Genomic DNA, 102,454 nt, shown 5'->3' on the forward strand with positions numbered 1-102,454 from the left:
TTCTTCCCCATTTTGTCATACATCAAAAAGATAATACTCAAGGTACAAGTATAGACAAAAGTGTAAAAAAGGTGTATCATGGCTTGAACTTTCAAGTTTTAAGATAATTTTTAATGGGGATACCCTTGACTATCACTAATCTTGAGCTTACTAGTCTAAGGAAGGTTGTTCATGCCTAATTCTCTGGCTAAGGGCTTGTGAAAATATTTGCACATTATTTTTCGGTAAGAACAAGTTTAATTTTGATTGGCCTAATTTAATCAATTCTTGAATAAAGTGTTGTCCAATTTGAATGTATTTGGACTAGGATTGGTGAGTCAGGTTCATCCTTAAGCTAATGGCACTCAAAATGTCATAACTGATAGGATATAGTTGAATGTTAAGTACAAAATACCCAAATACCATAAAATAATCTTTTTACAATAACTAGGAGTGATTCTCAAGGATCGGATGGGAGAACAAAAGTAGGCAAACCTTTAAGCATAACACTAACTGTCAAGAATAGTAGAGACCCAAATCTATTTCTATATAAATTTTTTATTATATGGGTCTACTAGAGTCGTCCTAATCAACTTTCAAGGATGCACTCAAGGGTGTGCTAATAGGTTTTCAAAAAAAAAAAAATCTTTTGTATGCTTGAACTAATTATGAAAATTTTATTTTCTGCTTGATCCACTTATAGTCCAAGGAAAAATGAAAATTCACCCATCAACTTGATTCTTCAAGACTTAAACAAATTCTTTAAAGAGGTCGGTGATAGTAGAGCCAAAGATGATATCATCCACATAGATTTGGATGATAATCAAATCTGGTTCATGACTCATAGTAAACAAGGTTTTATCAACACCTATTTTCTTCTTTGTTTGGTTTAAGAATTTAACTAAGTCATGAGCTTTAAGAGCTTGCTTCAAACTATTCAAAAAATTTACACAATTTGCTTATATGGTTTGGATTCCTGAATGTATTTTTGAGTAGTAAAGTATTAACTAATATGACTATACTCAAACAATGATACTGATTGAGACTAAAAAGAGAGTCTCACTGCTCTAAGCACAACAATACGATTTTTTATTTTGTCATTGGTCTAAGTTTACAAGTTTTATCATCTACCCATAGACCTATATGCTTTGTGAAGATCATTTTTATCTAGTTGTACAATTTACCATTGAGATCTTCACAACTCTAGGAAGGGTGAATGTCAAAGACCAATTTAGTATAAGTAGGCAAATTTAAATTGTACTGAGCAAACTTAAAGCACTCTTTAAGCTATTGTAGCCAATCAACAAGAATTACTAACTTTTGAGTTTCAATAGAAGTATAAAAATCAAATATAAAAATCATATATAGAATCAAATTCTCATGTGAAAATTAATTCATAGCCATGAGATAAGATTCTCAAGACATTGATAGAGATCCAAAAACACAAACGCAATAATTCCATAATAAAGGCTACCTAAGTAATAATGCCTAATAAGAATTGGATCAAATTTTGTCTTTTTTAACTCACCCAACTCATTAAGCTTTACTGTCCGAAGTAAGGCTAATGTAGGCCTAATTTGCGTATACCAAGAGATTTCAATAGTCTATTCACTTTCTTGGTTTATGATATTTTAGGATACTTTCATAAACTAGGCAAAAAGGCATATGAAGTAGCCACATATCTATGATTTCTCAATTAATCCAATTTTGGGCTATATAAGCTCTAATGATAGTAGGACCTAAAGATCTTCTAATTGTCTTCTAATTGGGACTTAATCCATTCATATCACATTAGGCTTGATTAGTTTGCATAGAGGCACATAATTTCATGAGTTTCATTTCTCTAAGAAAACAGCCTTTTCCTCAACATGTTACCATTCTAGTTCTAGGAAAATAACTAATTAATACTTTACCCAAGCATATCCAAATATCAAAACTTGCAACAATAGCAAATCAATGATTGTCAACTAAGCTTACGTCAATAAAGCAGTTAATTTAACAATTGTTAATATTGTTGATTAAATTCACTATAACTATACTCTAAAGAACTTATGAATATGAGTCTAATTTGTGTTTAAAGTTAAAAGTTTACACAAGTAGCACGAAGAGTAGACAATTTAAGCTTAATGTTTTAGATTCATCTAATCTCTCAATCCTTAACTGAGTTGAAACTAAGTGTTATACAAATTTTAGTTAATCTAATGTTTAATTTTTTAAGATAGCTTAATTTCACAAGAACCACCTTCAAGCTTGGTTAATGATCTTAAGGTTAATTCAAGCTTTTAATCCTGATAACTAACTTGCATGGATTTGTCTAGAAAATTATGACATTAAATTTTGTTCAAGTTTCTCAAACTAGAAGAGTTTAAATTGTTGATTTTAGTTTGAGGTTGGAGACACTAAACTTTTAATTTGACATTTAACCTAAATCTTTGGATAGTGATAACCTTGTTATATTTTACATGTCTTAGCACACTCTCGTCCAATTTACACTAGGCTAAATGGTGAAACTAAAGCTTCTATCTTGGATTGTGGATTATAAGATTTCTTGGATATGAATACCAGACTAATTGAAGAGTAACAAATCAAGGATTCTTGGATAACTGATTTGACTCATAGAGACTCGCCCCAAGTTACCTTTATCAATTGATTATGGGAATTACCCGATAGATAAAAGTAGATGCTTGCAAGCTTCCCTATGGGAATCCGAATTTGCAGACCACCAATTTTGAAGAATTTGATTTCCCATATTAGTAACTTGGTGGTTTGCCATAGATCTCAAAACAAAGAAGTCAACTATAAAAAAAATTGGTTAAAAATTGATACATTCAATGAAAAGGTTTACTTTAAGTTAAACACCAATAACAGTCACACGTCTATGGTAACCCATACACAAGACTAATTATGAATTTACCTAAGTTAACTAAGATTAAGGGAAATGAGGATTTTTACCTATCGAGGAAGGATGGTGGACCGATGTTAGCATAGTCGAAGAGTAGAGGGGTGACCATGCAATGTCAGCAAGGAAAATCCAACGCAAACATTAAGGCAAAGACTATCTCCAAGGGACAAACCGAATCAAAGTCGCTGGAAGAGGAGAGATCATTATCGAAGAAGAATATGCCCACAATATATAAATCGAATTAACAGTAGGCATCCATCGATTGATAACATGCCCTCGATAAAGAGTCGAATCACAACAAACGACTTAACACAAAATTCAGTCTGCCATAAACCTGAGTATTTTTCATCATGAACAACTTTGTCTCTCTAAATAGATAAACTAAATAAATAGTGCTTATCAATTCTTCCCTGGAGTGAAAAACAAAACAGCAGATTAACCTACTACCAAAACTCGATGTCATCGGGGGAGGTTTCACTCCCTGTAATGCAATAGGCTTTCCTGACAAACTCTAGAACACACGGTATGTTTTCCCCATTGTGGTCTTCAGATACAAGCACCTAACCTGGCACACAAGCGAAATACAGAGAATGAAACACACACAATTCTACTCCACGGATGGATGCTTATGATACATATCACTACATAAATCTATGTGGCTCAGACAAGCAAATGGACTAATTTCACAAAATACTTACATTCTGCCAGTTCTTTTTCAGGAGAGACACAAGGAAGTTGACGCTGAGCTGCACATTCTGGAAAACTTGTTTCTCCTCCATTGCACAATTGCCAACAGCAACACCCATGCACAGCACCTTCTTAAGCTGAAACTTGACCATGGCTTTGGTCTCGTTCACCTTTGATTCCAGAGACTCCTGGTGGGATACTAGTGTAGGAAACTTTCCCGCTTTGTTAAGACCTGGGCCAAGAAGCCTTGGAATCTGCTTAATAATGGCCTCAGAAGCCAAGAAAGCATGGTACTTCTTAGCCAGCTTCTTCACCAGCTTCTTATTTTTGTTCATTTTCTTTAGCGCCTCCACATCCATGTAATCTAAACCTATCTTCTCAGCCTGCAGCAATTATTGAATGGATTAAACACCCATATGGAATAAATGTGTCAAACCCGAGATGATCATGTTCTTATAATACATATCCACTGTCTAGTTCTTTTTTTTGAAAAATAATACTACTTGCCACACACTTTCAAACCTCAACATTTCATTTTTTGAAAATGGAAAACTTCTTCATTTCATAGTGAAATAAACAGCTTTCATGATGTCAAATGCCACTGCATCCATGTATGCAAGATTCCAAAACATAGCAGTACTACTTACCTCTTCAACATGCTGAGCATCACCAAGCATGCAAACTTTCATTTTTGGCCTAGGTATATGAGGCAATTTAACAGAACCACTGAAACGCTTGTCCTTCTGTGGATCATAATTCTTGAGTCCAATTTGGAGCTCAATAGTCTCTGTAAATTTACGATTCTTCTCCTTAGCATCACCCATAACCTGCCCAATGGCTTCCCTCAAGACATCACTCTGAAGTTTACTGAAAAATAAAAATGACATACAAAAATCAGCACTACAGACCAACAGGATGCCAAGTGCATACTTATAGTACCTAGCAATTTGTCATTCAGTACACCCACTGTTAATTGATGTGAAACACCAAAGATCACCAAGAGAAAGAGAATTGGGTGAAAGAGAGTGAATGTGAATTCCCCTTAGAGAATGTAGCTTTTTGTGTTAGTGTGTCCTATAAAAAGTGTAATGGAATGCCTTTTCTGTGTTACTGTAACCTCATGGAAAGCAGTATGGATTTGATTAATAAAAAGGATTTATGATGAGATAGTTAAAAAAAATGAAAATTCATGCAACTATTAACTACTCAAAGTCTCTAAGTTATAAAATAAGTTTTAATATAAAACTTGAATTTAACCTTTATAAATAACTAAATCAAATTAATTATAAATTTAAATTAGATACAAAATTAAAATAAAATATTACATGTATAATAATTCATATTAATATTAAATTAAAAAAACTATCATTGTATAACATAATTTGAATTTTGATAAAATTTTAAATTAAATTTGAAATCATTTAATCTAATTAATATAATTAAAAATGGCAAATAATCTTCCAAGTGAATAAATTCAGCAAATAAAAACCATTTTTGTTTTATAGTAAACTATATTTTATTCTATTATGTTACATACATTATTAATTTCATAAAGATTAAATTCAAGTTCATAAAGGTTATATGTAGTTTAAACCAGTTATTTTTAAATTAAATAATTATTTAAAAAAAAAAAAAAGGCAAAGCCTCTTGTTGCATGGTCGGAGGCTTTCCCTTAGAAGACCAAAGAAGACAAGATGGGGACAGGGAGGATCTCTCCCCGCTATCGCCCTTCTGTCATCTGAAGAGGGATATGGAAACATTCAATGGAAAGTGGATTCCACTTGTGAGAGGGGGAGTTTCAGATTCCACCATTTTGTAAAGCAATAGGGTGATCTACTTTTTCCTGGGTAAAATAAATTCTACTCCAACTTTCCACATGCATTACCACAGTTTTGTAACTTAAGTGCACTGACAGGCCCAAAACATATAAGCAGAACCAAAAGCACATAAAACAGATACACCCTTCACAATGCAATCAGCAGGTTCACGAGAAGGTTATAACCTGCTGAAAGGCCAACAAGATTAAGAACTTGGTCATATGCCCAGTAGAATTACACTAAGGTCCAGTCCCGTTACATCTCACAGAGACAATAAGAAAAATTTGGTACTGTTAGCAAAGAAATGTGCGGAAATATACTATTGAGACACCTCAAGAAGTAAAAAGTGCCATCAGCGAAAATTCCATAGTCAATATAGGCCTCCCATGAATCAAACGAGGACAAAAAAAGATTCGTTTGGGATTATGAAGGCCCAGCTTCAGTTGAATTGAAAGCCGATAACAGGAAGTTTCCACTGTGAAAATAAAAATTTATCATTCAAATCAGTATACTAATGATTCTCCATTCAAAAAGTAAATTGTCCCAAAAAAAATACATTAGGTATAGAAGAGTCCCACTCCAACACCAGTCAGTAAAGAGTAGTGTGAACAAATCCAACACTGCTAAAAACTTCATTACAGGACAACCGCACTTTAAAACACAAAGATACGAAAATTTTCATGTGTATCTATATAATGAAAGGGTTAACTGTAAATCCTGTACGTAAAGAAATCACTAAACCTTCAAATAAACATACCTCATCGTTTCTCCGTGTATATACCACTACAAAATAGGTGCCAAACTCCCTGCGCATACATAAGAGTGAATAATAAATAAATAAGTAAGAAAACAGGATCATCTGTTTGATGCAAGGGATCAGCACTACAATATCAGCAACATAGTATAAGATCTTGAAAACCACATTAGTTTTTTTCTTAAAACCAATAATCAGGAAAAACAAGTGACCAGAGGAAGGAGAAGCTTTTCTTTTTTCTTTTCTGAACACGGAAGAAAAATGAGAAACATGTTCTTTAAAGATCCGCTATTGTACTTCTCAAGCAATCTCGAATGTACTAGATTTCATCAAACACACAAATGAGAGAAAGTCCATAATAAAGCAAGCTTCAGAAAAAAAAAAAAAAAAAAAAAGTAACACAAAAACCAGGGAATAGATACAAGAAGTTTATGCGCTACGGTGGAAATAAAGAGGAAAACCCAGTAACTGTGGCGCAGACGAGGCTCACGAGATTAAGCAAGAGACAGTACCAGAGCAGGGATTCAGGGTAGGCGGGGCGGCGGCCACAGGAATGCAAGACCCTGAAAGAGAAGATAGGGCTTGGGAGGCAAGTTCGCTTAAGAAGAAATTTATGATACACGAGCGGAGCAAATCAGGGTTTTCGTCAAAGCTATTTGGGCCAATAATAGTTTAGCTTGTCGGTGTTGGGCAGCTATAAGGTTTCATAGCGAGTGGGCTCGACCCCACGGCCCTTCAAGCAACCTCTATGGGCCACTGACTAGAGACCCCAAGCCAACTCTAGACCGTTAAGAAAAAGACTATTTTCAACAAATCACATTATCTCCACTTTGAATTGGCCTAGTCTTCACATTTCCTTCCATGGTCCTAAAGTCCTAAGCCAACCTAACCAAACTCTCTATTTTCCCCTTTTCATTCATCCCATATATTCTACCCAATTCGCCTCTCCAACTAGTTTTAAAGGAAAAAAGGAGTATGGACCTTAGTCGATCTAAGTGTAGTGTACGTAATTCTTAATTTAACCACCAAAATTTAAATTGAATGACTTAAATTTGACTACTTCTTATTTTACATTTATTTTTATCTTATATATTCTTGATCGAAGTTCCATTTGAGTTTTTTCTTGTTTTTATTAATTTTTCTAGTAAAACATATATAAAGGCATTGTTGTAAATATAATAAAGCAAATAGTATTCTTGTAATGAAAAAAGAATATGAACCTTAAGTCCATCTAAGTTAAGTTAAATGAAATGAAGGTGACTTGTGCTCGACTCCGACCAATCAAGTTCCCATATAGGTATGCTTCAATCATGCAACGATGTGTTAAAGAAGACACTCCCCATCTTTTAGGCATGAAGACTCATGACTATCTTATTGCATGCTAATTATCTACCAAATAATGTGACATCTCATATCATCTAGTTGGGTTTACTTTTCAAGGAGTTGTGCTTCAAGATGATAAAGGTTGACAACTTGAAAAGGGTACACATTGCTATTTATATGATATTATGTAAATTTGAACAAAAAATTTCACCGACATTCTTTGTGTTATGGTGCATCTGCAATTCACCTACCACAAGAGGCATTGTTGTGTGGTCCACTACAATATCAATGAGTGTACCAATAGAAAAGTAATAAATAGTTCTTTATCATAAAGTTACGTGTGCAATACTTTTATCATGTTTTTCCTAACTAGTTTAATCCAAATAATTTTTACACAAATTGAAAAATATAGTAGGAAACGAAGTTCGACTTGGAGGCTCTATTACTATAGCATATATTAACAATGAAGAATAAACTTTCTACTTAATGTACTTGGATGGGGTGGCAACCAGATTCAATTGGCCTGATCGAAGTTATGATGGAGATCTTAGGTATGTGAAAGAACAAATGGTAGTTTCTCACACACAACATGAAAGTTGGGTGGCAATAAAGAGTTGAAGATGACCTCATCCAAGTATAGGAAGATGATTTGGGTTGTAGTGTGTGGAATTTAAGATTCCATGGTGGAAGGACTCGGTCAAGGTGGTGGAGAAAGAGAGGAGGAAGAAAAAGAGAGAAAAAGAAAGAAGGAAGAGAGTGAAGGCTGGTTGAGAAAGACAAAGAGAGTTGTTGGAAAGAATAGGGTACACAAATTCGAGAAGAGGAGAAGTTTGATGCTTTACCTCATGCCTTGAGGCTTTTATTTATAGTTAAGATAGGAGGTTTACAATGCTTACAATGCCTTTAGGACTAATAGTTTCATGAAAGAAAATACATAAGTGAATATACATCATCTTACATAATTACATCCTTATGTCATCCTTATGAAGATCGCTTTATCTACCTCATTTGCCTCCTCTAGACATTATTAGGTATTTTATTTCATTTTTTGTATTTATACTACTATTTTTTTTGTTATAAATGTGTATCATTAATGTTCACTTATTTTTCCTAAACGTGGAAAAGATTAAAGATCAACTCTAAAAAACTTTAGAAACAAAATTTTTGACATACATGTGCGGCCAAACTCATTCGTGCAAGTGCTATGAGATGGTCTATATAATATTCTTGATATTACAAGGTTTAGTGATCTAACTTTATTTAATGTTACGTTTATTGGGTGAAGTCAACAAAGTGGACTTTTCAAAAACACCCTCTAGACAAGTCAGTGGATGGGCATCTAAGGAGACTAAAGTTGCCCATATTAGTATTACATAATTTTAAGTTTTACTTATTTGTTTAATTAAATTTAGATAAATTAATCATTACTATATACAACTTTAATAGGAACATATGGACAGTTTAGTCCAAGAGGATTGGGTTGTAGGTGTTGAGTTTGACTATATCACTATATATGATCAAATGATAAGTATACGAGTTGGTTATTAGAAGTGGATGGGTCCCTTCCTATAGTTCAGAGTTTAGGAGTTGTCATTGCAGTCCAGACAGTTGACTTGAGGAAAACAAATGAAGAACTTGCATAGATGAGAGTAATAGCCACACTACAACAAACTGCTATAGTATGCTTGAGGCCCAAATTATTCAGATCATGAGTTTGTTAGGTTCTCATGTCATACTAACTCCTTTCGATGATTTCGAATGATCTTCACAACGCCCAATCAGTTCAAGCTCCGCCCACATTTGTCCTTTTTTTATTTTATTTTTTATTTTGTTTAAGAGCAAATATAAAAGAGTCTTACATGACTCTTACTGTAAGAAGTCTTTGAGAGCCAGAATTAATATGGTGAAGTCTTACAAGAGTTTCATAGGAGGAGGTCTCACATAAGAGACTCAATTAGTTAGTCTTCTACTTATATTTAGTTGTTCAATTGTTCGAGAACTTATCTTTTAGTGTTTAACTTTAAGAGTAACTGAGACAAGGGTAGTTTAATTGTAATTGGATTCTACTTTTTTCCTCTATTATAAATAGAGACTCATGTACTTAAATTACAACAAGTTAGTGAAGTATATCTCTTTTCTAGAAATTCAATATATTTTTGTATTAAAATTTGTGAACTTTTACTATTATATTAGAATAACATTCGTATTTTTTTGTACATATTTTGTATATATTTAATCATATAAATATATAATTTTTTGCATAATTTATATTTTTTATTAAATAATTTAAAAGGTAAAGAGGATTTTATTAATATTAAAAATATAAAAAATTTGCTCGATGAAGTTATTTTATCATAAAAACAATTCTCAATGAAAATTTCACCATAAAACTATTTTTAGAAATATAATTTCACCACAAAAACTATTGTGGTTGGCGAAATTATTTCCCCATATAAACTATTGTAGTGAAATAATTTCGCTACAAAAACAACTCTAACTGAAACAATCTCACCTAAAAAACCATTCTCAATGGAATAATTTCATTGAGCAATATTTATTAAATTTAAAAAAATATAAATAATTCTCAATGGAATTATTTTACCATAAAAACTATTCTTGGTGAAATTATTTCTTTATAATATTTATTCTAGGAAAAATCGTTTTTTAAGTTTTCAAAATATTATTTTAAAAATAATTATTTTAAGTTTTCAAAAAATAAAAAATTATTCTTGGTGAAATTTTTTTCATCATAAACTATTCTAAGAGAATTTTTTTTGTAAAAATTATTCTCGATGGAATAATTTTGATCATGAATTTTTAAATTATTTCATCAAGAATAAATTTTAATTTTCCATAAAATATAAAAAATAATACTCGATTAAATATTTCACCGTAAAAAATATCCTAGGAAAAATTATTTCCCCTTAAAAATTATTCTCAATGAAAAAAAAATTATAGAATCATTTTAAATTTTGTATAAAAAGTCAAAATCGTTTAAAAAATTAAATGATTAATTCTTGGAGAAATTATTTCACAAAAAACATAATTTTCTATGAAATAATTTTATAGTATATTTTAGAAAAATATAAAAATATTTTTCAAAAAAATAATTATCAGGGAAATTATTTTGCTTAGAAAATTATTGTTGGTGAAATAATTTGCATATAAATGGACAATTATTGTTGGAAAAATTCATGTTTTTCCAAAAAAAAATTGGGTTATTCTCAATAAAAAAATTAGCAAAAATTTTGTGGAGAATAATCTCCTCTCTCATGTCCAATAGTTTTTTTTTTTTTCATCTTGTTATTTCTCTTGCAACAAGGATTTTCTTGCCTTTCTTACTAGGTTTTTTTTTTTCATTTCAAGGGTTTTCTTTCTCTCAAAATCTCTTGTTCTTCTTCTCATGCTTTTCTTTAGTCTTTTTTTCTCATTATGTCTCATATTCTTTTTTTTTTTTTTACGCCTAAAGAGAGAATATATATAGACTATGTTGACATATTCTTGTGAGGATTTTAAGAACTAAATCCTAATCTTCTTTTTGATATTTTTATTTTTATCTCACAAAAAAATTATAATTTTTTTATTTAAAGTAGTAATTCTCTAGCATAATGTGATACAATTGTGAGTATATAGCTGATAGGAGAAAATCAACATATGGCTATATATAGTATTTCAACAAACTCATATTTTTATTTTTTATTTTAATTAAAAATAGTATAAAAGCTCTTATGATGTTGTTCTTTTATATTATAAATTTGTGTTCATAAATTTTGAAAGGAACATTACCTAGAAGGTTGTAGCAATTGACAAATTTCTCTAGACACAATTGATATGGGCAAGTTCTCAAAGAGAGTTGCTGATGTTGTTGATATATAGACCTCCCATGGTATCCTAGATTAAGAAAAATAATTACTGATTATAGTCCAAATCATAGAAACCTAATTACATTAATAAATAAAAAAAAGGGTTCCTTTCAAGCTAAGAAAATGAATTTCGGTCAAACCCCATGTCTAGTCAAGTGGGCAAGACGATTCAACCTGTCATCGTATAGTGAGCATGAAGAGTCGTCGAAGCCAACTCATTTGTTAAAAATGCTTTAAGATCAATGTATATTTTTTGTAATTAATTTTAATTTATTATCTTTCAGTTCATCTCTCAGTACAGGAATGTGAAGCTCTGTAGCAGATTTTATCTTCTCAAAGGAGATGCGTGTTAGTACTTCCACCGGTTGCCTGTACTTCACCGGGCCTAGTACTCCTGCAGTACCTTACCTACTTCATTTGTACTAAATGCTTATAATGTGCCTTTCATGCCTAGTCTGTCGCCCCTGCGAGTACAACTTTGCAAGGATGAGGCTTTCAATCAAGAAACCTTGTAGCAGCGGCACGGATGTGTTCTTCGATGGGCGACTGATATTAAAGAGATGAACAGCAAGAGCTAGGAGAGATCTGCTGCATGGTATGTTCAATCTTAGAGAGGTAAAATAAGCTCTCTCTATGAATTAAAATTTAAATAAGGGTCGTTTCGGTTTAGAAATCTTTCATAACATGTATTATTTTCTCATTCTAGCTTTTTTTTTCTCAGAAAACATAAGCAGCCGGGACTCTAAAGCTGGGACAAGAGACGAGTGCTGTAACTGGCAGCAGAATTCACTAGTGGGAGCTCCTTGTTGAAATTTTCGGAAAAACGGAATCCATTAACGACTACCCTGCTTTTTATATTTCTACTATTGGGTGTGATTACCTTGCTCCAACTAACGAATCTATTTTCGGTGCTACGTTCGCATTCTAAATTCACGAGCTTTGATCAAGCACGCAATGCAGAATTAAGTAAATAACACTTCAGTTAGTACTCCCTGTTCAAGCCAAAGAAGTCAGCTGTAGCGGAAACATTTCCTATATAAAATTCATATACCAAAAGTCTGGTAAAAGCGATTAGTTAGTTGTTCCTTGTCTGCAAAAATCTTTGCTCTTTACGTACACACTACAAGGAGTTACCGATTCAACCATAGAGAAATGAAGCAACAAAGAGATGCTTTCTGGTTACTTGCTGACCGTTTCGTTTTTGCTTTGTTGAGATGTAGCTTTCAGATCATGGCTCCTATTTTCCCCAGTGTTGTTATTTTAAGGGTATTAAGAAGTTTCTGTGAGGCGGAGTCTTGCATGCATGAAACATAAAAAACCAAAGGGGACGTCATGTGTTAGAGAAAGATAATTGATGTGATAGACCAGTTGTATGAGCTGTAGTAGGAAGTTAGAACCTTCTGTCTTAGTATACTGTTTAGGTCAACTGCTCCCTGATCTCTGATGCTCCATCCTTCCCTTGAATAGATACAAATTAGTGAACGTAATGTGTTTGAATTGTTAATCAGTAATCATAATTTGATTCTTACATAACTTCTTCAATGTTTAGAAGGATGCAATCAAGATCCCAGCCATATAAACTCTGTTTTTAAGGGTGGATGAACAAAGCAAACTATAAATCGACAACGCTAAGCCGGATTCAGGTATCGACTCAATGGCTGCTGGCCGGCAAAACTAATAGGATCCCCACTAAGACACGCGTGTTCTAAGGAGAAATGTGTAGTTTACTCCATCGGAAAATTGTTAACAGTTTTCTTATGATTGAGGAGAAAAGTGTGTCATGGAGTCATCTTTCCTGGGAAGGAAAAACATTTGTTTATGGCAATAGTAGTATAGCTTATCAGTACCAACAATCCCTTTTCCTCTTCTTTCACTGTTGGGGCTATTGAAATCTCTACCATTAAAGCTCACTGATGTGCCATTAACAAATGCATCACTGATCAGAGAGAGAGCAGGTGGATCAGTTTGTTATCATGGGTCAGAAGGGATGATTACAAATAATAACAAGGTAGATGCTTGTGGAGTTGACGAAAGCTCTCTTTCGTTCTTTAGGAAATAAATGAAATAAGAATCCTAACCTTCCCCATGTTGAATAATCACAACTCCAACACTTTATATCATCTACATTTCTTATCTATTAAATTTTTTTTGTAAGTTATGACTGGTTTCACTTAAATACCCACCCTCTTCCCCTCTCACAAGCGGTAGGCCACTCAAAGCAGAGTAAGATGGCAAAGGGAAGTGCGTGCCTTCTTCTTCTGCTAACCTTCTTCTCCTTCTCAACCTCCTTAGCTTTGGCCAATCAATGGCCTGTGGGAAGCTCAACTAGGTTCTATGACTTTAAGGTCTCTGCACTCTCTTTCTCTCTCTCTGTCTCTGTCTACATCTCTCTCTGGTCCATCTAACGAGTCATGAGTGTTTTTCTTTACAGGTCCAAACGATGAGAATCACAAAGCTATGTAAGAGCAAGGACATAGTGACCATCAACGGGATACTTCCAGGGCCAGTAGTGTATGCTCAAGAGGATGATAGAGTTATCGTCAAAGTAACTAACGAGACACCACATAATGCCACAATCCACTGGTAAAATTTGACACTCTTGGAACCACTTCCACCATTGCAAGCCTTCTCAATTCGATAAAATCAACAGTTCATTGTCACTTTCCACAGGCACGGTGTCCGGCAAATCTTAACGTGTTGGTCCGATGGCCCCTCCTATATTACCCAGTGCCCAATTCAAGCAGGCCAAACCTTCACATATGAGTTCACCCTTGTGAAACAGAAGGGCACTCTCTTGTGGCATGCTCATGTTTCATGGCTTCGTGCTACCGTCCACGGCGCCATCGTAATATACCCGAAAACAGGAGTTCCCTATCCTTTTCCATACCCTTCTGAAGAACACATTCTCATCTTTGGTTAGTATCGTTTTCTGTTCTGGTCTTACTTCTCACCATTTTGCAAGTGTTGTCTAAGTCGATTTTCATTCACTATTTTGGTGATGAAACAGCTGAGTATTGGCACAAGGACGTGTTAAAACTCGAGCAGCAGGTGCTGGCCAGTGGCGGAGCCCCGCCGGCCGCTGATGCGTACCTCATCAATGGCCACCCTGGTCGTCTCTACAACTGCTCCAGCAATGGTAATCCATACTTATCAAAAAAATTAATTCCCAAAATATAATAACATGGAATCTAACTAAAAAGATTATATATCTTTCAAATGGTGTTACTAGTTTATTAGTTAATCATCTTTCACTGCCAGGGTTATGTGACATTAAACCTAATTCTATTTTTATATTTATTATCCGCGGTAAATAGTAGCACTGAAAGAAGTTCATCTAATTCATTACTTTTTTTCTTCTGGTTCCCTATTTGACTCGTTCTCTCTCCCTACCAATGCTCATGTAATCATGTTATCTCTCATCTTCCAGGAGCTTGCTTTTAAAGCTGATTAGAAACGAATCAATCTAAACCAAAGCTTTTTGCACTAATCTTTCAGATGCTTACAAGATTGAGGTGGTGCCAGGGAAGACATATCTTTTAAGGTTGATTAACGCAGCTTTAAATGTTGAACAATTCTTCACCATTGCTGAGCATAAATTAACAGTTGTTGAAGCTGATGCGGAGTATGTTAAACCGTTCACCGTCGACCACATAATGCTCGCGCCGGGGCAGACGGCGAACGTTCTTGTGACGGCGAATAAGGCCATTGGCAGGTACTCCATGGCAGTGGGAACTTACATGTCTGCCAGGAATGTTTCGTTCCAAAAGGTTCCTGCAGTGGCAGACTTCCAGTATCTGGGTGCAAAACTGAACAGTGTGGCACTCTCAGCTGAGCTCCCTCGATTTGACGATAATCTTCTGGTTAAGTCAAACATGGGCGCAATGAGAAGCTTAAACCCTGTTGATGTCCCAGTAGAGATTGACACGAATCTTTTCATTACTGTTGGACTAAACGTCCAAAAATGCAACTCATCCAACCCTAAGAAGCACTGCCAAGGGCCGAACAACGGGACTCTTGCGGCGTCGATGAACAACATCACCTTTGTTAAACCAAAGATTTCGCTTCTGCAAGCTTATTATAGCAAGATTGATGACCACTATACTGAAGACTTCCCTGGTGTGCCCCTCAAGAAATATGACTTTGTTAATGGTGCACCTAACAACATCCCTAATGATACTCAGTCTGTCATTGGGACCAGAGTGTTTGTTCTTGAGTATGGATCCAGGGTTCAGCTAATCTTGCAGAACACCGGAACAGTTGGAGTTGAGAATCATCCAATGCACTTGCATGGGTACAGCTTCTATGTTGTGGGGTTTGGAAGAGGGAACTATAACCCCATGACTGCACTGTTCAACTTGGTAGATCCGCCATACATGAACACTATTGGAGTCCCAGTCGGCGGGTGGGCTGCGATTCGATTCGTTGCCAACAATCCAGGTCTGTTTAATTAACCAAAACCTTATACTTTTCTTAGAAGACCTGACTGATCACGAATAAATAACAGTGAAGGTGGTTTTTGTGCAGGTGTTTGGTTCATGCATTGCCATCTAGACATACATCAGTCTTGGGGACTAGCCACGGCTTTCATTGTGAAGAATGGGGAGGGAGAGTTGGAGACCCTTCCTCATCCTCCTGCAGATTTGCCTCGATGCTAGGGATAGTTCAAGGAGTTCGATTCTTTTGTCTTGGGATAAAATGTCATTTCTTCAAGTGAAATGTGTACAAGGGAGAAACGAAAATAAGCATGGGTTGTGTCTGTATTATAAGTTTGCAACGTAGAAAGATGTTAGGGGAGAGGATGAATGAAGCCAGGTGCTTCGCTTCCTCTTTGTGGTCGTCTCACTATGGTGGAAGACCAATGTTTTGATTCCATGTTAAGGTAAAATAAAGAGTAAGCTTCTTTCCCCAACTAATAAACTCAAGATCTTTGCACTTACTAATCCATGTGAGATTATTCCTTAACATTTTTGCTCACTCCTTCACGTGTAAACCCTCTTTTATAGTTCTATATGTAGATAATTTGGATAAAGGCCCACATATGAATATTTGCTTTGATACCATGTCAAGGTCAATTTATTCTCTTCTTCTCTTAGGTAGTGCATATTTGCAGTTAATTGTGCAAGTGGTGAAACAATGACCTTGTCTTCCTTTATAGATAATTTTTATTAACTAATCATTTTAGATCAGTTTTGTTGACATCTTCACTCGTTTTTTTCAGAAGAAATGGTTGCCACTTGCCCTCTCGTTGTTCATAAAACCCCATATAATATAATCAGGACAGTGACGACCCAGTTGACAGTGTTGAGGTCTTGAAATTTATCTACTCATAACATTTGAAACAGCTTCTGGTGCAACTGTTGGTAAAATTTTAATGCCGAGAAGATCTCATCATCAGATGGGGCATGGCTTTTAAGGATTGACTTCCTCCTCTACGCAACAGTCATTACTTTCACCATCTTCTCCTGATGTGAATATCAATCTCTTGTTGCTGTACAGATTCAAGTAATCAACCTGACAATGGAATCAATATCCAGGGTTTAAGAACCATAACCATTAAATCTCAATACCAAAATAAAACCCTAATTTGACTGTTTAACCTGTTATGGATCCAATAATAGAAGGCAAAATGCAGGAACAGGACCAATAGATTGGTCCAAAAGAGGTTCCCCCTCCTCACTCAGATGTGGCAGTCTGGGGCCAGGTCCTACTTACTGAGTCCTGGACTTTAAAGAACTGGAGAACCGACTTTTTTTCCCAGAGCTGCATCAAAATTAAACACATGACCAACTAGAATGTCAGGGCATGTACACCGATATTCAGAAAATAAATGGTATGCAAAGGAAAAGATGTGCAATGGCCAAAACAAATTGCTAAAAAAGAAAAAAAAACACGGGCATAAGACTGATTTTATTGATCCTAGAACTGACTAAAAGTGAATGATGAATTAGAATTTCTTCAATGCCTCTTACAGAGTAATTCATTTTTCCTTTTTATGGATTCTGCAAGGATGACCCAGAATGGTCAAATTTTTGGAATCAGTGGACGAATATTACTTTATGGCAATTCTCACTATTTTTTACCTGACACTAGCTCCTTGATCTAATAGATCCTATCTAAGCACCAAGCAAGCAGATTATGCAAACGGTTTAGAAAGTCATTGCAATGTCTGCATCCCAGGATGTCAATAGAATCATACTCTACCTTACAGCCAAATACACCAGCACAGCTCAAATATGTGCTCCAGGAATGCCTCCCTGAGATATTAAAATTAGAAGGATGTATAATTGAGAGAGCTCAAATGTGTGCTCGTTAGGTAAAAATCCTCATTTCCCTTAATCTTAGGTAACTTAGGTAAATTCATAATTAGTCTTGTGCTATGGATTACCATAGACGTGTGACTGTGATTGGAGTTTAACTTAAGTAAACCTTTTCATTGAATGTTTCCATTTTTAACCAAATTTTTTTATAGTTGACTTCTTTGTTTTGAGATCTATGGCAAACCACCAAGTTACTAATATGAGAAATCAAATTCTACAAACTTGGTGGTCTGCAAATTCGGATTCCCAAGGGAAGCTTGCAAGCATCAACTTTTCGGGTAATTCCCATAATCAATTGATAAAGGTAACTTGGGGTGAGTCTCTATGAGTCAAATCAGTTATCCAAGAATCCTTGATTTGTTACTCTTCTGGTGCAAATTAGTCAGGTATTCATATCCAAGAAATCTTATAATCCACAATCCAAGATAGGAGCTTTAGTTTCACCATTTAACCATATTTAAATTGAATATTTAGTAAATCAAGTCATCCTCTATAACAAAAAGCTGCTAAAAGTATTGATCAAAATAATTATTCGAGTAAATAATTAGCTAATCACGCAAAATCAATTGATCCAAATTTCAAAACAGACGCTGAATTTTGGATTGCTTCGATCACAGCAGTTCAAAAACAGTAGTACGATCTGTGACCACAAACATCAATGGAGAAGAATTGTGTCCTTGAATTCTGTGATCACTGAACAGTTTTTGAGTAGTGAAATCATCTCAGCACTCAAAACAAATACCACGATTTACAGTACCATGGCAGAAAGTAGAAAGAAGCTAATCAGATCAATGGAGTTATGTGACCGGAGCACTCACAACCAGATATTTGCGTTATACTCGGCGCTGGTACTCCATCGGTTAATCATGTCTGATCCAGTGTAAGTCTTTGCGTGCGCTTCTTTTCCTGAATTTTTTCCTTGCTCATGGCTGAATGTACTCAACTGGTCTTCCACACGGAGCGATACAGGTTAAATATATCAAACTTAAATCAAAACAACATTGAAAAGACAAAAACATACAGAGATCAAAATTATCATATTTTGTTACCGTTCATCCATAACCAGTCTCATCCCAAAGAATCTGTTCATCCTCATAGGAAGAATGAATTCATGACCAAATTCTAATAGTATTGGACGACTGACATGTGGAAATGTTCCAATGCCTACTTAATTACCAAAAAATAAGTTTGAACTCCATAACAATAATTGCGAAAGAAGAGGACGCTCGTTAACATCATCCCATTCTTTCTTCACTTCTTCCTACTGCTGTCCTAACTTTTTAAGAGTAAATAGTTCCCCACCAATATTCTTGAGATAGAATTTTTCATACAATATGAAACACGTAAAGCAAAAACAAATGAGATTTTCATCAGGAAAAAGATTATGTAGGAGTTAGAATGGTAGTACTCTTCTCCTCTCAGACAGTTTGAACCAAAAGAATCAGTTCCAGACACGAAAATGAAACATTATTGTACATCCTCCTTTACCTGCAAAGTCCAGTTAGCATACTTTTGAGAAATTGAAAAAAAGTTCTAAATAACAATCTAAAAACGTATTCATTATCCGTTTCCAATTACTTAAAATTAGATATTATTTGGTCCTATGATGGTAGAGTTTAAAAGTTGTCAAATGTAAAGTTGAATCACACTTAAAAACATTAATCATGTTTTTTGCTAAAGAAAAAATTGTAATAACCCTATATATTATGAGAAACCATCAAACATTCTACGAGATAGCATATTACCTTTTTTCCAGTTTTTTTGCAAATCCTTTTTGTGTGCTCTTACCAATGACCATCATGTTTTAAAGATACAAGCAGACACAACCTTGGATGCTCACAAAAAATACGATAGAGTAAATAGAGGTGAAAGATTTGCTCATCTTCCCTACAACTTAACCCCTTGAGATAGAATATGACAAATTCAACAAACAAAAAGTGGAAAAAAGAAGAAGCAAACACATATATGGCAGAGGGACCCCTCTTTTAACTTATACCTGCTAAGACTTCACAGTGGCACTCACAAAGTAGAAACAAAGATTATTTCAGATAAACGCTCTCTAATCCAAATGGAGATATGATAAGAAAACAAAGAATAATGCTTCCAAAATGAAAACAAAAAAGACAAAGAATAATAAAGAAAGATAAAGATGCAAACAGGGTTTGCCATGTGATGCAAAACCCTTCTGCATCAACATCTTGAAGGAGAAGAAATTTACAGAGAGAGAAGAGAGAGAGAGAGAATGCTAGTCTCATGAGAGCAAGACACATAAAAAGAGAGGTTTTCCATAGAGAAAATGGGACAGAGTGCAACACAAGATGATTTCAGATAGAGAACACTTTGTAAGTAGAGGAAGGGAGGAAGCCATTAAAGAGAATGGTTGGGGAGAGTGAGAGATCTCTGGTAGAATGAAAGTAACAAATAATGATGGAAAAAAAGTAATGTGGTCGAGAGAATGGAACTGAGAAAGGGAAAGTGCCAGGTATGGTAGAATAGAGAAGCATATTAATCACTGGAAGCATCACATTGTAGGATTCAAGGGAAGAGACTTTCAAAGACAGGTTAATGTGAGATGGGTGGAAGACTGTAGTTTTTAAGTGCTGTTCATGACAAACAGTAACAGACTACTAGTATTTATAGTGAGAGATAATAAAAATCTATTGCAATAAAAATAGCACAAGTCCACATGGCCATTATACCCAATGGCATTGTAACAATTCATACTTTAGATTCAGGAAACCATTATATATCCCTGGTCTGGAATTTAAAAAAGTTACGCCTATACCTATCTTCTGGATCTCTTCTTAAGATCGATATCAAAGACCAAAATGAAATAAAAAAATCAGAAAAATCCTGCAACAACCACTTGGCTCTAGGAAAGGCTGCTCTTAATGTACATCAAAGAAACACCAGTTACAAGCCCGTGTAAACTTAAGACATTTGGCAAAGATATTTTTTTAGTAGTGAGACGATTACATCAAGAGAAGAGGAGGAGATTGTGTAAAATTAAACAAGAGAGATGCATCACATTTGGCAAAGACATACTATATGAAGAGAGTATAGTAGCATCTATAAAATGTTGCTCATCAAACTTTACCTCAACTTCTTTTGAAATCAGAGAACACAAAAGCCTAAGATCAGAGTGAGAGAACACAACAGCCTAAGATCAGAGAGAGAAAAGAAGAAACAAAGTTGAAAGGAGGCCCCAGACACATTTAGCAGTAAACAACTAAAGCACATAAAGTACAATTAGCGAGTATTATTAAATATAAGGCACTATTGTAGCTCATTCACTCCAACCACTCATCAGAATTAAGAGTCAGACATCACCAATACAAAATAATATCTATAGTAGTAATACCCATTATGGCTAGTTATAACCCTAGAGGTTCAAGAAAGCAGTAGTTATGCTTGGCCATGCCTCTACAACAGAAGTAACAATAAGCTTTCAGATAAATTCTCTTGATACTTAAACAAACACGAAATAAATTTTAATCTAGCAAGAGCCACTTGGATGTAGGAAACCTGCAGTCCTTAAATCTCATCATGCAAAGCAACTCACCACCATTTCAAAAAAAAAAAAAAAAATTACACACCAACGAAAAACAAAGCAGATATAGGAATATGAATAGTTACCGGTGGATAGATTTATATAACGATTTATGAACTTTTCCTTTATCTGAAAAAAGGCCAGCAGCAAGCTACAAAGAAAGGAGAGGGTTGGTCATAATGAGGGATTGGTTATCAATCTACCGCTTCAGCAAGGCCGCTAAACTATAAGCAGACTTACAACATTAAAAAACAAGACACGAATTTCATGAAAAATATTCCAATGTCTCCTAGGAGGGTCATTTGAATTGCTGCACCAACTAATAACAGTCTTAAAACCTTCATAAACCATAGAGAACAGCATGAATCTCTGCTAAAACTGACTCAGGCTGACCTAAACAGCCAACTAAAAAAAGGGTCACAGATCTATCATGCCATCAGACACTCCTAGAAGCAGTAGGACCAGGGTGGAACAACCATCAAAACCTAATATGATATCACCATGGTTTGAAGAGGACCATGAAGAAATAACAGGTTGCATGTAGGCCAAATGGTTGGCAACCAGATTCCAATCACTTCTTACCATCCTCCTTAAAACATTGCTTAACTCCTTGACGGTACAATCCCACAAGATGACACGATGGGAGATGTCATCAAGAATCTTCTCCAATGATGATATACGAAATAGTAGAATCAATAGTTGGCTTCCACAATTTTTTGAAAGGACAAGGGTAGATAATTTCACAAAAAAGACTAGAGGAAAAGGCTAGAAAATAGAAGAAATACTTATACGAAATTTGCTATTAAAAGAATATATTTATATGAAATTTAAATAATAAATACCCAGAGGAAGTCAATAAAAAAATGAATTCAGCAAAATGATTATCCCTGTTAGTTTTTTTTTAAAACATGATCATACTTGTTTTTGAAAATGGTGATTATATTAAATAGCCCAAAGCAAATGATACAAAGAAGGTCAAGAGGGGTTGATCATGACAAAGAGCAATTGATAACCAACACCCTCTTGAGTCAGCTTGTCTGCATGCCACCGGCAGACCCGTTCACATGCAGCTAACCACAGTTCCTTGAAAGGCTGCAGACTTCAAAAGAGGAATTCCAATGCCTTCAAGGAGGTTTAAGAGCCTTAGCACACCAACTTATGACTGATAGTGTCTTCAATCCCCCAAGGCTCTGAGAAGTATCTGTGGTAAAGCTTCAAACCCTCAACAATGAAGTGCCTTTTTGGGGCAGACATGTTAGATACCAGCTTCCACTCACTTTCAATCATTTCTCCTGAAAAGTCATGAACTTCAAGCAGGGTCCCATGATGTCACTTGCTGATTAATGCCTTCAATTAATTCCCATTGCAGTAGCCTTTCTGTTGAAATTTCTGCTGTCCTTTTCATTCCAAATACTCCAGGGAATGAAAGAGAGGAAAGATTTCCAAATCAACCTACCCAGAAAGGGAATTTTAATGTTAACCACTTTCTGGACGACAAGATTGGTTAATTGTCTCTTCAGTGGATCCACAGAGAGTGCATAAGCTATTTATTATAGGAAACAATCTCTTGACCAAATTATCGAATGTGAGAATTCTACCCCTCATAGCACTCCAAACATGACCATCCCTGTCATTATGCACTTGTAGTTATATTTATTTTTTATTTTTTTATCAGTTGAGGAGTGGTAACATTGTTCCTATTTGACAGACTGCAGCCCATTTCGTTCAATTTCATTTACACACTCATTCTGAAGTGCATGTAAGTGTTCTTTGTCAAGTAGGTATTCAATATCACTCAACCAAATGAGTTTCCCTAAATACTAATTTGATTATTTTCATGTTAGTTCTATTTAGAATAAACCACTGACCTATGACCTTACTTGAACAGAATCTGTTCTATAGGATCATACAATTTGTGTCCTTAGATATAACCAATGACTTTGATCTTGAGATAGTAACCAAATAGAGGGAAAAAAGTTTAAAAAAAAAAAAAAAATCAGAAGTAGAAGCAGAAAATCGAAAGAGAGTAAAGAGTGTCTATAGAGTAATATAGTGATTGGGAAGCTGAAAAAGTCAACAGGTGGAAAGGTAAAGGAGTTATGAAAAAGTACATATCAGATAATACTAGTTCAATTTTAGACATATTAATTTATAGAATATGAATTAAGCAAAGGTATCAATCAGTTTAAACTTAAAATAGTGTCATATGCTACTGTCCTTCGCCCCAAGATCCATAAACCTCATGCATTCTCAGATCTCCAAAAACATACCAGACATGGAGACTTAAGGGGCAGTAGCAAAACATCAATACATTCTATGCCATGATTTTTTTTTTTTTTTTCTATCAATGGCTCTATGCCATGATTTTCACTCACATATCTTGACATAAACTGGAAAGGCGTCAACAGAAGTAAAGAACAAGTACAAAGCAAAACTTTTTTTCCAGAGAAAAACCTGGATTAGATCCACGTCTCTCTAATTTAGCTTATATAACTACTGTCACGACAGGCAACGACACAGATAAATAAATAACCCTAAAAAAAGTTTTTTTTCTTTCAAGAAATAGCATACCTATCTAATAACTTCAGAAAATTTAGCTTCTGCCAAAAATTTATTCATCACTCTCTCTAGCTTGAACATTCATCGTTTCCTACTACTGTTACCCACTGCATCAGTCACCAGAGACATGGGCCGTTGCTCGATCACCTCATCAATAATCCCAAACTCCTTGGCCTCGTCCGGCGACATAAACGTATCCCTTCGCATAAACTTCTTAATCGTTTCAAGCTTCTGCCCAGTATGCTTGACGTAAATCAAATTAAGCCTCTTCTTCAATTTGAAAATTTCCTTGGTATGTACAGCAATGTCGCTAGCTTTCTCGAAAGCTCCACCGGGGCCCCAGCGGTAAGCAGGAGCGAGCCCATGGAGGCAGCTTGGCCGATGCAGAGGGTGGTGACCGGCGAGCGGATGTACTGCATGGTGTCGTAGATTGCGAGGCCAGCAGTGACAAGGCCGCCAGATGAGTTGATATAGAGGTGGATGGGCTAAATGGGGTTCTCAGACTCGAGGATGAGAAACTCGGCTACCACGAGGGAAGCGGTGTCGTCAGAGATGAACCCATTGATGCAGACGATCCTCTCTTTGAGGAGACGGGAGAAGATGTCGTAGGCGCTCTCCTCGAGGGAGGTGTGCTCAATAACCATCGGAATCAGGCCATACGACCGGGACCGGCTGAATTGAGGCCGGGCGACGGATAATCGGGACACAAGGGAAGACGCGGACCTGAACATCTAGTGGTCGCAGTGGCGGTTGGGGTGCGGTGTTGAAGGGTCTGGAGATGTAACCGTCGAGGAGAGTAAAGAAAAAATCAGTTTGGAATTAGGATAATAAACTAAAATTGTAAATAAATCTTTTGCAAAAAATATTTCAAAATCAAATCAAGCCTTGTATAAAGAATCCTTGGAGTATTAAGCAGGGAGTAGAGGTATAGCTCTATGATGACAATACTGTTATTTTTATATTTTATTTTATATAATATATATAATATATAGAGGATTGATCCAATACCAAAAGCTATTCGGTACAAAACATAAGAAATATTGTCTCAGTCATCCGATCATCATCAACGGCTATCTAAACTATTCAATCAAGAAAGGGAAAAAATTAAAGCATGTATCTAACTCAAACAAATTTGAAACTAAATCAACTCGAATTTCATATAGATAGATAGAGGAATTTGCAAGGTCCGGTGAGGAACAAATCCCGCGTGTTTTTAATTATTTCAAAGTTTGAGGTCAACTTTACAGATTAAGTTCATGAAAAAAATAATTTCATACCAAGGACAGAGGATTTTGAGGTGGTTCATAATCCTTCTGCAGATTGTTAGTCCATCATTAAGATATTCAAGTACATTGAGATTCCACTAAGCTTGAGTTGTGCTATGACTACAAGAAATTGCCTCTAATGCTAATTATAATGGTAACTACATAGGGACTTACACTACTAAATTGACTATAATAACTAACTTACAATAATATTCTTTCACTTAGATTTATACCTATTGACTAGGCACACTAGCCTAGACCCACAAAGAGATTTTCTTGCAACCCACTAGGCTACATAAGTCTAGACCAACATAGGGATTTTCAACAACTCAATAGGTACACCATCCTAGACCCGTAAATTGATTTTTAGCACCACCTACTTACACAAGGTCTTATGGCTCACACAATACTAAACACAGTTTCTCAACTTCTACTTAAGCCAAAATTGATTCTCTCAAACACTTTGGGGCTAGGACAGTTTTGCCTCCTCAAGGCTTGACCCAAATTGCAAAGATTAAGTTGCCTCTCAATAGGTGGTTCTTAACAATCGAAGCATAAGCAAATAGGTACACCAATCGTAAGTTCTTATCCAATACAATTAGGAGTTCAAAATAGTCCTCAATTACTTGATTTGAAAATAAAGGAGACTCCAAATGGCCTTAATGACTTAATTTGAAAATATATGCTCAATATAAATTAGGATTAGTTTTCAAGTTGGAAAATACACATGAAATAACTCAAAGTAATAACTAATTTCAAAATATAGCTCACAAGTTGTAATACAAACTTTAGTGAATGATTTCAAAATGCTAGGGCACTAGTTTAGTTTACTCGACCGAGTATCATAAATATCCCTCAAAGCATGTTCCTACAATGCCACATGTTCATATGTGTCATGCACCCTCATATTAGGTGATATATTAACAATGTATTGCCTCATTTGCTTAGGTCACACTCTCTTACAATGCTATTTGTCGGCAATGCCCATATTGACTATGTGAGGATGGAAGCACCATATATCAGGCACATGGAATATTCTTAACAAACAAAAACTCAAGGACATAATGTCTAGGCCTTCCGCTTCTCTGTCAATGAAACTCTGCTTACAGACAGGAACCAGCACCATTGTTATTCGGAGGTTCTTTCCCTTCCGACTTCTAAGCAGCATCGATGTCTCGTCATCATGAACTAAAGCTGATAGACTCGTAATGGAGGTTATCTGCCAAACCAGATGCACAAATTTTGGCAACTTCGTGGCGCATCTGCGCCGGTCCACAGACCAAAACTCCAGTGCTGGATCCGTCATTCTCCAGCAGCATCTCTGTAGGGTAAGCGTTTAAACATGGCGCTACTGGCTAGAAGGGATAAAAGTACCGTTTACTGCGCATTAACTAAATAACAAGGTAAAGGAAAAAAAAAAAACTTACTTTTGAGGTTTGGCCTTGAACCATAGTGAACTCTGGTATTTTGAGTAATAGATTGTTCAGGTAGGCTCTCCCGCTCCTGGTTGGCTATATAAAACCGAGCATTTGGTGAGTTTGTCGGGCTTGCAAGCTCGAGGGTCTGAACGCTTTTCCCTTCCATTGCGTAACTTCTCTTGTTCCAGACTACTGCAGTGGTAGCGCTTGCGAATATAGAAACACAGATGCATAGCGCGTTAAGAGAAGTCCTCACGGTCCATGAATAGACCTTGTTGCTGTTCTGGTCTTTGGGGTATATGTAATAACGGCCGAGCAGTCCAATTATTACGAGAAACATGGCAAAGGAACTTGAGATTATAGCGCCAAGCCAGAACCAACAGTGAGAACCTAAGGTTGGGGAAAGAGGTTCATCTGATGGGTGGGGTTTGAACCAAATCGTTTTTACAAGGTTGTTAGTCGTCCAGACAGGCACTTTGTCTCTTGTAACAAAAGCTTCGATCTCGATGTGAAATGGGGATATGTCCTTGGAGCAGCCATTAAAAGGTAGGGTAAGATCGAGCATGGTCAGGTCTTCAGAGTGCCTGAAGGCACATATGAGGATGACTAGAGGCGTTGGGCAGCCTATATTAACCTTCCTAAAGATGAGCTCTCGAATGATGGAGGTGATGGGTGAAATGCCACTGCCTCCTGAAACCATCACCAATGTCTTATACCTGCACTTGTCACAATTCTTTTCTTAAACTACTTCCTCACTGGGTGTCATAACTTCATAACAGTAAAATTTTATGATGTATTGGAAGCAAACCTGAGAAAATCTGCTGAAACAGGTCCGTAGGGCCCTTCAATGGCCACCTCCAGACGGTCAACAAGAGATGGAGAAGCAAGCGTCTCATAAAGCTTCTGCGACCAATTTCCATTCTTCTTGACGATGACAGTAAGCACATCTGGTTCCAAACTGCAGTTGGAGGTGACAGAGAAAGGGTGCCATTGCATGGAAGAAATGGAGGGCACATTGATGCTCACAAAACTTGTAGGAGTGTACATTAGTGCTGAGAGAAAAAAAATAGAAACCTTTAGTCAATCTACAAGAGTTATGCATATAAATTATTGGCCTCATCGAAGCTTACTTGGGCTCTTAGAGAAGTTGAGCTCAACGGTTTTGCATGGCAAAATCCGAGCAGAAACCAGGCGGACCTTTCGTCGGGACTGTAAAAACCTCAAATATCGATCGACCAAGAAGAGGTAAAAACCGGGAAGAATCATACAGAAGAAAGAAAACCCGGTATGTAACATGTAGAAGAACATAAAGGGAATGTAGAGGTGATGGGTATAGAAGAATAGCTCAAACATCTTGCGCCTTATGCCAGGGTGCACCGTCACCCATAAGACGATTCCCAAGATTGCGGCCAGCTCTCCTGGGACGTTGGCGACTGAATGCTTATCCCACTTCAGCATCTGAAAATTGAGGAGGGTCATTTAATCTGCCATTTACACACAACTGAATGGTGGCTGAAATTGGTTAAGAGTCTCAGGAACCTCACCTCGACCAAATCATCGGTGAGAGCCCAGTATATAATGAAAGTCGCACTATGCGCAGTGAAGAAGAACAATGCAAGATTCCCGATCCACATATGGTATTTGATGCTCCCGTCCGGTGTAAGCCCCAGAAGTGGTAGAATCGACGAACCTCTTGTGACTGGATAAAAGAGTAATGCGCTGCAGACGTTGCCTACAGTCGCCATGAAAAAACCAGAACTGCGTAGCTTTTTCTGCCATCTGCAAGCAGAGACACCATTGGATGAGACCAATAAATAAATGTATTTCGGTGATAGACTGCAACAAGATCACAGATCAATCGAGGGGAGACGATACATTGCATCGTTAAGGTGTCTGCGTATCTGGCGGGGGTTCATGTTCTGGACGATGGGGATTTGGGTGTTGATATAGGCGAAGGACCAGGTGAGGAGTGCTATGAACAAGAGGAGAAAGATGAGCTCCGTCGCTGAAAGCACTCCCAGAGGCCCTCTCACAAGCATGGGCCGTCTCAATGCTGCAAATCGACCTCTTTTGACTCTGTTACAGCCAAAAATAACTTTAACAAATATTAGCTTCGATGGTGATCGAAAAGTTTGAAACTTTCCGAAAGAGACTGAAAATGGAGTAATGACACACATGTTGCATACAATGGAGCAAAAATCAATGCTAGCCGCCAACTCTATTCTTTTTCCTCTATTTAGGAATTTTCATATGCAATATACGCATTAATCTACATTAAGTATGTAAGTTCATAAATTTCATCTTTTCTGAACAGCAGGTATTAAAGAGAAAGACAGAAAAATAAAGATAAGGTGAGTACTTATCCGAATAGCTGGTAACATTCTTCATCAGATGAAGATATGCACATCCTAAAACAGCAATGAGGATGATGGGGATTGTAAAAATCAGCATGAAAGTTCCTGCAGTGACGCGTCCTAATCAATCTCACCTATTGTTGCAAATAAAGAGAAAAAAAGATGAACTGGTGCAAATTCAGAAAAATGCTCGCCTTGTATTCCAAAATATGTGGTATTGGTTTTGATCGTGAGAATAACGAACCAGTCATACCACCAGAAACCTGATGGTACAACACACCAGACGATGAAGTACCCGACGAAGAGCAGAGCAGCCAGCAATAATGTCAATCTCGGTAGCAGCATTTTTTTTTCTCGGGCGAAGAAGTAGTTCCTTCTACGTCCTGTCTATGTTGCACCTTGTGGAGAATAGAGCCTCCGTTTGCTGATTGATAGACGGAGCCCAAATAGATTAACGTTCTGAATCTTCTAATAATCCGGAAATTTGGTCGTTTATCCACGCTTATTTTCGCATGAAAGACAGCATGAGGCCACCTCCGAGTCTATGGCTACAGGTATTAATTAATACAAATATTTGTTCCGGATGAGAGTTCTTCTTATAAGAAGAATTCAGAAAAGTCTCGATTCTAAAATACTTCAAATGCAATTCGTCTTTTTAACGCAATGAAACTGTTCTTTCTCAAGAGACAAGTTGGAAAGAAACCCAGAAAGACAAAGCCAAGTAGCTTCGTTGTTAATCTCGAAGGAGTCATTTTCCACTTCTGAACAGGTTATTAGTTCCCGAAGAATTACAGGGACGAAGACAGAAAAGCGGCAGAGGAAAAACATTAAAGAGATCACTAGGGCAGGTTCCAAGCTTCCTCCGCAATAGGACAAACGTGTAGATCATGTACATTCCTTCAGTAATAAACTATGTGTTTTGAAATGATTCTAGTTGTTGGTGTTCTCGGTATTTGAGGGTCAACAACAATAGGAGTAATCTTCTACCTGAGATGAAAGCAACCATAACTTATGGGCCCTCTACTGGCTTGGGTGTTAAAAGATAGTCTCACATATATCAGTGAGTATAAATATCTTGCATTTATTAACTGGAAAAAATATTTCCTACATTTTGGGATAAGGTCTTGGACCCAATTTAACATTGGGTTCCTTTACCTTTAAGAAAAAGAAAATTAAAGACTTTAGTCTAGCTTATGTTAAATGGAATTGGATTCAATCATTCGATTACTTTTTTAAGGCAAAGACACAAGAAGTAAAGGAATCGGATGCTTTTTTTTTATCTTTGGTGGTCGATAATCTTCTTCAAATGGGGCATCTAGAAGAGTGGGTGATAGAAAAGGAATCACTTTTTCTCTTGTTGATGTTTTATTCCACTTATATTAGCTGGACGATATAGTAAATGAATCACTTTTTCTCTTCTTGATGTTTTCTACGGTAAATACATTCCCACCTCTATATTTCTCCTTAGAAGTTGGTGTTCCTTGTCATCGCATGTCGAATCGTTTGAAGTTTTCGTTACTAACTTTTTGGATGGTGATGGGTCAGGGTGGGGTTTTACTTTTTGGGTTTTCTTCGAGTTTCAGGGACAAGGTTCAAGATAATTTCAATATCATAAGTGTTCTATTTTATAGTAGAGAATGGCTAAGACTTAAAGAATAATAGAAGGAGAAATTTTACAACCAAAATCAATTAAAATTCTAACTTACACAAGGTCTTATGGCTCACACAACACTAAACACAATTTCTCAACTTCTACTTGAGCCAAAATAGCTTCTCTCAAACACGTTGGGGCTAGGACAGTTTTGCCTACTCAAGGCTTGACCCAAATTGCAAAGATTAAGTTGCCTTTCAATAGGTAGTTCTTAACAATCAAAGCATAAGCATATAGGTACACCAATCGTAAGTTCTTGTCCAATACAATTAGGAGTTCAAAATAGTCCTCAATTACTTTATTTGAAAATATAGGAGACTCAAAATGGCCTTAATGACTTAATTTTAAAATATATGCTCAATATAAATTAGGATTGGTTTTCAAGTTGGAAAATACTCATGAAACAACTCAAAGTAATAATTAATTTCAAAATATAGCTCACAAGTTGTAATACAAACTTTATTGAATGATTTCAAAGTGTTAAGGCCCTAGTTTAGTTTACTCGACCAAGTATCATAAATATCTCTCAAAGCATATGCAATTAAATAATTGGATATGAAATCCTATCATCGACTTTCAACAATTAATAAATGCCCTTTCAATAAATCAACATACTAGCATGAATGATGAGATCTGAGAATAGAATAGGCTCCTAAAATAGATTTCAAGTGGTAGTTAATCATAGAGCTACTCACAATGCAATAACTGATTCAAAAATTACATATCACACACATTCAACAAACTGGATTTTAAGGGGGGTATAGTCCAACATAAAGTGAGATGAATTACTCCTACATTATGTTGTTCATTAGATTAAGGGGTTAGTGTAGAATGAATTACACTTCAAGTGAATCACGCCAATTCATTCACTTAGGCAAAAAATCGGAGAATTTGGATTCAAACTCATTCGCATGAAGAGCGGGACGAGCGTTTCTCCTTCCCCCCTGGCCAATTTTTTTATTTCTCTCCCCCCTGGCCTCCCTCTCCTCGCCAACGCCCAAGGTAGTAGCCTTTGTAGCTGCTCTGTTCGCTTCGACGATTCTACATACGGCCGAAAAGAGAGAGCTATGTGATTGGCTCTATAATTGAAATAAGAGCGCCCCCCCCCCCCCCGATACGGCTCAATGGTTTTAAATTTTGTGACAATATATTATTAATTAATAATACATAAAAATATGTATTATGTTATTGAACTCGTCTACACTAACACCCAAGGATGAGTTGAAGTTGAATCAATTAATTTAATATGAATTGAATTCTTCACTTCATTTTAAGTTCATTGTGGACTAATTATTCAATCAAGTTTTTAAAAGATAAGCACTGAAATACCTATCTCAACAAAGAAAAATTCTAAATTTGACTTCCTTTCAAGGCTTGGAGGCGGCTAAAACTTATCAAATGAGTGTTGAGGGCTTGGGGGACTTGTTCTTCACTAGGGCAAAGGGGATGGTATATTTGGGGCGAATTTTGGTTAAATAGAATGATTTCTAATGTAAAAAAAAAAAAAATAGCCATTATGAATAGATATGACTATTTTCTATATTTATCAAATGTGGGCGAAAATATTCCAAAATTATAAAATTAAATAAATCCTATTTTTACTACTAAACATGTGGTACGCCACTTATAAAATTTGGAAGCCAACGACCTTTAGATTTGAGTCTGATCGTCAAAAAATTTAAATTTTTACAGCATAAAGTCAAATCATGTGCTTGGGGTTGACTCATGTGCTTCAACTTGACACCTTTTTCTTCCAATGGTTTGATTTCGTGGTTGAATTCTCCCTAGTGTTTGACTCTTCTTGCTTATGCACCCTACAGGGGTCAATTCCTTTCGTTCCAAAAGTCTATGTTAGTTGGAGTTGAATCTTTTTTATTACACATTTACCTATTAAGTTTTAAATTTTATTTTCAATCACCCCCTCTTGATAAGCCGCTTAGACCAATAGATTGCATTGCATAATACACAATGTTAGTAACTTGAGTGGTAATTATCATCAATATTATCTTTATGGGAATTTTGAGAAGAACATATCTCCTATTTGTAGTATGGTGGAGGTTGTTCAACCATCTTTCCTTTTTCTCTCATCAATCATTTCCCACTCCCCTCGACTAGTTCCATGTGCAAGGGTCGAGAAACACTTGCTTGACTCTCTCTTCCTTTCATGAAAAAATAACACTTGTCATATCATGTCATTTAAATTGAAACTTCCTTTGTTTAGTTGACACCTCCTACAATGCCACATGTTCATATGTGTCATGCACCCTCATATTAGGTGATATATTAACAATGTATTGCTTCATTTGCTTAGGTCACACTCTCTTACCATGCTATTTGTTGGCAATGCCCATATTGACTATGTGAGGATGGAAGCACCATATATCAGGCACATGGAATATTCTTAACAAACAAAAACTCTAGGACATAATGTGTAGGCCTTCCGCTTCTCTGTCAATGAAACTCTGCTTACAGACAGGAACCAGCACCATTGTTATTCGGAGGTTCTTTCCCTTCCGACTTCTAAGCAGCATCGATGTCTCGTCATCATGAACTAAAGCTGATAGACTCGTAATGGAGGTTATCTGCCAAACCAGATGCACAAATTTTTGCAACTTCGTGGCGCATCTGCGCCGGTCCACAGACCAAAACTCCAGTGCTGGATCCGTCATTCTCCAGCAGCATCTCTGTAGGGTAAGCGTTTAAACATGGCGCTACTGGCTAGAAGGGATAAAAGTACCGTTTACTGCGCATTAACTAAATAACAAGGTAAAGGAAAAAAAAAACTTACTTTTGAGGTTTGGCCTTGAACCATAGTGAACTCTGGTATTTTGAGTAATAGATTGTTCAGGTAGGCTCTCCCGCTCCTGGTTGGCTATATAAAACCGAGCATTTGGTGAGCTTGTTGGACTTGCAAGCTCGAGGGTCTGAACTCTTTTCCCTTCCATTGCGTATCTTCTCTTGTTCCAGACTACTGCAGTGGTAGCGCTTGCGAATATAGAAACACAGATGCATAGCGCGTTAAGAGAAGTCCTCACGGTCCATGAATAGACCTTGTTGCTGTTCTGGTCTTTGGGGTATATGTAATAGCGGCCGAGCAGTCCAATTATTACAAGAAACATGGCAAAGGAACTTGAGATTATAACGCCAAGCCAGAGCCAACAGTGAGAACCTAAGGTTGGGGAAAGAGGTTCATCTGACGGGTGGGGTTTCAACCAAATCGTTTTTACAAGGTTGTTAGTCGTCGTGACAGGCACTTTGTCTCTTGTAACAAAAGCTTCGATCTCGATGTGAAATGGGGGTATGTCCTTGGAGCAGCCATTAAAAGGTAGGGTAAGATCGAGCATGGTCAGGTCTTCAGAGTACTTGAAGGCACATATGAGGATGACTCGAGGCGTTGAGCAGCCTATATTAGCCTTCCTAAAGATGAGCTATCGAATGATGGAGGTGATGGGTGAAATGCCACTGCCTCCTGAAACCATCACCAATGTCTTATACCTGCACTTGTGACAATTCTTTTCTTAAATTTCTTCCTCACTGGGTGTCATAACTTCATAATAGTAAAATTTTATGATGTATTGGAAGCAAACCTGAGAAAATCTGCTGAAACAGGTCCGTAGGGCCCTTCAATGGCCACCTCCAGACGGTCAACTAGAGATGGAGAAGCAAGCGTCTCATAAAGCTTCTGCGACCAATTTCCATTCTTCTTGACGATGACAGTAAGCACATCTGGTTCCAAACTGCAGTTGGAGGTGACAGAGAAAGGGTGCCATTGCATGGAAGAAATGGAGGGCACATTGATGCTCACAAAACTTGTAGGAGTGTAAATTAGTGCTGAGAGAAAAAATAGAAACCCTTAGTTAATCTACACGAGTTATGCATATAAATTATTGGCCTCATCGAAGCTTACTTGGGCTCTTAGAGAAGTTGAGCTCAACGGTTTTGCATGGCAAAATCCGAGCAGAAACCAGGCGGACCTTTCGTCGGGACTGTAAAAACCTCAAATATCGATCGACCAAGAAGAGGTAAAAACCGGGCAGAATCATACAGAAGAAAGAAAACCCGGTATGTAACATGTAGAAGAACATAAAGGGAATGTAGAGGTGATGGGTATAGAAGAATAGCTCAAACATCTTGCGCCTTATGCCAGGGTGCACCGTCACCCATAAGACGATTCCCAAGATTGCGGCCAGCTCTCCTGGGACGTTGGCGACTGAATGCTTATCCCACTTCAGCATCTGAAAATTGAGGAGGGTCATTTAATCTGCCATTTACACACAACTGAATGGCGGCTGAAATTGGTTAATGTTGAAGATACTGCCTTAAGAGATTGATCCTCAATCAATTAAGGATTATAAAAACTGATTCTCAATCAATTAAGGATCATTGCCCTATTTAGGGCCTTTCATCACAGGAGCTAATTAAGCTCAATCACAGGAGCTAATTAGGCTCAATCATTCCTTGTATGTAGATTTACAATATCTTGTAATCAATTGTAAATCCCTGTAATTAGGGATATCACTCCTATTAATTAATGAAAGCATGGCACCCCAAAGTGTGGTGAATTTTTTAATCATTATTCTCATGGTATCAGAGCTCTTCTGGATTAAAATTCCGTGATCCACTATGGCCTCTGAATTTCTTCTGATCTTCTCTCATTCAATACCATGCTTCACATGGTCACCATCAAACTTTCATCTTCCAATTATCTTCTATGGAAGAGTCAGTTCCTTCATCTCCTTGACAGTCAAGGTCTGCTGGGTCATGTGGATGGTACTCTTGTGCCACCACCTCTTTTTGACCCTCCTACGTCTCAGACACCAAACCTCAAGCACTCATCATGGAAAGCTATTGACCAGCGTCTTCTCAGTCTTCTTCTTTCTTCTCTGTCCGAAGAAGCTATGGCTGAAGCCGTCGGTCTCTCTACCTCTCGTGAGGTATGGCTTGCTCTAGAGAATTCCTTCAGTCACAAGTCAAAAGCCCGTGAAATTCGTCTCAAAGACGACCTTCAATTGATGAAAAGAGGAGCTCGCCCGGTGACGGTCTACGCCCGCGCGTTCAAGGTCTTGTGCGACCAACTTCACGCCATCGGTCGTCCCATTGATGACACCGACAAGGCGCACTGGTTCCTCCGGGGTCTTGGTCCGGAATTCTCTGGTTTTTCCTCTGCCCAAATGGCCCAAACCCCCTTACCCTGTTTTTCCGACATCGCCTCACGCGCGGAAAGCTTCGAGATTTTTCAAAAATCTCTCTAGCCCACGGCTCCCTCTCCTGCGGCTTTCACTGCAAACCGAGTCTCCCATCAACGCTCCGGTGGCTCTTCTCGCCATCGCCGGGGTCGCGGAAACGGTCACGGCAGTCACGGCAGCTCTAGAAACAGAGGCACCTTCGTCTCCGGCCACGGCCATAGCCAACACGGTGATTCCGGTCACGGCTCAGGTCGTCCCACCACCAGCAATGGTCGCCGCCCCCCCCCCCCCCCCCCGGTGCCAAATCTGCCGTCAGGACGGCCACTATGCCGATCGCTGTCGGCAACGGTATTCACGGAAGGAATACCCTTCGGCGCATCTCGCTGATTCATTTAATCAGCAGTGCTCCGTGTCCGAAACCCAAAATCCGGACTGGTTCGTGGATACGGGGGCCACGGCCCACATGACCCCGGTTCACTCTTCATTGGATCAAACGGTAATCTACATGGGTAAAGATCGTGTAATTGTGGGGAATGGCGTGTCTCTACCTATTACTCATACTGGTTCCCTTTCTCCTTCCCCAGATCTTCAATTATTAGATATTTTGGTTGTTCCTCATCTTACTAAAAATCTTTTGTCTATTAGTAAATTAACGAATGATTTTCCCTTCTCCGTTACGTTTACTAATAATTCTTTCACTGTTCAGAATTGCCAAACGGGAAAGGTGGTGGCAACCGGTCGGCGTGATGGAGGTCTATATGTGCTAGAGCGTGGAAATTCAGCACTTATTTCTGTTTTGAAAAATAAATCTCTTCATGCCTCCTATGATTTATGGCATGCTCGATTAGGCCATGTGCATCATTCTGTTATCTCCTTATTAAATAAAGATGGCCATCTTCATCTTACTTCAGTATTGCCCTCTCCGCATTTATGTGCTACATGTCAACTTTCCAAAAGTTACCGTTTGCCTTATCTTCGCAATGCCAAAAAGTCATCTAAATTGTTAGAATTAATTCATTGCGATATATGGGGTCCTTCACCAGTACCATCGCATTTGGGTTTTCTTTACTATGTTTTATTTATTGATGATTATTCTCGTTTCACTTGGTTTTACCCATTGAAATTGAAGTCTGATTTCTATGATATTTTTCTTCAATTTCATAAATTTGTTGAAAATCAACATTCTGCTCGTATCAAAAATTTTCAAAGCGATGGTGGTGCAGAATTTACTAGCACTCGTTTTAAACACCATCTCAGCTCTTCGGGAATTCATCATCAATTATCTTGTCCCTACACTCCTGCCCAAAATGGCCGCGCAGAACGAAAACACCGTCATTTGACTGAAACTGGTTTGGCCTTACTCTTCCATTCCCACATTTCTCCTCGTTACTGGGTTGACGCCTTTAGCACTGCTGCCTACATCATCATTCGATTGCCCACACCGCTTCTCGGAGGTAAGTCCCCCTTTGAACTTATCTATGGTATTTCTCCAAATTATGACAATTTCCATCCTTTTGGTTGTCGTGTCTACCCATGTTTACGTGATTATATGCCAAATAAATTCTCGCCTCGTAGTATTCCTTGCATTTTTATGGGTTATAGTTCATCGTACAAAGGTTTTCGTTGTCTTAATCCTGTCACATCTAGACTTTATATTACTCGTCATGCTCAATTTGATGAGACTCATTCCCATCCCATGCCTCTTCCCAGGCTCAACCTTTATCCTCTCTCAATTTCTCCAATTTTCTGGAACCCAGTCTCTCTTCTCCTGTCATGCCCCCATCTCTTTTGGCGCCCCCTTCTCGGCATATTACTCAATCTGACTCTCTTCCTTGTGTTAGTTGCACTAATCCCGTGGATGAGTCTTTGCAGGCCCCTTCTACTGTTACAGGACCTACTCTGCCACATGCTGATTCCACTGCTCCTGTTGCTACTATTCCGGTGGGTTCTCATCCTATGGTCACACGCGCCAAAGCTGGTATTTTCAAACCTCGTCACTCGGCTGATCTGGCGTATTCTGGCTCATCTGGGCTGCTTTCTGCTCTCCTCGCATCTACTGAGCCTAAAGGGTTCAAATCTGCTGCCAAGAATCCAGCCTGGCTTGCCGCTATGGATGAAGAAATTCAGGCTCTTCAAAATAATCGTACTTGGATTTTGGTACCTCGACCGGCTCATACCAATATTGTGGGTTCTAAATGGGTCTTTAGGACCAAATATTTGCCTGATGGTTCTATTGAACGGTTCAAAGCTCGTCTTGTCGCGAAGGGGTTTACACAAGTCCCAGGTCTTGACTACACCGACACCTTCAGTCCTGTCATCAAAGCTACCACTATTCGGGTTGTACTCTCTCTTGCTATTGCTCATCGCTGGTCTCTCCGTCAATTGGACATAAAAAATGCATTCCTCAACGGTCATCTCAATGAGCGTGTCTATATGGACCAGCCGCCTGGGTATATTGATCCTCACTTCCCTGATCATGTTTGCCAGCTTCAGAAGGCTCTCTATGGTCTCAAACAAGCCCCTCGAGCTTGGTTCCAACGGTTCAGCTCTTTCCTTACACATCTTGGCTTCCACTGCAGTCGGGCTGATCCTTCGCTCTTCGTCTTTCATCGGCAATCTGACATCCTTTATCTGCTCCTATATGTCGATGATATTATTCTTACGGGCAACAACCCTTCTGTACTTGATAATTTTGCCAGCAAGCTTCATTCTGAGTTCGCTACAAAGGACTTGGGTTCTCTCAGCTACTTCCTTGGTCTTGAAGCCACACCCACCTCTGATGGGCTCTTTCTTAGTCAACTGAAATATGCGCGCGACATTCTTGCTCGCGCTCACTTACTTGACAGCAAACCTGTACATACTCCTATGGTGGTTTCTCAGCATCTATCCTCTGTTGGTCAGTCTTTTTCGGATCCCACTCTTTATCGATCTCTTGTTGGTGCTCTTCAATATTTGACCATCACGCGACCCGACATTGCTCATGTTGTCAACTCGGTTAGTCAATTTCTACACTCTCCCACTGATAACCACTTTCTTGCTGTTAAGCGTATTCTTCGGTATGTCAAAGGCACTCTTCATTATGGTCTATCCTTTCGCCCCTCTGCTTCTCCTGGCTCCTTAATTGCTTATTCTGATGCTGACTAGGCCGGCTGTCCTGACACTCGCCGCTCCACCTCGGGTTACTCCATCTACCTTGGGGACAACTTAGTCTCTTGGAGTGCCAAGAAGCAACCTACAGTTTCTCGTTCCAGCTGTGAATCAAAATATTGTGCCCTTGCTCTCACGGCCACCGAACTTATCTGGCTCACTCATCTTCTTCGTGATCTCAAAGTATCCATTCCCAAGCAGCCTCTTCTCTTATGCGATAACAAAAGCGCTCTTTTCTTGAGCTCCAACCCTGTTGTTCACAAACGGGCCAAACATGTTGAGCTAGACATTCACTTTCTGCGAGAACTTGTTGTTGCTGGAAAGATTCGCACTCAATATGTGCCATCTCACTTACAGATTGCGGATATCTTCACCAAGAGCGTCTCTCGCCCTCTCTTTCAGTTTTTTCGGTTCAAGCTTCACGTCTGTCCTAATCCGACGCTTAGGTTGCGGGGGGCTGTTGAAGATATTGCCTTAAGAGATTGATCCTCAATCAATTAAGGATTATAAAAACTGATTCTCAATCAATTAAGGATCATTGCCCAGTTTAGGGCCTTCCATCACAGGAGCTAATTAAGCTCAATCACAGGAGCTAATTAGGCTCAATCATTCCTTGTATGTAGATTTACAATATCTTGTAATCAATTGTAAATCCCTGTAATTAGGGATATCACTCCTATTAATTATTGAAAGCATGGCACCCCAAAGTGTGGTGAATTTTTTAATCATTCTTCTCAGTTAAGAGTCTCAGGAACCTCACCTCGACCAAATCATGGGTGAGAGCCCAGTATATAATGAAAGTCGCACTATGCGCAGTGAAGAAGAACAATGCAAGATTCCCGATCCACATATGGTATTTGATGCTCCCGTCCGATGTAAGCCCCAGAAGTGGTAGAATCGACGAACCTCTTGTGACTGGAAAAAAGAGTAATGCGCTGCAGACGTTGCCTACAGTCGCCATGAAAAAACCAGAGCTGCGTAGCTTTTTCTGCCATCTGCAAGCAGAGACACCATTGGATGAGACCAATAAATAAATGTATTTCGGTGATAGACTGCAACAAGATCACAGATCAATCGAGGGAAGACGATACATTGCATCGTTAAGGTGTCTGCGTATCTGGCGGGGGTTCATGTTCTGGACGATGGGGATTTGGGTGTTGATATAGGCGAAGGACCAGGTGAGGAGTGCTATGAACAAGAGGAGAATGATGAGCTCCGTCGCTGAAAGCACTCCCAGAGGCCCTCTCACAAGCATGGGCCGTCTCAATGCTGCAAATCGACCTCTTTTGACTCTGTTACAGCCAAAAAAAACTTTAACAAATATTAGCTTTGATGGTGATCGAAAAGCTTGAAACTTTCCGAAAGAGACTAAAAACGGAGTAATGACCCACATGTTGCATACAATGGAGCAAAAATCAATGCTAGCCGCCAACTCTATTCTTTTTCCTCTATTTAGGAATTTTCATATGCAGTATACGCATTAATCTACATTAAGTATGTAAGTTCATAAATTTCATCTTTTCTGAACAGCAGGTATTAAAGAGAACGACAGAAAAATAAAGATAAGGTGAGTACTTATCCGAATAGCTGGTAACATTCTTCATCAGATGAAGATATGCACATCCTAAAACAGCAATGAGGATGATGGGGATTGTAAAAATCAGCATGAAAGTTCCTGCAGTGACGCGTCCTAATCAATCTCACCTATTGTTGCAAATAAAGAGAAAAAAAGATGAACTGGTGCAAATTCAGAAAAATGCTCGCCTTGTATTCCAAAATATGTGGTATTGGTTTTGATCGTGAGAATAACGAACCAGTCATACCACCAGAAACCTGATGGTACAACACACCAGACGATGAAGTACCCGACGAAGAGCAGAGCAGCCAGCAATAATGTCAATCTCGGTAGCAGCATTTTTTTTTCTCGGGCGAAGAAGTAGTTCCTTCTACGTCCTGTCTATGTTGCACCTTGTGGAGAATAGAGCCTCCGTTTGCTGATTTATAGACGGAGCCCAAATAGATTAACGTTCTGAATCTTCTAATAATCCGGAAATTTGGTCGTTTATCCACGCTTATTTTCGCATGAAAGACAGCATGAGGCCACCTCCGAGTCTATGGCTACAGGTATTAATTAATACAAATATTTGTTCCGGATGAGAGTTCTTCTTACAAGATGAATTCAGAAAAGTCTCGGTTCTAAAATACTTCAAATTCAATTCGTCTTTTTAACGCAATGAAAAGTTCTTTCTCAAGAGACAAGTTGGAAAGAAACCTAGAAAGACAAAAAGGAGTCATTTTCCACTTCTGAGCAGGTTATTAGTTCCCGAAGAATTACAGGGACGAAGACAGAAAAGCGGCAGAGGAAAAACATTAAAGAGATCACTAGGGCAGGTTCCAAGCTTCCTCCGCAATAGGACAAACGTGTAGATCATGTACATTCCTTCAGTAATAAACTATGTGTTTTGAAATGATTCTAGTTGTTGGTGTTCTCGGTATTTGAGGGTCAACAACAATAGGAGTAATCTTCTACCTGAGATGAAAGCAACCATAACTTATGGGCCCTCTACTGGCTTGGGTGTTAAAAGATAGTCTCACATATATCAGTGAGTATAAATATCTTGCATTTATTAACTGGAAAAAATATTTCCTACATTTTGGGATAAGGTCTTGGACCCAATTTAACATTGGGTTCCTTTACCTTTAAGAAAAAGAAAATTAAAGACTTTAATCTAGCTTATGTTAAATGGAATTGGATTCAATCATTCGATTACTTTTTTAAGGCAAAGTCACAAGAAGTAAAGGAATCGGATGCTTTTTTTTTATCTTTGGTAGTCGATAATCTTCTTCAAATGGGGCATCTAGAAGAGTGGGTGATAGAAAAGGAATCACTTTTTCTCTTGTTGAAGTTTTATTCCACTTATATTAGCTGGACGATATAGTAAATGAATCACTTTTTCTCTTCTTGATGTTTTCTACGGTAAATACATTCCCACCTCTATATTTCTCCTTAGAAGTTGGTGTTCCTTGTCATCGCATGTCGAATCGTTTGAAGTTTTCGTTACTGACTTTTTGGATGGTGATGGGTCAGGGTGGGGTTTTACTTTTTGGGTTTTCTTCGAGTTTCAGGGACAAGGTTCAAGATAATTTCAATATCATAAGTGTTCTATTTTATAGTAGAGAATGGCTAAGACTTAAAGAATAATAGAAGGAGAAATTTTACAACCAAAATCAATTAAAATTCTAACTTACACAAGGTCTTATGGCTCACACAACACTAAACACAATTTCTCAACTTCTACTTGAGCCAAAATAGCTTCTCTCAAACACTTTGGGGCTAGGACAGTTTTGCCTACTCAAGGCTTGACCCAAATTGCAAAGATTAAGTTGCCTTTCAATAGGTAGTTCTTAACAATCAAAGCATAAGCATATAGGTACACCAATCGTAAGTTCTTGTCCAATACAATTAGGAGTTCAAAATAGTCCTCAATTACTTTATTTGAAAATATAGGAGACTCAAAATGGCCTTAATGACTTAATTTTAAAATATATGCTCAATATAAATTAGGATTGGTTTTCAAGTTGGAAAATACTCATGAAACAACTCAAAGTAATAATTAATTTCAAAATATAGCTCACAAGTTGTAATACAAACTTTATTGAATGATTTCAAAGTGTTAAGGCCCTAGTTTAGTTTACTCGACCAAGTATCATAAATATCTCTCAAAGCATATGCAATTAAATAATTGGATATGAAATCCTATCATCGACTTTCAACAATTAATAAATGCCCTTTCAATAAATCAACATACTAGCATGAATGATGAGATCTGAGAATAGAATAGGCTCCTAAAATAGATTTCAAGTGGTAGTTAATCATAGAGCTACTCACAATGCAATAACTGATTCAAAAATTACATATCACACACATTCAACAAACTGGATTTTAAGGGGGGTATAGTCCAACATAAAGTGAGATGAATTACTCCTACATTATGTTGTTCATTAGATTAAGGGGTTAGTGTAGAATGAATTACACTTCAAGTGAATCACGCCAATTCATTCACTTAGGCAAAAAATCGGAGAATTTGGATTCAAACTCATTCGCATGAAGAGCGGGACGAGCGTTTCTCCTTCCCCCCTGGCCAATTTTTTTATTTCTCTCCCCCCTGGCCTCCCTCTCCTCGCCAACGCCCAAGGTAGTAGCTTTTGTAGCTGCTCTGTTCGCTCCGATGATTCTACATACGGCCGAAAAGAGAGAGCTATGTGATTGGCTCTATAATTGAAATAAGAGCCCCCCCCCCCCCCCCCCCCCCCCCGATACGGCTCAATGGTTTTAAATTTTGTGACAATATATTATTAATTAATAATACATAAAAATATGTATTATGTTATTGAACTCGTCTACACTAACACCCAAGGATGAGTTGAAGTTGAATCAATTAATTTAATATGAATTGAATTCTTCACTTCATTTTAAGTTCATTGTGGACTAATTATTCAATCAAGTTTTTAAAAGATAAGCACTGAAATACCTATCTCAACAAAGAAAAATTCTAAATTTGACTTCCTTTCAAGGCTTGGAGGCGGCTAAAACTTATCAAATGAGTGTTGAGGGCTTGGGGGACTTGTTCTTCACTAGGGCAAAGGGGATGGTATATTTGGGGCGAATTTTGGTTAAATAGAATGATTTCTAATGTAAAAAAAAAAAAATAGCCGTTATGAATAGATATGACTATTTTCTATATTTATCAAATGTGGGCGAAAATATTCCAAAATTATAAAATTAAATAAATCCTATTTTTACTACTAAACATGTGGTACGCCACTTATAAAATTTGGAAGCCAACGACCTTTAGATTTGAGTCTGATCGTCAAAAAATTTAAATTTTTACAGCATAAAGTCAAATCATGTGCTTGGGGTTGACTCATGTGCTTCAACTTGACACCTTTTTCTTCCAATGGTTTGATTTCGTGGTTGAATTCTCCCTAGTGTTTGACTCTTCTTGCTTATGCACCCTACAGGGGTCAATTCCTTTCGTTCCAAAAGTCTATGTTAGTTGGAGTTGAATCTTTTTTATTACACATTTACCTATTAAGTTTTAAATTTTATTTTCAATCACCCCCTCTTGATAAGCCGCTTAGACCAATAGATTGCATTGCATAATACACAATGTTAGTAACTTGAGTGGTAATTATCATCAATATTATCTTTATGGGAATTTTGAGAAGAACATATCTCCTATTTGTAGTATGGTGGAGGTTGTTCAACCATCTTTCCTTTTTCTCTCATCAATCATTTCCCACTCCCCTCGACTAGTTCCATGTGCAAGGGTCGAGAAACACTTGCTTGACTCTCTCTTCCTTTCATGAAAAAATAACACTTGTCATATCATGTCATTTAAATTGAAACTTCCTTTGTTTAGTTGACACCTCCTACAATGCCACATGTTCATATGTGTCATGCACCCTCATATTAGGTGATATATTAACAATGTATTGCTTCATTTGCTTAGGTCACACTCTCTTACCATGCTATTTGTTGGCAATGCCCATATTGACTATGTGAGGATGGAAGCACCATATATCAGGCACATGGAATATTCTTAACAAACAAAAACTCTAGGACATAATGTGTAGGCCTTCCGCTTCTCTGTCAATGAAACTCTGCTTACAGACAGGAACCAGCACCATTGTTATTCGGAGGTTCTTTCCCTTCCGACTTCTAAGCAGCATCGATGTCTCGTCATCATGAACTAAAGCTGATAGACTCGTAATGGAGGTTATCTGCCAAACCAGATGCACAAATTTTTGCAACTTCGTGGCGCATCTGCGCCGGTCCACAGACCAAAACTCCAGTGCTGGATCCGTCATTCTCCAGCAGCATCTCTGTAGGGTAAGCGTTTAAACATGGCGCTACTGGCTAGAAGGGATAAAAGTACCGTTTACTGCGCATTAACTAAATAACAAGGTAAAGGAAAAAAAAAAAACTTACTTTTGAGGTTTGGCCTTGAACCATAGTGAACTCTGGTATTTTGAGTAATAGATTGTTCAGGTAGGCTCTCCCGCTCCTGGTTGGCTATATAAAGCCGAACATTTGGTGAGCTTGTTGGACTTGCAAGCTCGAGGGTCTGAACTCTTTTCCCTTCCATTGCGTATCTTCTCTTGTTCCAGACTACTGCAGTGGTAGCGCTTGCGAATATAGAAACACAGATGCATAGCGCGTTAAGAGAAGTCCTCACGGTCCATGAATAGACCTTGTTGCTGTTCTGGTCTTTGGGGTATATGTAATAGCGGCCGAGCAGTCCAATTATTACAAGAAACATGGCAAAGGAACTTGAGATTATAACGCCAAGCCAGAGCCAACAGTGAGAACCTAAGGTTGGGGAAAGAGGTTCATCTGACGGGTGGGGTTTGAACCAAATCGTTTTTACAAGGTTGTTAGTCGTCCAGACAGGCACTTTGTCTCTTGTAACAAAAGCTTCGATCTCGATGTGAAATGGGGGTATGTCCTTGGAGCAGCCATTAAAAGGTAGGGTAAGATCGAGCATGGTCAGGTCTTCAGAGTACTTGAAGGCACATATGAGGATGACTCGAGGCATTGAGCAGCCTATATTAGCCTTCCTAAAGATGAGCTCTCGAATGATGGAGGTGATGGGTGAAATGCCACTGCCTCCTGAAACCATCACCAATGTCTTATACCTGCACTTGTGACAATTCTTTTCTTAAATTTCTTCCTCACTGGGTGTCATAACTTCATAATAGTAAAATTTTATGATGTATTGGAAGCAAACCTGAGAAAGTCTGCTGAAACAGGTCCGTAGGGCCCTTCAATGGCCACCTCCAGACGGTCAACAAGAGATGGAGAAGCAAGCGTCTCATAAAGCTTCTGCGACCAATTTCCATTCTTCTTGACGATGACAGTAAGCACATCTGGTTCCAAACTGCAGTTGGAGGTGACAGAGAAAGGGTGCCATTGCATGGAAGAAATGGAGGGCACATTGATGCTCACAAAACTTGTAGGAGTGTAAATTAGTGCTGAGAGAAAAAATAGAAACCCTTAGTTAATCTACACGAGTTATGCATATAAATTATTGGCCTCATCGAAGCTTACTTGGGCTCTTAGAGAAGTTGAGCTCAACTGTTTTGCATGGCAAAATCCGAGCAGAAACCAGGCGGACCTTTCGTCGGGACTGTAAAAACCTCAAATATCGATCGACCAAGAAGAGGTAAAAACCGGGCAGAATCATACAGAAGAAAGAAAACCCGGTATGTAACATGTAGAAGAACATAAAGGGAATGTAGAGGTGATGGGTATAGAAGAATAGCTCAAACATCTTGCGCCTTATGCCAGGGTGCACCGTCACCCATAAGACGATTCCCAAGATTGCGGCCAGCTCTCCTGGGACGTTGGCGACTGAATGCTTATCCCACTTCAGCATCTGAAAATTGAGGAGGGTCATTTAATCTGCCATTTACCCACAACTGAATGGCGGCTGAAATTGGTTAATGTTGAAGATACTGCCTTAAGAGATTGATCCTCAATCAATTAAGTATTATAAAAACTGATTCTCAATCAATTAAGGATCATTGCCCTGTTTAGGGCCTTCCATCACAGGAGCTAATTAAGCTCAATCACAGGAGCTAATTAGGCTCAATCATTCCTTGTATGTAGATTTACAATATCTTGTAATCAATTGTAAATCCCTGTAATTAGGGATATCACTCCTATAAATTAATGAAAGCATGGCACCCCAAAGTGTGATGAATTTTTTAATCATTATTCTCATGGTATCAGAGCTCTTCTGGATTAAAATTCCGTGATCCACTATGGCCTCTGAATTTTCTTCTGATCTTCTCTCATTCAATACCATGCTTCACATGGTTACCATCAAACTTTCATCTTCCAATTATCTTCTATGGAAGAGTCAGTTCCTTCCTCTCCATGACAGTCAAAGTCTGCTGGGTCATGTGGATGGTACTCTTGTGCCACCACCTCTTTTTGACCCTCCTACGTCTCAGACACCAAACCTCAAGCACTCATCATGGAAAGCTATTGACCAGCGTCTTCTCAGTCTTCTTCTTTCTTCTCTGTCCGAAGAAGCTATGGCTGAAGCCGTCGGTCTCTCTACCTCTCGTGAGGTATGGCTTGCTCTAGAGAATTCCTTCAGTCACAAGTCAAAAGCCCGTGAAATTCGTCTCAAAGACGACCTTCAATTGATGAAAAGAGGAGCTCGCCCGGTGACGGTCTACGCCCGCGTGTTCAAGGTCTTGTGCGACCAACTTCACGCCATCGGTCGTCCCATTGATGACACCGACAAGGCGCACCGGTTCCTCCGGGGTCTTGGTCCGGAATTCTCTGGTTTTTCCTCTGCCCAAATGGCCCAAACCCCCTTACCCTGTTTTTCCGACATCGCCTCACGCGCGGAAAGCTTCGAGATTTTTCAAAAATCTCTCGAGCCCACGGCTCCCTCTCTTGCGGCTTTCACTGCAAACCGAGTCTCCCATCAACGCTCCGGTGGCTCTTCTCGCCATCGCCGGGGTCGCGAAAACGGTCACGGCAGCCACGGCAGCTCTGGAAACAGAGGCACCTTCGTCTCCGGCCACGACCACAGCCAACACGGTGATTCCGGTCACGGCTCAGGTCGTCCCACCACCAGCAATGGTCGCCGCCCCCCCCGGTGCCAAATCTGCCGTCAGGACGGCCGCTATGCCGATCGCTGTCGGCAACGGTATTCACGGGAGGAATACCCTTCGGCGCATCTCGCTGATTCATTTAATCAGCAGTGCTCCGTGTCCGAAACCCAAAATCCGGACTGGTTCGTGGATACGGGGGCCACGGCCCACATGACCCCGGTTCACTCTTCATTGGATCAAACGATAATCTACATGGGTAAGGATCGTGTAATTGTGGGGAATGGCGTGTCTCTACCTATTACTCATACTGGTTCCCTTTCTCCTTCCCCAGATCTTCAATTATTAGATATTTTGGTTGTTCCTCATCTTACTAAAAATCTTTTGTCTATTAGTAAATTAACGAATGATTTTCCCTTCTCCGTTACGTTTACTAATAATTCTTTCACTGTTCAGAATTGCCAAACGGGAAAGGTGGTGGCAACCGGTCGGCGTGATGGAGGTCTATATGTGCTAGAGCGTGGAAATTCAACACTTATTTCTGTTTTGAAAAATAAATCTCTTCATGCCTCCTATGATTTATGGCATGCTCGATTAGGCCATGTGCATCATTCTGTTATCTCCTTATTAAATAAAGATGGCCATCTTCATCTTACTTCAGTATTGCCCTCTCCGCATTTATGTGCTACATGTCAACTTTCCAAAAGTTACCGTTTGCCTTATCTTCGCAATGCCAAAAAGTCATCTAAATTGTTAGAATTAATTCATTGCGATATATGGGGTCCTTCACCAGTACCATCGCATTTGGGTTTTCTTTACTATGTTTTATTTATTGATGATTATTCTCGTTTCACTTGGCTTTACCCATTGAAATTGAAGTCTGATTTCTATGATATTTTTCTTCAATTTCATAAATTTGTTGAAAATCAACATTCTCCTCGTATCAAAAATTTTCAAAGCGATGGTGGTGCAGAATTTACTAGCACTCGTTTTAAACACCATCTCAGCTCTTCGGGAATTCATCATCAATTATCTTGTCCCTACACTCCTGCCCAAAATGGCCGCGCAGAACGAAAACACCGTCATTTGACTGAAACTGGTTTGGCCTTACTCTTCCATTCCCACATTTCTCCTCGTTACTGGGTTGACGCCTTTAGCACTGCTGCCTACATCATCAATCGATTGCCCACACCGCTTCTCGGAGGTAAGTCCCCCTTTGAACTTATCTATGGTATTTCTCCAAATTATGACAATTTCCATCCTTTTGGTTGTCGTGTCTACCCATGTTTACGTGATTGTATGCCAAATAAATTCTCGCCTGGTAGTATTCCTTGCATTTTTATGGGCTATAGTTCATCGTACAAAGGTTTTCGTTGTCTTAATCCTGTCACATCTAGACTTTATATTACTCGTCATGCTCAATTTGATGAGACTCATTTCCCATCCCATGCCTCTTCCCAGGCTCAACCTTTATCCTCTCTCAATTTCTCCAATTTTCTGGAACCCAGTCTCTCTTCTCCTGTCATGCCCCCATCTCTTTTGGCGCCCCCTTCTCGGCATATTACTCAATCCGACTCCCTTCCTTGTGTTATTTGCACTAATCCTGTGGATGAGTCTTTGCAGGCCCCTTCTACTGTTACAGGACCTACTCTGCCACATGCTGATTCCACTGCTCCTGTTGCTACTATTCCGGTGGGTTCTCATCCTATGGTCACACGCGCCAAAGCTGGTATTTTCAAACCTCGTCACTCGGCTGATCTGGCGTATTCTGGCTCATTTGGGCTGCTTTCTGCTCTCCTCGCATCTACTGAGCCTAAAGGGTTCAAATCTGCTGCCAAGAATCCAGCCTGGCTTGCCGCTATGGATGAAGAAATTCAGGCTCTTCAAAATAATCGTACTTGGATTTTGGTACCTCGACCGGCTCATACCAATATTGTGGGTTCTAAATGGGTCTTTAGGACCAAATATTTGCCTGATGGTTCTATTGAACGGTTCAAAGCTCGTCTTGTCGCGAAGGGGTTTACACAAGTCCTAGGTCTTGACTACACCGACACCTTCAGTCCTGTCATCAAAGCTACCACTATTCGGGTTGTACTCTCTCTTGCTATTTCTCATCGCTGGTCTCTCCGTCAATTGGACATCAAAAATGCATTCCTCAACGGTCATCTCAATGAGCGTGTCTATATGGACCAGCCGCCTGGGTATATTGATCCTCGCTTCTCTGATCATGTTTGCCAGCTTCAGAAGGCTCTCTATGGTCTCAAACAAGCCCCTCGAGCTTGGTTCCAACGGTTCAGCTCTTTCCTTACACATCTTGGCTTCCACTGCAGTCGGGCTGATCCTTCGCTCTTCGTCTTTCATCGGCAATCTGACATCCTTTATCTGCTCCTATATGTCGATGATATTATTCTTACGGGCAACAACCCTTCTGTACTTGATAATTTTGCCAGCAAGCTTCATTTTGAGTTCGCTACAAAGGACTTGGGTTCTCTCAGCTACTTCCTTGGTCTTGAAGCCACACCCACCTCTGATGGGCTCTTTCTTAGTCAACTAAAATATGCGCGCGACATTCTTGCTCGCGCTCACTTACTTGACAGCAAACCTGTACATACACCTATGGTGGTTTCTCAGCATCTATCCTCTGTTGGTCAGTCTTTTTCAGATCCCACTCTTTATCGATCTCTTGTTGGTGCTCTTCAATATTTGACCATCACGTGACCCGACATTGCTCATGTTGTCAACTCGGTTAGTCAATTTCTATACTCTCCCACTGATAACCACTTTCTTGTTGTTAAGCGTATTCTTCGGTATGTCAAAGGCACTCTTCACTATGGTCTATCCTTTCGCCCGTCTGCTTCTCCTGGCTCCTTAATTGCTTATTCTGATGCTGACTGGGCCGGCTGTCCTGACACTCGCCGCTCCACCTCGGTTACTCCATCTACCTTGGGGACAACTTAGTCTCTTGGAGTGCCAAGAAGCAACCTACAGTTTCTCGTTCCAGCTGTGAATCAGAATATCGTGCCCTTGCTCTCACGGCCACCCAACTTATCTGGCTCACTCATCTTCTTCGTGATCTCAAAGTATCCATTCCCAAGCAGCCTCTTCTCTTATGCGATAACAAAAGCGAACCCTGTTGTTCACAAACGGGCCAAACATGTTGAGCTAGACATTCACTTTCTGCGAGAACTTGTTGTTGCAGGAAAGATTCGCACTCAATATGTGCCATCTCACTTACAGATTGCGGATATCTTCACCAAGAGTGTCTCTCACCCTCTCTTTCAGTTTTTTCGGTTCAAGCTTCACGTCTGTCCTAATCCGACGCTTAGCTTGCGGGGGGCTGTTGAAGATACTGCCTTAAGAGATTGATCCTCAATCAATTAAGGATTATAAAAACTGATTCTCAATCAATTAAGGATCATTGCCCTGTTTAGGGCCTTCCATCACAGGAGCTAATTAAGCTCAATCACAGGAGCTAATTAGGCTCAATCATTCCTTGTATGTAGATTTACAATATCTTGTAATCAATTGTAAATCCCTGTAATTAGGGATATCACTCCTATAAATTAATAAAAGCATGGCACCCCAAAGTGTGGTGAATTTTTTAATCATTCTTCTCAGTTAAGAGTCTCAAGAACCTCACCTCGACCAAATCATCGGTGAGAGCCCAGTATATAATGAAAGTCGCACTATGCGCAGTGAAGAAGAACAATGCAAGATTCCCGATCCACATATGGTATTTGATGCTCCCGTCCGATGTAAGCCCCAGAAGTGGTAGAATCGACGAACCTCTTGTGACTGGAAAAAAGAGTAATGCGCTGCAGACGTTGCCTACAGTCGCCATGAAAAAACCAGAGCTGCGTAGCTTTTTCTGCCATCTGCAAGCAGAGACACCATTGGATGAGACCAATAAATAAATGTATTTCGGTGATAGACTGCAACAAGATCACAGATCAATCGAGGGAAGACGATACATTGCATCGTTAAGGTGTCTGCGTATCTGGCGGGGGTTCATGTTCTGGACGATGGGGATTTGGGTGTTGATATAGGCTAAGGACCAGGTGAGGAGTGCTATGAACAAGAGGAGAATGATGAGCTCCGTCGCTGAAAGCACTCCCAGAGGCCCTCTCACAAGCATGGGCCGTCTCAATGCTGCAAATCGACCTCTTTTGACTCTGTTACAGCCAAAAATAACTTTAACAAATATTAGCTTTGATGGTGATCGAAAAGCTTGAAACTTTCCGAAAGAGACTAAAAACGGAGTAATGACCCACATGTTGCATACAATGGAGCAAAAATCAATGCTAGCCGCCAACTCTATTCTTTTTCCTCTATTTAGGAATTTTCATATGCAGTATACGCATTAATCTACATTAAGTATGTAAGTTCATAAATTTCATCTTTTCTGAACAGCAGGTATTAAAGAGAACGACAGAAAAATAAAGATAAGGTGAGTACTTATCCGAATAGCTGGTAACATTCTTCATCAGATGAAGATATGCACATCCTAAAACAGCAATGAGGATGATGGGGATTGTAAAAATCAGCATGAAAGTTCCTGCAGTGACGCGTCCTAATCAATCTCACCTATTGTTGCAAATAAAGAGAAAAAAAGATGAACTGGTGCAAATTCAGAAAAATGCTCGCCTTGTATTCCAAAATATGTGGTATTGGTTTTGATCGTGAGAATAACGAACCAGTCATACCACCAGAAACCTGATGGTACAACACACCAGACGATGAAGTACCCGACGAAGAGCAGAGCAGCCAGCAATAATGTCAATCTCGGTGGCAGCATTTTTTACTCGGGCGAATAGTAGTTCCTCCTAAGTCCTGTCTATGTTGCACCTTGTGGAGAATAGAGCCTCCGTTTGCTGATTTATAGACGGAGCCCAAATAGATTAACGTTCTGAATCTTCTAATAACCGGAAATTTGGTCGTTTATCCACGCTTATTTTCGCATGAAAGACAGCATGAGGCCACCTCCGAGTCTATGGCTACAGGTATTAATTAATACAAATATTTGTTCCGGATGAGAGTTCTTCTTACAAGATGAATTCAGAAAAGTCTCGGTTCTAAAATACTTCAAATTCAATTCGTCTTTTTAACGCAATGAAAAAGTTCTTTCTCAAGAGACGAGTTGGAAAGAAACCCAGAAAGACAAAAGGAGTCATTTTCCACTTCTGAGCAGGTTATTAGTTCCCGAAGAATTACAGGGAAGAAGACAGAAAAGCGGCAGAGGAAAAACATTAAAGAGATCACTAGGGCAGGTTCCAAGCTTCCTCTGCAATAGGACAAACGTGTAGATCATGTACATTCCTTCAGTAATAAACTATGTGTTTTGAAATGATTCTAGTTGTTGGTGTTCTCGGTATTTGAGGGTCAACAACAATAAGAGTAATCTTCTACCTGAGATGAAAGCAACCATAACTTATGGGCCCGTCTACTGGCTTGGGTGTTAAAGTATAGTCCTACATATATTAGTGAGTATAAAAATCTTGCATTTATTAACTGGGAAAAAGATATTGGACCCAATTTAACATGGTATTAGAGCAAGGTTCTCATATGTGGGCATCCACCCAAAATTTTCCATGTGCCACCACGTGAGGGAGATTGTTAAAGGATAGTCTCACATATATTAGTGAGTATAAATATCTTGCATTTATTAACTGAAAAAAATATTTCTTACATTTTGGGTTAAGGTCTTGGACCCAATTTAACATTGGGTTCCTTTACCTTTAAGAAAAAGAAAATTAAAGACTTTAGTCTAGCTTATGTTAAATGGAATTGGATTCAATCATTCGATTACTTTTTTAAGGCAAAAGACACAAGAAGTAAAGGAATCGGATGCTTTTTTTTATCTTTGGTGGTCGACAATCTTCTTCAAATGGGGCATCTAGAAGAGTGGGTGATAGAAAAGGAATCACTTTTTCTCTTGTTGATGTTTTATTCCACTTATATTAGCTGGACGATATAGTGAATGAATCACTTTTTCTCTTCTTGATGTTTTCTATAGTAAATACTTTCCCACCTCTATATTCCTCCTTAGAAGTTGGTATTCCTTGTCATCTCATGTTGTATCGTTTGAAGTTTTCATTACTGACTTTTTGGATGGTGATGGGTCAGGGTGGGGTTTTACTTTTTGGGTTTTCTTCGAGTTTCAGGGTCAAGGTTCAAGATAATTTCAATATCATAAGTGTTCTATTTTATATTAGAGAATGGCTAAGATTTAAAGAATAATAGAAGGAGAAATTTTACAACCAAAATCAATTAAAATTCTAACCTTGTTTTTGCCAATAACAGATCATGAACGAAAGCTCCTCTAAATTATTGAGACGAAGGGACCCACTCACTTTTCTCGTCTTTGTTTTTCCATGGACTCCATTCAATTATTAAGAGAGAGGAACTCACTTTTCTCTTGTGGATGTTTGATTCCACTACAATTAGAGAGAGGAAGTCACTTTCCCGACCTGTAAATTGATTTTTAGCACTACCTACTTACACAAGGTCTTATGGCTCACACAACACTAAACACAATTTCTCAACTTCTACTTGAGCCAAAATAGCTTCTCTCAAACACTTTGGGGCTAGGACAGTTTTGCCTACTCAAGGCTTGACCCAAATTGCAAAGATTAAGTTGCCTTTCAATAGGTAGTTCTTAACAATCGAAGCATAAGCATATAGGTACACCAATCGTAAGTTCTTCTCCAATACAATTAGGAGTTCAAAATAGTCCTCAATTACTTGATTTGAAAATAAAGGAGACTCAAAATGGCCTTAATGACTTAATTTTAAAATATATGCTCAATATAAATTAGGATTGGTTTTCAAGTTGGAAAATACACATGAAACAACTCAAAGTAATAATTAATTTCAAAATATAGCTCACAAGTTGTAATACAAACTTTATTGAATGATTTCAAAGTGCTAGGGCAATAGTTTAGTTTACTCGACCAAGTATCATAAATATCTCTCAAAGCATATGCAATTAAATAATTGGATATGAAATCCTATCATCAACTTTCAACAATTAATAAATGCTCTTTCAATAAATCAACATACTAGCATTAATGATGAGATCTGAGAATATAATACGCTCCTAAAATAGATTTCAAGTGGTAGTTAATCATAGAGCTATTCACAATGCAATAGCTGATTCTAAAATTACACATCACACATTCAACAAACTGAATTTTAAGGGTATAGTCCAACATAAAGTGAGATGAATTATTCCCGCATTACGTAGTTCATTAGATTAAGGGGTTAGTATAAAATGAATTACACTTCAAGTGAATCACATCAATTCATTCACTCAGGCAAAAATCGGGGAATTTGGATTCAGACCTTTTTTTCGAATCATTCGCATGAAGAGCGGGACGCGTGTTTCTCTTTCCCCCTGGCCAATATTTTTTACCCCCCCCCCCCCCAGCATCCCTCTCCTCTCCAACGCCCAAGGTAGCAGCCTCTGCAGCTGCTCTGTTCGCTCCGACAATTCTAAATACGGCCGAAAAGATAGAGCTGTGTGATTGGCTCTATAATTGAAATAATGGAAATGCTCTGTCATAGCGAAGAGTCCCCCCTCCCTTGCGTCCGCCTTCCTCCTCTCTATCTCCTCTCCCTCTCGACCTTTGTCACAGAGCACGAGAGGCCAAACCTCTATCTCAGAGCCTCTCAGCCTCCCTGTCTCCCTCTCTTCTCCCTCTCGGCGTACCGTTGGAGCGCCGCCTCCATCGCCGTAGTCTCCAACTACTAAGGAAGACGACGCGTGCCGTGAGGAAGACGAAGTTTAATTTTTCCTAAGTTAGAAAAAATTAAACCAACGTCATAAAAATAATCTATATTTTTTATTTATAAAATAATTATTTTTATTTATTCAATATATTCATTTTATAATCACTGTATTGAATTAGTGATTTAAGAGTCATAATTAAAATTTTGTTAAAATAAATATTTTATAAATTATTTTGATTTAATTATTCCATTTCTATAATTAATTAAACCAATGGTTTTAAATTTTGTGACAATATATTATTAATTAATAATACATAAAAATATATATTATGTTATTCAACTCGTCTACACTAACACCCAAAGATGAGATGAAGTTGAATCAATTAATTTAAGATGAATTGAATTCTTCGCTTTATTTCAAGTTCATTGTGGACTAAGTATTCAATCAAGTTTTTAAAAGATAAGGACTGAAATACCTAGCTCAACAAAGAGAAATTCTAAATCTGACTTCCTTTCAAGGCTTGGAGGAGGCTAAAACTTATCAAATGAGTGTTGAGGGCTTGGGAGACTTGTTCTTCACTAGGGCAAAGGGGAGGCTATATTTGGGGCGAGTTTGGTTAAATAAAATGATTTCTAATGTAAAACAAAAAAATAACATGAATAGATATGACTATTTTCGTATTAGGTGATATATTAACAATGTATTGCGTCCTTTTGCTTAGGTCACACTCTCTTACAATGCTATTTGTCGGCAATGCCCATATTGACTATGTGAGGATGTAAGCACCATATATCAGGCACATGGAATATTCTTAACAAACAAAAACTCAAGGACATAATGTCTAGGCCTTCCGCTTCTCTGTCAATGAAACTCTGCTTACAGACAGGAACCAGCACCATTGTTATTCGGAGGTTCTTTCCCTTCCGACTTCTAAGCAGCATCGATGTCTCGTCATCATGAACTAAAGCTGATAGACTCGTAATGGAGGTTATCTGCCAAACCAGATGCACAAATTTTTGCAACTTCATGGCGCATCTGCGCCGGTCCACAAACCAAAACTCCAGTGCTGGATCCGTCATTCTCCAGCAGCATCTCTGTAGGGTAAGCGTTTAAACATGGCGCTACTAGCTAGAAGGGATAAAAGTACCGTTTACTGCGCATTAACTAAATAACAAGGTAAAGGGAAAAAAAAAAACTTACTTTTGAGGTTTGGCCTTGAACCGTAGTGAACTCTGGTATTTTGAGTAATAGATTGTTCAGGTAGGCTCTCCCGCTCCTGGTTGGCTATATAAAACTGAGCATTTGGTGAGTTTGTCGGGCTTGCAAGCTCGAGGGTCTGAACTCTTTTCCCTTCCATTGCGTAACTTCTCTTGTTCCAGACTACTGCAGTGGTAGCGCTTGCGAATATAGAAACACAGATGCATAGCGCGTTAAGAGAAGTCCTCACGGTCCATGAATAGACCTTGTTGCTGTTCTGGTCTTTGGGGTATATGTAATAACGGCCGAGCAGTCCAATTATTAGGAGAAACATGGCAAAGGAACTTGAGATTATAGCGCCAAGCCAGAACCAACAGTGAGAACCTAAGGTTGGGGAAAGAGGTTCATCTGACGGGTGGGGTTTGAACCAAATCGTTTTTACAAGGTTGTTAGTCGTCGTGACAGGCACTTTGTCTCTTGTAACAAAAGCTTCGATCTCGATGTGAAATGGGGATATGTCCTTGGAGCAGCCATTAAAAGGTAGGGTAAGATCGAGCATGGTCAGGTCTTCAGAGTGCTTGAAGGCACATATGAGGATGACTCGAGGCGTTGGGCAGCCTATATTAACCTTCCTAAAGATGAGCTCTCGAATGATGGAGGTGATGGGTGAAATGCCACTGCCTCCTGAAACCATCACCAATGTCTTATACCTGCACTTGTGACAATTCTTTTCTTAAATTACTTCCTCACTGGGTGTCATAACTTCATAATAGTAAAATTTTATGATGTATTGGAAGCAAACCTGAGAAAGTCTGCTGAAACAGGTCCGTAGGGCCCTTCAATGGCCACCTCCAGACGGTCAACAAGAGATGGAGAAGCAAGCGTCTCATAAAGCTTCTGCGACCAATTTCCATTCTTCTTGACGATGACAGTAAGCACATCTGGTTCCAAACTGCAGTTGGAGGTGACAGAGAAAGGGTGCCATTGCATGGAAGAAATGGAGGGCACATTGATGCTCACAAAACTTGTAGGAGTGTAAATTAGTGCTGAGAGAAAAAATAGAAACCCTTAGTTAATCTACACGAGTTATGCATATAAATTATTGGCCTCATCGAAGCTTACTTGGGCTCTTAGAGAAGTTGAGCTCAACGGTTTTGCATGGCAAAATCCGAGCAGAAACCAGGCGGACCTTTCGTCGGGACTGTAAAAACCTCAAATATCGATCGACCAAGAAGAGGTAAAAACCGGGAAGAATCATACAGAAGAAAGAAAACCCGGTATGTAACATGTAGAAGAACATAAAGGGAATGTAGAGGTGATGGGTATAGAAGAATAGCTCAAACATCTTGCGCCTTATGCCAGGGTGCACCGTCACCCATAAGATGATTCCCAAGATTGCGGCCAGCTCTCCTGGGACGTTGGCGACTGAATGCTTATCCCACTTCAGCATCTGAAAATTGAGGAGGGTCATTTAATCTGCCATTTACACACAACTGAAGGGTGGCTGAAATTGGTTAAGAGTCTCAGGAACCTCACCTCGACCAAATCATCGGTGAGAGCCCAGTATATAATGAAAGTCGCACTATGCGCAGTGAAGAAGAACAATGCAAGATTCCCGATCCACATATGGTATTTGATGCTCCCGTCCGATGTAAGCCCCAGAAGTGGTAGAATCGACGAACCTCTTGTGACTGGAAAAAAGAGTAATGCGCTGCAGACGTTGCCTACAGTCGCCATGAAAAAACCAGAGCTGCGTAGCTTTTTCTGCCATCTGCAAGCAGAGACACCATTGGATGAGACCAATAAATAAATGTATTTCGGTGATAGACTGCAACAAGATCACAGATCAATCGAGGGGAGACGATACATTGCATCGTTAAGGTGTCTGCGTATCTGGCGGGGGTTCATGTTCTGGACGATGGGGATTTGGGTGTTGATATAGGCGAAGGACCAGGTGAGGAGTGCTATGAACAAGAGGAGAAAGATGAGCTCCGTCGCTGAAAGCACTCCCAGAGGCCCTCTCACAAGCATGGGCCGTCTCAATGCTGCAAATCGACCTCTTTTGACTCTGTTACAGCCAAAAATAACTTTAACAAATATTAGCTTTGATGGTGATCGAAAAGCTTGAAACTTTCCGAAAGAGACTGAAAACGGAGTAATGACACACATGTTGCATACAATGGAGCAAAAATCAATGCTAGCCGCCAACTATATTCTTTTTCCTCTATTTAGGAATTTTCATATGCAATATACGCATTAATCTACATTAAGTATATAAGTTCATAAATTTCATCTTTTCTGAACAGCAGGTATTAAAGAGAAAGACAGAAAAATAAAGATAAGGTGAGTACTTATCCGAATAGCTGGTTACATTCTTCATCAGATGAAGATATGCACATCCTAAAACAGCAATGAGGATGATGGGGATTGTAAAAATCAGCATGAAAGTTCCTGCAGTGACGCGTCCTAATCAATCTCACCTATTGTTGCAAATAAAGAGAAAAAAAGATGAACTGGTGCAAATTCAGAAAAATGCTCGCCTTGTATTCCAAAATATGTGGTATTGGTTTTGATCGTGAGAATAACGAACCAGTCATACCACCAGAAACCTGATGGTACAACACACCAGACGATGAAGTACCCGACGAAGAGCAGAGCAGCCAGCAATAATGTCAATCTCGGTAGCAGCATTTTTTACTCGGGCGAATAGTAGTTCCTCCTACGTCCTGTCTATGTTGCACCATGTGGAGAATAGAGCCTCCGTTTGCTGATTTATAGACGGAGCCCAAATAGATTAACGTTCTGAATCTTCTAATAATCCAGCAATTTGGTCGTTTATCCACGCTTATTTTCGCATGAAAGACAGCATGAAGCCACCTCCGACTTTAGAGGCTTCTCCGAGTCTATGGCTGCTGGTATTAATTAATACCAAAATTTGTTCCGGATGAGAGTTCTTCTTACAAGATGAATTCTGAAAAGTCTCGGTTCTAAAATACTTCAAATCCAATTCGTCTTTTTAACGCAATGAAACAGTTCTTTCTCAAGAGACAAGTTGGAAAGAAACCCAGAAAGACAAAGCCAAGTAGCCTCGTTGTTAATCTGGTAGGAGTCATTTTCCACTTCCGAGCAGGTTATCAGTTCTCGAAAGAATTACAGGGAAGAAGACAGAAAAGGGGCAGAGGCAAAACGCTAAAGAGATCACTAGGGAAGGTTCCAAGCTTCCTCCGCAATAGGACAAGGTGTAGATCATGAACATTCCTTCAGTCATAAACTATGTGTTTTGAAACGATTCTACTGGTTCGTGTTCTCGGTATATGAGGGTCAACGACGATAGGAGTCACCTTCTGCCCGAGATAAAAGCAACCATAACCCATGGACCACATGGATCACACATCCTCGGTCAACCCTTGCTCTTTCTTGCCAATAAAGAAGAGAAAGCCTGCATATATAAAATTGGGAGACTAGTTTACAACAATATGCCACAGTAAAATTGGTAGGATTCCGCCTCACGAACTATAACTGATGGATTCATAATGAAGATTGTTCACCAAAACCGGTGTTGGAAATAATCGACGCTCGTCTCTTGCGAGAAATTAAACTCTCTCTCGGGACAACGAAGCTCTCTGAACTTTCGTTTTATTTCTGGATGATGAATTACATAGCTTAAGGTCCTATTTATAGACATTTGGATTTAATCTACACCGCATACATCTTTCATCGTTACCGAACACGTTCACTGGTTCTACCGTCTTCTTTGCCAGCGCATTGAGCTTGCCGACCTCCTTGCCAGCGCATGGTGCTTGCCGACCTCTCTTGCCAGCACACTGAAAATCCGAAGCTTCTATTTGATGGGCTTCGTGGATCAAGGTTAGTTTCCAACACTCCCCCTTAAACTTGATCCTGTAACTCCAAGTAGAGTCCTTAACCTTATGAAGTCTTCACTGGTCAATGGCTTGGTAAAGATATCTGCAGCTTGATCTTGTGACTTCACATATTCAGCTTGCACATCCTTTCTTGCAATGCACTCCCGTATATAGTGGTAGCGAATGTCGATGTGCTTGCTTCGATCATGGAATACTGGATTCTTTGCTAGAGCAATGGCTGACTTGTTGTCAACATAGATTCTGGTAGGCTCTTCTTGTATTAAGCCTATTTCTTTCAACAGATTTCTGAGCCAAATAGCATGACACACGCATGCAGTAGCTGCAACATATTCTGCTTCACAAGTCGACAATGTGACAATCTGTTGTTTCTTTGACATCCATGTGAAGGCGGTATTTCCCATGAAAAATACAAAGCCAGTAGTACTCCTTCGGTTGTCTATGTCTCCACCCCAATCGCTATCGCTATATCCAATAAGCTTGTAATTTTACCTTGTAAATAGCGAAGAATTCTCTTTGCAGCCTGAAAATGAGTGGTGGTTGGAGATTCCATGTAGCGGCTGACCAGTCCAACTGCATACAGAATATCCGGTCTTGTACAGGTGAGATACCGTAGACTGCCTACCAAATTTTTGAAAAAAGTTGGATCTACGTTTTCTCCTTCTTCATTCTTGGATATAGCGATAGCGATTGGGGTGGAGACATAGACAACCGAAGGAGTACTACTGGCTTTGTATTTTTCATGGGAAATACCGCCTTCACATGGATGTCAAAGAAACAACAGATTGTCACATTGTCGACTTGTGAAGCAGAATATGTTGCAGCTACTGCATGCGTGTGTCATGCTATTTGGCTCAGAAATCTGTTGAAAGAAATAGACTTAATACAAGAAGAGCCTACCAGAATCTATGTTGACAACAAGTCAGCCATTGCTCTAGCAAAGAATCCAGTATTCCATGATCGAAGCAAGCACATCGACATTCGCTACCACTATATACGGGAGTGCATTGCAAGAAAGGATGTGCAAGCTGAATATGTGAAGTCACAAGATCAAGCTGCAGATATCTTTACCAAGCCATTGACCAGTGAAGACTTCATAAGGTTAAGGACTCTACTTGGAGTTACAGGATCAAGTTTAAGGGGGAGTGTTGGAAACTAACCTTGATCCACGAAGCCCATCAAATAGAAGCTTCGTGGATCAAGGTTAGTTTCCAACACTCCCCCTTAAACTTGATCCTGTAACTCCAAGTAGAGTCCTTAACCTTATGAAGTCTTCACTGGTCAATGGCTTGGTAAAGATATCTGCAGCTTGATCTTGTGACTTTGATTTCTTGACCACTTTCCTTCTCTACTGAAGCTTTAAATTTCTTAAAGACTTCAAATACTTCTGATTTTTGTTTCAAGAAATATACCCATGTTTTTCTTGAAAAATCATCAATAAAGAGAAGAAAGTAGTTGCTCTTACCTAAAGAATTTGGCTTGATAGGTCCGCACACATCTGTGTGGATTAGCTCAAGTAGCTTCTTGGCTCTTGACTCTGATATCTTCGGAAAGCTTTTTCTGAATTGCTTCCCTGATAAACACCCTTCACACACTTGATTCGGGTGAGTCATTCGAGGTAGGCCTCTCACCATATCTTTCTTGGACAATAGCTTTAAAGCTTCAAAATTTAGGTGCCCAAAGCGAAGATGCCACAGCCACGATGTATCTTTATAGCAAGCCTGTAAACACTTGGCAACATCGTTTTGTATATTTAAAGGAAACATTCTATTCTTTGACATATATACCTTTGTTATCAAATCTCCTCTGTCATCTCTTATAAAAAGGCTATCATCTTTCATATGAATGTCATAGCCCTTTTCTAAGAGTTGACCCAGACTCAAGATATTATTTTTCATATGTGGTACATAGTAGACATTTGAAATGAATTGATGACTACTATCTTTTGCTCGAATAAGAATGTTACCTTTTCCTTGTACCGCCATGGTGGAATCATTTCCAAGAGAGACATTGCCACTGATCGATTCATTGAGATCGACGAACAAGCTTCTTCTTCCACACATATGGTTGCTGGCCCCTGAGTCAAGATACCATGTATTCTCTTGCTCTTCATTGCTGTTTCTGTATGCTAATAACAGCGTTTCTTTTTCTTCTATCTTTGCTTCAGCATAATTTGTTTCCTCAACGAACTTGTTCTTGGGAGCTCTACAATCTGAAGCATAATGCCCAAATTTCTGGCAATTATAACACTGAATATGAGAGTGGTCATACCTGGAAGTCATGTTTCCTCTTCCACGACCTCTTGTTGAGGTTTCACCTCTCTCATGGCTGTTGTTGGAATTGTTATTCCAACCTCTTCCAGAGTCGCGGCCTCTTCCACGTCCACGGCCTCGGCCTCTTCCTCGACCACGCTCATTTCTTGCGTAGCCTTGTTTTTCACCAGCTTCTGTGATCTGTGTCCTGAACAGTTGTTCAGAGAGATCTTTCTTCTTTTTGTGCTTTTCTTCATAGGCTTGCAACGATCCTTGAAGTTGCTCTATCGCCATTTCTTCCAAGTCCTTCGTTTCTTCAATCGTCACAACGATGTGCTCGTATTTTGGATCCAACGAACGGAGTATCTTTTCTATGATTCTCACATCTTCGAGTTTTTCACCGTTTCTTTTCAATTGATTAGAAACAGCTACTACTCTTGAGAAATAATCCGAAATAGACTCGGATGCTTTCATGTGTAAAGATTCAAATTCACCTCTTAGTGTTTGGAGTCGTACCTTTTTCACCTTCTCGACTCCTTTATAAGAGGTGTGCAACTTCTCCCACGCCTCTCTGGCGGAGGTTGCACTTGAAATCTTTTCAAAACCATCATCATCTAACGCTTGATAGATGAGGTAGAGAGCTTTCTTGTCTCTCTTTCTTGAATCCTTTAAAGATGTCTTTTGCTCTTGTGTAAGAGCATCTTCTCTTTCTGGCTCACTTAAGCCATTTTCAACGATGTCCCAGACATCGTGTGCTCCAAGAAGAGCTTTCATTTTTATACTCCAGTTATCATAAATATCACTTTTGAGAATAGGAACTTGGAAAGATATCACACTATTTGCCATTTTTCCAAAATAAAAAAACTGATATATTTTTGATGAGGTTCTACCTTATCAAATTGAAGCCCTCGAAAATACGAATCCAACGCCTCCAAAATCACCCTGATCGGACGTCGGATGAGCTTCCACAAGCCTCCAGAAATTTACTGAGTCAACTCATCGAGTTGAATCGGCCGAGTCAAGCCGGGTCGGACGAATTCTGTCCGTGCGCAACTTCGGCGCTCTGGACGAGTTGACCCGAACCGAGTCGAGCGTGCGGGATGAGTTGAGCCGAACCGAGTCGAGCGGAACTCGGGATGAGTCGACTCGGAACTTAAAAAAAAAAATTTAAAAACTCACCCGCCTTCGTCTTCCTCCTTCGGCCGAAAAACAGAGACGTCGTCGTCTCTGTTTCTGGATTTTCTTCCGCCGGAAAATCCTTCCACCGGAGACGTCTTCTCGCCGGAATTTTGGCAGCGTAACGTTCGGAAAAATTTTCCGACCAGCTCTGATACCACTGTTGGAAATAATCGACGCTCGTCTCTTGCGAGAAATTAAACTCTCTCTCGGGACAACGAAGCTCTCTGAACTTTCGTTTTATTTCTGGATGATGAATTACATAGCTTAAGGTCCTATTTATAGACATTTGGATTTAATCTACACCGCATACATCTTTCATCGTTACCGAACACGTTCACTGGTTCTACCGTCTTCTTTGCCAGCGCATTGAGCTTGCCGACCTCCTTTGCCGACCTCCTTGCCAGCGCATGGTGCTTGCCGACCTCTCTTGCCAGCACACTGAAAATCCGAAGCTTCTATTTGATGGGCTTCGTGGATCAAGGTTAGTTTCCAACAACCGGATGCGCAAATTTTCGCAACCTCATGACGCATCTTCGCCGGACCACAGACCAAGACTCCGGTGCCGGAGCCTTGATAATGAAGCAGCATCCCTGTCAGGGCAGACATAAAGAATTTAAAAGCATGGCCACCAGCGAGAAAGGGAAAAGAAGTCCTCAATAACTAGTGATCCTCGAGGGAACAGCGAAACGTACTTCTGAGATTTGGCCTCGCACCATATTGAACCTTTGTTCTCTTAATAATGGATTGATCAGGGAGGTATTCCAGTTCTCTGTCTGGTTTACAGAACCAAGAACTTGGTTGGCATGTGGGGCTTGCAAGTTCATTGCGTTGGACCCGAATAGCTTGTCGAGCATATCTTCTCTTGTTCCACAGAAATGCTCCGGTCGCAGTCGTGATTATAGAAATACAAAGAAATAGCGCGTTAAGTAAAGCCCTGGCCGTCCAAGAGAAGAACTTGTAGGTGTTCCTGTCTTTCGGATATATGTAGAAACGACCAACGAGACCGGTTAAAATGAGAAACATGACAAAGGAAGTCATGATTACTGCTCCTAGCCAAAGCCAACTACGGGAACCTAGCGTTGCTGAGAGGGGCTCATCTGATGGGTGAGGACTGAACCAAATTGTTTTAACCTGGTTATTCTCTCTCAAGGCCGGGCTTTTATCTCTTGTAACAAAGGCTTCAATCTCTATCTCGAGTTGGGAAACATCAATGGACGTTCCGCTAAGGGGTAGAATGAGATTGAGCAAGGTGAGGTCTACAGATCGCTTAAAGGCGCATATAAGGACGACACGAGGCACTGAGCCACCATCGTTGGCCTTCCTGAAGGCGAGTTCCCGGATGATAGAGATCATAGGTGCAATACCACTGCCTCCAGCAACCATTAATAGTGTTTCATACCTGCACTCCTCGCAAATGTTGTGTTAATAGTTTTTTAAAATTCTCCTGTTACGAATCAATGAAGAGTTGCTATGGATAACCTTAAAAAGTCGGTCGAAGTGGGTCCGTAAGGTCCTTCGACTGAAACTTCCAAACGATCGGGAGGAGACGAAGAAGCGAGTTTTTCATACAGCTTTCGCGACCAATTTCCATTACTATTGATGATGACACTAATCTTATCGGGTTCCAAGCTGCTATTGGAGCTGACGGTGAAGGGGTGCCATTGCATGAAAGAAATCGAAGGCACGTTGATGCTCACAAAACTTGTAGCAGTGTAATCTAATGCTGCAAAAAAAAAAAAAAAAAAAAAAAAAAAACATAAATAACTGTAGTTATCCACTAGCTGCAAATTTTCGAAAGGAAGCTTACCCAGGCTCTTAGAGAAGTTGAGCTCTGCGGTTTCACAGGGTAAAACACGGGCAGAAACTAGTCGGACCTTTTGACGAGATTGTAAGAACCTCAAGTACTGATCAACTAAGAAGAGGTAAAAGCCAGGAAGAATCATGGAGAAGAAACGGAATCCGGTGTGCAGCATGTAGAAGAACATAAAGGCAATGTACAGGTGATGTGTGTAGAAAAAGAGCTCAAACATTTTGCGCCTTATACGAGGATGAACTGTGACCCACATGGCAAGTCCGAAAATTATCGCGATCTCCCCGGGTACGTTTGAGATTGAAAGATGATACCATTTTAGCATCTGAAAATCGTAGCAGTAGTGTAAGTTGAGAAGTGGATGAAATATTGAAGGCCTATAGACTCTTGAACAAACCTCCACCAGATCATTGGTTACAGCCCAGTACAGAACGAACATTATACTATGTGCAGTGAAGAAGAACATCAATAAATGCCCAATCCATATATGATATTTGATGCTCCCCTCAGACGTAAGCCCCAGCAGCGGCAGAATTGATGATCCTCTTGTGACTGAGAAGAAGAGGAATGCACTGCAGAGGCTGCCGGCAACCGCCATGTAGAAACCTGTGCTTCGTAGCTTCTCCTGCCATCTTTTAATAGACATATAATTTGATTAAGAGAGGATGATGTAGTGAAGTATCGTAAAATGATGATTGATCAGTGGAGGTAATTAAAGATGATACGTTTTATCGTTGGTGTGTCTGCGATTCTGGCGAGGGTTCATGTTATGGACGATTGGGACTGTGGTGTTGACATAGGTGACGATCCATAATATTAGTGCTATGAACAAGAAGAACATGATCAGCTCCATGGCTGAAACCACTCCAAGAGGTCCTCTCACTAGCATCGGTCTTCTCAGTTCAGCTAATGTGCCACCTCCTTTCTTCCTGTTACAAACATAACTTCTTAACCCAGATTAGTCTTACATATTCTACATGAAGAAAGATCGGAAATGGATGGAAAGATGGCGCATACTTGTCTGAATAGTTTCGAACGTTCTTCGTCAGATGAAGATAAATACAGCCTAAAATAGCAATGAGGAGAATTGGGACAGTAGAAATCAACATGAAAGTTCCTGCAATGACAGAAGCGAGGTTCGTTATAAACTGTAAGAAAATTAACCTTGCAATCTAGAAAACAGAAACTCACCTTGTGTTCCAAAATACTTCGTATCGGTTTTCATCAAGAGTCTGGGGAGCCACTTGCCTCTCCAGATATCCAATGGTGTAACACACCATATCGTCAAATACTCAAGAATGAGCAGAGTAGCGAGGAATAATATAAACCTTGGGAGTAGCATTTTCTCTTCGGAGAACCAGCTCCTTCTCTCTGGTTTTCGAGCTAGTAAGGTTCGGAACTTCCAGGGTCAGAATTTATAGATGAAATCCAATTAAGTTGAGAATCGGAATCGTTTAACAGACTTGCGTTCGAATAGCAACTACCAAGTAGCAACGAGGTAATTTTACATTTTGGTTTTTACGTAAAGAACAGAACAGAAGTGAAGCATTAATTGGACGGAAAACATCGTGATCGGTCCTCAAATTATTTCCTCGTATAGGAAAATAGGCGCAATTTCTTCGTGGAAGCTTCATCGCGTGTTCTGGCTTATTACATCGAAGAAACTGTGAGGGATGATATGCTTTCTTTATGAAGAACCCGAGGTCCGAGTTATTTCAGAGTTTACAAACTCTAAGAAACTGTGAGGGATGATATGCTTTCTTTATGAAGAACCCGAGGTCCGAGTTATTTCAGAGTTTACAAACTCTAAGAAACTGTGAGGGATGATATGCTTTCTTTATGAAGAACCCGAGGTCCGAGTTATTTCAGAGTTTACAAACTCTAAGAAACTGTGAGGGATGATATGCTTTCTTTATGAAGAACCCGAGGTCCGAGTTATTTCAGAGTTTACAAACTCTAGCACTTCACAAACCCCTTCTTCTCTCTCTATGTGACAAAAACCTTGGATGATGATTTGATCTTTTGAATTAATGTTAGTTGACCATCTTATAAGTGGGAAAAGTAGGATCAAATTCCAATCCTTGTGTCCCCTCTCCTAATCCCTTTTACCTTAGTTCTTAATTTTAACTCCTTTTATTTAGTTCTTACATGTTTTTTTTATTATTTAAAGCGAAAAGTAAATTTTACATATAATGTTCCTATTCTATGATCAATAGAACTTAGGAAAAAAATCACATATAAAATATGCAATTGATTTTTAGGTGGTTCGCAATCCTTTTGTAGGATGTTGGTTATGTGGGTCGGCCAAGATTTACATAAAAAAAGATTCTATTTCGCTCCCATTGTCATTCATATGGAAGAGATTAACTATCAATCATGTCAGATCAACTAAATAACAAATCTTAGTGCCTTTAAGTGAGACACATAGGCCAATGGATCCTGCTCAGGTAACCAATCTGGTTTTGTTGGTTTAGATCTTCTTGTTTGATAGGCAAACCACATCAGGCACTTTGAGACCTCTCTATACAACTTTTATAATCGAGAGATTTGTTGACTAAATTTCATTTTCATAAACCTACTATAAAACAAAAGAAAATTTCTTTTTCCCTCTATAGAAGCCTTAGAAATTGTTTTATCAAATAATAAAATTTACTTACTTGACCTTGTTAAAATATAAAAACCCATCAAAATAATTATAATCTCCAAAAAAGCATTATTCAAATTTTCATACATCCAAGAAAAAAACTCCTCCCCTCCCCTCTTGTTTATCAAAATTTTAAATGGCCTACTTAAAAACCAATAAAATCAAGAATTGGGAAAGATGACTAAAGGGAAAAACGAGAACCAGCCCCGCCCCCCCCCCCCCCCCCCCCCCCCCCTTTTTTTTTTCTTCTTCTTCCTTTCTTCTCCATCATCTTCTCCTTTTCCATATCAGATCTTTACCTACTTTGATACCATATTGATTTCTAGGGCCAACTCATAGATACAAAAGATCTCAAGGGAATGAGAGAATAGAGGAACTCTAGCTCTTGGGAAAGAGGATAGAATAAACCAAATGAGAGAAAGAAGAGGAAAATAGAGAGGTATAAGGACAAATTTGAGCCCAGAGGAAAAAACCTTAATGATCTATCACATGCCTTGAGGTTATACTTATAGTTGTAGAAATATAATTACAATTACTATAATACCCTTAAGGCTACATGATTTAGAAGAAAAATGACATAAGAGGACATACACCAGTTTACATAATTACAATTCTATGCTATCTTTATGGAAGTTCTCCTTCTTTACTAGTCATGCCACCCCTACACACATAAGTGTCTTTTAACATGGGTCTAGGCATTGCTTTAAAATGATATAAACACAAGAAGATAAATTAAATAAATACTAGAGAAAAATAACTTTAATCGGAAGGAAGTGATTATGCAAAACTCATACTTCCAAAGGAGTCTAGAATTGACTTTAAAAAAAAAAAACTAGGGGAGACTATAATGGTAGAATTCAATTAACTTAAAAAAATTGGCCAAATATGACTTTTGGGATGGCAATGCGAAAGATACACAACCAACTAAACAAAAACTCAAAAAATTAAAAACAACATCAAAGTAGGATATTGATACTTTGAACAAGCACAACATGGGATGATTAAGACTGAACAAAAATATCTGATAAAAAGATAAAGCTTCCTAAAAATCTAGGACTCTAGGAGAAAATGAACTTCAATTCAAGTTAATGCATGGAGAGATAATAGGAGAGAAAATTTTACTATTTTTTATATTGATATCTCATAGAATATAACTTAGAATCACAAACAGTTTGTTGTTCAAAGCTTTAATTTGATACCTAATTTGACATAAAAAAACTCTTTATTGAATCATTTATGATCGTTTGATTTGCTTCATTCTGTAACATGTCCCTTGCCAACTCCAATGAAAACATCTCCTTACATATAGATCAAATTGACATGAAAGTTACTCCTTCTGAAATTAGACTTCAATATATTTCATCTAAGTATAATATTACTTCATGAAATATGCTTCTTTTGATAGAAATAATCTGATAGATTTTGGACTCTGTAATTTGGCCTTTTCTACTTCAAATATCAATTTTTCTTTGTAGAAAACTCCGATTGCCAAAAAAATTTTTCCAATGGAAAGTAGACACAAAGATATTTTTGTTATTATATAATTTTCAATATGAAAAATTCAGTATAGAGGTGTGAACACCAAATAAACAATGGGTACTGAGAGATGAAAGAAAAAAATGGTAGAATATGAACCTAAACTACTGGAGATGATAAATCGGGAAAGGATCACATTATTTCTATGGGTTGAGCGAATCAACTCACAAAACCCACTCTGATACCATGTTGAATTTTTTGGAAAGGAAAATAATTTACTAGCTTGTTTTAATTTGAATACAATGAGTCTCCATTTATAATAAAAAAAATATAGAATCTAATTACAATTAAACTGTCCTTGTCCTAGTTACACCCAAAATCGAAGTCCTAGCATAATTAAATAAATGGACATAAATAGAAGATTGAAATAAGTAAAATATCTTTTTAACTTAAACAATTCTATGAGACATCCTCCCATGAGACTCATATAAGATTTTGTCATATTAATTACTACTTCGTAAGAGTCATGTAAGACTCTCTGATACCTGCTCTTCAATAAAAAAAGTATGCAAATAGTACAAAAATTAAGACTTCCTACTTAAAGTAGTACAAAAATAAAAGCATTAAAGTAAACACTGGCTTAAGTGGGTCACAATGTAGCATATCTGGTGGGCTATTGATTTCTGATTTATTGTTCTCTTTCAAGAGTCCCCACCAAACCATGTACCTAGCCTAAGCAGCTTCCTTGGATACCAAGCTGTGGTCTCTCTTTCCTTACATGTGGTCTTGATTCCTAGTCCAAACCCACTTAATATGTATTGTCCATGTTATCTCCCTTTTACTCCAAAATTAGAACTAAAAGGGGAGAAATATGTTATCTCCCTTTTACTCCAAAATTAGAACTAAAAGGGGAGAAATATGTTGTAAGAGAAATTTGAAACTAGAATAAGAAGATAAAGAAAAAAAGAAGACTCAAACCAAAAAATTAAGAGATGGTTGAAAATCCCCAAACACCATTAGAGATCAAAATCAAAGACAAAATCCTTGTGGCCAAGTTGCTCCTTGCCATTAGAGATCACAAGAAAACAGACAAAATAGGAAATTAGAGAAACACTGAAAAAAGACTAAAAAACACATAACTCACAAACTCGCCTAAAATGTAGAGATGACACTAACATGGGAAAATAGAAAAGTGAGTAAAGTATGGAAGGAAGGGATGGCATTAGAGATCAAAATCAAAGAGTGAACAAAATCTTTACAGCCTAACCGCTCTTTGCCATTGAACACCAATGTATGTCACTTTAACAACAATTAATGAGACAAATGCATGCATTGTAAAAGTAAAAACAAAAAACTTGATCTCATATGCAAAATTGCACAACAACAAGAGAACCAAGTAAAATAACACAAAAGAAAAATCAACTCACAGAGTTCAGTGTTTTCAATCCATCTTCAGCCAAACTTTAATGTCTATATTGCGACAGCGTAAAAAAGAGGAGAGAGGAGAAGAGATGATGTTGGAAGAGGAGAAAGAGGAGACAACTGCAAAAAGAACAATGAAAGAAAGAGGAGACAACTGCAAAAAGAACAATGAAAGAAAGAGGAGGTGGAGGAATTTTCCCTCAATAACTTGACAATGGAAGAAAAACAGGAGGTAGAGGAAAACTCATAGAGAATAAAGAAAGAAGATTGGTATATGTGCAAATGATGCTCTCTCCAGCAAACTTATCATCCTTTTGAACTATAACATGGAACTCCGATTGGTCTTGGGATATCCATTTTGTTACTTACATACTTTTGTTTTAACAGTATTTCACCTTGTATCATTTGATAACCAAAGAAATCCCCCGTTTCTCTGATTCAAATATAATTTCAAATTAAACGGAAGAATGAGAAGAGGAGGTGATTGTAAACAGAGAAAACTATGAGCCGAATGAAAAAATTGGAAAACCAACTCAACAATGCAAGATAGCAGAAAATTTAAATGACAATTGGATAGAAGATGAACAAATTAAAGGGAGAAGATTGACATACGGAGAGACGCGCGAAAGATGCTTTTCCAGCCGAGCTCCTCTCTTACTGTATAGCAAGTAGTATAAGATACATAAACTATTTAAGATCGACAACCCGCCCAGCATCCGCAGGCAACCCATCCAGCGACACCGCCCCGAGTACGAAAATATTGAAGGTTGTTGAGACCTGCTTGCCTGTTCAGGTCAAATTTTGTCCACCTCCGATGGCCCACGCGCTCCATGCCTTCCCGTCGGCTTCTCTATTACCTTGTAGGCGAAATCGTCCACTCAAACCCCGCCTCTACACCGTCTTTTCGAGCATTCCTCTTCGTCGCTCTCTTCCTCCTCATCTCAACATCACCCGGAGATCCCTGTCATTGAATGCGACGTTAAACGTTGAATCTCCTACGACCTCCGGTTCCGAAGACCGTGCCGAGTGTCGGAAACCCCTGCTCGAAGTGAAGGACCTGAGTGCAGTTATTGCAGAATCAAAGACGGAACTTCTGCACGGTGTAAATCTCACCATATATGAAGGGGAGGTCTGTTTCTCAGTTTCTCTATTCTTGACGTGGTTAGTCGTAGGATGAAAATTGGCACTTTTTTGTTATTGGGTACATCTGAGAGTGGTTATGTTACTTGACCTTAGTTTCTATTTCTCCTGGATATGAAAATTCCAGCTTTCGGTTTTCAATTGGGTTTAGACTACCCAGAACTTCCGCACTGTTTTGGAACACTTCAAGTTTCGTTATAGTCGATCCCTCTTTCTATTTCTCCGGGATTAGAGAAATTTCAGCTTTTCTTTGATTGGTTCTGATTTGTTAACTAATTCAATTTTGCTTTTTTTGGTATGGAACTTAACTTTTTTTTTTTTTTTTTTGTTATGAAAATAAGCACACCTTGCCATTCAAAAACTTTAAGAAAAGAGGGATGAATGGTCTCTATATGGGAGGTGAACCCTTGTGGTCAATCTTGATTGGTTGGAGCTTTGTAATTGACCAGAAGGATGGTATATGTGATGTCACCTGACTCCTCCGTTCTTCCTTTCTAACTGGAAGTACTGTTTGAAACCCGATATATATTCACTGGTGTTATATAACATCAGTCCGTTGTAATCCATCACAGTTAAATGCTGATGACAACATTGGCTACTTACGTGGTTTGAGGGCTCTGACAACCTAGGGACAGGAAAGCCTCAGCTCTACAATTGAGCTACAATTTTTTGATACCATTACCTTACAACCCTGTGCTCATAGAAAGAGGCTACTTGATCATCTGGGGCAAAATGGGCCAGATTTGTCTAATGTAGGATAATAAACTCATTTGGAGCTTGCTTCATCTATGAGAAATTAAAGAGATTAAAGAGAAATTATAGAAGAGACTAAACTTTTGCTGTAACTACCCAGAACTTCCGCACTGTTTTGGAACACTTCAAGTTTCGTTATAGTCGATCCCTCTTTCTATTTCTCCGGGATTAGAGAAATTTCAGCTTTTCTTTGATTGGTTCTGATTTGTTAACTAATTCAATTTTACTTTTTTTTTTTTTTTGTTATGAAAATAAGCACACCTTGCCATTCAAAAACTTTAAGAAAAGAGGGATGAATGGTCTCTATATGGGAGGTGAACCCTTGTGGTCAATCTTGATTGGTTGGAGCTTTGTAATTGGTCAGAAGGATGGTATATGTGATGTCACCTGACTCCTCCGTTCTTCCTTTCTAACTGGAAGTACTGTTTGAAACCCGATAGATATTCACTGGTGTTGTATAACATCAGTCCGTTGTAATCCATCAAAGTTAAATGCTGATGACAACATTGGCTACTTACGTGGTTTGAGGACTCTGGCAACCTAGGGACAGGAAAGCCTCAGCTCTACAATTGAGCTACAATTTTTTGATACCATTACCTTACAACCCTGTGCTCATAGAAAGAGGCTACTTGATCATCTGGGGCAAAATGGGCCAGATTTGTCTAATGTAGGATAATAAACTCATTTGGAGCTTGCTTCATCTATGAGAAATTAAAGAGATTACAAAAAAATTACAGAAGAGACTAAACTTTTGCTGTAACTTACATTTGGTTTACTTTTTTATTGGTTTAATTGTTGTCAAGCCAAATGCCAACAACTAGTATCTTTCGTTGCAAAGAAGATAATTTTTGTGTATATGTTAGTTTTGAAAGATGGTTACCATAACGTTTAGGCCATTTATAACGAACTTGATGAAAGAAATGTGAGTAATGTATAATCTATAAAAAATTATGAGGGAATGATAGACAGTAGCTGTTAGTCTTTGAGTGTAAGGGACATGCTCTTACAAATTTTGTAATTCTCTTCCGTTTTATTAATACATCTTCTTAAAAAAAAAAGTGCTACTCGTAGCTAGAGCATCAGCTATTATTGTATTACCTTTTGTGGTTTCTGTTCAGGTGGTTACAGCCTTCTAATTTTCTTTCATGCAGAAAAGCATAATTACTCTAGCTCACTAGTTTTTCTAATCTAACTTTCTTCTACTAATACTTCTTGTTGTTCTTCTCTTCTTTTTGATAGGTTCATGCAGTAATGGGGAAGAATGGTTCTGGTAAAAGCACGTTCTCTAAGGTGATTAAATCATCAGATAACTCTAAATGTCCAAAAGTGTGGGCATGCATCTCAGTTTGCAACTTTAACAATTGAGCCTTATCTATCCTGAATGCATATCATTTGAACTTAGGGACTGAACATGATGTTGAGGGAGTGCAGCACACAAGTTGTTGAAAATTAGCGCTTCTAACATTTTTGGGATATTACATGTTCTTTTCCTTTTGTGAGTGTAATTGGTATTGGGTCTGTGGATTATGAATTTGTGGTTGGAGATTTAGCCTCTTAGCTCAGTGGCTACTTAAGGGGATATTAGGTACTGGATTCAAGTCTTATGGTTTGATGTGGTGCTTGGATTTATCTCTGAGTAATCATTATTCTAAAATAATTGTTGAAGAATGAAAAATTTAAGACATCCTAAGCCTTTAGGCTTCCATCAGAACAAAATTTTGTGAAAGCAAAATTTTGATCCAATATTAACCTATTTGAAATGTTCAATTTGCATTTCTGTTACATCTCTATAACCATATGTGAATAAATTATTTTGAATGCATGTCATCCATTACAGGTTCTGGTGGGCCATCCAGATTATGAAGTTACAGGCGGCAGTGTTATTTTTAAAGGTCAAAACTTGCTTGAAATGGAGCCAGAGGAAAGATCTCATACTGGCCTTTTTATGAGTTTTCAATCTCCTGTTGAAATCCCAGGCGTAAGCAATTCAGATTTTCTGCATATGGCATATAATGCTCGTCGATCAAAATTAGGTTTTCCAGAGCTTGATCCCATTCAGGTATCAAATGGTTACTTTTATTTTTTATACTTTTCTCTTTTTCCCTTTATAAAATTTTATTCATCTTTATCTTCTTGTTAGTTTGTATTATTTGCCTGTGAATGCACTTAGTGTTAGTATTGTACACAAACTGGTTTTATTAGTCTTAGAAAGTCTGTTTATGTATTTGTGTCTTCTGTTTCATTCCTGAAAAAAGAAATGGTGATACCTAAGTCACAAACTGATTTTGGCCTTGGCTTATAAAACTAAAAGCTAATTTGCCTTTTCAAGTATGAAGCACAGGCAAGAAGTTGCTGTCATCTTGAACTTTGAAACAAGAGGTTGGCTATTAAAAATCTCAAACATTTAAAATGATTTTAAGAGAACTTCACTTGTACATAGGGAGAAGTATCACAAGGTCAGCGGTTAACCCTTGTGTGGTGCCCATTAGCCTCCTGCCCAAGGCCACTGGCCCACCTATTTCCCAATGATAATAAACAAACCAATAACCACATGTGGTTCTGACAGACATGGATATAAGGAGACGTACCTGAGACATTGCAAATAACTGTTAGAATGCTAGGAGATGTCCTATTGGTAAGGTCTGTTTCTCCGAGGCATAGAGAGAGAATCAGTCCATGACAAGTGGCCTGAAAATGTTTTAACAGTTGGATACACAAAAAATCATAAGGACTGATCTACAAGTTTGCTTTACCTTATGTGGTGGAAATGATGTTCCTTTTCACTTCTGGCATTTAATTACCAATCCAAATGCCCGAAAATATTTGGTTAGTCTTGTTTGGTTTTTCCCATTACAGGGGAAAAACATCTATTTCTTGAAAAAAATTATTTTTCAGGTTTGTTCTCACTTAATTTGGGCACAAATTTCCATATTTTTTGTGACTTGAATTGCTGAAGAATGAGTTTCTTCCTGTCTCTGGTTTGTATTCCTTCATTTTGTAGCTCTGTTTTATGTGTTCAAGCAGGAGCTGATGATATCTTGACTGGTTGCAAATCTTGCACTATGGCTTTTTTCTGCTTGGAGTTATATAATTTCTTTTCAAATTGTTTGCTCTTTTAATTATAGACTATAAGATGTAGACCGCGGAGTTACGTGGGCTTCTTCTGTGCTACAGTACAATAGTCTTATACCTTTTCCTGACCACAAGGATTTGTCTTTTCTTTTTTTCAATACAGTTCTACTCATATATCCAGCCAAAGCTTGCTGCTTTGAACATGGATCCCCTGTTCTTGAACAGAAATGTAAATGAAGGATTTAGTGGTGGTGAAAGGAAGCGGAATGAAATTTTGCAGCTTTCGGTATATTCTTTTCCTTCTCTATGTGGTATTTAATATGAGGCAGATGAGCCTGGTCTGTACCTACCATTTATAGCTATTTTCTTCATCTGAGGTTCTTTATCATATACTGTGCTGCTCCTCTGCATTACTTTCTAGTTATAAATCATGGTGCAGGCCTGATACTGCTACTGGTCCTATTTTTCTCATTTGATGTTTATTCCTCAAATATTGATTTTCTCTCCATGTGTAAGACATTGGTGGATGAGATTTTCTTTAGAAGTCGTAACCAGGCCTTTAACATTTCATTCCAGGAAGTACTGGTTGTTGGTATTGACAATCATTTTTTTTATTTTCAGGTACTAGAGGCAGATTTGGCAATTTTAGATGAAATTGACTCTGGGTTAGATGTTGATGCACTCCAAGATGTGGCAAAAGCTGTTAACAGCCTTTTGACACCGAAAAAATCTATTTTGATGATTACTCATTACCAGCGGCTTCTAGATTACATCACGCCCACATATGTTCATATAATGGTAACGTCTGGAGCATTTATGAGTCTCTCTTTCTGTCTCTTTCTCATCAAAATGGATACTATCTTAGTCACACTGAATGACCTTGTTGCCTGATTGGAGTTGAAATCATTTTCTCCATGTGGAGGGAGATTTCCTCTATTTGTCAACTAACACAACTTTGGCTGTGGAGTCAAATAGGGATCCTGCAGTGTGTATTATTCAGTAACTGTGAAGCTTGTGTAATTGTTGTTTAATCTTTGGGTCTTGACAGGAGGATGGGAGAATAGTGAAGACAGGTGATGGCTCAATAGCAAAACTGCTTGAAGAGGGGGGATACAAAGCTCTCTCTTCTATGTAATACATAATTGTGTCATGGCCATGAAACCGGTAAGGTAATGAGCTTTTTGGGGAGTGCTTTTGTCATTGCTGTAAAATTTGTTTTGTTTGCTTCAGGTTTCCTTCAAGGCAATTTATTTTATTTTATTTTGTGAAAAACCAACAAAATTAGAATTATAATGTAAAAGATAGAAGTACATGAGACAAGGAAAAACTCAAAGCAGGGTGTTCTTAGTATCTTCTTTATAATGTTCAACTATGGACCTCAGCTCAATGAACCACCTATATTTTTTGTCTCGTGGAATTTGTGATGTGGCTTCTTAGTCTTGAATCTGGTTCATTCTGATATATTGTTGTCTTTTTAATGGTACATTTTTTTTTGAAAGAATAAGATTTGGTTAGGTCTTGATCTGATGACAAACACCAAAAGTGTTTTTATGCATGAAGTTTCATTAATTTCAAATGCACAAAGTTGGTTTTATTTTATCAAGTCCTAAGATGTGAACATAAGTCACAACCTTTGTTAAGTTTTTTGGGTTGAGCTTGGTTCCATCCCAAAATGACTAGCCTTTTAGGAGGTCAATTGCTCAACCTTATAATCCATTAACTTTTCTTCTCATTTTTCAAAGTGGGATTTTTTTCCATTCAGCATTCCCTCTCATGTCTAGACTGACACATAGAGGATATGATATGTGGGCACAAACCCTCTAATGGGGCACAAACACTCTTCATGGGGCACACAAACTCCTACCTCATGGAGCCCACAACACATAGATTCCTATGTCATGGAACGCACAACACACAAATAACTTGAGGAGCTCAAACTAGGCCTTAACCCATACATACAACCTGCTCTGATACCTTGTTGAATTTTTTTTGGGTTGAGCCCAGTTCTATCTCAAAATGACTAACCACTTAGGAGGCCTATTGCTCAACCTTATAACTATTAACATTTCTTTTAATTTTCCAATGTGGGATTTTTTTACCACTCATTAGTATTAGAGCAGGTTGTCTGTGTGAGTTAAGACTCAGTTTGTGCCCCTTAGGTTATCTGTGTTGTGGGCTCCATGAGATAGGAGTTTGTCTGTTGTAGGCTCCGTGAAAGAGTTTGTGTACCCCATTCAGAGGGTTTCTACCCACATTTCAAACCCGTTATGTGTGAGCTTGGAAGTGTAGAGTAGGAAAAGAATTCCATATTGAAAAATAAACAAAAAGTTTATGGGTTATAAGTTTGAGTACTAGACCTCCTAAGTGGCTAGTCGTTTTAGGATGGAACCAAGCTCAACCCAAAAAACTCAACATGTTATGAATATTTTCCCACTCAAGAACTTTCTTTTCTTGTTGTTTTTTCTTAGGACAACAAGGGTTGAGACTTTCTATGTGCGTTAGTTGCATAACTTGATATTTCTAGATGTGAAGGGAAGAAGAAACTCCTTGGCAAGATGATCTAATCGGAGAGTTTTTTTCATCTTATTTAAAGGTCCGCAGCCTGTTTCACTTGTTGACTCCAGACTTTTTTTTTTTTTTGCCTATCAACTAGTTGTTGAATTCCTGATATGGAACTTCATTCTCAAAGGCGATCATAAATATCTGTAAATGTGAAACTGCTGAACCTGCTGTCTTTGGCCTTGTTCTTTCTTTTATTGCTCAATCTCTATTCATTGTTACAGTAACCATTCTTGCTACCACTCCACTCAAACCTGGGTTTCACTTTATTGTATTAGACTGGTGATCAAGAGAATATTTATAGCTGACGAAACCTCTGACATTTGGCACAGATTGATTATAATTAAGTAGCCAAAAATTTCCAACCATTTGAGTTTGTTACGAAAAGTTGGATCTAAGAAATGCCAATCACTTCAGTAGGTAATTTGGATCCTACATTGAGGGCTTCTGAGTCTGGCCCAAGTTGAATTTTATGTAGTTAGCTGCCAACTGAGAAGCTGATATTAGTTGACATTATTAATTTTTCCAACATCTTTTGCCTTGAATTTTGCAGTTACGCGAGGACTGGTCATGGCTACTCTGTTTCAGTAATCAGACATGTAAAGGACTTTGAAGAATGCAATGACAATTGTCAATTTTTATGAGTTAAAATGTATTCTCCAGTGGAAATAAAATGATTACTTTCATTTCACTTTAAATAATTTCTGCAGCTTGAAAATGTATTTCTAATGTAGAGTCTGATCAATAATAGAGAAAAAAAAGAGGAAAATGTAGCTTAAGAGTTGTGTAAATAAATAAAAATTTGAAATTTATTAGATATTTATAAAATAATTACTGTTAAAATATTATTATTTTATGATTAATATTCATATTAGCCTTGCTTTTTATTTTCTTCTAATTATCTTATCTTAAATCTATTTTATTTAATTCATAACACTTTCCATAAAATAAAAAATTACATGTGAATTAACCCATTTGTGTCATTGTTATATCTCGCTGCTTGGAGCAAAGGACAAAATTTGCGAAGCGGTCCTCCAAGGGTGTTTGGGTAATTTCCTAAGAATCTTTATCTTGTGGCTTACATCGACCCTTCCAGGAGAAGAGAACACGTGTCAGCTATTTTGGTAACGCTCACCGTCCTTCAGCTTATAAATACCTCCTCAATTCGCCTAGGTCTGGAGGATATCTCATTTACGCTGTTGTGGTCGTTCGTTGTCTCTCTACGTATTCCTCAAGGTAAGAGCTTGTCTTTGGGATTTGGGATCTGTCTTTTTTTGGTTGTTTTGTCTTTGCTAATTCGTTTGGAGATGCGGATCTTGTTATTTCCGGAAAGGTTTGTCTTTGCTAATTCGTTTGGAGATGTGGATCTTGTTATTTCCGGAAGGGTTTGTCTTTACTTTTTTGCGCTTAATCTTTCTAGTGATTAATTGGACGAAGATGGTTTAGATCGGTGAATTCGGGTGGAATCTTGTGTTATAGTATGAGGATATCTTGATTCTGTGGTTCGTGGGCTTGATATGTGGATTTTGGTGCATGTATTACGTTTTCTTGGAGATCTCGTTCTCATCTTGTTTTATTGGCAAATAACTCTCTTATCAGCGGAAAGGTTCGGAGAGTAGTGGAGTTCCTTTAAATTTTGGCCGAAGACTTGTGTTCGTTGCAAAAATTGATTGTTTATGTTATTAAAAACTTGATATATGGATTTTAATGCATGTTTTACATGTTCTTCATGATTGGTTTTTGTTTTGTTTTGGTCGATGGAAAGATTAGGAGAGGTGTTGTGTGTCTTTAGATTTTAACCAAAGATTTGTGTCTGTCGCAAAGGTTGTTTATTTTCGCTATTCGAAACTCGTGGGTATCTGGGATTAAGTTATGTGTTGTTGTCCTGAACGAGAGCTTAAGTTTGACATCATGTTTCTGCTTTATCCCTTTCGATGTTCTAGTTTCATTGCTTACAAATCATTCTCCGTATATGATTGGATCCATAAGCAGATGACTACGGATTAATGGGTTTTGCTGGATCCATTTTTCTTTTTTGACTGAAGTATCAACTTTTTTTTTTTTAATTCTTTATTTTGGTGAGTTTTTTTCTCTTTTCTTTAAATGACCCTCATTATCTCTGTGAGATTCGTGGATTGAGCCTTTGGCTTAACGGCCGCATGGGGGTTCTAATGTGAGGTCTTGGTTTCCAAGTCTCACGGTGTTAATGTGAGTGTGTTATTAACATTCAAAAAAACATTCCCATGAATAAGGAAACAGTAGAAGTCTTATATTTTTCTGGTTCTGCCATCTATATCAATTGTAATGGTTATACTTTCTTTATCTTAATGCTGCAAGCATCTGGTTTTAATGTTTATATGTTTTTGTTACCCATCTTTCTAATCTTAAAATTTTGGATAGCATATTAGTGTTCATTAAAATGTTTGTTTTTTTAAACATATGCAGCCTAATTATGCTTAATAGTAGAATTTCCATTAGTAGGTTAATCTTTGCTTTTAAATCCTGCCCAGTCTTGACCCTGTAAAACTGCTGGTCCTAGTTTTACAGGGTTATTATGTGATGGAACTTGTCTGGTCCCTAGATTATGGTATGGTTTCACTGGCTGGACCAGACCAGGTTTCAAAACATTGATGTTAACCTTTTGCTCTTTGTTAAAATTATTTTGCTCTCTAATTCCTCTAAAAAAATCCTCTACTGTGTTCTAAAAATCCAGATGACCTTGTAATGGCTTTAATTTATGGGATTTAATTAATGGATTTTTAAGTATAATATGTCTGTTGAGTTGTTTTTTGATGCTCGAGTATCTATTATCTAGGTTTCTGTCTTCACTGCTTGGTAAACAAGTTTTATCAACAATTTCAGCTGATTAACGAAATAATTTGTTCTGGTCTTCTATTTTACAGATGCAGATCTTCGTTAAGACCCTCACTGGTAAGACAATAACACTTGAGGTAGAAAGCTCTGACACCATTGACAATGTCAAGGCTAAGATCCAGGACAAGGAAGGGATTCCTCCAGATCAGCAGAGACTTATCTTTGCTGGTAAGCAGTTGGAGGATGGCCGCACTTTGGCTGACTACAACATCCAGAAGGAATCCACTCTTCACTTGGTGCTTCGTTTGAGGGGTGGAATGCAGATCTTTGTTAAGACCCTCACAGGAAAAACTATCACTCTAGAAGTCGAGAGTTCTGACACTATTGACAATGTCAAGGCTAAGATCCAGGACAAGGAGGGGATTCCACCAGACCAGCAAAGGCTTATCTTTGCTGGGAAGCAGTTGGAGGATGGCCGCACGTTGGCTGACTACAACATCCAGAAGGAATCCACTCTTCACTTGGTGCTTCGGTTGAGGGGTGGAATGCAGATCTTTGTTAAGACCCTCACTGGTAAGACCATAACTCTTGAGGTAGAAAGCTCTGACACCATTGACAATGTCAAGGCTAAGATCCAGGACAAGGAAGGGATTCCTCCAGATCAGCAGAGACTTATCTTTGCTGGTAAGCAGTTGGAGGATGGCCGAACCTTGGCTGACTACAACATCCAGAAGGAATCCACTCTTCACCTGGTTCTCCGTTTGAGGGGTGGAATGCAGATCTTTGTTAAGACCCTCACAGGAAAAACTATCACCCTAGAAGTAGAGAGCTCTGACACTATTGACAATGTCAAGGCCAAGATCCAGGACAAGGAGGGGATTCCACCAGACCAGCAGAGGCTCATCTTTGCTGGTAAGCAGTTGGAGGATGGTCGCACCCTGGCTGATTACAATATTCAGAAAGAGTCCACTCTTCACTTGGTTCTTCGTCTGAGGGGAGGCATGCAGATCTTTGTCAAGACCCTGACGGGTAAAACTATAACACTGGAAGTGGAGAGCTCTGACACAATTGACAATGTCAAGGCGAAGATCCAGGACAAAGAGGGGATTCCTCCAGACCAGCAGAGGCTTATTTTTGCTGGAAAGCAGTTGGAGGATGGCCGTACTTTAGCCGATTACAACATCCAGAAGGAATCAACTCTCCATTTGGTACTCCGCTTGAGGGGTGGAATGCAGATATTTGTTAAGACTCTGACAGGGAAAACGATAACCCTAGAGGTTGAAAGTTCTGATACTATTGACAACGTGAAAGCAAAGATTCAGGACAAAGAAGGAATTCCCCCCGATCAGCAGAGGTTAATATTTGCTGGTAAGCAGCTTGAGGATGGCCGCACTTTGGCTGATTATAACATTCAGAAGGAGTCTACCCTCCATCTTGTCCTTCGTCTCCGTGGTGGCATGCAGATCTTTGTGAAGACCCTTACTGGGAAAACAATTACCTTAGAAGTTGAGAGCTCGGACACCATTGATAATGTGAAAGCCAAGATCCAAGACAAGGAAGGAATCCCCCCTGACCAGCAGAGGCTCATCTTTGCTGGGAAGCAGCTGGAGGATGGCCGTACTTTGGCGGATTACAACATTCAGAAGGAGTCAACCCTTCACCTTGTCTTACGTCTTCGTGGTGGGGATGAGTAAGGTAGTAGCATCCGTTTGTGTTCGAAGCTCTACTATCCTGGATTTGCTCTGCACTGATCAGTTATGCTGTTGATATTTTAGTTTTTAATTGATAGTATAGAAATCGTCAGAATGTTTTAAAGTTTGAAACTGTCATCTTTGATGTTTAATTGCTGTTGAAGTCGGTTTAGTGTTTTGTGGTGATGTTGTGCAGTTTAAGTGTTTCTAAACTAGTTCTATTGTACTGTGGTTGGTTTGTTGTGAGAACCAAGTATCTACATTCTGTGTCAAAACTAAGGTGTTACTGTTTGCTTGTTTTATTCTGTTCGATGTATTTGAAAATGGCCCCGACTATGGCCAGCCAGTTACCTACGGCGTGGTGTTGATGACTTGGACTCTCTGCTTGCCTATCACCTTCTAGAGTCTCTTTCGTCATTTAGACCCAAAGATTCCCAGATTGACTCGATGATTTGGTGTGCCTTTCTCGGTTTCCTCTGCTTACTCTCTCATTAAGGGGATGTATGTCGTGCTCTGTTGATCACAATGTGGCTATTGTTTGGCATTTATGCTTTTCACTTTGGAGTGTTGGTCTCGATAAGATCCTCTCAGGCGTCAGGCGTCAGGCGTCATGGTAATTACAATGTGTTGTACCTCTTGCCCTCTTTGCTGTCTAGAGGAGGAGACTATCAGCTATCTTCTCTTTTCCCTGCCCCTTCGGTTGATTTGGATGAACACCCGTAGTCCAGTGGGCCTACAGCTTTGTTGCCTCAGGATCTCATTTCAGTTTTCCACATGCTCCTTGGGGTCTTTCTCCCCAAAATGGGTAAGCTACTTATTTCTGAAGTTTAACTTCAGATAAGAATAGACCAACTTTCACATAATTTTTTTATTACATGTGAGTTTCAGTAGCACCAAATTCTACAAGTAAGAATCAGAATCGAGAATGACAGCAGTTCCTATTGCATGAGGTACAGCACTAAACCATTACAATCTCCTCACAAGATGGTAGAATACACGTAACTCATAATTCAACCAATGAAACATAGAATAAGTTGTGAGACATAAAAGAAAGACTATTTGAAGGTAAAAAATCTAACAAGATACATGTATAAAGGAAACCTTAAAGAGTTATCTAAATAAAATAAATAGAATAAAATAAAAAGATAGTACTATGTCCTATACCATAACAAGTGATGGTCCAGATTGTTTTGATAAAAGTACCCATATAATTGGTTAATTTTCAAAAGAACAAGACCAGAGATAAGGCCAATGGAAGACTAGAAGTGCGAGAAATCAGTGATGGTACAAACTGTAGCAAAAAGCTATTGAAGCTGTTCGTAAGGGAGCACAGGGAAAAGATTAAGACTGACTTGGCAGACAGGGCAAGGCAAAGCAGTGACAGTGAGAGCAGCGAGTCTGCAACACCAACCAAAAAGGAGCCGAATTGGTGATGCTCATTAACAACAACCTGCGCCATAAAAGCCAGCCAACTGCTGGCATTTAATCGATCAGTGACTTTGCATCATCGTCTTTCCGATCAGCTGTCGTTCATTGCAGCTACCGGAACTCCTCTGAACTACCAAGTGACCGGTTGGAGAGATGTAGCAGGAAAGCATAGAAGCCCAAAGAAATTTCAAGCTTGCCCCACGAAATTTAATGTTTGGATGTTGGACAGAAGATCAAGTTATCAACAGTGCCATAAAGAGGAATTACTTGCTCTCTCAGTAAATGAAAATTTTGAACGATAATACCAAAAATCTTGATGAACTGATTAACCATCTACTTCACAAGAGTAGATAACCGCTCTGTCAAATGTTCCCTAGGAGCAATCCGTGAATGAGACTTGGTTGGAGAGAGCGGGACAATTTTCCACTTCCCACTGCTAGAAGGGATAACAATCGTTGGGGGGGAAAGCAGAGGCAGAGAGACAGACCCTCTACCCTTTTTTAGACGAAAATTGGTCTTAGAAAAAAGGGGAAGTCGGCTTTCTTCCTTTATGCTTTCGTCTACAGAAAAGAAGAGCATGATTATCCATCTCATTTTAGCAGCCAAACGAGTAACAATGGTTGCAAGTTGCTAATTTACAAAATTCACTAAATTCTTGATGATCCTGATAAAAAATGAATACTAAAAGCATCGCCAGCTAAATGAAGAACTATCAAGTCATCATATCATAGTCATCCAATTTGTCATTGTATTGCAACACCTTCCTCTTTATCTTGGATGAATCTACCCAAGTGACAAAATCTTCCATATTCCGGGTTACGAGATATGCAGGATCGGTGACTGTCTCTGGGCCTATTCGAATATGCCCTTGCTCGATGTATGTAATAGCTTCCTTCAAGTGCTCAGCAAACTTCAACTTCAGCAAAACAGTTGACAACCTGCGCCTGCATTACACAAAGAGCACATGAACACAATCAGCACCAAATAAGTTCTTACAAATACAAAAAGTACAATAATTGCATAGAAAATTCCCAACAGACCCAGACAACACTCCTGGTTGGTGAAAATAAATTATCAAAATTCAGAACTCAGCACCATTGGAATATCAACAATACCATTTAGTCTTCAGATCGTGAATAAAGATTAATTCAGTGAGTATGATTCCAATATTAAACAAAATTCTGTATAACTATAAGCAACTTCGAAGAGAAAGAAATAAAAATATGGATATTGTTGTGGGTGTTTGCCTGGTTCAAGTCTCAAGGGTGTTTGGGATATTGTGTCTGGCTGCAACCAATATCCAAAAGAAAGAAAGAGGAGAAAGTAGAAAAATCAGAAATGAGGGAACTGATGGTAAGAAAGCCTGCAACCAATTTTTTTCCTATTTAAAATCATAACACTAATAACAATGGCACTTATTCCACCATGTTTACAACATTTCCTTATTTCAATTTTATCATTAAAAAACACAGAATAGAAACAAGTTAAAAGAAAAAGGACCGCCAATTGGTTGAGTTAAGTGCAACAAATTTTTCGTTTAACATTAAACCACCAAGTTTGAATTGGATGACTTAAAATCCAATTTCTTCTAATCCTACATTTATTTTTTACCCCATGCATTCACGACTGATGTTTCATGTTAGATCTTTTTTTTTATAAAAAATTATTATCTTAGATATTTTTCTCATTTTTATCAATTTTATATGACGAAATAGATATGATGTTGATTTTATAAATATAATGAAGTAAATGGCATTCTTGGAAATACAATGATTTTTTCCAGGAAGAAAAAATTGGGTGCAGCCAAGCTTAGCTAAACTTGAGTTCAACCTCTTTTCCAAATCAATAATGATTCATAGTTCCTTTGCATACCAAAAGAATATAGAAAAATAAAATATGAGGAACCAAAATGGACGATTAACAAAATTAAAAAGTTGGTGCAGCTAACTTATATGGACTTGAGTCCATAATTCCTTTTCTCAAATTTGTGTTCTATAGTTACAACAGGAGCATCCATGGCACATAACTTAGCTCACAATACTTTCCTTATTGCAGTTCACTTCCACTATGTTGGAATGATCAGTAGCGAATACAAATGAACTCTACCATCATTACACTGATTTTACTAAATTGTATGATGCGTGTTAGGTGAAATTTTTAAGGAATTGAATAACCTGCTATGCTTCTGAGTCTATCAAACAATAATCAATCATATTCCAATACTGCAACACATTGACAAACATCTAGAATAAAAAATTAAAGCATGTGGTTGTGCTCCATGTAAACTGTGCCCTCATAATTACCTGCAGAACGAAGATACCGACAAGCGTTCACACAAAGCCAAGCTCTTTTTAGTAGAGATCACTCCCAAATTATACCTGGGATCAACATGAAAATGTTATCAGAAACTAGAAAAAAAAAAGGGACAGAGTCTTAAGAAGACTGCCAGGTTATGGTTCTGAAAACTTCTTGGAAAAAAGAGCAGAATCCTTTACAAAGCATCTTAAGAGTCCAATGATGTGGCTGCACTAAGCGAGAGTAACATATATGCTACTCTTGGGACAATGACCCAAAAGTTCATTTGCAGAAACGAAGTCGATAAATAAGTAAAAAAATATCAATGCAGTTCAGCTACAGAGTACAAGGGAATTTAGAAAAATCCACCTTAACAAAATGTAGTATTTGAGTAACCATGAGGAACAGACAAAAGGTAGACAACCCAAGTAGGAGGCCAAAACTCCCAAGTATATGAACTAGATGACTTCATCAGCACAAGTCCATCCTAGAATAAATATGAAGTTATACACCACCATGAGCCTCAACAAGCTTAGGTCTTCCATGGATATGTAAGAAACAACTAATAAATAGCACAAACCTGCAACAGAGTTTAGTCCATCTCTTAGCGAGAGTCGAGGAATGTGTCTATGGGGTTGGGTGGTGGGGAAATGTGAGTTTGGGTGTGGGTGGGGGAATGTGAGTTTGGGATTGGGTGGGGGAACTTACACAGAGGAGGTGATATGGGCTTCATTAAGTAGGAGACAGATTTTTTTTATGAAGAAGTAGGAGACAGTTGATACCCGATGAGCCCAAACAAAAGAAAAAAAAAGGTTCCATGGAAATCAATAGAGCCAAAATACTGCAAATCAAAATATTTGAAAACCCAAACAACAAAACCAGCAACTTCCCACCAGTTGAGGTCAGCTGGTTCGTGCCAGTTTCCTTTGCAGGGGTGGGAGTGATGTTGGTGTTATTATGCATCGAATGACACTTAATAACAAGTTAGTGGGAAGTCCCAAAATAGAGATCGAGTAAGAATTTGAATTTCTTTCTTTGCCTCCATGCTTTTGTACAATATTGAAATTCTGAATATTACAAATAAGTGCCAAAGAATTGGATTTGTCTAATTGGTTCTTCCCCCACCGACAATGAGCCCAAAACGTCAAAAACAGTTTAATGCAGTCAAACAGTCTCTTCACCACCTGAAGCAAATAAAGAAAAGGAAAAGAAGCGAACAGAGAACTCACAATTTTTCCAACAGCGAATCCGTCATTTCAATGCGGTAAGGGTCTCTTGGGTCCATCTGCTTCAGGATATTCACAAGCTTCTGGACCATCAGGCAGATTCCTGAATATCTGAAATCGAACGCGATCAAATTACATACATAGAATCAATGCAAACCTGTGCAGTAATCAACCAAAAAGACGACAAGTGAAATCAAGCCTCACTTTTTGTAATCATCTCTGCCTGTGACATGGTACCGGCGCATAACAAACGCTTCTCGATGACCCTTTTCTCTCTTCCATTCAAGAAAGTTAACTTTTTTCAGAAGCTTCTGCTCATGAAACTTCAGTTTCCTCATCGTGCCTACTCTCAGACAACCAAACTCAAGATTAAGATCAGGGAGAACATAAACGCATTAAGCACAAGTAAGATGATGGGTATTCGCTTTCAATATCCGTACCAGAATAAAATTTGTCCGCGAAACAATAGGGTGTGGTGGATAGGCGTCTTGACGCAGGAAACTTGCTCAGCCTCAGTGACAATACAAAAACAGAAGAACAGAAAAATAACAGAGGGCGCTTCGAGAGGCGGCTGGATGATGAGATCGTCGTAGCAAAGCCGGCTCCAACACTAGGGTTTTGCTAGAAACTTTGTCTAAACCAGACCGGCGACAGAACCAGGCCGGCCCGTTTTAGTTAAACTGCGTTTGACCCGAGGCATCGTAAATAAATAAGAAAGAGGAGTGTTGACTGTTGACCGTGGTATTTAACTTTCAACCAAAAACAAGAAAGAAGAGTGTTGACTGTTGACCGGGGTATTTAACTTTAATTATGTGATGTGGCTGCGTTTAATTCTATAAGCATGCACCCAGATGTCAAAGTTCTCTAGAAGGGGAGAAGATCTGTGGAATCGGATTTGCGCCTGCTCGAACGTTGAAAATATGCTGGAAAGTGGAAACTTCAGCTTCCACCTGTCTCTATCCATTAATGAAAATGCAAGCACTTCCCATCCATATTCACATTTTCTGTCAATGCGAAGTTTTTGGCCGTTTTTCAAATGCCCAAGTCAAACGGAGTCTGCCCTCAACGTTCTGCCGCACCACTTGCTGGAAGAACACTTTCTCGCACTAATCATCGGAAGGCGGCTGGAAAATGTAAAATCTATGCTCTGCGATATCATTAGGGAGTCTGAGAGGAGGGGAAGAAAGACACTGCTCCAACTACTACAAGAAGCGGGTGTCTTTGATGGTGGTAGTTTGTTTTTGTGCCTATTGACCATTTCGCTTTTATTGGTTTCTTGACTCTTTGGGACGCACCTAGTTTTTTTGTTCAGTGGGTGATAACCTAACTGGGATATCAAGAAGGGGCAGTTGCTGAGTGGGGATTTTATTGGTTTGACCATGCCCTTTAAATTTTGTAGAAAATGGTTTGAGCCTCCATGTTTGTGTTCTTCTTGGAGTTTCTGAAGTGGGCGTTTGCTTGCAGAATTTGACATGCGTTTTCTGCGGGAGATTGTCGTGCTCATGTAGACAGTGGGTTGATGGCGAGGGGAACAGTTTTTCGGCGAATAAATCTTATATAATTCGGAAATGGGGATATGTAGGCAGTTAGCACGAGGGAAATCTGACTCCTTTCATTTAAGTACCTATGGTTACGGCGAGGAAGATTGTCAGAATATTTTCTTCTAAAAGCAGAAAAGGGTCCTTGCCGTTGCAGCTCACTGTGCTAAATGTACAAGCATAGGGAGAGCGAATAATCTGGCAGAAGCCACCTCGTTCATTGATTCCGGATAAACGATGAACATGGGAGAAGTGAAAGAGAGCTTTGAAATTGAAAAAGTTGATATTGAGGATCGGCTGGGCCCGGAGGATGATCTCTGTAAGGGAATTCCGACATGGTCCAAGCAAATCACTGTGAGAGGCCTCTGTGCAGGCTTTCTGATTGGTGTCATGTATACTGTTATAGTGATGAAGCTCAAACTCACGACTGGCTTGATCCCTTCTTTAAACGTTTCTGCTGCGCTTCTTGCCTTCTTTTTCCTCAGGGCATGGACCAAGATACTAAACAAAGCTGGAATTCTTTCTACACCTTTTACTAGACAAGAGAACACAGTAGTTCAGACCTGTGCTGTGGCCTGTTATGGTATTACTATGGGAGGTTGGTTATCTCGTTTTGTTGTTCTTCTTTCTATTTATTTTTCCTTTTCCATTCAAAACAAGAAACCGCTTACTCGTTGAAAGAGTGTCCTGAATTGCTGTGTTTTGGTAACAGGGGGGTTTGGTTCTTATATGTTGGCCTTGAATAAGAAGACATACGAATTGGCAGGGGTGGATACAAAGGGAAACGATCCTGGGAGTTATAAGGAGCTCAGACTCGGATGGATGATTGGATTTCTTTTTCTTACCTGTTTTGTGGGGATCTTTGCATTGATTCCTCTCAGAAGGGTTAGTTTCATTTTCTCTTTGAATCGCTTATTCCTTAATCGTTGCAATGTTCATCAAATTTAACAACAATGAAATTTGATTCTTTATTGTGGGTGAAATGGAAATTCATTTTATTATGGCTGGATTGCTGAAAATATTTCATATTCGGTCCTCTCTTCTTCTTCATTTGTTTTCTGAAAATACGAACAAAGAACAAAGTTGCTAGGTTTTCTTTATTTTTCTTCTCATATCTCGTTCTTTTTTCATGTGATCTTTTCATACACAGATAATGATAATTGACTACAAACTACCTTACCCAAGTGGCACAGCTACTGCTGTTCTCATCAATGGCTTCCACACTCCACAGGGAAATAAGAAGGCCAAGTACTTAAACATTTTGAGAATGTTTTTTGTTATAAATGCTAACACCTTATGTAGCTACTTGGGTCTGACAATTTGACACTTTGCAGGAAACTGGTTCGTGGTTTCTCCAAATTTTTCTCAATCAGCTTCTTATGGGCTTTTTTCCAGTGGTTTTACTCTGGTGGTATTCAGTGTGGTTTCTCACAGTTTCCCACTTTTGGGTTGAAAGCTTGGAAGCAAACGTACTATATCTCATCTTAGTTCAGTTGGATTGAGATAATATGTCATCTAGTTGTTCTGTTTTTGCTAACTTAGTTTCTCTAATATGCAGATTTTACTTCGATTTCAGTATGACTTACATTGGGGCAGGGATGATCTGTTCCTATTTAGTGAATCTGTCTCTACTTCTTGGAGCAGTGCTTTCATGGGGAATAATGTGGCCTCTGATCCATGACCTCAAAGGAGATTGGTACCCTGAGCGTTTGCCAGATAGCAGTATGAGAAGTCTGGAAGGTTATAAAGTAAGTAGATCAAGGTCTGGTTTCCCCTCAATGGCGGCAGTTTAGAGGAAGGAATGAGAATATTTATATGTTAATTATCCAAACTTAGGACTAGTTCTGTTTTTCAAAGTTTTGCCTGTAAATTATGAGTTTTGAATCTCAGATAACCTCTCCCAACATGTCTCATACTTACATTCTGTGTTGCTGAAGAAATTTGTGTATTGCATAATTGCTAGAAAAGTAAATAGAGACAACAACAAAAGGGTGCTGCCACACTCAATATTCCTTTTAGTTCTGCCTCTAGACCATGCCATAGATATCAGCAACAGGAAAATAGTGTGTTTCTCATTGATTGTAACTCATGTTTTATAGGTCTTTATCCCCATTGCTCTCATCTTGGGAGATGGGCTCTATAATTTTCTCAAGATATTTGCTATTGCTATCAGAAATGCTCACCTAAGAATTCAGGAAAAAGACCTACAAACAGGTAAAGGCGTGATGTGCATCTGTACTCATTAATTGCAAATACCAGGTGATCTTATTGACGTCTTATTTTCTCTCCCCAAATTACAGGTCACCGGAATGATGGCCTTGATGTTCTCCATAGGAATGACATATTTATGAAGGATAAAATTCCCTTGTGGATAGCATGTTCTGGATATGTTTTCTTTTCCATAATTTCTGTCATTGCTATTCCTCTGATATTCCCTGAAGTGAGATGGTACTACGTTGTTGTAGCTTATCTGTTGGCTCCTGCACTTGGCTTCTGCAATGCCTATGGGGCTGGCCTAACTGACATGAACCTTTCTCATAACTATGGAAAAGTAGCCCTCTTTGTGCTTGCTGCTTGGGCTGGGAAAGACTCTGGTGTAGTTGCAGGTCTTGTTGGATGTGGCCTAATAAAGTCGATTGTCTCCATCTCAGCTGATCTCATGCAGGATTTCAAATCAGGTCATCTCACGCTCACCTCTCCTCGATCAATGGTCCTTAGCCAAATCGTAGGAACTGCCATGGGATGTGTTGTTGCTCCTCTCGTCTTCTTCCTTTTCTACACTGCCTTTGATGTTGGAAACCCGAAAGGAGAATTCAAAGCTCCATATGCTTTGATCTATAGGAACATGGCAATTCTTGGTGTTGAAGGTTTCTCTGCTCTTCCACACCATTGCTTACAGCTCTGTGGTGGCTTCTTCGTCTTTGCAATTGGAGCAAACTTAGTGAGAGATTTATCCCCAAGAAAGATTGGGAAATGGGTTCCACTGCCCATGGCCATGGCAGTGCCTTTTCTTGTTGGGGCCTACTTTGCGATTGACATGTGTTTGGGGAGTTTGATAGTATATCTTTGGCATAAGCTCAACAAAGAAAGAGCCACTTTCATGGTTCCTGCAGTTGCTTCTGGTTTGATATGTGGTGATGGACTATGGACTCTCCCATCAGCAATTCTAGCTCTAGCGAAGGTTAATCCTCCCATCTGCATGAAATTCTTTACTAGTTAGCTTAGAAAAGACTTGAAGTCCTGGAAAATAGTTTACCTAGGGTGGGTCGAGAATTCTACAAATTGATATTAAATGAGGTAACTGGCTGGCCATAGTCGGGGCCGCTCTTGTCAAATGAATGATGCAATGTTAACTGACTGGCCATCTGGGACCAAAATTGGGTTTGTTGTGATGTTGCAGTCAACAGGACTTGAATAAGCCTAGCTTTGATGAGGCAATGTTATCAAAAGAAGTATGTAAATTGACAACTTAATAAGTATACTTTCATGAGATTTTATGAAAGACTTCTCTCTAAACTAACCTGCAAATGCTCCGGGTCTGCAATGAAATAACTCCAATCTATTGTAAATTTCTCTTGATCTTTCTGTGTGGTTCAGGTATTCTTAGAAATTATTTTGACTTGGCAATCTCAGGTTATCTGCATCTTATGTTAGTGCATTCATCTGCCACCAAGTCCTTTACTTCATTTTAAGGTTTCTGGAAGCAGGTTATCTCTTTACTAGAAGTAATGGGTAGACAATATCTAGCTCAGAACCAAATACTTACTCATCTCTTCGTAACACAAGCAGTCTTCATCATTTAATTGGGCCCTATCACATAAAAAAGATTAGGGATAAGGACACTGAGGCTGGATGTGAACGAAAAAGAACATCGCCATTTGTTACGTGAGTTTTACTAAAGAAACAACAGGTTAACATCTCTGCAATATTCTTCTTCCACTCTGATGCTGATCTTGTGTCAGATATTGCCTTGCTTCAGAGATCAGCTATTCGTGTAAAGCTTTGCTCAATCATTTTTCGTCCTTTCTGCCTGAGTCAGTTCAAGCTGAAGCATCTTACTTTTAGGCAGTGGAATCGGTTTCAGAACACTAACAGTGACTGCCGGTTGAAAACGCTCCTCATTTCTGGCGTTTTTTCTTCTCTGAAGATGGACACAAATAAAGTATCTAAAGATGGCCTTTCAAGTTGTTGCATCCATCGCTTCTTATCAGTCTCGGTTCTGCAAGTTGCGGCCATCCAATAACTAGAACTGATTGATGTGAATCAGGCGTACAGAATCGGACAATACGCAGAGACTTTCAGAGTTCTTCCCCGTACTTTGAATTGACTTCTCGCTGTTGATTGTTGCAGAAAAACCAAAGCCTAGACACAAGAAACAGAAAAGAGAGAAAAGATACTGCAACAATTCAACTTGTTGTGAAGAAAAAAATAAATCACCCAGTATTGGTCTTGGCCGTTTTCCAGAAATAAGTATAAAACCAGTGAATAGGAAAAAGTTATCCCATTGAGAATTGAGAAGAGACAAGGAAAGTGCTTGTCCAGGTTACAAAATCTCTTCCCACTCTCGACCAGACTCCACGAAAGGATAAGATGATAAGTGAGGCTTTTTTTTTTTGTAAGGCAGTGACAGCTGCTTTGAACCTTTTTTACAACAAGTGGCCTCAACTTCCTACTTTCGGTTACTGCATTGGATGTGTAGAAAACGACTGCTGAAAATTGGAAGTGATGCTCAGGGAAGAAATTGATAGAAAAGTGGCACATAAATCAGTTTAAGAGGACTAAACCATCTGGAGAATTTTACAGGAATCTGGGTGGAAATTGTAAACAAATACAGAAACCCAGATTTGTGAATGCAACGAGGAGATTGCTGACCACTTTGTCTGGGTATGCATGACATTGACAGAGGTGTCTGTATACAAATTAAAGAGAATTGACCTACCATGTCTTGTGATGGGAGGATTCTATGACCTACCCTACGTATTCTATGACAGAGGAATCCTTGTTTTGTCTGTCTTACCTAAGTTTACTGAAGAAGTGCATTTTGTCATCAAAGTGGATGAACCCATGTAGTTGCTGATTAAAGAGGGAGTAACTGTGCAAAGTTGGCAAGATTTGAACAATCATGTTAGGACTAGTACGTTAGATCTTGCCTGGGTTTTGCAACAAGGCAGGTTTCTGGTGGGCTGCCTCATCAGCTTCTCTAACCTCTCTTAACCTCGGGACGAAGTTGACAAAAGTCATTCATACTTGAACTCATCTAAAGAAAAAAAAAAAAAGTCATGCAGAGATTTTGGCTGTTACAGAGAGGGTGTCACGGGTAGAGAGGAAGAGCCTGAAATCACGAAAAAACAAATTAAGAAGAAGGTAAATATAGAGGATTTAATGTATTGTAAGGACAAATATGGAAGAGGTTAGAAGTCACTTAGTACAATAGAATTTACTTTTCTTTTCATAATTTTTTTTTATGGGTTCCAAACGTGCCCCTAAATAATTTCTTTAAAAAAATAATAAAATAAAACAAAAATACGTATTAAAAATCTATTTCTGGGACAAAAAAGTATGGCTTAGATGGAGAAGAAAATATCTCAAAGTGGAGTCGTTGCGAGCCAACCAAATTGCGGTGCTCCGTCATCATTCTTCTGATTGCCACGTGCGTCTACTTGTCTCGACCATCATCGCCTATTATTTCAACGCACAAAAGATCTGCGACACGTTCTAGATTCACAACCCACGATGTACACGCGGGCCCACGGAGCTATATAGCTAGACGACCGTTGGTTACGTGAGTGGGACTAGGGTGCGCCGACGGTTCGCGCCCCTCTCGCCGCCTCGCCCACTAATGTTTTCGTTGTGATTGACTTTAATGCATTGAAGTCCACCCCGACCGCGTTCCAAGAAGACCAAAACTCGTCCGAGTTATCGACTCGGATCTGTCGAACAGGAAAGTCCGATCCGAGCCGCTACAGCCGGCATTCTTAGTTTCGACTTCGAACCGCGCGACCGACAAAATGCGCTGACGCCTTGCGTGCGTCATTCCTTGTCGCTGAAACCGATGAAAAGATGGAAGATTCTTCTGTCAACGCAGACTCTATATCAATTCTCATGCAATTACTGAAGAACACAGAAAGCGAGAGCTTTTGATTAACAGAAAGTGCGATGGGGTTCATAGATTCCATCGCTCTGCTTGGTTTCCCTTCGTTTAATTCCCTTTCGTCTCTATCCATCCATCTCTCGTTCGCTTTCTCGAGGCGCGTTTATGGCACACGCACTGTTGCGGTAATCCTGTCCAGTCTCCACCCACCTCGCCAGAAATAAGATAAATAATTGCGGAAAGAATAATCCATAACGAGAAGACGATGAGTATCAGTTTTACCTCTAAACCCTTCAGAAATTTTGTACTACAAATGAGTTTATAGTACGAGCTGTAGTACACCAACAGAATTCAACCACGGGGAAAGAAAGTTGGCTGCGGTTGATGATGGTTTTGGAAGTCTTTTCCGCTGCTAGGTCAATTTCTTTGTTCTTTTGGTTGAATATAAATAGAGTTGCCTCTTGGGTACGATGAGCTTGTGCTGGTTCACTCATTATACCAATTAGTCGTTGAAATTTGAGAAGGGAGACTAATACGTAATTCCCAGGTGAGTTTTTCTTCACTCTGGACTATAGACCTCTGAATTTGCTCATGATGGGCGAAAAAATCCTGGTGATCTTTTGTTTTTGCGTTTTTTACCTTTTATCTCTGTTTCCGCATCTTTTCTACTTTCTGATCACTGGAGAACGGGAGGAAGCAGTCTCGTTTTGATCGATACAAACAGAGTTTTAAATGATTTGATTTCTTCTGTTTTAACACAGTCGTCGGTTTAATTCCTTTGTCATATCCAATATCCTTCCTTTTGTCCAAGCTTGTCTGTACTGAAGGAAACATTTAAGGTGTATATCAGAGCAGACGCGCTTCTCGCTTTTCCAGGCAAACGGTCGTTACTGTTGCGGAGGGAAAGCTGATATGGCGTCAACCTCTCCGCACCCACCTCACCAGGAATACGAAGAAAAATAAATGTAAGCGCAAAAATGAGTGGGAAAAAAGAGGCTATTTCAGGAAAGAATGTCTTTTGAATATCTCTCTTCGGAAAGTCGTACTGCAAAATGGTCTTATTTGTACTAGCCGTAGTACATGAGCGCAAACATCAGAGACGAAGAAACCCAATTCAAATGATGGTTCTGTGATGGTTTTCCCTTGTTGGCAAATAATCTGTTCGTCATGACTTTGTCCAGGGAAAATTATTAAAGGCTGGCCTCAGTTGGATGAAAAACATCGAGGTAGAAGACTGAATTATTGACAAGTTGTTGTTCGTCTGCTGAAATTTGCAAAGAATGATCATCACCCTGGTCAGCAGTTCATTTCTTTCTTTTTTTCAGTTTGTAATCAGAGTTTATGCTGCTCACTGAGACGATTCTCTGTTTGACACTCTGATTTCTGATTAGTAAATTTCGATTCTACTTTTTGTGTTTTCTGAATAGTCAATTTTGATTCTACCTTCAGCTAGCGATTTCAGATTGACGAAAGGACAAGATCAACGAAGAAGACATACCATATCGTCAAATTCAGAGAAATGAACATGGAGGACGAAAAAGAGAGGAGCGAAATTGAGAAAGTTGATGTGGAAGATTGCCCCGGCTCGCAGGAGGCATACTGTAAGAGGATTCCACCATGGTCAAAGCAGATCACTGTTCGAGGCCTTTTTGCAAGCCTTTTGATCGGTGTCATCTACAGTATTATAGTAATGAAGCTTAATCTCACGACTGGTCTAGTACCTTCTCTTAATGTTTCTGCGGCCCTTCTTGCCTTCGTTTTCCTCAGAACATGGACTAAACTGCTAAGTAAAGTTGGGTTTCTATCTACACCTTTCACAAGGCAAGAGAACACTGTAGTTCAGACTTGTGCCGTGGCATGCTATAGCATTGCAGTGGGAGGTTGGTGTTTCTCTGTTTTTTCTTATTTCCTGCAAAAAAGAATACTTGTCTTTTAGTTTCTCTCTCGTTGAGTAATCTAAGATAGCGCGTTTGGTTTCAGGGGGTTTTGGTTCTTATCTATTGGGTTTGGACAAGAACACATATGAACAGGCGGGAGTTGATACAGAGGGGAACGCGCCTTGGAGCTATAAAGAGCCAGGGGTTGGATGGATGACTGGTTTTCTTTTTGTCACTTGTTTCGTGGGGCTCTTGGCTTTGGTTCCTCTCAGAAAGGTTAAATTCTATTCACTGTTCACCCTTCAGCATTTGTTTGTCTAAATTTTCGGGGTATGGTACAGAGGTTTCTGTTGCAGGCTGCTTGAAACATGAAAAGGTTGATGGGGTTTTCACTTGTTCATCTTCTTTTGGTTTTCTGAATCATGAAGAATAAGTTGATTGTTTCCCTTGAAAGATTTTCTTGATTTACTGCTAGCTTTTCCCCATTTCCCCTTATTTCTGAACCCTTTTAATGGAGTTTCTCTGTTTCTCTACAGATCATGATCGTTGACTACCAACTGACTTATCCCAGTGGAACAGCCACTGCTGTTCTCATCAATGGCTTCCACACACCTCATGGAGATAAGATGGCCAAGTACTTGTCCATATTACAAATTTCCATAGAGAAAAAAATCAGTCTTCTTGCAGCAGTAAGTCCTAATTGCTTTGATTCTTTACAGGAAGCAGGTTCGAGGATTCACCAAGTTTTTCTCATTTAGTTTTCTTTGGGGCTTCTTTCAATGGTTTTTCTCTGGAGGAACTGAGTGTGGTTTCTCACAGTTTCCCACTTTTGGGCTGAAGGCATGGAAGCAAACGTACTTTTCAGGACTTCTTGTAGTTTGAAATGAGATTCTCTTGCATCTGATTGATCTACTTGGCTAATATAATGTTCTCTTTGTTGCACAGATTTTATTTCGATTTCAGCATGACTTACATTGGAGCAGGGATGATTTGCTCTCATTTAGTCAATCTATCCCTACTTCTTGGAGCTGTCATCTCATGGGGTATAATGTGGCCTTTGATTCATGGACTCAAAGGAGATTGGTACCCTGAAAGTATACCTGAAAGCAGCATGAGAAGTTTGCAAGGTTATAAAGTGAGTGCTTCACAGGCTACCTTTCATTCAATATGGAACTGTACACAAATTAAAAGTAGTATTTAATATCAAATTGATAAAATCATCTATTCTGAATCTGAAGTTTCTCTACTCATATTTTAATTCTTTAGATGAGAATTATATTTGTTTCCTTAACAATTAATCTTTCTTTAATGGCTTCCATTTGATAAACTAAGAAAATGGATGACATTCTCCCAGTTGTCATTTCTGTCTCTGCAGTTACTTCAAACGTTTGGTTATGTTATCACTTCCTTTTCTCATGTTTTCCAGGTTTTCATTTCCATTGCTCTCATCTTGGGAGATGGGATTTACAATTTTGTCAAGATACTTGCTATCACCTTAAGAAGTGTCCATCTGAGAATGCAGGGGAAGGTCCTAAAAACAGGTGAAGCCAAAAAACAAATACCCCAGTTCAGCCCCCAATATATTAGAACTTAACTAACAATTGATTACCTCTGCTCCAGTGACCAACCAACAGAATCGGGCACTTGACGATCACCACAGAAACGAAACGTTTATAAAAGACAATATTCCAATATGGATGGCCTGTTCTGGTTATGCCTTCTTCTCCATTATTTCTGTGATTGCAATTCCCCGGATGTTCCCTGAAATGAGATGGTATTATGTTGTTATAGCGTATCTATTTGCTCCAGCGCTAGGCTTCTGCAATGCTTATGGTGCTGGGCTGACAGACATGAACATGGCTTACAATTATGGAAAAGTATCTCTCTTTGTGCTTGCTGCTTGGGCAGGGAAAGACTCAGGAGTAGTAGCAGGCCTTGTTGGGTGTGGCCTAATAAAGTCCATAGTTTCCATTTCAGCTGATCTGATGCAGGACTTTAAATCTGCTCATCTGACCCTCACTTCACCTCGGTCGATGGTCCTAAGCCAAGCTGTTGGAACTGCTATGGGTTGTGTTGTAGCTCCACTCACTTTCTTCCTCTTCTACAAGGCTTTTGATGTGGGAAACCCTGATGGAGAATTCAAGGCTCCATACGCTTTGATCTATAGAAACATGGCAATTCTTGGTGTAGAAGGTTTCTCAGCTCTACCGCATCACTGCTTGCAGCTTTGCTATGGTTTCTTCTTGTTTGCTGTTGGAGCAAATTTAGCAAGAGATTTCTCTTCACCTAAGATTGGGAAATGGGTTCCACTTCCCATGGCCATGGCAGTGCCATTCCTAGTTGGAGGCTACTTTGCAATTGATATGTCTGTTGGGAGCTTGATAGTTTTTGTCTGGCATAAGCTGAACAGCAAGAAGGCCAGCTTAATGATCCCTGCTGTAGCTTCTGGTTTAATCTGCGGTGACGGGCTGTGGATCCTCCCTTCATCAATTCTTGCTCTAGCAAGGATCAATCCTCCTATCTGCATGAAGTTCCTTTCAACCTAGTCCAAATAAATCACAATCCAAGGAGATCCATAACATATTCACCTCTAGGCTAGACTCAGATCATCATCAACATTAAGAAGGGAACAGCTGCTCAACATAGATGAATAATGGAACCTCAAGTTAGATCGGAGGTCAGTTTAGGCAGAGAGTAGAAGTAAATGATCAGTTCCAAGAGGTGAGAGCAGAATCCAACTTGAGGATGGTAGAAGTTTGGGGGGGGGGAAGTCTATGAAAATTTTGATCTTGTTGTTTCCATTGAAATGGGGCTGGTTATGCTGCTGAAACTACTTGAACTTTATCATACGAAATGTGCTACTACTCTCTGATAGAGAGTAATTTAAAAAAAATATCAAAGTGCATAGTTATATACGTGCCATCCATTTCTTGCAGTTTTATTCTACTATCTTCCAGTGTTATCTGGTTATAGAACCCTGTGAATTTTACTCGAGTTCCCAGCTAATTTAGGAACTTGGAGAACTTCATCAAGGCCAGACTGTTGGGTTTTTTTTTTCTCGGAGATTTTCTTCTTAGAAGGATTCTGGACATTCCTTTAATGGCCTGGTTTAGTTGATTAATTATTCTCATGAAATCCTCAATTCCTTTCAACACAGAAGGCGTTCATCGATAGCAACAGAAGCCTGGTTTGCTTAGATTTTGTGGGTTCCATGGCTGTGTTGGGTGGTTCAGGCTATTGAAACTACCATTATCAAATATCCTGGGACAAGCCTGAAAATACAAAAAAGCAAAAACTTTGAAAATATTACAGTGCAAAGAGTGAATTCAAAGATTTTCCTTAAAATTATAAAGTTCAATCATAAAAGAATTCGGGGTGGGGGTGAAGTAAAAGAGTTTCAATCCTATCACGGGGTTTTTGTGGAGATGGGTTTTGAGTATCAATAGATTTCCAGAAATTACCCCCTCCCCACTTAAGTTATTATATATATATAATAACATCTTCCCCTCAAATGGATGCTGGTAAGTCAATCAACAACAATTTGCCAACCAAAAATTGATGCCGCTGTCGAGTCATTGCTTTGGTGAAGAGTATTTCAGATAGAAAGACAATTAACCTCAATGTGCTTGGGGTGTTCATGAAAAACGGGATTGGTGGCAATCTGAATAGCACTATTGTAATTAGCATGAAGAGGGATAGAAATAATCTGAGGAAACTCAAGTTCCGTAAGAAGACCACGTAGCCATACAATCTCAGAACAAAGAGTAGACATGGCACGGTACTCGGCCTCAGTAGAGGATTTAGAAATACGATCCTGTTTCTTACATCTCCAAGAAATTAAGGCATCACTTAAAAACATACACCAACCTGTAGTAGATCGACGTGTATCCGAACACCCAACCCAATCAACATCACTATAAGCAATAAGTCGAAGGGATGAGCCGATAGGAAAGAATAACCCACGAGTAGGAGAACCTCAAAGATAGCGGATAATGCGTCGAATTACAGTAATATGGAGATGTCGAGGAGAGGACATAAACTGACTAACTTGATGAACTGCACAGGAGATCGGGGCGGATAGTGGTCAAGTAGATAAGACTCCCAACCAAGCGTCGATAGAGAGTAAGGTCATCTAGAAGGTCCCCTTCATCTTTCCTGTATTTGACATTTACCTCCATAGGAGTATCAATCGAAGAAGTGTCCTCCAAACTAGCCAAGGTAATAATATCTTGAATATACTTATGTTAGTTTAAGAAAATACCATTGGCCCAATGATGTGCTTCCAGTCCTAAGAAGTTGGTGAGCTGGCCAAGATCTTTCATATGAAAAGTAGCATGCAATAGCTGCTGAACCTTAGTTGACAAAAAAAAAAAAAGATTTGTGGAGAGGTTAGGAAACACAAAAACATTAGTTAAGGAAGAGGAAAGATCATTAACAACACTGATAGGTAGAAAACTGCCATCAACGGTGTTGATTTTCAGATTTTCATCATAATTTTTGACATTGGAAAGAGAAACAACAATATTGGTCATATGGTTAGATGTTCAGGAGTCAAAATACCATGGCTTAGAAGAAACTTTATGATTACCTGAGAGTCCAAAAAAAGAAAAGTAGAGATGATCATCTGTTGTAACATTTCAGGAGTGAGTATGTCCTGGTTTGATAAGGTTATAGGGACAGGAATAGGAATAACCGGCAAGGCAACAAACAATGCAACAGAACTAGAGACACCAGTGGAGGCATGATAAGCAGTACCTTGCTTCCTTTTAGGTTGAATGGGACAAGTAGAGATATATGACTTTGTTTCTCGCAGTAGTTATAGAACTTTTTAGAACAATTTCAAGTAATATGACCAAAAGCTTTACAACTAAAGTATTGGATAACACGCATGTCTTGACCATTATTCCTCCCTTGTGCTGGATAAGCCACATTAATAGGGGCACTAACATTAGCCCGGTGTTCCATGCTAGCCTGAGT

General features: G+C 38.8%; 11 protein-coding genes, 1 non-coding gene and 2 pseudogenes across 19 annotated transcripts; 5 read left to right on the forward strand and 9 right to left on the reverse strand.

Moving 5' to 3' along the window:
- Nucleotides 1–3,063: 3,063 nt before the first annotated feature.
- Nucleotides 3,064–6,755, reverse strand: LOC137934947 (large ribosomal subunit protein uL1-like). The gene is made up of 5 exons (XM_068779549.1): nucleotides 6,652–6,755; nucleotides 6,143–6,191; nucleotides 4,216–4,435; nucleotides 3,580–3,951; nucleotides 3,064–3,446 (listed from the first exon to the last, which is right to left on the reverse strand). Exons 2-5 carry the CDS (start codon nucleotides 6,145–6,147, stop codon nucleotides 3,393–3,395), a joined length of 651 nt encoding a protein of 216 aa, XP_068635650.1. The 5' UTR covers nucleotides 6,148–6,191; nucleotides 6,652–6,755; the 3' UTR covers nucleotides 3,064–3,392.
- LOC137935582 (small nucleolar RNA snoR83) lies at nucleotides 5,688–5,809 on the reverse strand. The gene has a single exon (XR_011109283.1). It is a non-coding gene; the product is annotated as a small nucleolar RNA snoR83 (small nucleolar RNA).
- A 6,798-nt stretch (nucleotides 6,756–13,553) lies between the features above and the next one.
- LOC137935424 (laccase-6) lies at nucleotides 13,554–15,980 on the forward strand. The gene is made up of 6 exons (XM_068780079.1): nucleotides 13,554–13,670; nucleotides 13,757–13,908; nucleotides 13,996–14,240; nucleotides 14,333–14,461; nucleotides 14,821–15,762; nucleotides 15,850–15,980. Exons 1-6 carry the CDS (start codon nucleotides 13,554–13,556, stop codon nucleotides 15,978–15,980), a joined length of 1,716 nt encoding a protein of 571 aa, XP_068636180.1.
- A 450-nt stretch (nucleotides 15,981–16,430) lies between these two features.
- On the reverse strand, nucleotides 16,431–24,485 carry LOC137934987 (ATP-dependent Clp protease proteolytic subunit 2, mitochondrial-like; annotated as a pseudogene).
- A 1,566-nt stretch (nucleotides 24,486–26,051) lies between these two features.
- Nucleotides 26,052–28,611, reverse strand: LOC137935425 (ferric reduction oxidase 2-like). Its single transcript, XM_068780080.1, has 6 exons — nucleotides 28,310–28,611; nucleotides 27,979–28,213; nucleotides 27,565–27,892; nucleotides 27,243–27,486; nucleotides 26,444–27,150; nucleotides 26,052–26,337 (listed from the first exon to the last, which is right to left on the reverse strand). The coding sequence occupies exons 1-6, from the start codon at nucleotides 28,609–28,611 to the stop codon at nucleotides 26,198–26,200; spliced, it is 1,956 nt and encodes a 651-aa protein (XP_068636181.1). The 3' UTR covers nucleotides 26,052–26,197.
- A 4,372-nt stretch (nucleotides 28,612–32,983) lies between these two features.
- On the reverse strand, nucleotides 32,984–40,027 carry LOC137935426 (ferric reduction oxidase 2-like; annotated as a pseudogene).
- A 4,491-nt stretch (nucleotides 40,028–44,518) lies between these two features.
- On the reverse strand, nucleotides 44,519–55,131 carry LOC137935427 (ferric reduction oxidase 2-like). Its single transcript, XM_068780081.1, has 7 exons — nucleotides 55,112–55,131; nucleotides 51,375–51,575; nucleotides 51,044–51,278; nucleotides 45,884–46,211; nucleotides 45,564–45,807; nucleotides 44,765–45,471; nucleotides 44,519–44,658 (listed from the first exon to the last, which is right to left on the reverse strand). Exons 1-7 carry the CDS (start codon nucleotides 55,129–55,131, stop codon nucleotides 44,519–44,521), a joined length of 1,875 nt encoding a protein of 624 aa, XP_068636182.1.
- Nucleotides 55,132–55,822: 691 nt separating this feature from the next.
- LOC137935428 (ferric reduction oxidase 2-like) lies at nucleotides 55,823–58,498 on the reverse strand. Its single transcript, XM_068780082.1, has 6 exons — nucleotides 58,197–58,498; nucleotides 57,866–58,100; nucleotides 57,452–57,779; nucleotides 57,132–57,375; nucleotides 56,333–57,039; nucleotides 55,823–56,226 (listed from the first exon to the last, which is right to left on the reverse strand). The coding sequence occupies exons 1-6, from the start codon at nucleotides 58,496–58,498 to the stop codon at nucleotides 56,087–56,089; spliced, it is 1,956 nt and encodes a 651-aa protein (XP_068636183.1). The 3' UTR covers nucleotides 55,823–56,086.
- Nucleotides 58,499–63,962: 5,464 nt separating this feature from the next.
- Nucleotides 63,963–66,731, reverse strand: LOC137935429 (ferric reduction oxidase 2-like). The gene is made up of 7 exons (XM_068780083.1): nucleotides 66,643–66,731; nucleotides 66,291–66,380; nucleotides 65,849–66,083; nucleotides 65,449–65,776; nucleotides 65,121–65,364; nucleotides 64,334–65,040; nucleotides 63,963–64,231 (listed from the first exon to the last, which is right to left on the reverse strand). Exons 1-7 carry the CDS (start codon nucleotides 66,729–66,731, stop codon nucleotides 63,963–63,965), a joined length of 1,962 nt encoding a protein of 653 aa, XP_068636184.1.
- Nucleotides 66,732–71,715: 4,984 nt separating this feature from the next.
- On the forward strand, nucleotides 71,716–79,285 carry LOC137934954 (ABC transporter I family member 6, chloroplastic). Of its 4 annotated transcripts, none has more exons than XM_068779556.1 (7): nucleotides 71,716–72,122; nucleotides 74,126–74,176; nucleotides 74,724–74,945; nucleotides 76,122–76,244; nucleotides 76,580–76,756; nucleotides 77,007–77,127; nucleotides 79,071–79,285. In XM_068779556.1, the coding sequence occupies exons 1-6, from the start codon at nucleotides 71,808–71,810 to the stop codon at nucleotides 77,091–77,093; spliced, it is 975 nt and encodes a 324-aa protein (XP_068635657.1). In that variant the 5' UTR covers nucleotides 71,716–71,807; the 3' UTR covers nucleotides 77,094–77,127; nucleotides 79,071–79,285. The 4 variants fall into 4 exon arrangements, with proteins under 4 accessions (XP_068635657.1, XP_068635656.1, XP_068635660.1 ...); XM_068779555.1 differs by having other exon boundaries at nucleotides 77,007–77,122; XM_068779559.1 differs by lacking the exon at nucleotides 79,071–79,285 and adding an exon at nucleotides 78,850–79,043 and having other exon boundaries at nucleotides 77,007–77,122.
- Nucleotides 79,286–79,707: 422 nt separating this feature from the next.
- LOC137934953 (polyubiquitin-like) lies at nucleotides 79,708–83,217 on the forward strand. The gene is made up of 2 exons (XM_068779554.1): nucleotides 79,708–79,753; nucleotides 81,421–83,217. Exon 2 carries the CDS (start codon nucleotides 81,421–81,423, stop codon nucleotides 83,023–83,025), a length of 1,605 nt encoding a protein of 534 aa, XP_068635655.1. The 5' UTR covers nucleotides 79,708–79,753; the 3' UTR covers nucleotides 83,026–83,217.
- A 1,850-nt stretch (nucleotides 83,218–85,067) lies between these two features.
- LOC137935048 (uncharacterized) lies at nucleotides 85,068–88,549 on the reverse strand. The gene is made up of 5 exons (XM_068779687.1): nucleotides 88,412–88,549; nucleotides 88,176–88,314; nucleotides 87,975–88,082; nucleotides 86,754–86,828; nucleotides 85,068–85,394 (listed from the first exon to the last, which is right to left on the reverse strand). Exons 2-5 carry the CDS (start codon nucleotides 88,307–88,309, stop codon nucleotides 85,163–85,165), a joined length of 549 nt encoding a protein of 182 aa, XP_068635788.1. The 5' UTR covers nucleotides 88,310–88,314; nucleotides 88,412–88,549; the 3' UTR covers nucleotides 85,068–85,162.
- Nucleotides 88,550–88,949: 400 nt separating this feature from the next.
- LOC137967198 (probable metal-nicotianamine transporter YSL9) lies at nucleotides 88,950–93,024 on the forward strand. The gene is made up of 7 exons (XM_068813677.1): nucleotides 88,950–90,107; nucleotides 90,222–90,394; nucleotides 90,660–90,757; nucleotides 90,844–90,978; nucleotides 91,068–91,257; nucleotides 91,609–91,723; nucleotides 91,810–93,024. Exons 1-7 carry the CDS (start codon nucleotides 89,747–89,749, stop codon nucleotides 92,727–92,729), a joined length of 1,992 nt encoding a protein of 663 aa, XP_068669778.1. The 5' UTR covers nucleotides 88,950–89,746; the 3' UTR covers nucleotides 92,730–93,024.
- A 2,635-nt stretch (nucleotides 93,025–95,659) lies between these two features.
- On the forward strand, nucleotides 95,660–100,569 carry LOC137933937 (probable metal-nicotianamine transporter YSL9). 5 transcript variants are annotated; one of them, XM_068778073.1, is made up of 9 exons: nucleotides 95,660–96,565; nucleotides 96,782–96,895; nucleotides 97,050–97,480; nucleotides 97,581–97,753; nucleotides 98,014–98,111; nucleotides 98,197–98,331; nucleotides 98,423–98,612; nucleotides 98,904–99,018; nucleotides 99,098–100,569. In XM_068778073.1, exons 3-9 carry the CDS (start codon nucleotides 97,120–97,122, stop codon nucleotides 100,021–100,023), a joined length of 1,998 nt encoding a protein of 665 aa, XP_068634174.1. In that variant the 5' UTR covers nucleotides 95,660–96,565; nucleotides 96,782–96,895; nucleotides 97,050–97,119; the 3' UTR covers nucleotides 100,024–100,569. The 5 variants fall into 5 exon arrangements, with proteins under 5 accessions (XP_068634174.1, XP_068634175.1, XP_068634176.1 ...); XM_068778074.1 differs by having other exon boundaries at nucleotides 95,660–96,147; nucleotides 96,362–96,895; XM_068778075.1 differs by having other exon boundaries at nucleotides 95,660–96,147; nucleotides 96,451–96,895.
- The last annotated feature ends 1,885 nt before the right edge of the window (nucleotides 100,570–102,454 follow it).

The sequence above is a fragment of the Aristolochia californica genome, unplaced genomic scaffold (genome assembly GCF_029961685.1).
Source record: "Aristolochia californica isolate CCGP_79_NKW_82.1479 unplaced genomic scaffold, dmAriCali1.0.hap1 SCAF_6, whole genome shotgun sequence".
NCBI lineage: Eukaryota > Viridiplantae > Streptophyta > Magnoliopsida > Piperales > Aristolochiaceae > Aristolochia > Aristolochia californica.

Coding starts and splice junctions, on each gene's coding strand:
- LOC137934947 (XM_068779549.1), bottom strand. Junction 3,952..4,215: donor ATGCTCAGCATGTTGAAGAG/GTAAGTAGTACT, acceptor TAATTGCTGCAG/GCTGAGAAGATAGGTTTAGA. Junction 3,447..3,579: donor TGAAAAAGAACTGGCAGAAT/GTAAGTATTTTG, acceptor CTTGTGTGCCAG/GTTAGGTGCTTGTATCTGAA.
- LOC137935424 (XM_068780079.1), top strand. CDS start 13,554: ATGGCAAAGGGAAGTGCGTGCCTTCTTCTTCTGCTAACCTTCTTCTCC. Junction 14,241..14,332: donor AGAACACATTCTCATCTTTG/GTTAGTATCGTT, acceptor GTGATGAAACAG/CTGAGTATTGGCACAAGGAC. Junction 14,462..14,820: donor CTACAACTGCTCCAGCAATG/GTAATCCATACT, acceptor CTAATCTTTCAG/ATGCTTACAAGATTGAGGTG.
- LOC137935425 (XM_068780080.1), bottom strand. CDS start 28,611: ATGTGTGTCATTACTCCATTTTCAGTCTCTTTCGGAAAGTTTCAAACT. Junction 27,487..27,564: donor CAACTTCTCTAAGAGCCCAA/GTAAGCTTCGAT, acceptor TTTTTCTCTCAG/CACTAATGTACACTCCTACA. Junction 27,151..27,242: donor GTTTCAGCAGATTTTCTCAG/GTTTGCTTCCAA, acceptor TGACAAGTGCAG/GTATAAGACATTGGTGATGG.
- LOC137935427 (XM_068780081.1), bottom strand. CDS start 55,131: ATGGAGGCGGCGCTCCAACG. Junction 51,279..51,374: donor AGACACCTTAACGATGCAAT/GTATCGTCTTCC, acceptor CTCTGCTTGCAG/ATGGCAGAAAAAGCTACGCA. Junction 44,659..44,764: donor TTCAAGGCCAAACCTCAAAA/GTAAGTTTTTTT, acceptor CTTACCCTACAG/AGATGCTGCTGGAGAATGAC.
- LOC137935428 (XM_068780082.1), bottom strand. CDS start 58,498: ATGTGTGTCATTACTCCGTTTTCAGTCTCTTTCGGAAAGTTTCAAGCT. Junction 57,780..57,865: donor TCACCGATGATTTGGTCGAG/GTGAGGTTCCTG, acceptor CTCAATTTTCAG/ATGCTGAAGTGGGATAAGCA. Junction 57,040..57,131: donor GTTTCAGCAGACTTTCTCAG/GTTTGCTTCCAA, acceptor TCACAAGTGCAG/GTATAAGACATTGGTGATGG.
- LOC137935429 (XM_068780083.1), bottom strand. CDS start 66,731: ATGGTGTGTTACACCATTGGATATCTGGAGAGGCAAGTGGCTCCCCAG. Junction 65,777..65,848: donor TAACCAATGATCTGGTGGAG/GTTTGTTCAAGA, acceptor TACGATTTTCAG/ATGCTAAAATGGTATCATCT. Junction 65,365..65,448: donor CAACTTCTCTAAGAGCCTGG/GTAAGCTTCCTT, acceptor TTTTTTTTGCAG/CATTAGATTACACTGCTACA.
- LOC137934954 (XM_068779556.1), top strand. CDS start 71,808: ATGGCCCACGCGCTCCATGCCTTCCCGTCGGCTTCTCTATTACCTTGT. Junction 76,245..76,579: donor ATGAAATTTTGCAGCTTTCG/GTATATTCTTTT, acceptor TTTTATTTTCAG/GTACTAGAGGCAGATTTGGC. Junction 76,757..77,006: donor CCACATATGTTCATATAATG/GTAACGTCTGGA, acceptor GGGTCTTGACAG/GAGGATGGGAGAATAGTGAA.
- LOC137934953 (XM_068779554.1), top strand. CDS start 81,421: ATGCAGATCTTCGTTAAGACCCTCACTGGTAAGACAATAACACTTGAG.
- LOC137935048 (XM_068779687.1), bottom strand. CDS start 88,309: ATGAGGAAACTGAAGTTTCATGAGCAGAAGCTTCTGAAAAAAGTTAAC. Junction 86,829..87,974: donor GATTCGCTGTTGGAAAAATT/GTGAGTTCTCTG, acceptor TGTTGATCCCAG/GTATAATTTGGGAGTGATCT. Junction 85,395..86,753: donor TCGGTATCTTCGTTCTGCAG/GTAATTATGAGG, acceptor TGTGTAATGCAG/GCGCAGGTTGTCAACTGTTT.
- LOC137967198 (XM_068813677.1), top strand. CDS start 89,747: ATGAACATGGGAGAAGTGAAAGAGAGCTTTGAAATTGAAAAAGTTGAT. Junction 90,758..90,843: donor CAGGGAAATAAGAAGGCCAA/GTACTTAAACAT, acceptor GACACTTTGCAG/GAAACTGGTTCGTGGTTTCT. Junction 91,724..91,809: donor GGAAAAAGACCTACAAACAG/GTAAAGGCGTGA, acceptor CCCAAATTACAG/GTCACCGGAATGATGGCCTT.
- LOC137933937 (XM_068778073.1), top strand. CDS start 97,120: ATGAACATGGAGGACGAAAAAGAGAGGAGCGAAATTGAGAAAGTTGAT. Junction 98,112..98,196: donor CATGGAGATAAGATGGCCAA/GTACTTGTCCAT, acceptor GATTCTTTACAG/GAAGCAGGTTCGAGGATTCA. Junction 99,019..99,097: donor GGGGAAGGTCCTAAAAACAG/GTGAAGCCAAAA, acceptor CCTCTGCTCCAG/TGACCAACCAACAGAATCGG.